At 36.4% G+C, this 121896-nt stretch overlaps 1 protein-coding gene across 2 annotated transcripts; it reads right to left on the reverse strand.

Annotated features, from left to right (window-relative positions):
• Positions 1-14620: 14620 nt before the first annotated feature.
• On the reverse strand, positions 14621-112278 carry ZBBX (zinc finger B-box domain containing). Of its 2 annotated transcripts, XM_057739318.1 has the most exons (19): positions 112211-112278; positions 108162-108275; positions 105653-105743; positions 99325-99373; positions 98388-98497; positions 92728-92823; positions 66005-66163; positions 61725-61899; positions 53470-53590; positions 43930-44039; positions 43486-43586; positions 42281-42360; positions 40483-40622; positions 35203-35510; positions 31586-31739; positions 30735-30851; positions 25661-25918; positions 16575-16713; positions 14621-14810 (listed from the first exon to the last, which is right to left on the reverse strand). In XM_057739318.1, exons 1-19 carry the CDS (start codon positions 112276-112278, stop codon positions 14684-14686), a joined length of 2517 nt encoding a protein of 838 aa, XP_057595301.1. In that variant the 3' UTR covers positions 14621-14683. The 2 variants fall into 2 exon arrangements, with proteins under 2 accessions (XP_057595301.1, XP_057595302.1); XM_057739319.1 differs by lacking the exon at positions 30735-30851.
• Positions 112279-121896: the final 9618 nt, after the last annotated feature.

Below are 121896 nucleotides of genomic sequence, written 5' to 3' on the forward strand. Positions count from 1 at the left end.
GAGAAGCAAGAGTGAGCTTTTTGAACTCTGAATTCAGTTATGTCACTTGACTCCTTAAAACCCTCCTACTGCACTTAAAATGAAAGGCAACTGCCAGCCCACTTTTTTAGCCTCATTTTCAACCACTCTCCTCCACTCTGTTATTTTCTGATGACATCAGTCTTCCGTATGTTCCTAGTATCAACTGAAAAAAAAAAAAGTACAACGAGAGTTTTGAGTTAAGTTTTATTTGGGGCAAAAAGAGGACTATAGCCTGAGAGACAGCATTTCAGATAGCTCTGAGAAATTGCTCCAAAGAAGCAAGGGGGAAGGTCAGTTTATATGTGATTTTGGTGAAGGGGGAATACATGCAATCAAGCACATGCAGACGTCTTCTGCTAGTCTCGCGCAGGGTACTGCTAGTCATGCGGAGCAGACGTCATCATGAAGGAGTTTAGTAATTTTCTAGATATGAGGAGATGCCAGAATTGGGTTTCATAAAATTGTCTCCTGAAAACATCTAACTGTCTGAAGACCTATTCTGCCAGTTTTTCCCAGAGCACAGGGTGCCTCATTGCTAATCTTCCACCCTGAATTCATTTCAAGGGGTGTGGAAGGTCAGCAGCTGCAGCAGCTCACAATTTGATCCTTGGAGAGGTAGATGGCAAGTACCAATTTGTAGGTGATACTAGAAAACTCCAAGCTCACTCTTGAGGCTAGAACTTTCTTCCCTTCCTCATTTCATTGTCTTGTACACAGAGCTAGCATTTTCTTACCTTCAGAACTCCACTTAAGTATCACCTCTTCATAAAGGACTCTCTTGACTACTTAATCTAAAGTAGATTTAGCCCCACTTCCACAATCATTCTTTATGTTTCTTTAACCAAGGAAATATGAGTGGACGTGTCATGTGTCACTTCTGGTCAAAAGTTTAAAGAGGGAATATCTGATTGCCTCATTCTCTTTCCCAGTGCCATAGTAGCTGATAATGCCCCAGATGGGAGAGATGTCATCAGTCTACTCTTGAAACCACAGCCATATAGAGTAAAGCCTCAGTGAACCAGCAATGGATATATGGCATGAGTTGTATTAATCCACTCATTTCAGTGGGATGTTTGCTACTGCTGCATAATTCAGTCTGTCCTAACTAATGCATCTCAGAACCCTGCTTATTTCCTTTATCTCTCTAACCACCATCTATAATTATTTATTACCTTTATAGTTGGACTACCCTACTAGAATATAAGTTTCATGAGAGCTAGAACCCATTATATGCCTACACTGTAGTGTTAAATAAGCATTTGATGAATACAGGAGAGAACCTAGGTCCTGTGATATGCTGCTCACTGGAAAGGAAGCATACAGATCTCCTCTGATGAGCTGGGAGTGGCATTCTCTGTTAATTGCCCTAAATCTGGCTAAAGAGAGAATCCTCAGGAAAGACAGAGTTACATTTTGCCTAATTTCCTCTACCTCCTCTCAAAGCCAGGGCCAGCTAATCCTTTTGGTAGGCTAATTCCTACACAAGTTCCCGGTTCTTCCCTGTCCTTCCTCGGGAAGTAGTTTGTCAGACATCTCAACCTCAAGTCCACCGTTAGCTTCGTCCAATCTACCCTTGGGTACCATACAGCAATCCTGAAACTTTTTCATATGTAGACTCCTTTAAAACTCTGAAGAAAGCCATGAACTCTTTCCACAGCACAAAATCATGCAAGTTTATAATTTCATAGGATTCACAAACTCCCTGAAGCTTCTTCAGGGACTCCTTCCCCCATATTTCCAGAGACTTCAAGGTAAGAAATGGACTTCAGTCTGATCAAGCCTCCATGTATACCATTGTTCCTGAGCTCTGTTTCAATGATCTGTTCAACATCCTGGATCTTCTCTTGCTGGGGCTCTGCCTTAATCTTACTCTGTTTACTGTCCTAAATACCAGATGGGAGTCAGGGGCTTGGCTAATTGCTCCTCCCCTTTATTTCCAGTGTGTCTGCTGTAAGGCTGAACCATTCTCCTTACCTATAGATGGATAATGGTACCTTCTCTGAGCCCCAGTGCGAGTCCTACCAAGGGAATATGTTTTTGGTCTAGGTCCTGGACCCTTCTGATCTCTTCAGGTCCATCCCCAAAACACTTTCAAACACTCTAAAAGCACAAAAAAACAAAAAACAAAAACCAAAAAAACTACCTCTGATATTGAATACCTCTTAAATGAAAAGACTTTTAAAATCTCTCTTATTTGTTCAGCTTCTTACAACTGTGAGTGAATAAAAATACATTGTAGAGTCATTTCACGCATTAAGAGGTTATCTCTTAAACTCTTTTCAGCAGAACCAGAGGCTACAGAGTTTGTGTTTCTTAAATTGATAAAAGTGCACTATCAGAACAGTGACTCAGCTTCTGAGTCAAGCTGAGTTTTTCCAAAACAAGGTCCTCTACAGTCTGTCTTATGGATTTGTGCTTTATGCTGCTCCAAGCATGTACACAGTACTATCCCACTGAATTAGAATAGCAGTCATTAGAAGGGCTCCTTTCTCATTACAGCGCACTTAGAACTGTTCTAGAACAGTGCTATTTAAATATTTTCGATGAGAAATCTTTAGAGGCAAAAAATCTTACACAAATAAAAGTGATAGGGAAAAGACAGAAGTAGAATTTCTGGACTGAAACTTAGGTGGGGGTTGCAACCATGCCCCCTGATGCCCTCCACCTTGAAAGGTCTTCTTAGACCCACCTTCCATGGAGCAGAGTTTGAAGCATATTTTCATCTGTGTTGAATCTAAGCTGCACATGACAATGCAGGAGATAAATATCTCACCAAAGACTGCAGATAATGCTTCCTGTCTTCCACAAAATTAAAAAAAAAAAAAAAAAGGAAGACATCCCATGACCCTGTCACTCATTTTGCTAGAGTTCCCTGGTGATGACTGTTTTTCCAGGAATTTAAGAAGGCAATTTAGCGCATTGCTGTTCTGCTGAGTGACATATTCCTGCCATGTATGTCTGGCTTCAGCTTGTCCCCTTGTATCAGTGGAGGTCCCCGTTGCTCTTTTTCCATCCTGTCATCACTACTTAATGGATAAATTGACAAATAGATTCTATTGTTTCCTCTCCCTTTAGGACAGGATGTCAAATCCCTAGAGCTTAGAAGAATATACTGATCCCTGATGCCAAAGTTTAAGATAAGCTTAGCACATGGAAATTCAGAATCTTCCCTCTTCAAGCTATAAATTGTCTGAATATAGAACTAAAAGATAATTACTGAACTTTTAATGAGAAACCCCAAAATTCTTTCCCTCAATTGTTGCCCTTTCTATGGGGTTTATTTCTGTCACATAAGTTTTGCCCAGAATGCTTTTCAACCTCCACCTATCTTTGTTGAGATGACAAAACCTAAATCATTCTCAAGACCCAAATTGAAGATCACTTCATCTGTGAAGATGTCCTTAACACAGATCTCAGAAAGGTGAGGTCAATCTGCATTCATTAGTGCAATTATTCAAGTGTCTATCCTCCCGATCAGATCATAAATTCCTTGAGGCAGGATTCATACTTTATTCATTTAGCCCCAGAGCCTACTTCAGGGCCTAGCACGTAATGGATTGTCAAAAATGTTTATTAAGTGGATAATACTGACTACTGATATAAATGAGGTGCCTCACAGAATTGTTTTGTAGTCAGGCATACTAGCAAATCTGATGATCCAAGTGGTACCTGAGCCCATAGCCAAGGACAAAAAGGTCACACACCAGCTTCAGCCTTCCCACCAGCTACCTCCTCTCCAACGACAAAAAGGTGGGGTATGTACCCCACCTTTAGCAGAAAAATGACCACTGTGATGCTAAGAGTATAAATATTTCCACACATGTAAATTTTGCTATTGATATTTTATTCAGCCAAGACCTATTGAATATCTACTAGGTTCAAGGCACTGTAGGAGATTTTATTTGTTTTTTTTTCCCAAGGAAACTTTTGAAGACTTAAACTACGGCTTGCATATAATAAAGCTATATTCAGATATTTTACTAAGAAAACCCTAAATCCAATCCCAGCACCTGAAGTTAAGATCTGTTCCATAAATCAATGGTAAAATATCTTTTAAAATTTCACTAAAGTGGAAAGAAGAAAGGAAGTATTGCATGGGTTGACAAGTATAGACTCAACTTGGAAGGCCTATATTTATAATTCAACACTCTCACTTACTAGCCCAGTAGCCTTGGGAACATTATTTAATCATTCTGGAACTCCACTTTTTCACGTGCAAAATAGGGACTAATAGTAATACTTAACATGTGCGGTTGTTGTGAGGCAATGAAAATGCTTACAATACATTATGATGCTCAGTATATATTAGGAAGTTGCTATAGAAGCATTCTCCTATCAACTGCCTTCTCTACAGATCTTTGCAAAGAAAAAAAGTCCTTTTCTTCAATCAACAGTCACTAATGAATGATAATATTCTCTAATTAATGTTCTCTGTGCCAGACACACACTGGTGACATGGTTATGAATGACACAGCTTTCAGGGATCTTATATTCCAAGTGAGGACACTGGTAAAAAGGTGAACCAATGCTTTCTGTGTAAGAGTGAGAAAAAAATGTAATGTACAAGGAGATAGAGAGAAGGTATATTACTTCTTTATAGACAGAGACCAGTGAAGAGATACTTGAGGTGAGATCTGAACCTGAAGAGGGAGCTTTGCAAGGATGTAGGGGGAGAGTGTTACAGAAGGGAGAGTGAGTATAGTGGTCCTAAAGCTAGAACCTTCTTGAGTTCAAGTAACAGCAAGCAGACTGGTGTGCTCAGAGCAGGCAGAGCTCAAAGAAGGGTAGGCGGCGAGGTCCTCGAGTGAGGCAGGGGCCTGGTCATATGAAACCCTGATGGGCATTGGGAAACTTTGGCTTTAGTTCTAACTGTAATGCAAGGAGGAATTTGCAGTGGGGAAGCATGTGATCTGATCTTCATTTTTGAAAGACAAGGCGGGTTATTTTGTGAAGTAGAGCTATCGGGTCAAGAGTAAGAGGACTGAATTGAGTGGGAGTGGTAGAGGCAATTTTCAGGGTATGTTTCAAGACAGAGTTAACAGAAATTACTGCAGAATGGGTATTTGCCTGCAAGGAAAAGGAAGAGTCAAAGGTGATTTCTAGTGTCTTTGGCCTGAGCAATTAGGTGAACAGTGCTGTCGCTGAAAAATAAACGAGGACGACGAAAGGAGGAGCCAGTTTGCAAAGAAAAATCAACAGTTCTGTTTTTGACCTAGCTGTACCCTAATCTGGAGTTAAGGAGTGATTTTTAAGGCAAAATTATGTATTTCAGGTTGGAAAGGGTCACTTAGAGACAATATAGATATACGAAGTCACAAGATTGTTCCCTGAGCACATCGATATTCAGAAGCTGAGAAAAGAAGGAATTTCAGACAACACTGTAAAGGCACAGTCAGTAAGATAAAAAAAAAAAAAAAAAAAATCATGAGAAAGTGGTGTCCCCAAGGATATGTGAAGAACAGTTTCAAAGAGGATGGAGGAGTCGAGCACATCAAATGATGCTGAGAGGCTAAGGTGAGCTCTGAAAGAAATGGAGGTTGCTATTGATAAGAACACTATGATCAGGTGGTGAGAACAAGAGCCTAATTTCATGGGTCAAAGAGAACACAGGAGGTGAGGAAATGGAAGTGCATATAGACATCTCTTTTGAGAAATTCTACTATGGATGGAGCAAAAGTGATTGTGAAGGGAATAGCTAGTGAGAATATGGGTTCAAAGAAATCTATTTTTTAATGGAAGTCATAACAATATGCTGTACCTCTCTGAAAGGAACTTTTTGGATTGAACAAGAGATGGAAATTCTATCCCCTTTTTTAACCAATTCCCCACTAAATCTGTGCTGGGTATTGAAAAGGGTGTTCATTCCAGAAAAAAAAAAAAAAAAAAGATGCCTAAACTAGATTTAAACTTTGTACAATTGGGATTCCATGAAGAAAATGCAAAAACACATCTTCTGAAGTACAATTTATATTGACTGGTGTTGTAGAACCAAGTAGAAAATAATTTCTCTAAATCTAATTGAAAAACTGAAATTTTTTTATTTCCAGAATAGAAAATACCATACAATGAAACATTGACTATTTGGTAAGATTGTAAGCTATCATTCTTGTTTATAGAAAAATAAAATAAAATTTTATCTGTTCAAAGAAGTCTCAGTGAGTCAGATACTTTAATTCATGAAAAGATAGGATATAATTTTTAGGAGTGTAAAAAATTAAATTGAGACCTTTTATGCTAGCTTTACGTCAAAATTGTCTTTTACATACCAATGCAATGAACTGTGTTTCACGAATACCAACTACATGTGTTTTTAATGATGTTATAATAAACCTAAAATCTTGAGAGGAGAGTGATGCTGTCAAAGTATAATTGTTCCAAACTTGGAAAATAAACCATTTACCCTTAGTACAATGTTTATTTGTGGCTAAAAGGCTCATTTTCACCTTGGTATTTATCTGATAGCAGGAGGAGACATATCCTTGGTAAAAGTCACCATTAGCCCTTATTTTAATCACAAGCATCTGGCAGAGGTTTCATTCCCCCTCTATAAAGAAGAAAATGGAGCGATTTCAAAAACCACTAAAGGGGAATCTGTGTGAGACAGGCTGTTAGACTCATCTGGCCCTGGATGGCAGGCAAGCCAAGGGGAGGCACCTGCCTCATTTGTAACAGTGTTTTTGAGAGTCCACTGGGACCTCCAAAGAATACTCTGCCCCAAGGGGAATCGGTGTGAAATTTCCCTTCACAGTTGTCGAGTAGATCAGTCCTGGAAATGAAAAAGTGTCTGTGATCAGGACATTAGGAAACAAAATTCGAATGAAACTCCAGGTTACTGATTTCCAGCAATAGCTTTTTGAGACTAGGGTGATATTTACACTCCAGTCACGTGTGGGAGGATGGCCTGGAGGAGGTCTAGTACCTGCACTTCAGGTTGATGCTGTCTGAGACGAGGTACCACCTGCACTGTCCGCATACATCAGGGTGTTCCTGACATGCCACCAGCCCCTCATACCCTCTCCTCACACCCACCCCAACTTTCTTACAACTCTGTCCTACAAACCTCCTCTCCTTGACATTGAGTTCCATTCCTGAGGGCTTTTCAGGGAGGTCTGTGGCATACCAGACCCTCTTTACTTTTTACAGCTGCCTTAAATCATAGCCCTGGGCCTGTTGAGATGCAGAGGCCATGTTTTGTGACAAGTTCTCCTTCCCTCTCTCCGCTCCTTCACCATGGCCTGGCAACAATTGTGTGAGCCTAACCCAGCCCTGGGCCCTCCTTAGGCAGCCATGTTACCTGGTTTGAAAATATAAACTGGACCAATCCAGCTTCTCTCTCTAGAATTAGAATTGAAAAACCAATTCAAGAGACTGAAACTTTAGCTGCTTGAGTAGGGCTGAGAAGGAGGCTGTGAGCAGAGTGAGAGGCCTGAAAGAACCGGAATAAATTAAATTCTTGGGCGTAAGCAGAAAGGACGAGTGAACATGTCAGTCAGTAGGGAGAAACAGAGCTAATGTGCCCCCCCAAATCAGGGACCCATGAGTGTCCATGACCATCCTAGGGGAGAACTGTCTCAGGTCCAGGAGCCCTAAATCCCTGTGAGGCCAACTTTTCCATAGTTCCTGTTCTTGGATTTCCATACAATTCCACGTCTCATTAAAATAAGCCCACTTTGAGTATTTTGAGTGGGTTTCTGTATGTGAGGAAAAGAAGTCTAACTAGAAGTCAGTTAGCAATACAGGCAGCTTAGGTTGAATAATGTATGGATGTCTTCCAATGAATTGAGAAGGAGAAACTATCTTCTCTCCATGGTTCTCTGGAGTCTGGCCTTAAACCAAAGACATATACATCCAGTCACATATCTTAACAAAATTTAACACTCTGTGACAACAGAAATCTCAGAATACCAGCCTGAGAGGGGCCCAGAGATCTTCTAGGACACTAGGCCGTAGATCTCTAACTTTTCTCACAGAATTCTTCCTTCAGTCTATGAAGAACCTCTTCATAAAAAAAATATGCAACTACAGATGCTTTTGTTGGGCAACTCAACACCTCTTTATATTCCCCCACCAGATCAAGAAACCCTAAGATTCCCCAGAACTCAGTTTGAAAGCAATTAAGCTCTCATTTTATATGTGGACTATAAAGGATTTAAGAACTGCCCTCTGGGAACATAACCAGGAGGCTTTATCTCTGAGACCATCTATAATCCCTGGCTCTACTGTACGAATATTCAGCAGTCCTATAAGAAGAAATTATATTTGTTCTCTATGTATTCTTGTGAAAATCTGCAACATCATAGGTTTCAAAATATCCTAATATTGGAACATTCATTTGAGACAAATATTTCCTATCACTGTATTTTTAACAGAGCGCACTGAAAGTCTTTGCCAAAGCAGATTGGATTTGGGCATCAGCCCAAAGACTGAACTTTAAAGAGATGTGGAATGTATTTTAAGAAGTCCTAAGGTGAAAACTTGAAGCTGAATAATGATGATATCTCTATTTGTGTAACTCAAGTATGTCTTTCAGACTCAAAAAGAGGTACGGTTTCTGTAAGAAATTGAATGATGTTAAGTACAACAGTGTCTCTTAAATTTGGCTTATTTAAATCTCAAAAGGTTGGTTTCTACCACATATTTCAAACCACATTAACTGCAAAATGCATATATTCTGAAAGCAAGAAGCTGTAGATCAGTAATGAGACTAACATTAGAGGCTGTAACAAAGAGGCCAATTGCCTCAGTAGCCATGCTCCCCATCTTCCCTAGCAACACAACCCCAGTTTTATTCTGAGCAGCAATATGACCACTGAAGCAGCTACATTTCCAAGCTCCCTTGCATTTAGACATGGCTAAGTTCTGGCCAATAAGATGTAAAGAGAAGTGTTGCTTGAGATTTGCAGAAAGGCTGGTTTCAAGGAAGCTGCCTCAGTGAGGAGGTGCCCATCTTGCTCTCCCTACTGCTCCCCTTCTCAATGCCTCAAACTCAGATTGTGACAGCTAAAGATCTACAACCATCTCCTATGACCAGGCGACCTTGAGAATGGAAACAACGTAGTGAGATGTATCTACCCAATGAACTCTTGACTAATCCCAGACTTTACACACCAGGGGAATAAACTCCATGTTATTCCATTCTTTGATGTTTCCTGTTATTAAAATTAAACCAAATTCTAATTGATTCAGTAGTCTAACTTACAAGATATTCTTCCAGGGCTTTGGCATAGGAGGTCAGAGGAGACAGTAGATGTGATGATTACTTTTGAAAAATAAAATGTGCATCTGTTTATCTCCTGCCTCCACTTGCAGTTCTCATTTTTTTTTAATTTGTTTATTTTATTTTATTTATTTTATTTTTGGCTGTGTTGGGTCTTCGTTGCTGCGCACAGGCTTTCTCTAGTTGTGGTGAGTGGGGGCGGCTACTCTTTGTCTGGGTGTGTGGGCTTCTCATTGTGGCAGCTTCTCTTGTTGCAGAGCACAGGCTCTAGGCGTGTGGGCTTCAGTAGTTGTGGCACATGGGCTCAGTGGTTGTGGCTGCCGGGCTTAGTTGCTCTGAGGCATGTGGGATCTTCCTGGACCAGGGCTCGAACCTGTGTCCCCTGCATTGGCAGGCAGATTCTTAACCACTGCGCCACCAGGGAAGCCCCACAGCTCTCATTTTCTAAGCACAGAAGCTGTTTAAGAACTCTGCCATCGTTTGAATAAACAACAACAAAACGTTATCCTATAAAGGTATGACAATTACCTAAATAATGTGAAACTATATCAAAACTTACCTTAAAACATCTCTTTCATAGTTAACTAATGTTGAATATATAAGGTTTAGTTAATTGTAAATAGGGATGAAATACGTTTCCCCTCAGAAATCTTTCTGAACACTTGTAGGTAGAATAATGTGCATTTGTTTCCTGGTTAGAAAATAATTCATATTGCTGCCTTCAGGCAGAAATAAGGGCATATAGAGAGCCCTTTCACACCTTTGTTTTCATTACTGTTATTGTATAGTGTATGTATTTGAAAAGGAAAAAAAAAAGCACAAGATAATCCCATCTGTCAATTAATTCTTTTCATTTTAAACATAACTGTCACCTCATGGAGAACATTGAGAATCTCTCCTTTTCCTTAACTATGCAAGACATTTGTATTAAAAGAGGAGGATCTTTATTTCCTTAGAGTTTATCTGTGCCTGCTGGTTATTCCCCAGCTAAAGCCGTAATCCTGTTTGCAACGCCATAATCATTTACCCAGCAAACAGTCAGGGTGTCACTAACAAAGAATTATGACTTTGGGTGGGGGATAAACTACAGGCTCAGATGAACTCTGAGGAAATAAAGATTGTTTTCATGCAAATGTGGTTAGTAATAAATAACCAGGGATGAAAATTAAGATGAAACAGAATACTCTATAAAAACAGATTTGGGGAGGTATAAACAGTATGTTTTTAAAATTTCTCCTTTTTGGAAGTATGATGCACAGGGTGTTCATAAAATACCAGTGCAATTTTAATATTTAAAAACTCTGAATTTACACATGACAGAAGAAATCTATAAACACAGGGAATAATGGTTCACAAAGATTTTTAACAAAATTTACATATTTAAGTTTCAACATAAATGCCAGCTTTACACGATATTCAATCTAATTGTCCAACTCGCTGAAAGCATTCTTCACTTTTGACATTGAGGGATTGTTGTGGGTCATTTATGTTGACTTGGGCCTAAATTCACTAATTAATCCATCCATTAATTTGTCTGTATATTCAATGATTATAGGGTAATAGGGTAAACTCATGAGAAGTGATAAGAAGCATGGCAGGGCCCTATCCAGTCCAGTTCCCACAGGGTTTTTGCACTTATTACTGCATTTTATACTCACGTCATCTTTTTTTTTTTTTGGCTGCACCACATGGCATGTGGGATCTTAGTTCCCTGACCAGGGATCAAATCTGTGCCCCCAGCAATGGAAGTGTGGAGTCTTAACCACTGGACCACCAGGGAAGTCCCCACACCATCTTTTGAGCTAAGTCAGTATCTTTTTCTCCAATTCATGAAGAACATATTCAAATAAGTGATCTGTCATCTACTAAACAGTGTAACCTAATAACCTGCATTTCTCTCACTGTATATATCATGCTGTCTCACCCTGGAAAGTTAGGGACTGAGACAGCTTATCAGTTGGATCCTGCACATTCATTCATCCGTCCATTACTAATGACCACACAATCTCAGCCAGGCATATGATAGGGGCTAAGCTTACAGTGGTGAACAAAACAGATATAAGCCATGCTCTGCACAACTGTATCATCTAGTTGAGAGACAGACATCAAAAAAAAAAAAAAAACCCACACAGATTAATAATTTTAAGTGCCACAAAGGAAACAGCAGGATGCTGTGAGAAAGAATAAAAGGAACAAGGGGAATTAATTTAGATAGAAGTTAGAGAGCCTCTTGAGAAGGTACATTTTGAGACCTTGGAGATGAGAATTGGCAAGTGCCCAAAATCAAGATGAGCTAATCATTGCTCAAGATCTTTCCAACAACTGAATCATAGGGACCAGGAGAACTGGTTTTTCTGAATCAAGGCATTATTTAAGGTATTTGAGTGACTTATTACAGAGATGGAGCCATTGTATAACATTCATTTGTCCAAGAAAAATTTTCTGTATATCTCACATATAAAACACAGAATTAGGTGGTCTTAAGGGTAGGGTGTGCCACTGACCTGTGTTATGCATCAGATGTGAATGACTTCAATGAATATCAAACAACATATTGAAACTATTAAATATAATTTAACTTCAATTTGTTTTGTTTCCATCATGTGTATGGCCAGAGTTGTAAAATTACAGAATTTCCTATGGCTATAAGAAGGAGGCAAATCTGCATATAAACTGCTAAATCCCAACATGCATGTCAAAGCATGTGATCATTTGTCCAATAGTTGCCAGAAGCACACTGTACTAACTCTAGCATTAGGAATATGGTTGTGATTCTTCTAGAATGTCTGTAACTCTCTCAACTCCACAGTCAGAACTAGGTGCATGCCTTTAACAGCGATTTTGAGCTTGATCTCCAAGATGAGAGAACACATTGAAGCTGCTTCAGGCAAGGGCTCTAATCTTATTTAGTTTTTATTTCCTCATTAGACTAATGGTAAATGAATTAAGGAATTTTTCTAAATGTGTGGTTATGGGAAGCAAATAAAGGCAGAAGGGGGTCTGCTCTGCTCCAGAGGACCCTCATGTTTAATTTCAATGTTATATTGGAAGTCAAATGATAGAGTCAATGGTACCCTCCTTATTTCAAATTCTGGCCAGAAATGCATTGATGACAACTAATTATCAGCTTAATTTTTATTTCAAAATTCTTATATTCTAAAAGGTAATGGCATCTTATAAAATCTTCTTCTGAGCCAGTTTATAAAAGACCCAAGCTATGACCAAATACATGGAAGGAATAGTAGTGGTCCTACTTTCCTAATGAGAATAGGACAACATCTCCTGCCATTTTGTCTGAGAAAAAACATCAGAGTTTTATAAATTACACCCAGAGGAACAATTTTCTTTTTCACCAAAAGGGAAAAGGAAGATGTCTTAGAGCAAAGGAGGAGAGGGAGAGCCAAGAAACTTTAAACCTGAGCAGACACGCTAAAAAGAAAAATAGCATCTTTTCCTATCTGAACAGATGAAGAGGAAATCCCCATTTTAACTACAGATATTAAAATTCAGAAAGCTAGGAGCCTCAGGATAAGATGCCAGGAAAGCTTTTGACACAAATGATAAAGATCAAGGGTGACTCACTTTGTCTTTCTATGGGATTGTGGTAGAAGTGCTAAGAGAACAATAACAATTACTGAGGAGTCACACTCTTGATTTTAAGATATTGATTTCTTTTGAAAAATTTTATTCTGATAGTATGATTGGATTTCCTGATCACTTATTGTTCACTCAGGTTAACCACTTTTAATAAATGGCATTTTTATGCTAAAAGACATAGAAATGGCTATAGGTTCTCTTCACCATCATTTTCTATCCTGTCAGTAGATGATGTGTGTGAATGCCAGTGCAATTTATTGATGCCGTGAAAAAAGTATCAAAGATCGACCTACACGAAGCAGCCGTCGGTCTCAAGGGATTTCTACCCAGAATCTCAGAATTTAGAATCTCTGAATACTACTCAGAGTAAAAGAGTTTGAACCCTGAGATATGACTGTGCTGTGGTGATGTCATAACCAACCTGTAGGGATGTTTTTCTGAGAAGTCAACAAACTCCTTAAAGAGAAACTGTCCTAAAATGTCACAAAGTGACATCCATAAAACTATCCTCCCATGTCATCTTCTGCTTTTTTAATCCCTTACATTATAAAATTATGTAAAACCTTGAATACCTACCAACCCCAAGATCCACTACCACTCAAGACTAGCAAAACACTTCCAAATGTGTTATTTTCTTTGGCTATCACAACAATCCTTCAAACTGACTGTATTTGTATTAGTCAGGGTTCTCCAGAGAAAGAGAATCAATTGTGATGGCTAGCAAATTCAAAATTTACAGGGCAGGCCAGCAGGCTGGAGGTCAGGGAAGAGTTGATGTTGCAGTTTGAACCTGAAGACAGTCTGAAGGCAGAATTCTCTCTTCCTTAAAGGACCTCAGTCTTTTTTCTCTTATGACTCAAAGGATTGGAAGAGACCCACACACACTATGGATGGTAATCTGCTTTACTCAAAGTCTATTGATTTAAATTGTTAATCTCATCTAAAAAAATACCTTCATAGAAATATCTAAAATAAAGTGTGACCAAATATCTGAGTACCTTAGCCTGGCCAAGTTGACACATAAAATTAACCATCACACTGGCCCTCCCAAAATAAGGTATGTAGGGGATCTTTTCTGTGTTTTACTAGAACAGAGAATGGCGAGTATAATGTCCATTTTATTTTAGGTCCCCTTTTTCTCTTCTAGCAGCAACTTTTTCTTTTTTTTTTTTTCGGCCCACGGGCTTAGTTGCTCCGTAGCATGTGGGATCTTCCTGGAGCTGGGATCGAACCCGTGACCTCTGCATTGTCAGGCGGATTCTTAACCACTGCGCCACCTAGGAAGCCCAGGCAGCAACTTTTGATGTATCCAGAACTTCTATAAATGTCAAAAACACTAATAGGAAAAAAAAACTGTAATAAGCAAAGTAAAAAATGGATTCCAGGCTCAATTAATGATACTGCCAAGTATAACTTGGCCATCAAATGTACACTGATGACATAATTATTTAAAATGTAATTTAACAATTAAGTTTTACTTTAAAGATAATCATGTACTAATTTATATAATACTGTACATCAACTATACTTCAATAAAAATAAATTAATTAATTTTAAAAAGATAATCATGTACCATCTTACCATAAATTCTTAGAAACACAGTTACAACTTACTTTTTAAATTTCACCAAATTTTACCAGTATGATCTTCAACATAGATTAGTGTCTGACATACAATATACCATTTGGAAGAAAAAGCCCTTAAACTTGTAATTTCACTAACTTTTATTAGTCTGCAAACCTTGAAGTAGCAGAGACAATAATCAAAATCTCCAGCACCTGAACAGGTAATCACTTGATTACTTTTTTCAATGTAATGAACTTTTTCAAAGTAATGAACAAATGATCATTAGGTACTCTTTGACCAGGGGAGTGTAATGACATGCTGCTCATCAAGAAAATCTTCTTCCTCTTCATCCGTACTGCTTTCAGAAACTGTCAGCAAAGACTGGATTTCAGTATCTTTTTCAGAAGAGCTGGAAATACATTAAAAGATCAATACACAATATACACAACCAGGTTTCAACTCTTCATTTATCTTCTGATCAATACTACACACATTGAAGTCATTGGAGGCAGGCAGATGCGAGGGGGCTGTCTTAGACTAAGACCATAATTTTCAATGTGCCCAATACACCAAGCCTCCTTGTAATGAGAGATTCTCATCATTCTCCCTCTGCCAAGAAATAAAGCCATGGTGCAACCAAGGAGAGAAGATTTTATGGTCTCTGGTTGTGTCTTTCATTGATGATTCAGAAGGTACTTCAGAAACTTGCAGAGCCTCCGGGTCGTCGTTAAGAATATTCATCATTACATTGGCTGCTTAATAGAATTCCAATGAATAGACTGCCAGATAAAAAACCTCTTTTGTGTACAGTAAATTAGGACTATGTGGAAAGCCAGTCAAGATATGCCAAAGCCAAAATTAATGACACATATATAGTTATTTTATTTTGTTGCATTTTATGGTGGAAAGGATCTCATGGAAACTCTAGTGTGTTTGAGGTTTGGGAAAAGATGTAGAATAGGGGAACAGAGAAGAGCCTGCATAGTTCAGATACTTTGGTCCAAATTATCTAGAATTTCAGCCAATGTATGCTACTAAATAATATACACTACTTCACCCTGTGATGGATAGAACTTTTCTTTGGATTTTATGCCCAGTACAGGATAAACCAGCATTTTCTAAACTCTTGTCTATGGACAAGTTCATATCTAACTATGATTTAAAAAAAAAGTTTTCACTGGTCTAAGAAGAGAAAAGAAGGACAAGGTAATAACTTTTTCATGTAATTTTTAATTGTAAAGGACTGTGCTTTATTCTTTTAGTATATTCTCCTTATATTTAGTACTAAATGTCCTTCCTTTTATGAAATGATGGTGAGCGTATGAGGTTAGTTTAGTTACTTTGTTCTTAATGACTTTTTTAGGGGAAAAAATAGCAGCTTTATATCGATCCCTTAAAAAATATATATGTGGTGTTGGAAATGCAAAAATTCTCAGACCACAGCTAAACGATTTCCTCCTTCAGAAAGATAGAGTAATGGACTCTTGATTCCCTTTTACTGCAATATTAGACTTCAACCAATCAAAGGAATTTACAATTCAAAGGACTTTCATTTTACATTTATCTCAGTCTTTTTAGAAGAATTCCTCTTCCTTTTCAGTCATAACCTGACATGATAGACTACTTTTTTGAAGATTTATTAGTATATCCCATGCTCCTTACAAACTGGTCACCATCTCTAAATAAAAGCTCTTATCTCATGTAAGGAAACAATGAAATTATACAGGTTAAAATATGCTATCATTAATGATCTAGATTTGATTTCAAGAAAGACACTTCTCAATATTCTATTCTAAAAGCTTTATTCACATTGAGTAAGAGTCTATTAATGCAAAGTATTGAAATTTAGTAAGTTAATGAATACAAGTAAGGCAATTGTTTTTCAATATAAGAAGAAATGCTGAAGGATTATTAAATTCCAAATGTCTTTTCATTTTCCTGACACACATTGTGCAGCAGAGAATTATCTCTTCACATTAAAGTAACAGCTTCATAAGCCTTTCACTAAATCCTGATAATAGGTCAGCAAAGGACCTAAACATTTTACAAAGAATGGCCATATAAAGTACACAGATGAGGACAATCTTTCTTTGTGTAGTAACGATGACTAGTTGGGGCCTGTCAAAAATTTTACTATGCATATCTGTACATATAAGCTGCAGATTTAACCTACCTCTGTTCCTCAACTCCACAGGGACCCCTCGCTCGTGAGGTCTTAAGGAAATTTAGGGTAGTCTGACTTATATTCAGCGAATGGTTGTTGAAGGCTGGTAACTCTTCTGTGGTTAGGCTGTAGAGTTTTTCTGAAGGATCTGAAATATTTTATTTCATGCATTGTCAACACATAAATTCAAGAAACAAATGTACAGCATATGGTGCTGGAAGGTTACTCAAAGTAAACTACAAGCAGTACAAAGATGGTCAGTACAGATTTTTCAATCATCTCAGCTTTTTAGTGTTGGTGGGGTGGGGAGAATGTGAGGTACGTTTGATCTGAGATTCCAAACGAGGGCACGGGTATCAAGTCACTTTAATCACATTGATTTATTTTTAGCAAATTCCCCAATTTTTTTCAGCTTTGTGGAGATATGATTGTGTAAGTTAAAGGTGTACAATGTGTTGATTAGAAACACTTATATATTGTAAAATGATGACCACCATAGTGTAAGTTAACACCTCCATCATTTCACATAACTACCATTTCTTTTTTGTGGTGAGAACATTTAAGATCTCTCTTAGCGACTTTTGAGTACATAATACAGTATTACTAACTCTAATCTCTACGCTGTACATTAGATCCCCAGAACTTATTCATCTTATAACTGGAAGTCTGTACCATTTGACTAACATCTCCCCATTTCTCCCACTCCCCTCCCCTGGTAACCACCACTTTTCTCTGATTCTATGCTTTTGGCTTTTTCAGAGCCCACATGTAAGTAATATTTGTATAGTATTTGTATAGTATAGTATAGACAGTAATTGTCTTCTTCTGTCTGACTTTACCTAGCCACATTGATTTTTTTAATGTGCAAATTTTGATTCTTGACATTTTTGTGTCAAATGCCCTGAACATTCTTAAAGTTCCAAAGAAAATCCAGCAATCTTCTTTTCAGTTACAATATTGTGCAACTCCTCAAATTGCCTGAATGTTAAACACTTTATTATACCTTTTTCTCTTCTAAGAAATAAAAGGTTTGCCCCCACACAGCCTGAGGCAAAGGTTAGTCTTGGAGAAGCTACCCTTTCTTTTCAGACTTTCTTGCTTTGTTTGGGTAGATGATAACCATGTGAATATGAAAAGGGAGAAACCTTAAATCTTTTTCCTTTTCATGAAGTTGGACAGTGATTCAGCGTGGGTAAGGACAAATAGTGCAAGTTAAATAAGCAAACATATAAGCAAACACATCTTTATATGAACTACCGAAAAGTCAAGTATAGAAATAAATACAATTACTGCTTTAGACAGGCCTTTATGCTTTCGTTTTGTCATTGATAAAGTTGTAAGAGCCATCTAACTTATGCAGGAGGTTATGCTATGGTGACTTTTAAAACCTATTTTTCCCATACAGGACCAGGAAAGACTGCATTGATGTTTACACTGGAGATTTTACTCTATAGCTGTCAAGTCAGCTGATTGTTGAGGAGTGGACTGCAGTTAAATCTTTTCTATCCCTGGAGTAAGGGTGTATGTATGTTCTCTGATCACTGAAGAATCTCTTAAATGCAATAATAAAGAATAGCAAAGGGGAAAATTTGACTAAGCACAAAGTTCTACAGTGTATTTCTAAAACTCAGGTCATTTAAAACACATACATAAAACTTTATTCCACAGGGAAATAAATACATAGGAGTAAAGAAATGAAGTAAAGAAGAAAGGAAGGACCAAAGAAACAGGTTAAAAACTTCGAAGAACAGAAACAAAGCAGACAGGCTATTTCCCAATAAGGAATTCACCACCAACAACAAAAACAAGAACAACTTCTAAAGGACTAGATACACATACAAAGGACACCCCAATGTTCAGGAGGTGTGACAATCGGGACCCTCACCCTGTAACCTGTGAGCCCACGCCCAGCCAGCCAGCCTCTTTCCCCTCCGCCACTGTCTTGCCTTATTCTTCCTCCAGCCCTTCTTTCCTTTGCCTTCACTCTGCCCACACCCTCTGCCCCTCAAGCGATCATCATGGTGCTTTGAAGGAAGGGTTTCACACTATGTAAGTGGCAAGACTGCAGTCTGCTGGTAAGACAAAGGAATGTGGGGTAGACTGCCTGGGTTCCTGCCTGGGCACTTCCCAGCACCCAGGGGAGACAGTTACTGCACCATCCAGACCTCAGTTACTGTAGCCACACAGTGGGGACTAAAAGCTGCACTGGCCCCATCTACCTCACGGGGCAGCTATGAAGATCAAATGGAGCAACAGTTCATCTAAGAACAAACGGGGATTATTATTACTCATTGAATGGTTTCATATTCCTTACATTAGAAAGTTTTTAATATGTTGACTTTCACGTCTATGTGTCACTCAATTTTTTTTTCCTGAAATTCAAAGATGCCCTAAAGCAAAAAGATTGCCATTCTAATCCAACTTAACCTGACTGTGTTTACAAGGGTTATGTAGTTAATTAGCTGCCTAAATCCTGATTAGCCCTTTTACAGTTTCATAACTCACTTGATGGTCGAACTTTGAATTGCTCAGGAAACTACTGCCTCACTATTTTACTTCACAGGCAGTATGGCTACATCTGCTAGTATCAGGTAGATTTTCATTTTTTCTTGTGTAAGTAAAAGTCCTTTTCTCTCTTTAATTACTTGGCTCAGTACCTGTGGACTCACACAAGCATAAGATTGTCATGGGAATTTAAGGACCACAAAAACTCTTAAACCACAAATCAGAATGAATTTAAAACAAATAAATCATTTTTAACTCTTGAAAAGGTGAATGATTTGCTGTGTATTATTACTGATACTTTCTCATAATGCATATCTTCTGATATTTCCAAATTCTTCAGGCTAACAATATCCCAAAACTGACAAAGTGCCTGGGTAAGTAAATTATACTGATATGTTGAGCTCATTAAGGGAGCGAATATAGTGTTATTTACAAAGATATTTGTGGAGTGAGTAATAATACGGCATGAACTATAGCAAACTATAATTCTCACAGTGACCCAGAAGAAAATATAGTTCTAAGAATGGAAACAGCTTTTATACGTTTTTGACTAAAAATTGGACTTGCTGAGAGCGCCTTACCTTACTGCATGTCCAAAGCACCACCCACTAGTTTCTTATATAATTTAACAGTGTTTTCAAGACAGACTATATGCTAGGCACTTAAATGTTAAAATGCATGTATGTGTGTGTGTGTGTGTGTGGAGAGAGAAAATTTTTATAAATATAATAAATATATACCTGTACTCAAATTCAATCATTGAACAATTTTAGGATAGGGCCTATTATCATACTCATCTTTCATACATGGAAACTGATTCAGAGTGAGATTAAGAAAGCAATTTGCCCCACGTCAAAAACCTAGGAATTGCTGGTTCTAAGTGTCAAAGCCAGACTTCCTGGCCCCAGAGCCTGGCTCTCAACCACCCTGCTTTGCTGCCCCTTGTCTCCTGATTCAGCAGGAAGTAGTGTCTGCAACCTGCACATGTGTGTGCGCACGTGTGTGTGCATGTGTGTGTGTGTGTGTGTGTGTCCCAGCCCCACCCCCTCCTGAAATGGCTCTACTGTCAAGCATTAGCAATCAGAGTCACAAAGGAGAAACACTACCCAATGTAGTTATTTTCTGTCTTCTTCTCCAGGCTCCTTGGCACGACTCTTCTCCCAGAACTTAAAGGAAGTGGATGTATCTATCCTAGACTTCTTAAGAAAACAAGTCAGAAGGTTTGCTGCTCACAAAAAGGCAGCTTTCACAGGGATGCAAACTTATTTACATTTGTATAAGTGTTCAATTGTGTAGCTGTGTCTGTGAGAGACCAGACCTCATGAAGAGTAATTCCAGAACACACCATGAGTAGTGATATGTAGGTGGAATTTTTCTGCCCAGTGATGCTGAACAGAATACTAAAACCTGTGTGGTATCAGTGAATTTTCCAGAATAAGGCCTGATTGGACCACAGCATCTGTCACCTCACTGGCTGTTGGGATGATTCAGCTGATGTGCTGTTGTCTTCCTTCCTCAGCTCCAGCTGAGTGTCTCCAAAGCTGTGCACTTGTCCAAGGCCAATTGTCCCAAACAGAAAGAGAGCCGTTCCTAGGCTGAGTGTGTATAAGTGATATTGGTGTTTAAGGATGAGGAAATGAGTGACACAGGGGAAAAGTGAAGCATGTAAGGACAAACCTGAGAGAGGAAATGGAAAAGCTGGGAGGTTAGAAACAAAAAGAACTACTGCTTGTAACCTAGGAATAAACCTGCCTAAGGAGGCAAAAGATCTGTATGCAGAAAACTTTAAGACATTGATGAAAGAAATCAAAGATGACACAAACAGATGGAGGGATATACCATGTTCCTGGATTGGAAGAATCAATATTGTGAAAATGTCTGTACTACCCAAAGCAATTTACAGATTCAATGCAATCCCTATCAAATTACCAATGGCATTTTTCACAGAACTAGAGCAAGAAATCTTATGATTTTTATGGAAACGCAAAAGACCCCGAATAGCCAAAGCAATCTTGAGAAGGAAAAATGGAGTTGGTGGAATCAGGCTTCCTGACTTCAAACTATACTACAAGGCCATAGTGATCAAGACAGTATGGTACTGGCACAAAAATAGAAAGGATGATCAATGGAATAGAATAGAGAACTCAGAAGTAAGCCCAAACACATATGGGCACCTTATCTTTGACAAAGGAGGCACGAGTATACAATGGAAAAAAGACAGCCTCTTCAATAAGTGGTGCTGGGAAAATTGGACAGCAACATGTCAAAGAATGAAATTAGAACACTTCCTAACACCATACACAAAAATAAACTCAAAATGGATTAAAGACCTACATGTAAGGCCAGACACTAGAAAACTCCTAGAGGAAAACATAGGCAGAACACTCTCTGACATACATCAAAGCAACACCCTTTTTGACCCACCTCCTAGAATCATGGAAATAAAATCAAGAATAAACAAATGGGACCTCATGAAACTTAAAAGCTTTTGCACAGTGAAAGAAACCATAAACAAGACTAAAAGGCAACCCTCAGAATGGGAAAAAATAATTGCCTATGAAACAACGGACAAAGGATTAACCTCCAAAATATACAAGCAGCTCATGCAGCTTAATACCAAAAAAGCAAATAACCCAATCCACAAATGGATGGAAGACCTAAATGGACATTTCTCCAAAGAAGACATACAGATGGCCAACAAACACATGAAAACATGCTCAACATCACTCATCATCAGAGAAATGCAAGTCAAAGCCACAATGAGGTATCACCTCACACCAATCAGAATGGCCATCATCACAAAATCTGGAAACAACAAATGTTGGAGAGGGTGTGGAGAAAAGGGAACTCTACTGCACTGTTGGTGGGACTGTAAGTTGGTACACCAACAATTTGGAGGTTCCTCAAAAAACTACAAATAGAACTACCATATGATCCAGTAATCCCACTCCTGGGCATATACCAAAGAAAACCATAATCCCAAAAGAAACTTGTACCATAATGTTTATTGCAGCACTATTTACAATAGCCAGGACATGGAAGCAACCTAAATGCCCATCAACAAATGAATGGATAAAGAAGATGTGGCATATATACACAATGGAATATTACTCAGCTATAAAAAGGGATGAGATGGAGCTATATGTAATGAGGTGGATAGAACTACAATCTGTCATACAGAGTGAAGTAAGTCAGAAAGGGAAGGACAAATATTGTATGCTAACTCACATATATGGAATCTAAAAATGGTACTGATGAACTCAGTGACAAGAACAAGGACACAGATACAGAGAATGGACTGGAGAACTCGAGGTATGGGAGGGGGCGGGGGGTAAAGGGGAAACTGAGACGAAGCGAGAGAGTAGCACAGACATATATATACTACCAACTGTAAAATAGATAGTCAGTGGGAAGTTGTTGTATAACAAAGGGAGTCCAACTCGAGGATGGAAGATGCCTTAGAGGACTGGGGCGGGGAGGGTGGGGGGGACTCGAGGGCGGGGGAGTCAAGGAAGGGAGGGAATACGGGGATATGTGTATAAAAACAGATGATTGAACTTGGTGTACCCCCAAAAAAATAATTTAACAAAAAAAAAAAAAAAAGAACTACTGCTTGTAAAGTGTTTCATTTGTAAATAATGGAACTTATCAATTTATCAAAATAAAAAACCCTTCATCTTCTGATTAAAAATTGTACGATTATCCTTTTGATCCAGTTCAAATCTGACATGTGTCATTTTAGAATTGGCTTTTAAAGTGAAAATCACCTCCAAGGATATTTCCATTTGATTTTCAGTAATGTGGAGTTAGGCAAATGAATGACAGGTAAAGATGGATCACAATCTCTCCTCCCCCAATCCCTAATGAAATGAGTAGAAAAGGCAGGAAAATAAAAAATAAAATAAAATCATAAAAGGAACCAAAGGAAAGAGGTACAAGTTCACATAATAAACTTTGACAAGGGACAACCAAATGAATGAACAGAAGATTCATTAAGGTATAGCTGGGGGCTATTGCTGTCCCCCCTTCCCCTCCCCACCCAATATGCACACAAACTAGTAACAGGAAAAGGAGAGTCATCTGAGGTGCTGACAAGTCTCACCGATACCACAACGATTTAGAGAAAAGTGAGTGAAGGGGAAGTAAGGAGAAAACATTTTAAATATTTTTAAACCCTAAACATCCACCATAAGATCTTAGCAAAGGCAAGAAAATTGCAAACCTGAAGATGTCCCCACAGGGACAGAACACACTTGAAATCAGGTCCAGTAAAGTTTGGTGTTTAATAAAATCCAGAAAAAAAGACACGAGAGCCCAGATCCTCCAACAAAGGAGGCTGAACTCCCCAGTCCTTCATCTATCCTCCCTGTTCCTTTGAGCCAGCAGGATACAGAAAAGAGTACAACAGCCAATCCCCAAATAGCAGCTCCAAAGAGAAGATTGACACATCTCAGTACAGGTGGAAAGCATTTCAGGGAGAATGCAGTCTCATTTTATCAGAAAAGACAGAAGATATGAGCAAAACCACCCATAACACATGTGAGCAAGTAAGATACAACGAAATGACAGCAACTATTTATGCAAACAAACTGGAATCCAAGAATCCACAGCACACAAAGAATGATTAAATGAAAGACCAATCTGGTAGTTAACAGTTCAAGACCATAAGAAAGTTCCCCCGTAAGTCCTTTGGCTACAAAAGAAATAATGAAAATGACCTTTTTAAAAAGAATAAAACTAATATCAAAGATCAAACAACATGTCAGACATCAAAAAGGAAAATAAATTAAATGATCACTTGTTCCTGGATTGTATCTTGCACCAGAAAAAAAACAAGCTATAATGAACATCATTGAGACAATTTTAAAAAATTAGATATGCACTGTGGATTAGAGAATTGTAGTGTGTCTTTGTTAAATTTCCTGATTTTGATCATTGTACTGTGGTTATATAAGAAAATGCTGTTGTTCATGAGAAATACACTGAAGTAATTTTTGGGAAAGGGTCATGATGTTTATAACTTCCTCTCAAATGGTTCAGAAAAAAAGAGTTGTGTGTGTGTGTGTGTGTGCACATACATGCAAATAGGATAAAAGACAAACAGCTGGTGAAAACTGGGTAAAGTGTATATGGGAGTTCCTTGTACTATTCTTGCATTCTTGCAAATTATCTGTAACTTTGAAATTATATCAAAGTAAAAATTACCAAAAAAGTCAAAGCAATACCTGTAAAGAGCTAATTTATTGTCAATCAATAAAGAATGGACTATAACCAGTTGAAAATTGAAATTCTGACATAGAAGACAAACGAGATAATCACAGTAAATGCAATGGAAAATAAAACAAGTTAAAACAGTTGAAGAAAACATAAGTAAATACAATGTACAAAGATCCCACATAAACAAAACAGGTCTCATCAGGAGAAAGCCAAATGGAACAGAAAAGCAACTCATATATACAATAGCAGACAATTTCTCTGAAAATAAGACAGAACTTATGTGCTTTAAGAATGCTGAATTACTGACATTGAAACACAATCTTGGTCCACTAACTGAATTTCAAAGATTAAGAAAAAAATTATTCTAACATCCAGTCAGGAAAGAAGCAAGTCACATGCAAGAGAGAGGGTGAAGTAAAAAATCAGAGAGACCTCAGACTACTTCACGGCAAAATCAGACCCAGGAGATGATGAAACAGTGTGTACAAGGTTTAAGAGAAAAGTGACCCAAGGAAATTACCCGCAGTCAATTTGCCATTCAAATACAAAGGTAGTAAGCATTCTCAGACATGACTAGACTTGAGTAATAGAGCTACCATGAGCTCTACCCACGCGGGGGTGCTGGTGGGGAGCTATTTGAAAGAACTATTTGACAACAAAATTCAACCAAACAAAAGTTAAATGGAAAAGCTGTGCCAAAGGACTAACACAATATCCAGGGACAGAATACACCGGAGAAATGTCTACTGAGTGCAGAGGAAGAAAACTGTGATCCACTAAATAACCCAGCTAACTTGCCAACTGACCCTAAAGATAAATCTCAGACATTCTCAAGAATGTCACAATCAAAACTTCTAGAAATGAATCAAAATAAAAGGTTCAAAATTGGTAATTCTTAGTAAAAATGCAAAATCTAGGGCCGCACCCCGGACATACTGAATCAGAATCTGCATTTTAACAAGACCCCTGGGGGACTTGTGTACACACTGAAACTTGAGAAACACTGTCAAAAGATGGAACAGCTCACTTGTCCAAGTGTGTTGGGTAGTGACTTTTATAAAACTACAGAGATTAGCCACTCATTGAGTTTGTAGGAAAGAGAAGAAAAAAAATTACTTTCTGTCCACATGAAGGTCCTTAAGCCACAATTTAACTGTGTATTATGTGAGCTAAGGGGACTATCTCTGATATAGCTGGGCACCCAAATGTTTTATAACATTTTCAGGGTGACATCGGGGAATAGTCAAGAAAACAGACACAAAGGTTGATGGTTAAAAGAGGAAAAGGGAAAGGCCTGTTTTCTTGGAGCATGAGATGAGGAATCAGGCAGAAGGCAGAGTTAATATTGTCTACAGTGAAAAAAATAGCATTACCTGCAAGATTTCTCAGTGCATTTAATTCTTTTTCCAAACTGTCTAAGGTTTGTTGATCAGCAATGTCGTCTAAGAAAGGCTCGTCGTGGTCAGTATCATCAATATATTCAACTTCTGAAATTTCAGAAGCAGCTCTAGAAAGTGATCGTGCAGCTGCACTTCTTGACCGGGGATGAGGAGAGGAAAGGCGGCTGGAACTTCTTTTCACAGAGTTGGAAAGTGGTAAATTTGCTGTTGAAGGTCTCTGTGATGTCTGGCCTAAAATTAAAAATTTAAATTTTTTTAAATTTAATTTTATTTTTTTAATTAAAAAATTTTAAATCAACTGTTTTTAAAATTCTGAATGACTGTTTAAAGATACAAAGACTAGTCTACTGAACTTAGAACAGTTAAAGTCATGCAACAGAGTTTATGAGAAAATAAACTTTAGAATATTATCCAGTTTGGTTTACCTCAATTTGTGAATCCCAAATCACTTTCCCTACGTCATAAAGAACACTTCTGGGCTATTCACCACTAATCTTTTCTACATTCAGAGAAAGGCAAGCTAATTTTAATATTAACTAAAACAAAACATCTGCAAACCCAGTCAACTTCAGAACAATTCAACACCCCAATCTTATCATCTACGCCATAGCCAACCATTGTGCCATGTTTCTTAAATTCTAGGACAATACTGCACTGTGTCTTGCAAGAGAAAAACTCATTGGATAAAGATGGTACCACTTCCTAGTGAACCAATTTTATTTGATGGTGTGTAACGTTCTTCTATTGAAACAGACATGGAGACAAAATAGACCAGTATGCAAAATCTTTTAGAAAAACACAGGCTTTAAAGAACTAGTGAACACATCTCTAATTTTCCTAAATATAAGTTCACTCTTAGCTGCTTTATAGGGCACTTCAGTGGAAAAGTTTCAGAAGCACAGATCTGAGTCAGGTTATTACTTTGTTATACTAGGGTAGTGACCACTTTTTCTTGATCTATTTCAAAGGTTGACTTAGTTGGTTTCTTCAATATGTGTGTTTCTTTCATAGTAGGAAAAAATAATCACTTCAAAACTTACGTTAACAGAACATAACTATATATCATATGGTACTGCTCACAAAATTCTTTAATAAAGGCCACAGGAATATTCAAGGCAGAAATTTAGAAATGCATAGTGAATATTTTTAATATATGAATCATTGTTCTGATTTAGATATATGTATATTAAATATAAATAATTTATAAGATAATCTTGCATTCCCTTAATACAAATTGCCTTTGTGTAAAATATTGGATTCTTTAAAGAAGTGCTGTTGTCCTTATCATAAAAGTCATTATTTGACTGAACATATGCCATAAACATTATGCCCATTCTACTGACTCAAAGGAAAATGTAAAATTCAGAAGAGTAGCTACAGGCAGTTGTCACGTATTGAACAGTTAATGATTATTGAGCTTGTCTTTTTTTTTTTTAAACTTAAAAGATCTACTTTGAAGGTTGCTAGTACCCTAAGAAGAATCTTAATGCAGTGTGTAATTATTTAAGCAATTAAAACTGACTAAAGGAAGTCCCAAAGGGCACCAATTTTAATGAACATTTTAGAAATCAATTTTGAAAACAATTTTTGTCGGAATGAAATTGTGAATAAATTAAATTAAGATTCTGACCTTTTTGTGTCTATTTGAGCTCAGAGACAATTCTGAAGAAAAGCAACTGACGAAAACGTGCCTATGTTTTTTAAAAAAATAAATGTAAATATCCCTAAGATTTATTTTAATGACTAGAATTTGGAAATGATTTTACCTGTAAAATGTAAGGAATCAATATTTTATTTATAGCCATCAAGAAAAACAAACTTGCTATCATCAATAGTGAAGCAATATAGGAACAGCAATGCTGGAAGTACAGGTCAGAGAGCATAACAGTAATTCAGCTATATACATAGAAACTTCTAGATCTATGGAGAAAACACACCCTTCTACCTGTATTGCGCTATGTTTCAGTTAAAATTTAAAGGAATTTAGAACTCATTAAAATAAAACAAACACATGAAATATGTTATTAGGAAGAACTGGACTTCTCCCAAAACAGGCAGAAGAAAAATGAGAAAAATTTAACATATGAGAAAAATTTAGCATAATGTAGATGCCTTCAGAAAATTCAGGAGAGTACAAACGCTTGCTGAACTCTTATAACAACATCTGGCTGCCACAGTATTAGAGGTTAATTCATCCCAATTGAGAAAAAAAAGTACACTGGGGGTGGGTCAGACTTATGCTTAGCACACAGCAAAGAGACAGACCATCTTTCTTACTGGACATATATTCAAAATGTAATTTAAAGTACCTAAAACAGAAAGAAAGTGAGGCTTCAGGTTGGTCCTTGATTTTATTTATTTTGTTCAGTTAGGTATGTCATTTCCTCTAGTGTTTCCTTATTGTTATTGCTTATTGTTATTGCTAGAGTTAAGATTAGAGACACAGTTAAGACAGGCATTAATGAAAAATGCTACAACTAAAGGGATCATCCCCTATTTTTTTTTTCAAAGTCCAGTCTGTAAATTATAAAACATAAGAAATTCCTTTTGGAAGTAACTTCTGCCATCACTGACAATGTAAATAATATTCTCATACATGTTTCAGGGACTCGTAGAAAATACATTTTTTAATGTATAAATTCTCAGTAATTTACACAGTGGAGCAAGAATATCAAAAGGTAATAATGTTTTGCGGCCTTTATCCAGGGAAAAATATTGAGTCCTTTGGTCAGAAGGTTATTTGCTATTGAAACACTATGCAAAAAAGCATGTTGCTCTGCCTATGTTTCATCCAATTCTAATGTTTTATTTAGAATAGTAATAATTACTATTGTATTAAAGACTATTCAGTGAGTGATTAATATTTTTGTATCTTTATCAGCATTCTTATGCCCATTAATATAACCCAAAGCACCGTTTTATGTTATCTTCCCCAGATTTTGCTGGCCTTATCAGTAATCATAGCCTATATTCTTGAGCTAATACCAAGGACAATTTCTTCTGTTATATTTATAGTGTAACTGTGATCAGTGTTAATCTATAATTTTCTCAGATCACAGAGATAGGAAGTCGGGGTTGGGGAGCAGTAGGTTTTGGCAGTGGGTGGGGAGAATCAGTGGACTTGCTGCTCAACACACATTTCACAGCTATCACGTTTTTACATTCACAAACTTAAAAATCTTACAGAAAGAGGAATTCCTTTATATACTGGCATCAGTTCAAAACATAAGGTTTCTGTAACTTGTGGCATAGCCAGGAAATTTTCATTTTTGTTTCAGGCCACCATCTCTGTCCAGAAAGTCATCTCTTTCCACCTCTAACTGGGGAATCTTAATAATGCTTTAAGATTTGGCTGAAATGCCACCTACTCTCTGACATCTTAAATATCACCATGTTTCAATGGCAAAGCAATTATTTTACCATCTCCATTCCTAAAAGACTGCACATGCATCTACCACTATTATAACTGATCTCATGTACTATTATTAGTTACCTATCAGTCTCCAGAAGCACGTTACTTATGGATTTTTCATAAAATTTTTATTATTAATACATATGGTGTAATTTATGTATTTACATGCCTATATAGCAGTTTTCTCAAAGTATGATTTTTGGACTATCTACATCTGCATAACATGGAATTATGGATAAAATAAATGCAAATTCCTGGACCTTGTATCAGCCTTCACGAATCAGAATCTCTAAGTGTGACACTGAAAAATCCTCATTACAACAGGTTTCCTGGGTGATTATGCTCATGCTGACATTCGAGAGCCTTTGAACTGGACTCTAAGCTCTCAGGCCTTAGAGAAGATGCCTTATATCCCCAGTACCAGGCCTAAAGTAGGTGCTCCTTCATATCTTTTTTATAGTAAATTATTGCTTTCAACTGATCACTCCAAATTGATACTTAAAGGCATCTGGCTACTTACTTTTGAAGATTTGTCTTAGTAACAAATTCTCATAGCATGCATGTGAATTTGTTTTTATCGATACATAGTGACTTTAAAAAGTTCCTTTGACTGCCTCAGAAGGAAGCAGCCAGAATTTTTAAAGCTGCCCTAGACTTTGATGTGAGAATAGGTATCTAATTATAGAGCCAAAATTCATTTATCATAAATGAATGGATTTTCCACTAAAAAAAACCTTTTAAAATCTGACAGATTCTCAACATAAATGCATATGGAAAGAATCTAAGCTAGCCAAGTAGTCTTAATCATAGGATTTAGGGCAAGAGAGACATTATAAATCTTACATATTTGGACAAATCATATGTAATTAAATTTCTGGCTTGAAGATGGCCTTCAGATGAAGGCAAACAGCCTCCTTGTCAAGTGTTTCTCCTAAACTGTGAGCTCCTGAAGATCAGGGAATGTGACTCATGCAACCCTTTTCTCCCAGGGCCCAGCACAGTGCCGTCATACTCAACACGTATGTTAAATTGCCTTAATTCATCAGGTATCTACTGCAACTTCACATGAAATTCAGCACAAATCAAACCTACGTTAGCAGGTATTTTAGGATAGCAATATTATCTAATAATACTACCGATTTTAATGATGTCAAAATTTTCTGCATACACTCACTAGGAAAATATTGCAATCAGCATTCAATATGTCTAAAGAGTTATCCTATAGAAAATACTGAAATTCTTTTCGTTAACACGTAGAGGGCAGCCCAGGGCTTTGTGTGATCTTAACACTTATCAAGTAGAGGAATATACAAAATCTAGTACAGATATACTGTTTCCTGAAAGTGTAATGAAACCCAGCAGGTATTTTATAAGAGTTGTTCAAAATATATGCCATATCCTGAGCTGCATTTTTAAAATATTATTCTGTAATACATTGTTACAGAAAATAGCTGACTGTAAAATTTATGTAAAATTGGTTTTTTGGTTTTGGAAGAAAAGTCCCGGACAGTTTAAATGAATAACTTTATGTAACTGCAAAAACTCATTTTCAGGTGCCTAGTATACTGCCAAGAGACAAACTAATAAACAAAGTGAGCCACCAACAGGGCACCGCAGCCTTCCAGCCAATCTTACCAGTCTTTGACTGTGCTCTACTTGGTGATGGGTTCTGGGCACTCTTCAGAACACCCACAGCAGCTGCATTATCAGCATATGCACTTACACTAAGGTCTGGGATCCATTCTCTGTCTTCTAAAAATGGAAAAATGGTAAAATTATAGAAAGTTGAAAAAGAGGAGACATCCATATTGTTGCTTTATTATATGTATTGTCTTACTGGATAATATTTAGCTAAATAAAGTACATAACAGTGAGGTGTATATTATGAAAGATGAAATCTCATAATTACACAATAAAGGAATAAACTCTAAATTGCAAAGATATTGCACACACACAAACACGCACATACAAGTTTGAATAGAAACAAATGCTTTTAAAAGTGTACAGTAATATAACATAAACTACAATCATCTGTGAAAAAAATACATTTGAATACATAGGAAATCTAAGAATACAAGTGACACCAAGACCTGGCTTTAAAAGGAAATTATGCCTATGTCTCAAAAATTTCACAGATCCTAAGATTGTAAGATTTGCTTTTAAGATGGCATTTAAGAATTATAATACTTAACAATTAATCAAATGATTTGAAGAATTACTATTAATTTATTAAGGACCACACTTCTAAAATCTAAAAATAATCTCTCTCAGACTCATTATAGCCATGTTTGCTGACAGTAGCCTTAAATATAAATATATGGCAACTCATACAGGGTTAATAATTCCAGCCAGAAAAGAAGAAAATGCTTTTATTTGTTGAACCGAATTGCCCACTATTTCCCAAGATGTTGACAAACTGTTTTAAAAATGTGTCAGAAAATTGTTAGCTTGGTCCACAGGCCATCCGATTTTACGTCTGAATTTACCTGCGATTGTAATCCTAGTACAGGAGTAGCTGCATTCTAAGCTATGAGAAGGAAGGAAGTTGAGTCTTTCATTTGTATCAAAAACAAAGAATCTTTCAAGTCCTCGATATTGTTCAGTTATGGGCTTACTTCTGAGGGCTATTTCTTGTAACAACTAGGAAACAAAATATTCAACAAAATTAAGTTTATCTCATCCACACAAAGCAGCACATTCATTCACTGAGCACCTACTATGTTCTTGGCATGGATTCTGCCCACATCAAGTTAGGTTCTAATTCTGGAGACATAAATAATAACACAACATTTATACAGAGTAAGTTTAGAAAAATGCATAAACCATGATTACAATAATAACCTGAAAGTTGCCATCAAATCCAAGGAGGACGGAAGTTCATGAAATGAACTAAAGTTTTCCTTTCTCTTTTCTTTCTCTCTCTTTCTCTTTTCTTTATTTTCTTCCCTCAGTGTCTTTGCTCATAGATTACTCTGGAAAATAGAGTTTCTTTCCTATGCTGTGCTTTTGTACTACTGTCTTTGTCTATACATAAAATAAATTTAGAGATAAAAGTAAAATACTGATGAAAACAAATCTGATCTGATCATGGTCACAGAGAAAATCCAAGTTAACCAAACATGCACTGTGAATAAAATACACAAGTAGGACACTGAGGCAAGGGTGAGCTAAGTAATTTGTGAAGTTTATATAGCTAGAAACTAGTAGACCTAGATTTTGAATATATAGATCTGGCTGATATGATAGGCTTACTCTACCACCCTATGAATTCATATTTTGATACGCTTTTATTCTAGGGAAGAATATAAATGGAATTTTAAAAGTACATGTGTCTAGTAGGAAACAGATTAGAGATGTACCAGTGAGAGCTCTAGATGGACTTAAAATACAATCAGAGTAGCTATCAGTATTTAACAGTTCCCTAATGTATCTAACTAATGCCCAAATGCAGTCTGTTTCAAGGTGATAATCACACAAAGAAAATTATGATAGCTCTAATTCAAACACGTCATATAAATAATATTACAAAACCAAGCTAGTGACCAATAAAGCGCTTCCTTCAAAGGCAAGTCCAAGTCCACCTTATTCATGACATCTTCACTGGCTCTCCCAGACACTGATCATCAATTCACAGAACCCCTTCAGCTCTAGTGGAGTTCATATTTGGATTAGACGATTGAAAATACGGAAGTTTTTTTTTAAAGTCTAGGTTAACAGAGAATAATGAGAGTGAATTTGTTTGTTTGCCTGATGTCACCAAGTTAACTATTGGCAGTTTCGGATTCAAAAGCAAGAGCCGCTGATTAGTCCACGTTCTTCCTGGCATGCACCCCTACCTTACTGCTGCTGCTCTGCAACTTAGTACTCAATTCCATATCTTTATGAAGAACTCAGTTTCTGGAAACTGAAGTGCAAACTGTACTGTCTTATACTCCATTTTGCAGTCAAGTAATGCCACTGCTAAAAACTGCCCCTACTGCCCACTCCTGAATTGTCTGCTGGAGCATAAGAGATTTCTAAATAGTTTCTGCTCAGGGAATGGTTTCTACTAGGGCAGGGGAAGAGGAAACACAGTTCATGTGTAGTCATTAGGGATGAAAAGAAAGTATATTCTATCACTAAGTGTAAAGCACTGTGGTCTATAATATAATCATTTACGACTTATTTTTTTAACAATAGTAGTATAAGAGATCAAAATTATTAGAGTTTTTTAACATCTCAATTTTAATGATGAAATACTTTAAGTAGATAGATATGTACAACACATAACTTTCTCACATGATATCAGCAATTTAAAAGACTTGCTTCAGATATCTATACCAAAAAAAAAAATATATATTAGACTTTATAAGCAGAGTTTACTTTATTATTGTATTGAAGTTGACATACACTATTGCAGTGTAAGTTTTTGACCATTATTACATCTGAGTGTATCCATAAAAAGTTACAATTGTCTTAAATGTTTCCAACCATGCTATCAGACTTATATATACTCTATGTATCCTTTTACATTTAAATTGTAACATCACATTTTTGAGATGTATCCATATTAATAAAAGTAGTTCTGTTTCATTCATTTTAATTGGTACATTGCTTTCCATTATATGAATTACCACAGATTATGTATCCATGAGTTTTTGCCAAATGTCTTTTATTAGGTTACAGAAAATAATGTCCCCCCCCCCCGCCCCCGCCCAGGGCAGAGGTCAGGCAGGCTGACACCCAGCATAAAAGAATTGGGTTCCATATGCTCAGAATTCCTCTTTATAACACAGCACACAGCATGTGCAGGTGTCACCTAGCCCTCAGCATGATGCCCTGTGGAAACTAGAAAATCAGAGTTCTTGATTGTTCTGTTGTTCAATGATTGTTCTATGATCAACTGTTTTCTTCACTGGGGGAAGGGGGGAAGCTCAGCTGCAGTGGGGCTTGATTTGGGGGAATCTATTATTGCCTAAATTGTGGGAATGTCTTTCTATTATAGAAGGGATTGGGGTTTACTTTTGCCAGATACATCAGGGCATCAACAGACACGGATCAATATTAGTGTTAATTTCTTGGTTTGCAGATTCCAAATAAGAAATGTATATTCAAACTCTAAACCAAAGCTAGATGAAAGCCCATGATTTCCATTTTTCAGATAAGATATTTATTGACTTGGGCCAGATTCCCTGCAGAAATCAGTTTCCTTTCATCTTGTTGCACCTGTGAGTATGTCTCCTTGTGTATTCCTTCAGAGACTGAGCAGACTTAGGGATCTAAGGTTTTTGCAGAGGTCTCAGTTCTAATTTCTCACTTTGAAAAGAAACAAGACCTGTCACTAAGTGGACACAGAAATCCAATCCCCTAAGCAGAAGCAGTAGCAGCTCTATATTCATTCTTCAACATCTTGGTCCCACTTCAGCTTAGGCACCATGCAGATTCATTGCAAATGACTTTGAAGTCTTGTTAAAATGTTTGACTTGCCCAATTTCCAAAACATTTAACATTTGACTTGTCCAATTTCTAAATAACTTATTAATAGTCACAATTACTTAAGATTCTGAGTACACAGAACAGAGATTCAAATACAGTTTTTAAATTTGGCAGTAATGCAATAATGAGCTACTTTATCTTTTTCTTTCTCTAAGAAGAAACAAAAACTACACCCCTATTTCTTTATTAGCCATATTCCTGAAGAATTATGTTTTTAAAACTTATGTTTACATTACACCACAAAAATTGGTTTTATCTACAAAAACTGAATTTTTTTTTCCATTTTAACCAGTGACTGACTATAGAGTAGAAAGCTAGAAAGGATTTATTACACTAAATTATTCATAATAATGAATTTCATTTAGAAAAGTAACAGCACTCTTATGATGGTGCATGAGGTGGGTCTTAAACTTTTGTTATAGAAAATCATTTGTTATAATGGCATGTACCAGATTAGAATTTATTCTGTAAGTCATTTACATTCTTTCCCATATGAGTTACTTTTCAACTATAAGGTCGCACATTTTAAATTCAATAGAAGTAACATTTAAGACTATATTGTGTCAATATGAATTTTTATGACATTTATTATAAAATTTTTAACACAATGAACATAATAGATATTTACCAGTGGTGACCCTGTAGTTTTAGAATCTTCAAAGTTTGGCTTCTCATGCAGATTGCTAAATTCTGAGGATTCCTTGCCCTCTTGAGATAATCTCTCCTTAATGGAGCATTTTTCTAAATCTGTACTTGGCAAAGAATCCTTGCTCTCAAGTGATATGCAGGAATCATCATACTTTTGATTACTTTCTATATCTATGCTTTCCTCTTTGAAATTTCTCTCAAAAAAGCTGTTTTCCTCTAACTTTGCAACAGCAGGAGAGTAAGCCTCAGGATCCACAATGTCACCAAAATCTGCACTTGAAGTTCCTGCTGTTGAAAACACATATTTACAAAAGTTAAATAAATAAATATAAACAAATAAGTTGATTAAACTGTTCACTAACCAAAAGTACCATGGTATAAATATTTATCATTAAACACTATTTTTTTAAATCAGTGTTTCTTTACTGAGTTCTCAGTGTTAAAATATTTTACATGGCTTATGTTCATCAATGATAATCCTATATATATTGAAGCCTAAATGATTTAGAGTCATAAAGGGGGACAAGATTGTGTCTTGTCATGCAATCTTGAAATTGATGCAAATTTTCATCTCAGCCTATGGTTCAATTCCTACTTTCCTACTCTCTCTCCCACTCAAGTTTTCTATCAGCAATTTATGAGAAACAATGCAGAGGGAACCTTATTTTCCACATTTTACCTCTTTTTGCTTAGCATGATTGGTGATGAGGAGAGGGCAAAGGGAAATCTGCCAGATGAAAGAATAGTAGCAGTTAGGGGCACAGAAAATGTTTTAGCTGGGACACCTGCCTCTGGAAAACTACAAAATGAGCAAGATTATATTAGTCACCCACCTCATTATGTCTGCTTTAAATAAATCACTGGGTTTGGATCATTGGTTTTCAACCTGGCTGCACAATGGAATCATCTGAAGGTACTCTTTAAAACTGTCAGTGTATGGGCCTGATCCAAAACCAATTAAATCAAATACTGACAGTGGGACTTAAGCACTGTTTTTTGTTTTTTGTTTTATTCCCCCTACACCAAGTTCTCCAGGTGATTATAATGTGCAACCAGGATTGTGAGATGTTGGTCTAGATTTTCTTAAGAATAAAAATTCTTTAAAAAATTTTGCACCATATTGCTTTCATTATCATACACACACACACACATACACATTTTTCCAGACTGAATATAGCTTCATCTGATTATCCCTTATTCTCTTTCTAATACACATGTCTTATCTCTATAAATAGCCTGTGAAAACAGTAGAGGCTATGACTAAAATAGTATCCAGTGATATAAACTCTGCCTGACAGCCCAAAGGACTTACTTGTTGCAATCAAATGTTTATATAATTCAGCAATTACACATAGTACTTAGAACTTCCACTTCCAATATCACCTCTTAAATTGCACAAGTACTGTGAGAAATGCAATAAGTTGTATGTCAGAGAAATATTTTATAGGAAAACTTTATGAAAGCTATTCAACTTAATGAAACTTTTATGATAATGCTGTACTTTCCAACTAACTTGAAAAGAAATTATCTGGATCTAATTTTTTGTGGAAAAAAATGCCATTTCCTATGTGTAAATGTCTACAACTAACCTCTACAATACTTTTGCAAGATTGTAAAATTCCATTATTAGGATTTATTGCTGCTAAAAAGGTGAGAACACAGCCTTTTAATAATGTTTAAAATGCAATGCAGAAAGTGCAGATATGATTTAATTTAGTCTATTCGTTAGAAGCCCTGTTAAGTCATAAAAATTAGATGTCTTGGTTCAACATTCAAAAACCAATTATTCTAACCTGTCACATCAACAGGCTAAAGAAGAAAAATTACAGGATCTTATCAATAGATGCAGAAAAAGCATTCAATAAAATCCAATACTCATTCATGATAAAAACTCTCAGCTCACTAGAAATAAAGGGGAACATCCTCAATTTAATAAAAACTACCTACAAAAAAACTACAGTTAACATCATAATTAATGATAAGAAACTAAAAGCTTTATCTCTAATATCAGGAACACAACAAAGATGTCCACTCTTACCACTTCTCTTCAACACTGTACTGGAAGCCCTAGCTAATGCAATAAGACAGGAAAAGGAAGTAAACGGTATACAGATTGGGAAAGAAGAAATAAATCTGATTTTGTCCACAGATCACATGATTGTCTGTGTACAGATCCAAAGAATTGACCAAAAACTCCTGGAATTAATAAGTGATTATTGCTAGGCTGCAGGATACAAGGTCAACATACAAAAGTCAATTGCTTTCCTACATACCAACATGAACAAGTGGAATTTAAAATTAATAACACAATATCATTTACATTAGCACAAAAAATTGAAATACTTAGGTATAAGTCTAAAAAAAATGTACAAGACCTATATGAGGAAAACTAGAAATCTCTGATGAAAGAAATCAAAAAACTAAATAAGTGAAGAGCTAGTTCACATTCATGGATAAGAAGACTCAATTTGTCAAGATGACAGTTCTTCCCAATTTCCTATAAAGATTCAATTCAATCCCAATCAAAATCCAAGCAAGTTACTTTGTATATATTGACAAAGTGATTTTAAAATTTATTTGGAGGGGCAAAAGACCCAGAGTAGGCAACACAATATTGAAGGAAAAGAATAAAGTCAGAGGACTGACACTATACAGCTTTGAAAATTATCATACAGCTATAGTAATCAAGATAAAATGGTATTAGCAAAAGTATAAAAATAGATCAGTGGAACAGAATGAAGAATCTATAAATAGATCCACATACATACAGTCAACCGATCTTTAACAAAAGAGTGAAGGCAATAATACTATGGAGAAAAGATAGTCTTTTCAACAAATGCTGTTGGAACAAGTGGACATCCACATGCCCCCAAATAAATCTGGACACAGACCTTAACTCTTCACAAAAATTAACTCAAAATGAATGATAAATCTAAACGTAAAATGCAAAATAATAAAAGTCCTAGAAGATAGGAGAAAATCCAGATAATCTTGGTTATGTAATGACATTTTAAGATACAACACAAAAGGCAGGATCCGTGAAATAATTGATAAGCTGGACTTCATCAAAATTAAAAACTTCTGTGAAAGACACTGCTAAGAGAATGAGATGACAAGCCACATATTTAGAGAAAATATTTGCAAAACACATACATAAAATACTATTTTCCAAAATATATAAAAGTACTCTAAAATTTTCAACAGTAAGAAAACAGACCCCCAATTAAAACAATGGGTGAAGGGCCTTGACAGACACGTCTTCAGAGAAGATATATATGGCAAATAAGCACACGAAAAGATGCTCAATATCATACATCATTAGAGAAATTCAAATTAAAACAAGATACAACTATACAATTATTAGGATGGTAAAAATCCAAAACACTGAGAATGCCAAATGTTGGCAAGGATTTGAAAAACAGCAAGTCTCATTTGCTTTTGGTGGGAATAAAAGTGGTAAAGTCAATTTGAAAGACAGTTTGGTGGTTTCTTACAAAATTAAACATACTCTTACCCACAATTGTGCTCCTTGGTATTTACTCAAATGAGTTAAAAACTAACAAACAAAAACTTACACATGGATTTTTATAACAGCTTTATTCTTAATTGCCGCAACTTGAAAGCAACCAAGATGTCCTTTAATAAGTGAATGTATAAACTGTAGTACATCCAGACAATGGAATATTATTCAGCACTAAAAAGAAGTGAGCTATCAAGCCGTGAAAACACATGGGGGCACATTCAAATACATATTATTAAGTAAAAGAAGCCAATCTGAAAAGACTATTGTATGATTTCAGCTATATGATATTTTGGAAAAGGCAAAACTGGAGGCAGTAAAAGGGTCACTGGTTGCCAAGGGTTAGGAGGGAGGGTTGTGTGAAAAGGCAGAGGACAGAGGATTTTTCGGGCAGTGAAACTATTTTGTATTATTCTATAATGTTGGATACAAGTCATTATACATTTGTCAAAACCCACAGAATGTACAATACCAAGAGTGAACCCTAATGTAAACTGTGGACTCTGGGTAAAAATGATGTGTCAATGTTCATTGACTGTAACAAATGTATTACTCTGGTTTGGGATGCTGATAGTGGAAGAAGCTATGAGTTTGTGGAGCCGAGGGTATGTGGGAACTCTGTAATTTCTGCTGAATTCTCCTATGAGCCTAAAACTGCTCTAAAAAATAAAGTCTATTTAAATAAATTAAGTATGTTTAAAGTAACACTTAATGCACATTTGGATTCAGCATTTTTCCAAAGGCAACTGGAACACCATGCTCCAGGTAGGTTAATACCTTCTGGCCTTGACCTGGAGCCCTGTAAAGTCCTAAATTCCCATATGGGTATAGTTCATGGTCATATGATTTAGAGGCTTAGTAGCTGAAGATGTTAAAACCAGCAGGATTACCACAAATCATTGTTCTCTACCACCTGCTATCCAATGAAAATGCAGTCATCAGTTTTACAACTAGTTACTTTAAATAATGATCTCTGGTATTTCTCAAATTCTTCACATAACATATATTTACTGGTTTTTCTGAAAATCCTAAGTAGATAAAATAAAGTCCTAAGTAGGTAAAAGCAAATTAGAAATAATCTAGTTCCTATATTTTAGTTTCAGAAAATGAGATCTAAGAAAAGAAGTGACATGTTCAAGGTCACAAAGTGATTTAAGGCAGAAATGAAAACAAAATCTGACTCCCAGGCCAGAATACTTTGCTATGACTGATTTTAAATGATGATTTCAGCAACTGGAAGTTAAAACCAGGCATTGGCACACAGTATTCTAATCTATAGATCCCAAGGTTACTACCAGTAAATAATGACAATGTAGATATATAAACCAATGATTTTTTTTCGGTTTGGTTTTATCACTTATGTGAAACTTTACAACAAACTTAAATATTTTAGGAAAAGATTTAGTGCAAGCAAGGACAAAAGGGTGCCAATCAGACTTTTGTCACTAAAAGCCCATCCATGTAATCTTTTAAATGCTAGCTCAGTCCATAATAACTTTTAGAGTAGTCCTATACTGGCTGCTTTTTCCTCTGAATACAAATACCATTGTCCATTGACCAAAAGAGTATTTGACAGAAAAGTATGTATTTTCAACCAATTTCCTTCTGAGGACTAAATTTTCTGGGTTTAAAATGTACAGCAAAATAGGCAAAGCTTTTATATACTGCAATATATACTGGTTTAATCAAGTTACTAACATTCACCGTTAATAATATTAAGCAACAACAACAAAAAGTTACCTTTTGAGTTATCGTCACAATAAGAAGAGTTATTGCTCAGATGAAGATGTAAGAAGTCTGTTTTTCCCTTGGTGAAAATATGATGCTGATGGATGTCATTTTCGTACAGAAAAGTATTCCGATAATCATGAAATGTGCAACTTTCATGTTTAGGGACAAGCAAAAGAGTAGAGTTGAAAGAAATTATATATAAAAAAGTTGAAAGACCCAGTTTATTAAAATCAATAGAGTAAAACCCTAAGTGAATAGGGTTATTCACATTAATTTCATATTTGCTTCAACATACTGTGGACATACATTCTAAACTACAAGAAACTAAACAGTATTATGAATTTAAAAGAAATAGGCAACTGGGATAAACCTGATTTAATTGCAAATTTTTAATTGAAAGTTTCTTGTTAAAAATATTCTGAAATAAGTTTGGTTTCTTATGGTCTTTCTTCTAAAAATGGAGAGTTATCTTTCAATCTCATCAAGCTGATGAAATCAAGGTTTTATTGCTTAAATAAACTTTTTATTTGTTTATCATGAACTATATGAGTTCAAAAGCCTTATGTGGTATTTATATCCAATTTTAATGAAGATTACTATATGTAACCATAATTACAACTGAATAATATTTTTTATGAATTGAATAGTATATTTAATAATACTAAATATTTATGTAAGCTCTACATAGTACTACCATAAAAACTCATGGATTATGCTTAACCAAAAAGGTCCTCTTGTGTCACTTATGATCCTTTATGACTCCTCTTAGAAAACAAGCTCTCTGGGCACCTCCAAACCCAAGATGCAAAACTACTGCCAAACCATAATCAGTAACTTTCTCTGCCTTGTCTAACATGGAAGTCAAAGCAAAGACTTGTGATAAGATATATGAAAGAATCAAATGAGAGAGTAGAAATGCCTTCCATCTCCTTAGGGATACAGTAGTGCATATAAACCTCTTATCTACTGACCAGAAAGTTGTCTCCTGCCAAAAGCACATTTGCTGCTAGATATCTGGGTCTAAGTGTGCAAAGGTGGGGTTTTTCGGGTCTGAGGGCATCACTTAGGCCCACTGCTGTTCCAAAATGCTGACAGGGGCCTAAGGGGATCTGAACATATAAACGAAGAATTGGTGAAGGGGCTACTTAATAGGAACTTCATTCTGCTGTTTACCCAACTAATACTTTGTAGTCAAAACACCTGAAATCCTAGCTAAAGTTTCAACAGCAGAGAGGACTTGGAATAATTTTTAACATTACTAACATATACAGCTTGATATTATTTTTCATTTGGAATTGACAAAATTCTAAAAAAAGTTACAAGCTGAATCATTATAGTACATTTATTTAATTTATCGCACAGTAAAATCTACCTAGGAAATAATCTATAGTTTGGGGCTCTTCTTGTCTCTCAACTTAGTTGTTAATACACTGGTTTTTATTTAGGGTTCATAACAAACTGAAGTAAGAAAAATCCAAAGAGTATCTCTGGAGAAAGTAAGAAACTTCATATGAAATATTAAAGACTTGTTAGGCCATTTCAAATAATAACAATTCCTAAATTCTGAAGCATCCATTAAATAATCTAAATAGCAGGTAAGAGTATAAATTCATTAGATCATTATAGATCATTATAGATAATCATTACAGATAATTTTCTAATTATTAAATGCTGATATTAGCAATATTGTACCCAAATTTAAACATGGCTTAAGTAAAACAGATACCAAAATTAAAGTTATATGTTTAAGAGATAGTTGCTTTTTATATTTTTAATAAGCATCAGAAGTGAATTAGAAAGATCTTACCTTTGTTGACTGTCTGCATCTGCTAACTCAACTTTATAAGGCACGACGTTTCCCGGTCCTTCAAATTCCACTTCATCAGTCTTATTAAATACATGTTGTATAATATTAGCACGTTCAACAAATTTATAACACATTAACCAGCTAATCTGTGCACAATATTTAGAGAAGTTTTTTTCTCACAAAGAAATGTCATGAGCTCTTTATGCCACAGAACATGAGTTCTAGCAGAACTAAACAAACTCAACAGGTATTTGCTGAGGGCTTTTGCTGTGTCAGTTCATTTTATCACTACTATCACACCCAGAACCAAATATAACAATTTAGGTTTTATTTTATAACTACTAAATGTCAAGTAGCTCAGTGACTAAGATGTTTTTAATTCTCTGGCCAGCATGTTATACTATATGTATCAACAATTTAATGAAGAACACACACAAATATACATGCTTGTATGTGTTTATTTGTTCAGAATCTTCAATTTATCCAGAGCAGAAATAAAAATGTTGCTAGGCACACACACAGAGCAGAAGCTATTAACCTAAAGAAGAAATTAGTACTTAAAAAGGTACTTCCTCCATTGTAGTCCTTCTCTGTAACAACCACAGTAAGAACAACATTGAGAACAGGCAGTATACGCAACTACTAGAGGACTAGAAAGTCAGAAATGCACCGAGTTCATCACAACTTAACCCTTCAGCCTGGAATTCCACCTCTGACTGGCTCTAGCTCCGGCTGGCTCTACTTGGTGCCTAGAGGCTTATATTCAAGTTATTATTATGCTAAATTCTTTAAATCTTAATATTATTTTTCCTTTAAAAAGAAAATATTGAATGACATTCAACAAAATAAATGCATACAAATTTTATTAAATAAAAATCATATAATGAGGACCATCTTTGTTTAAAAGCCTGATAACATAGAGAACTAAATAAAACAAACACTAAACTACGTTTCTACAAAGAGTGACACGTCCTCTCATCTCCCAATGCTATGACACAATATCAATTTAGCTCACAAATGTACTGTCTACATTAAAGGAATAGTCTGTTGTATTCCCATCAGCATATTTAAATTCAAACACTTGTCCATTTACACTATTAGACTATGCTTAATTACGAAAGAAATCTTGTTGAAAATAACATGTAGTTGTAACGGTATGTTAGGAATTTCCAGTTTGTTAATATGAGTGGTCACTATGCACTTACATCATCCAGTTCGACTATTTTTAGAGATGGTTCAGGTCTCTCTCTGTTTAATTCTCCTACTGGCAGAAAAAGAGCTGGGGGTTGTATTTTGATATCCTCAACTAGAAAATAAGATTAAAAATAATATCAAAGCCTATGCCTTACCTGATAATTTATCTTCAGATAACATAGGCAACAATAGAAGACAAATGTTCTCCTGTGTGTCCACACAAAGGTAAAAATATTGTCAATTTTCCCAGTTCAAGTAAAATACACATTTACTTAACATTCGATTTTTTAAATGAAACTATGTAAACTAAGGCAAAGTAAACCTAGAGAACGGGAAGGAGTATGTGCACGATTTTGATCTACAGTAAAGAAAACCAAAAGCAGATGCTGATTAATGCTCAATGTATATAATTTGAAATAGCAAACTTGAAAACATCTAATCAAGGCTGAACTAACCATCACTATCCTCATCACTTCCATTCTGAGAACACTGTGCCTCAGTAGCGGTTTTACCCTGAGGTATGAAGGTGTCCGGTAGCATGTTTTGAAGTTGCTCCTGTGGAGTTCTACAAAACAAGAAAGAAGCAATTAAAAGCCTAAAGTACATTATCTGAAATTTCTCTATTTTTACTTCACGAACAAGTGAGTCTACAAAATTAGTAATGAAAACCATAGCTATCTCTAATCCACAGAAGAAAGGTACAACTCTTTAACATCATCTCAACCTGCTAAAACAATTTTGTGAATCAAATTAACATCACACAACATTTTTAATTGCATATCCTACTGTTTTTCGTTTAGGATGAAAATCAAAGTTATGATAGAATTCAGTATTTTTGCAAAAAACACATGGAATCCATGAAACATATCACACTGTTTAAAAAGCTAATTAACAAATGTGTGTTGTATCTCACAGCCTTGACATTATGTTGACAAGTTCTAAGAGAACTGAGGATATTTTTCTACACTTCCACCAAGCCAGTGGGACAAAAAAATAGGCTTCTACGATAAGAACGTGGCATTTTGGCTGTAGCATCTATCACCTAATTAATAATGAACTCTAATGTGGCCTGTCTCACATACGAGGCAATGAAGCAAAGGGATTCTTAGAGGTCTTGTGCGTTTGGTTCCAAAGGATATTCTCAAACAATGGGGAAGGAAGTCACTTTTTAACTAAGAATATAAATAGCTGCACAGCCCTTCTAGATTATGCCTGCTCACGGAGTTCCCATACAAAGGCCAGCACCTTCTTAATAATATTAGCAGGTGACATCAATACAAAAAATATATCAGGCTATGTTCTAAACAATTTAGGGTACTGAATCTTAATAGGAATATTAAATAGGCACTAGTATTATCTTAATTTGAGGAGAAATTGAAGCACAAAGAAGTAAACCAACTTGTTCAAAGTCGTTCAGGTAGTAAATGCAGCAAAGACAATTTGAACCCAAGCAGTCTGCCTTCCCAAGCCCATGTTCTTAATCATTGCTTTATATTGCCTGTCTCACAATTTGCAAAGGCACTAAAAATTTAATGATTCCCCTGGCAAACTGTGACTATGTACATTTTCCCAATATATGTAATGTATATATCAGGACACTCCAAAATATTTGTATATTATCCAGCTTTGAAGAGCACGTCATCTTACATCCATAATTTAATTAAGTGATGGAAAATATTAAAGAGTAAAGGTCAAAGACAAAACTGGCATCTAGCCACTGGAAACCTCTTTCCTTTTTGACATAGATATACTGTACTAAAAATTCAATCATTGATACACATAAATGTACTAATATCCAGATACTCCTTCACAAAGTGAAAACATCTAATTTTAGGAGGAAAGCCCTGAACCAAAGACTTAGAGAGTCCAGATAATAGTGCATTGGAGCTGAAGGGGCCCCTTAGATTATTTATTCCAAACTCAAAGTTTTGCAGGTGATAAAACGTGGAGCAAGAGAACTAAAGTGATTTGCTCATGAACAAACAACTAGTTAGTCAACAAACTAAGTCTGCATTCTGGATTGGGACCCAAGCACCATTGTTTGGTTAAAGGATCATGCCACATAAATAAAAGATGACATATGCTTTAAAATAGGATTACCTCACCAGATTTTCCTCTTTTAACATTTAAACAAATATGTATTGAGCATTGACCAATTCATGTGGGGAAATGAAATCGACCAAATCGCTCTTGTGATGAGTGGTTCTAAATTTATTCTATGAATCAGCATCAGGCTGTTTGCATCAGAATCACCAGAGAAGACCTTTTTGAATGCAGAGTCTCACACCCATCCTTATAAACACTGATTTTTAGGTTTATATGGGGTTGGGAGGAGAAATCCGCATTCTAAATACTTGCCCCCATGTTCCTGATGATCAGCTGGAACTAAGAAGTACATACAATGAAAAGAGTAGGGGAATTGGAGTAGAAACACCAGCTAATTTATAATATCCACACAAAATATTCTAAATCCAAATCCTATGATCTCTTTCATGAAACTTTCCTAGCATTTAAAAGATCCACTAGAAATAAGAGGGAAAATAAACCAGTGGGACTACATCAAATTAAAAGCTTCTGCACAGCAAAGAAAACCATCAACAAAATGAAAAGACAACCTGCCAAAGGAAAGATATTTGCAAATCAGATATTTAATAAGAAATTAATATCTAAAATTTATAAATAATTCATACAAATCAACAACAAAAAGCAAACAATCCAATTAAAAATGGGCAGAGGATCTGAATAGATATTTTTCCAAAGAAGATATACAGATGGCCAACAGGCACATGAAAAGATGTTCAACATCATTAATCATCAGGGAAATGCAAATCAAAACCACAATGAGATTATCACCTCACACCTGCTATTGAATGAATGGTTCTTAACACAAAGACAAGAAATAACAAATATTGGAGAAGATATGGAGAAAAGAGAACCTTATACACTGGCGGTGGGAATGTAAATTGGTGTAGACACTATGGAAAACAGTATGGAGATTCCTCAAAAAATTAATTTGAAAAGATATGTGTACCCTTCTGCAGCATAAGTTACAATAGCCAGGATACGGAAACAACCTAAGTGCCCAGCAACAGATAAATGGATAAAGACATGGTTACACACACACACACACACACACACACACACACACACACAAAACGGAATACTATTTAGCTATAAACAAAGATAAAAGCTTGCCACTTGCAACAACTTGGATAGATCTTGATAGTATTATAAGTAAAATATGTCAGACAAAGACAAGTGATTTCACTCATAAGTGAAATATAAAAAGTCAAAAATAAACAAACAAAACAAAACAAAAACACATTAATACAGAGAACAGATTAGTGGTTCCCAGAGGGGAAGGGGAGTGGAAGAGGGCAAAATGAGTACAGTGGTCAACTGTATAGTAACTAATGGAAACTAAACTTTGGGTGGTAAGCACATTGCAGCACATACAGAAGCTGAAATACAATGTGTACACATGAAACTTATATATGATGTTATAAACCAATGTGATCTCAACAACAACAAAAATATCCACTGGAGATATTAAGATCGCTATTAAGATCTACCAGCACTTATGTATTGGCAGGTAAAATACAAAAATCATTACTATCTAAATCAGAAAAGAGATATAAAAACAAAATGCAATATAATTTATATTTATAAGGCTGTTATGCCTCATAAAATATGACAATTATAGGCAGAAATGAAATTGGTCATTTAATAACAAAAGTGTGCTTCTTTTACTGTATGAGAAACTCAATGTGAAGAGCCTTGAAAGGGCAGCCACTAAAAAAGATGTGACCTTGGGATCACTTTCATGTTCTAATTCCTAAGCTAAAAAGAGGCAACTGACAGATATACAGTACTAAGTTTCACACCTGAAAGACTGTTATGGACATCATACTTTAAAAGAGATATAGACAACTTGGACATTCGTTACATGGGAATAACCAGAATAGTATATGAATGAACTTAAAACTCTGCCACATAAACCACAATGGGATACAACTGCACAAAAGAAAAACAACCACCATAAGAAAAAGAAACCCTGAAAATACCAGGCACTGGCAAGGATGGGGAGCATCAAGAACTCTCATACATTGCAGGAAGAAATGCAAAACTGTGCAGTCAGTTTGGAAAACAGTTTGGCAGTTTCTCATCCAGATAAACATATACTTACCAAACAACCCAGCCATCCTGGTCCAGGTATTTACCCAGGGAATTAAAAACTTATATTCAAACAAAAACCTATATGCAAACGTTTATAACAGATTTAGTCATAAGTTGCCAAAAACCAGAAACCAGCAGGATGTTGTTGAACAGATGAATGCATAAAATATATATCACAATGATGAAGTACTATTCTACGATAAAAAGGAATGGATTTTGATTCACTCAAGAACATGGTTGAATCTTAAATGCATTTTGCTAAATGAAGGACGCAAAAGGCTACATATTTTATGATTTCATTTACATGACATTCAGAAAAAGGCAAATGTATAAGGATAGAAACAGACCAGTGGTTGTCATGGGTTGAGGGAGAAGGGTTGACGGAAAAAGGGAAACACGAAGGATTTGGGGGTGAGGAACTGTGCTGTTTGGTATTGTGTTGAACACGTGGTTCTAGGCATTGGTAAAAAAACCTATAGAGCTGTACACACATTGATTCAAATTTTAAAAAGTACTTGGGATATGGGCATATCCCAAAGAATGGTAGAACCACTCTAAAGGAGGTGGGAAACAGATGAGTGTCATGACTGAAGCAACTCTGGAAAACAAGATTCTGACTGGATACCACAGAAAGCACTGTACACAATATACTCTGTTTCTCACAGTGATATTAGTTAGCGATTCTGAAACTACTTTATATATGTACTAGAAATGATAAATTAGTAAATATAGTATAGATAAGGAGAGCCAGGAGTCTCACTGCAAGTGAAAGAAATTACAGATGAGCAAAGGGAGCAGGTAAATGAACCATGTGACACTGGTTTGGAGGTATGAATGCAAAATCATGTTTACTTCAATAGATATCCAGGAAGAGAGGCACAGAAATAAATTTAGATGTGTGTATATATGGGGTTAGTATATATGCATATATATTCTAGATGTTCTCCGAGAAAACCTAGAATCTGTGATATCTGAATAGCAAGGTGCACACCTAAGTTGAGATCTTGGCTTCCAAATAGCAGTCTCCAATAAAAGGCATCAGGGATCTCTGGAAAAATGGTTCCTGGGTTAGGACAGGGAAATGCATATTGGGTGCCAGAAAAATAAAGAGATGTTCAATGCAAACCAACCAACAAGCTATAAAGGGCAAGAACATGTTAAAAGACAAGAGGAGTCAACCTGAAAGAGCTCTCATTGGTCAAAGCATGAAATATTTGAGTCACAAAATAAACAACAATAGCATTGGATATTAAACCAAAATAAATATCCATGAGTCCACATAAATCAACAATTGAATGAATAGATGAAAGTGGGAGAAAAGATATTCTTCCTTGAAGAATTCCAATTAATAAATGTATAAGGAATAAAGGAAATAGAAAATCACCAATAGAGCAGCACAGTAATAACTGCTGCAGGCAAAATCCACTGATAAATGCTAAAATTAGTAGACGAAAGTTTAAAGAAAACAGAATTTTACATAATCTCCAAGTATCTCCCCTAAAATATTTATTACTATAACATTATATGCCCCCCCCCCAATTCATATGTTGAGATTCAAACACTCAGTGTGATGGTATTAATTGAGAAGAGGCCTTTGGGAGGTGATCAGGTCATGAAGGCAGCACCCCCACAAGGGATTAGCACCCTTAAGGAAGAGGCCTAAGAGAACCCTGTGAAGACACCATAAAAAGACTTCTCCTTTGAACCAGGAAGCAGGCCATCACCAGACTCTGAACCTTCTGGTATCTTGATCTTGGAGTCCCTAACATCCAGAACACTGAGAAATAAATGTTTGTTGTTTACAAGCCACCAAGTCTACAATATTCTGTTATAACATCCCCAGTGGACAAAGGCAGAAATTGGTAACAGAAGTGGGGTGCTGCTATAAAATTCCTTAAAATGTGAAAGCAGCTTTGGAACTGGCTAATGAGTAAAGGCTGGAAGAGGTCTGAAGTTCATGCTAGAAATAGGCTACTTTGTTATTAATAGAACTTTAAAGACAATTCTAGTAAGGACTCAAAAATAAAGGAATGGAGAGCTATAGAAAAAGCTTCAGTAGTCTTAGGGACTTCCCTGGTGGTCCAGTGGCTAAGACTCCATGCTCCCAATGCAGAGGCCCCAGGTTCAATCCCTGGTCAGGGGATTAGATCCCACATGCCACAACTAAGAGTTTGCATGCTGCAGCTAAAGAGCCTGCATGCTGCAACTAAAAAGATCCCACATGCTGCAACAAAGATCCTGTGTGCCACAACTAAGACCCGACACAGGCAAATAAATAAATATTAAAAGAAAAAAGAAAGAAAAAGCTTCAATAGTCTTAAAGAATATCAAAGTAATCCTGACTAGAATGTCAGTAGTAACACGGATGATAAATGTCATTTTGATGAGGCATCAGATGGAAGTAAAGAGCAAGTTAGTGGACAATGGAGGAAAAGCAATCCTTGCTAATAAAGTGGCAAAGAACTTGGCTGAACTGCATTCATGTGCTAGTGTTTTATGGAAGGTAGAACTTACAAGTAATGAAATTAGATATATGGCTGAGGCAATTTCTAAGCAAAGTGCTGAAGGAGAGGCCTGTTTTCTCTTGACTGCTCATAGCAAAATGCAAGAAGAAAGAAATGATTTAAAGACAGAATTAATCAAAAGAGAAGCAAAACAAAGATTTGGAACATTCTCAGCCTATTTATATTGAAAAGTATGAGACAGCCTATACAGAAGAGAACAGGAAGTAAACGGGCAAAGGATCATCTGACAGGGAGATCAGTCAGCCATCTACACAGAAGACATGACCTATTATCCAAGACAATGGAAGAATGGTCCTGAAGGCAATTCAGAAATCATCAGGGCTATCCCTCCCATCACAGAGAGCCTCCCATCAGAGCAATAGCCCAGTAAAACCCTGGGGTCAAGGCTGCCCTTGTGACCTCAGACTAGAACAGCCACACAATTCAAGCCCAGGGGAGTCATAGGTACGTGACCCAGCTCAGAGCCATCATAGGAATGAGGACACCCAAAGCCACGGGGCAGAGCCCCCCAGAGCCTTGGGGCTCAGTCCCTGCCAGGCAAAGCTTGGAGCAGGACTGCTGCCTCAGCGTGTCCAGAAGTGGGGCTTCCATCCCAGCAGGCCTGGACAAAGAGGATAATCTCAAGATTCAAGGCCTAATAGCATTTGCCCTGTTAGGTTTCAGACTTGCTCAGGACCTGCTACTTTTTTTTTTATTTCCAATTTCTTCCTATTGGAATGGGAATATCTATCCTATGCCTGTCCCACCTTTGTAACTTGGAAGAACAGAACATGTTTGATTTCGTAGCTTCACAGTTGGAGAGCAATTTGTCTCAGAATGAATCATACATTGCCTCTCACCCATATCTGATTTAGGTGACATTTAGATTAAGACTTGAGAATTAAGACTTTAGAATTTTGAGTTGATGATGGAACTAGTTAAGATTTTGGGGGCTATTGGGATAGAATGTACATATTTTGCATGTGAGAAGAACATAAACTGTGGAGGACAAGAAGCAGAAAGCTCTTTTCTGAATGTTTGTGTCCCCACAAAATTCATATGTTGAAATTCTAACCTCCCAGGTGATGGTATTAGGTGGTGAGCCTTTGGGAGGTGATTAGGTCAAGAGGCTAGAGCCCCCATGAACGGGATTAGTGCCCTTATAAAAGAAACCCAAGAGAGACCCCTCGTCCCTTCTGCCCTGTGAGGACACAGTAAGAATACAGCCCTCTATGAACCAGGAAGCTGGCTCTCCCCAGTCACCAAGTCTGTTGGCACCTTGATCTTGGACTTCCCACCCTTAAGAACCATGAAAAATAAATGTGTGTTGTTTATAAGCCACCCAGTCTATGGCATTCTAAGAGCTCGAACAGACCACGATGTTAATCATAAAGGGAAAAAGAGTGGTTTTACAGCGGAGAACCTTGGTGAGCACCCCGCAAACCATGTGTTCAAGGTTAACATCCTGGTGATGAAGTCTACTGACAGTATGACCATGCGATATCATGTGCCGAGAAGGGTACATCCTCTCTGTTGCATTCTTCCTCAAAATGTACAAACTCAATCTAATTATGAGAAAACACCAGATAGACCCACACTGACTATATTCTATGAACACCCAGCAAGTACTCATGTCCAGGTTGTGAACGACAAGGAAAGACTGAGGAATTGCAATGGATAAGGAGATAGGGCAAAACTGCAATGTGAGATCCTGAATTGAATCCTGAAACAGAATAATGACGTTAGTGAAAAAAACTGGTGAAATCCAAATAAAGTGTGTAGTGTTGTGATTTAAACTGTACCAGTGTTAATTTCTTGGTGCTGATACATGCATTATGATTACGTACGATGTTACCATTAGGGAAGGCTGAATGAATGAATGATATGTGGAACTTCTCTATGCCGTTTTGCAACTCTTGACTGCATGTCTTATTTCAAAAATAATATTAAAAGAGAAGAAATCTGCCCATGGAAAACAGTTGACGAGGCATGGGAGCAGATGGCAACCTGTCAAACAGAAGCTTCAAGGAAGACATGAGGGCTGATTTTAAAAATATGAAGGGATATCATGAAGAGGAGAAATGCAATTTGCTTTGTATTAGTTTAATTGGAAGAATTAGGACCAAGTTTAGCAACTAGTCAGAAAAGATTACCGCTTACTAGGAGATATGTTAGCAAGCAGAATGTTCCAAAGATGGAGTTGGCCATCTCAGGAGATGGTTTTGTATGACTGGAAGTTTAGCAAGAGCTTGAAAACCACTCCTCAGGTACATTCACGATAGGTTTTCTAACACCTTGCTCCTCAAAATGCGGTTTAGAGACTAGCATCACATGGGAGCTATCAGAAATTCAGAAATACAGAATCTCAGGCTCCACCCATACCTACTGAAGAAGAATCTGTATTTTGCCATAGTCTCTAGCTGATTCATAGGCACAATGAAGTGTGAGTAGCACTGCTATAGGGCAAACTGAGCTCATGTCCTTAAAGGTACCTCCTAATATGGTTCTTATATAATGGTAAAATTATGAATGACTCCAACATGTACTCAGTTATCATTTTGGTTTGATATTTAATAGCTTAACTTTTAAACAATTTATGAAATGGTGTATCTAATAGTATAGTCTTTGAATAAAATACATTTGAATACTATTAATAAAACTATACAATTAAAGGTCTGCTCAACTTAAAAGTAATTTATATACTACCAAATGTAAAACAGATAGCTAGAAAGAGACTGCGGCATAAAACAGGGAGATCAACTTGATGATGGGCGATGACTTAGAGGGATGAAACAGGGAGGGTGGGAGGGAGTGGTGAGAGGGAGGGGATATGGGGATATATGTATAAATACAGAGGATTCACTTTGTTGTACAGCAAAAACTGGCACAAGAATGTAAAGCAATTATATTCCAATAAAGAACTTTAAAATGTGAAAAAAAAAGTAACTTAAAAAACAACTTTAAAGTTTCTGAAGAGTATAGCCTCAAAAATTACCTTCTCAAAGTAAGCTTTCATTTATCACATTATTTTTGCTATTGTTTTTAAATTCTATACAATATTTGTACCTTTTTTCCCACATTTGTACCTTTTTTCTCAAGGCAAACCCTAAATCAATCACACATTACATACATAAATAGAATTAAAATTCTTATCAGAATGGCAGAAGCTTCACTGGGATTTAATATTGCTTTAAAATTATTTATGCAAATAGGAAGCACGGAAATAACATTGCTACAAAAAAGCATGTCACACAAGTAAGGAATGTAAATAGCTTTTACATTTCTTGTTAATAGTGCAAAAAAATCAGAAAATACCTTCTGTGTTTTTTAAGCCATAATTTTTCCATGTAGGATAGACTATCCTCTTTAAATTCAATCGTAAGTGGTTCTGTCCAAATTTTCAGATTAGTTTGTACTTCACATTCTTCCAATGAGTCTATAAAAATAAACATAATATGCATAATTAATGTAACTTAGTCTACAAATTACCATATCTTCTCTTAAGATACAGAACTCACCATTTTTGAGGCAGATGTGCTTTGACATTTGTCTATATAATCAATAGTTCTAGGCTTAAATGATGCCAAAGTGTTAAATATCAGTGATTCATTATGTTACTGTATAGTTTTCTTCAATGATTTCTTGAAATGAAAAAAATTCTTACGTTTCACAAGGTTTTTTAAAGCAACTAATTATTTTACATGATAAAGATAAATACAAATAGATTTATTATATATTCTATAAACGCACACACACATAAAGGTATATATAAGAGCCGCTGACAATAATATTTACACATTATGGGAAACAGAAAATAAATAACTCAGAATGGCACCTGGAGGGGACAACTGTCCTCATGAATTTATATATACATGACAATTTACTTCCAGGTGTTTAAGACGTTTCTGAAGTACGACTAAATTAAAACCACCATTCAGAGATATTTAAAACTGAGGGAGATTTCTGGGAAAGAAAGCAGTGTAAATCCAGTTACTAGTCTCTCCACCCTCCTAGGTATTAGCCCTCTCTCCAAATGGACTATAACAGGAGGAAAAATGTGGGAGAAGGGAGGGGAGCAGTAAAGAGGGAAACATCTATTTTTTTATAGACCAAAACTAGAGAATAATCCCCAGCTCATACTGCAGTCTTTAATAAACAACTTTTAGAAACAGCCAAATGCCAGCAATAGAAATAAACCAAAAGAATGGAAATCATCCACTCCTGTTCTTCCTGAAGGGTAGAGCAGTGCTGAAGAAAGCACCTGGAGGATATTCTGAGAACCACCACCAGAACTCATGACCTGGCAGAGCAGGAGTCAAGGACAAGAGCAGGTCAGAGGAGAAAGGAAAGCCCTCCACTGTGAGTCCTCCTTTCCATGAGTAAACAAAATATTTCTAGACAGGAAAGGTGAAAGGAAAAAATGAAGACTCACTTTCTTTTCTGTCCAGGTCATGGAGAAGAGCCACTTAGCTTGCGAGATAACCCCCAAGTTTAGCAGGGTGATGAGAAGGAAGGAGGTGGAGCAGCTGGCCTGTAATTCACTCTCTCCCACCACCAATGGCTCATTCCCAGGAAATAAAGATGGCAGGTGGCCTGGGTTGACTTGCTTGTGAATATGCTAATAACTAGATCTTCTGGCAAACAGATTAATGATATTTTCTATAAAGAGAGTCTTTAGCTTTATAATGCATTCAGCAGGATAACCTTTGTTTCGAATTGCTTACAGAAATCTAGAACACATAATTTATGAGGCATGTTTTCCTGAACAATGCCACACAAGCTATGTAACTGAGGTTTTGGTTTGCTCCTTGTTTAATGGTTTCCCTGATACTTTTGTGAAAAGTTGTGTGAGATGTCCCATTGCTCACATGGAAGGGATGATGGGTATTTTCCTTCATAGACAATGCTTTTAAAAGTCTTAAGGTAAAAATTTGCCCAAGGTGTTTAAGGAACAGCCAGGAGGCCAGTGTGGCTGAAACAGAACAAGCCAGGGAGAGAATAATAGGAGATGAGATCATAGAGGTAGGGGCTTCAGATTACATTGAATCTTCTGGGCCATTGTAAGTACTTGCCTTTCACACCGAAGGAAAGGAGATTTTAGAGCTCACTAAAACGTAATTAAGTTAGAAATCAATAACAGAAATCACTAGAACACTTGAAAATTCGAAGTTAATGGCCAAGAAACACAGGAACACATACTTAATGTCATTTGTAACGAGGTACACAAATGAAATATGCAATTTCATCTCTATTGGACCAGCAAAAAAATTTTAAAGCTGACAAAGTGTTGGTGGGAATGGGAAGTAGCCAAGCTGTTTACACACTGCAGGTGGGAGGATAAACTAATACACATACTTTGGTAAATAATTCAGGTCTACCTAGTATCACTGAAGACACAGGCATCCTATGACCCAGCTATTCTACTCCCAGAAATAGACACCTAGAAATATGTGCACATGTGTACTAGGAAACCTGTGCGAGAATATTCATAGCAGCAGTGTTTTCCCGGTAGGGTTAAGGGAACAATTGATGTTGAAGCCCTTAGAAACTAAAAATAATGGAAAGCTGTTACCAACCCTAGGCTTGAGAGGACAAAGTAGGAGAACCTTGTAATAAGTCAATGAAAGCAATGGCTGTGGATGAAAGGTCATCTGAGTGTTGCTTTGTAACATAAGTGAAGAATGTAATCACTGCAAAACCTCAGCACATCAAAGAGAGGGAGAGTAAATACCTTTACCTCTTTCTTCCCCCAGTTAGGAATCAACCCAAACAGCCATCAATGTTTAAACAGGTAAACAGTGGTATATTCATAAAAAGAAGAATGCAGTACAACTATGCATATCTTTATGGGTAAATCTCAGTAAATTATGTTGAATAAATTAAAGTTGAAAAAGAATACATACACTAGTTTTCCATTTGCACAATGTTTAAACACATGCAAATTTAACAATATATTGTTTAGAGATACACACATGCAATAAACTGCAAGCAAATCAAGGGAATAAAAGACATAAATCCAGGCTAGTGATAATCTCTTAGAGAGGAGGGAAGAGGGAGAGAACAGGTTCTTATTGCTTTGTTTTTCTCCATAAGGTCTACAAATTTTATAAATGTTCTTTTTATCTACTTAATATCTTAGGAAAAGGAAAATATTTACAAACAATACATATAATATACATACACAAAAATAATCACATTCATAGTACTCTGAGGCAAAATAAAATCACATATTATATCAACAAAACTCCTCATCTTAATGATTTCTCCACGGCAACCACACTGTTGACCTCATTTCTTTACTTAAAAACACTGTCCTCCATATATACACTACCAAATGTAAAACAGATAGCTAGTGGGAAGCTGCTGCATAACACAGGGAGATCAACTCAATGATGGGTGATGACTTAGAGGGATGGGATAGGGAGGGTGGGAAGGAGTCGTGGGAGGGAGGGGATATGGGGATATATGTATAAATACAGCTGATTCACTTTGTTGTACAGCAAAAACTGGCACAACAGTGTAAAGCAATTATATTCCAATAATGAGCTTAAAAAAAAAAACCACTGTCCTCCATGGGTTTTTATGATAATACACTTTACCAACTTTCCTCCTATATCTATGCCACCCTTTGTCTTGTTTGCAACCTTGTCTTTCCAGGTCACTAACTGTAATTCTCTCTAGCCCATTGTGCTACAACAGTCTCCCCCTTGCTCTCTGAGGTCCAGCCACACACAGCTACATCCAGTTCCATTAACACAATATCGTCTCTCCATCAGGGAGCCTTTGCACATGCTCATCTCCACTCTCCAACTCATTTTCTAGACCTCAGCTTGAATCTTGGCTTCTTAGAAATCCTTTCTTAGACATCTGTATCAGGCAGGGTCCTGACAGGAAAGAAAATTCAAAGGGGGTAATTTGAAGAAGATAGAATGAAGGGACTAACTTATAATCATGTTAAGGTTAAGGGAACAAGTGATGCTGAAGCATGCAGAGACTAAAGACAGTGGAAAGCTCTTACCCACCCTAGGCCTAAGAGGACAAAGTAAGAGAAGTATTGTAAGAAGTCATGGAAAGTAATGCCTGTGGATGAAAGGTCCTCTGAGCAGAGCTAATGATATAGGCAGACAATGCAGTACTGCAAAATCTCAGCACATAAGGGAGAGGGATAGTGAATACCTCTACCTCTTTTTTTCATCCTTCAATGTTCTGCTAGTGTCTCCAACTGGCCAAACCCAACCAGGAGTCAGAAAACAAAGGAGCTCATGTGATGCAGTCTCTAGAGATCAACCTCTAAGGGCACAGACTAGGGCAGAAATGGGAAAGAATGGATCTGGAGAGACAGAGTCTACTCAGTTTGCATCTAAGCATCCATTTCTCTGTCTGTCTCTCCCTCTGAAAACAAAACAAAACAGAACAAAGCTAACTCGTGTCTGAAGCACAGGGAACACAAAGTTCTATAGCCACAGCGTATCATAGGGAGAATTCAATGTAGTGATACTCCCAACTAAATTTAAATGTTAGATGCCAGTAGTATGAGTCACATTAGGTATCACGAAAAAGAGAGGAGAAAAGAAATCACTCAACATAAAACATAGCTGCCATGGTTCTTCATTTTGCAGCTGGTTTGAAAGCCAACCTTGATTTGATTACCATAGCTTCCTTCTTTCACCACCCATTCTATGTTCACCTTACTGTCTGCCAACACCTTTTACCCGGTGAAGTGACTAAAATCTTCATTCCCAAGATTCAAGACGATAGAGGCCCTCTTTTCGTTGGGTTGCAACATTTGTCCAATGAACGTTATTACTGGACACGGAAAAATTATGTATGCTACCGAATGGTTTGCAGATGGAGTCTATCTTTTAAAAAAAAAAAATATTTATTTATTGGCTGCATTGGGTCTTCGTTGCTGCACACAGGTTTTCTCTAGTTGCAGAGAGCAGGGGCTACTCTTCATGGTGGTGCATAGGCTCCTAATTGTGGTGGCTTCTCTTGTTGTGGACCATGGGCTCTAGGCACATGGGCTTCAGTAGTTGTGGCACACGGTCTCAACAGTTGTGGCTCACGGTCTCTAGAGCACAGGATCAATAGTTGTGGCTCACAGGCTTAGTTGCTCTGTGGCATATGGGATCTTCCTGGAGCAGGGATTGAACCCACGTTCCCTGCATTGGCAGGTGGATTCTTAACCACTGTGCCACCTAGGAAGTCCTATCTTTTCTTTATTGTATGATAACAATCCAATTGTTCCTTCATACTTGTGCTCAAACAACACTGGCAATACAGTGACCCTTCCTGACTATTAATTCAGTGCTCATGAGTTCCAAATGGCAGTGGGTAGTCTCAGCTTCCCATTTAATGGAAGTTTTGCTGGAGTTTAATGTAATATAGAGCACCCTGTAGGAAAAGCACCCTAAACTCATAAGATGTTGTTTCTTAGCTGGAACCCATACTGAGCCTTCAGTGGGCCATTCCACAAAACTATCAAGCCAGCTGGATAGCACTGCACATGGTAAGACAAGTGAATTCCATGGGTATGAGCCTATTCCTATGCCTCTTTCATAATAAAATAAGTGTCTGGCTCTAAGACATTCATTGCATGAGATACCATGGTGACAAATAAAGCTTCTTCTGGCAGATACACTACAGGAAGAGAAGCCAAGTCCTTTCCTGAAATATGTAGCTTTTCCCATGAGGACAAATTATTGCCCTATGTATGATGGAAAGGGTCCAATATAATCATTCTGTAACAGATACTCCCTGTTCACCAAATCCACTTAGCATCATGCCATCAATCTAATGGGGAAGCATTATCTTCTGTGCAACAGTAAGACAATCAAGGTTCTTTGGGACTATATAATGCTAGAAAGCTGGAGAGTTAATGTAGGTCTGGGTCAAGATTGTGAAGGTATACTGTAACCTCTGCCATATGATATCAAACTATTTCTGATTATATTTATTAATAGAAATAGAAAAGAATACATTTGATATGTCAAGGAGCAGTAAAATAGAGCCATTGGGCCAAATCTGGCCCACTGTTTTTGTATGGCTTTCAAGCTAGGAGTGGTTTCTACATATTTTAATAGCTGAAAAAAATCAAAAGAAGGATAATATACTTTGATGTGAAAATTATATAAAATTCAAATATATGTCCAGAAACAAGGTTTTATTAGAAAATAGTCACACTCATTTGTTTATATATTGGCTTTCATGATACAATGGCAGAGTTGTATGGCCCTTCAGAATGGCCCTGAAAGCTTAAAATATTTACTCTCTGTGACTTTACAGGAAAATCAGCCCCTAGGCTAGGTCAATAGCTGTCTCCCTCCTCCAACCACGGAGAATGTGTTGGTTTTCTCCAGTAAAGACACTACCATGCAGAAAAGCAACTGTGTTCTGTATCACCATCATTTGATCAAGTTTAATCTGTAGTCATTTTCAAAGATCATTGGCTTTTGTATCAAATAAGTTAAATGGAAATACAGTATAATAAAAAAGCAATATTCTTGTATCTTTCAAGTCTTTGATATTGCCATCAATCTTTGCAATCCCCAGAAACTTCAATCCCCAGGTATTGCTTCTGGCGTGGTATTTTATTACCATGGACATTGGTAAGGGAGGGAGACAGTTCTAAGGTCTTCTACTTATGTACTACCATGACAACCTTCATGCCACAGGTCAGACCATCAATATAGGCATTATTCCTGTTACTAAGTATATCCATTCTCAATATATAATCAAGACTGGGAAAATAACCACATAATGGTCCCACAGTCCCAACACACTATTAGACAGAGTAAAGACCAGACTCCATCTATCACTCCATTCCATAAGTCTCTAAGACTGACTGGGGGATTTTGGTGGTACTTAGGGTTTCCAGGGATAACTGTCAGTTCAGACCCGGAATCCAATAATCCTTCTGAAGGTCTGGACATGGCCTTTCCTCAGTGCATGTTTATCTTGGTAAATGGCCACAAGTTCTGTAGTGAAGGCTTAGAGGAAGATACATAGCATACCTTGCGGCCACACTACAAAATCTTGTGAAAGGACCCAGCCTCTATCTCAAGGGGCTTCAGATCTGTGGTCCGGCTTAGGGCTGGGAACTTTATAAAAACTCTGAATCCCCAACATGGTAGTTCAAGTTGGGTCTCTGTGCATCAGGATGGAAATTTGCTACTCAGATGGAAAAACAGGAGACTATACAAACTTTTTCATTTTTATATATTCCAATCAGTACCACAGATCTCTGTGAATTGAAACAACCTAATTACTAGTCTTTCTTTCCCCTTATTTTGGTAATTTTTCCACTGGAACTTTGATAATTATATACCAATATCTGGCCTCTACTATTCCAAGTTGCCATGATTCCTTTGAAAGCAGGTGATTCAATTCCATTTAAGCATCTCCACCCACAATCTTCAGCCTATAGAGGAAAGCTACAACACATTAGTTCTATTATTTTTAAATACTATGTCTTCAAAGTAGACAATCAAAAAGGTATTTTTATAGAAGACTTAGTCCCTTTCAAAGCAGAAAAGTAAAAAATACATCAAAATGTGAAAGCACAAATAGAAGAACACAAAAAATAACATAGTCGATGAGATTTATATTGAGGTATATACTAAAACAGGGTATACAGATAAAGTCTTGGAAGTATTAACAAAATCGATGTATCATTAACAGATGCAGGAAAAATATTTGAAACAGAGAACATTACTTAGTAAAAAAATCAAATTTTAATTAGGAAGAAAGTATGTGATATGTTGACATTAGGAATTACACTATGTTACAAAAGAATAATCAGGAGAGTTCTCTCATTGGAAAAAAAATGAAATAAAAATCATAAAATTGAATGCTGTCAACTAAATTACATGATTTAAGTTTATTATCTAACATTTTATTTCTAATGAAAAGCTATTGGAAGCCTCAACAAGATTCTGAGCAATAAAATTAATAAATTGAATACTTCTAAAAGCATGATTTCCCTCAAACAGTACTGGGAAACAAAGCAAAGACACTGTACACTTCAGTGATCCAGATCTTCAATGTCTAGAATATGGGTGTGAAAATCACCAAGGAAAAATAAAAACAAGAAATATTTCTTCAAAAAGAAAGAAAAACAAAAGGCAAACTAATTATTCCCCTGAGCAGCAGTCCTTGAAATACATTTCTCAAGACATACATAAAAAAAATTCTTTACTTCTCTATCTCATAGATCCTCCCATTTTATGTGCTGTAATTACAGTTCAATAAAGGACTAGTTGTTCTGACAAAAAATTTCTGCTAGAAGAGGAGGAGCTGAAAGAGTCCAATTCTCCATTCATTTGACAGCCTGAATTCCCATAGGAAACAGAGGCAAATCTATCACCAATGCCCAATTCAGGGGGTTATAAATATTAAACCACTAAACAAACGGTCATAGAGTGACTATTCCTTTGAAGAGTCATATCAAACTACTGTCCCAGGGTTAATAGTGTCTGAACACTGCATTTATATTCACAGAGAATGAAGATAAAATAAATTCAGCCTTATTTTAAAGCATTCGTTTTATTAAAAAAATAAAAAAGCTGTACCTGGTTTTGCTGCCTGTAAGTTCTGTTTTTCGTCGTCCTCATGATGTCCAGTTCTCCAATGATTTAAAACTTCTTGAAAGGATTGGGCAGAAGCTTCTTCATCGAATGGCCCTTTACACAAGAGCCTGTCTCTTGGATTTGCACATTCTTCTTTTTTTGTTGTTGAAACCTCTACCTAAACCAATTAACAGTGTATCTAAGTGTGCTTTACTAAATGTTCTGTATCTTAAAATACAGGTAGCTTTAATTATTGAGCATTGTGAATCACACATTATTTTTAAACTTAGAATAGAATGTTTTTAAGTTGTACTTATTTATGTGTTTTACTGATTTCTTTAAAACTCTACAGACGGTTATAAATGGTCTCTTCAGAAAGTACTAAAACTATAGCTTACAGGACAGAGAATTTATCAATATGTTATTCACCAGTATTTTCCCTGGAAAGCCTTGTATCTAACCCTGCTTCTCCAATCTCCTGCTCCCTGCAACCTCCCTACCTCAGAAAGAGCAGTTTCTTAACGTGAATCTAATGTCACTTCTCTGCTCCAAACCCTCCGATGCCCCCCTGTGAAATCCTCAGTTCCTACTAGGACTTACAAGGCCATACACAACCTTGTACTCCCCTGACGTTCACTTCACTTGCTTTAATTCTCCCCTTCATTCACCCTGCTCCAGCCAAAGTTATCTTCTTGTTCTTCTAGGAACCTGTCAAGCATAATCCACTCGAGGGACTTGCACTAGCTATATACAATGCCTGGAATGATCCTTCTCCATATCACAGCCATTCCACTTATTTCATTCGGTCTTGGCTCAAATGTCACCTACTCAGAGAATAGGCAATGGCACTACTGATGACTCTAAAAACAAAGCCCCTTTCTCCCCCACTTTCCAGTCCCTTATCTGCTTTATTTTTCTCCCAATAACTTATCACCATGTGAATTTACTCTATGTATTTGTTTATTGCTGGTCTCTCCCCATTAGAATGTAAAGGGATCAGGAATGTTGTCTGAGGCTTCCCTGGTGGCACAGTGGTTAAGAATCTGCTTGCCAAGGCAGGGGCCATGGGTTCAAGCCCTGGTTTGGGAAGATCCCACATGCCCCAGAGCAACTAAGCCCATGTGCCGCAACTACTAGAGCCTGTGAGCCATAACTACATGGCCAACTGTCACAATTACTGAAGCCTGCGAGCCTAGAGCCTGTGCTCCACAACAAGAGAAGCCACCACAGTGAGAAGCCCGCACACCACAATGAAGAGTAACCCCCACTCTCTGCAATTACAGAAAGCCTGTGCAGCAATGAAGACCCAACGCAACCAATAAATAAATAAATTTATATTAAAAAAAAAAGGAATGTTGTTTGTTTCCTCAGTGCAGACAGCAGTGCCTGGCACAAAGTAGGTGCTCATTTAAAAGTTTGTTGAATGAACAGACAAATTATTAATGCGTGTGAAAAATTGTCTGACTCTCAATGTAATGGTGGGGGGGGAAGGATGAATTCATTACCAAATATAGATCCACTGTGAACACACAGAAGAAAATAAAGGTAGGATTTGGCAGTTATCCACTGAATCAGGGAAAACAGCCAAATTAGGAAACTAAAGCAAAATAATTCCACACCAATGCTGAATTATCAAATGTGGATTACCTACACTGATAAAATTGCTAAATCTCCATTGTGTATCATCTAGATACAACAGTAGGATCCTCTGTGTTCAGCCCTTAATTGCCAAATAAACAGGCAGATTGTCAGAAGACAGTGGAGAGAAAATCATTAAATATGTGCATATATAAAATTCAATATAAACAAAAAGCATCTGGAACCTACAGAACTATGCTAGTGGTTAACACAGAAACACAGGTTAATAAGTCCACAATAGAAACAGGAGAAAAGAGCAGGAATTTAACTCAGATAAACAAGAATCCTATGGACAAAAAGGATAAGTAAATTGCCCGATGTTACAAAGCTATAAGAAAACCAAAGTCAGGATTTCAAACCCAAGTTTCAGTCTCTAAAATGAAAGCTCTTTCATGAATTACACCTCCTTCCAAGGATATCCACTGGCTTCAAACCATAAGAAAAGTCCTAAGAGATATCAGGCTTTAGCACAATTTGGACTCTTCCAAGCATTCAAATTGCTTGGTAAGCCAATTAAAACTCAGATTCCTGGGCTTAACCTAGATGTAAAAAAAATTGAAGCTCAAGTGGCAGACCAGGAATGCACGTTTTTTACAAACTTAGCCAGTGCTTCTGATGCTTATTGCAGTTGGAGAACCTCTGCTCTTCAGTACAGAGGAGTACCGAGCATATGAGGGGGGTACTTCTTTAGTGTGTGCTCTGTGTACAGGTGTACACCTGAGGGTCGATAGCAGTGCTGCCCAATCAGGATTACTCACCAGAACGACTGAGCAGGTGTTAAAACCACACATCTGGATCCACCCACAGAGATGCTGAACTCAGTCATTTATGTTTCTCTCATGTTTCTCCAGTTGATGCTAATGTGTGCTCTTGGATGAAACCACTGAATTAACGGCTTTAAGTTAAGACCAGAGGTGGAGGGTCTATACGGCATACGCGGTTGCCAATGGGAACAAGAGGCAGCATTCATTTTAGGGATTAAAAACGCAGGCAAAGGAGTAAGTTCTATAGCTTTCTAGCAGAGCTAGTTACTTAAATCCTCTCTGGCTTTCTCATCTAAGTGAGGTGATAATGCAAAACTTATATGGTTATTGTGATTATTGGATAAGATAAAGAAATTAAAGGATTAAGCACAATGCCTAGCATATGGTGTTTAATAAATGTTAGCTGTTGATTTATCACTATTTTTATTGGTAGGATAAATTAGATAAAATGGCAGGCACGAAGGGGAAACCCTTATAACCACAGTATTTGGGTAATGGTTAAAAGCAGGTAATTTGGAGTCATGAGGTTTGGGTTCAAATTGAAGTTCCACTATCAATGATATCTTGGGCAATTTTTAAAAACTGTGCTTTGCCACTCTTTTCTCTCTGAAAAAAAAAAGAAAACATTTAAAAAGGATAAAATGAGATAATACACATAAAATATAAAGGACGGTGTCTGGCACATAGTCGGTCCTCAGTACATTATTATTCTAATAAGGCTGAAACTCACTCAGTGATTCTTTAAAGCACCCTTGGCAGGTCTATTAATGAAATTCACACCAAAATGCTAACCTTCCTGAACAATTCTAGTTTCTCTGCTGTAAAGAGGTTGTACTACCACAGAGCATGTTTTCTTTTATGTTCCCTGAGTTAAGGGTTTGGAACTCAACAGACTGAAGTTCAAGCCTGATTCTGTCACAAAGTAATAACCTGTGTGACTCTGGACAAGTTACTATTTCTGAACTACAGTGAAAACCTGAGTGGCATCTAAAAGAATGAGTATTATTACAAGGGTCAAAATTTGAGGAAGTTTATTTCTTGCTAAAGAATTAATACAGGCACTTCCCTGGTGGAGCAGTGGTTAAGAATCCGCCTGCCAATGCAGGGAACACTGGTTAAATCCCTAGTCTGGGAAGATCCCACATGCCGCAGAACAACTAAGCCTGCACGTCATAACTACTGAGCCCATGCACTGTAACTACTGAAGCCCTCATGCCTAGAGCTTGTGATCCACAACAAGAGAGGCCACAGAAATGAGAAGCCCCCACACCACAATGAAGAGTAGCCCTCACTCACCGCAACTAGAGAAAGCCCACACATAGCAACAGACCCAATGCAGCCAATAAATAAATAAATAAATAAATAAATTTATATTAAAAAATCAATACAAGTCTATTATTAAAATATAGACATGAGCTGATGAAAGCTTATCTAGTATATCATAGGATCAGTAATCAATCTGAATAACCACACAATTTGGTATAAATCTAATTTTAAATAACTGTTAAACTGCCTGTCACCTAAAACACTTGCCAAGGTTTTGTATTTTTAGCCTCTCTGAGAGCCTGATTAGCGTAAGATTGTTACATTGCATTGTCTTATTTTTTTATGTTTCTCCCAAATATTCATCTCCTGATGTGGTGAAAGTGCCTGGAAAGCAATATGGTCACTCATCAAAAAACTAGTAGCCAGAGAAATCAAAGCAATCTCTTTAAAAGGATTTTTACAGTAAAAGTGCTTTTGATTAATAAAGAAAGAAATTCATATTAACCAACAATGTGATCAAATAATCTTCAAAACTCTACAACTCTAGTTGAGTATGTGAATGACAGTCTCCATGATCATGTATGACAGAAAATGTCTATATTTTCCTCAGCTTACCTCAGAGCTGCTTCCCTGCAGAAGAAGAGACTTGGTTTTATGCTGACTTTTACTAATTTCTTTTGTAGAATGATTCTCTCCTTTGGTTTCATCTGGATTAACTTCCGTTATAAACCGATGGGCAACATCCAATACATTGGATAATATTTGAGATTTTGTCTATTAAAAATAGGAATAAAAAGCCTAGTATGTCAGCCTAAGTAATTTAGATATATTAAATCATGTTTTCATTACTCTATGACTAATAAAATTCAATGCATCTTATTTAATATTTAAAAATATGAATTGCCATTTACATCAACCATGTAATAGTGACAGCTGCCATCTACTGAAGGGCTAGTTTGAACCCCTACTATCTTAAGTATCTTAAAAACATGTCATTTAATCCTCAAGTCAACTCTAAAGCATAACTATTTTCATCATGTTTTAGGGATAAAGAAAGGAAAGTTTTGAGGGTTTAAAGAAATTGCCCTTGGTCACATGGTGAGTGGGTGGCAGAGCTGGGCAGTGACCCCAGGTGTGTATAATTCTAATGACTTATATAGCCTTCCCACTGTATCGACCCCAAGTAGATAGATGTGCTAGTTTGTGCACATAATGGGTAAAGAACTAAATATAGTCTAGAGGGAGGCTGAATAAGCATTAGTGAGTATTTTCTTGGTGATAAGACATCTTTAGGAAGTATTAACTATTCAAAAGTGCACATTAGGAAGGGCCCTAGCAAACTGCAAGCTGTTCTTCTTGTCATGCCTTTGCTCAGGAGTTTCACTTACCAGGAAGGGTCTTCCTCCTCTATTATCTTTGCCTGATAGATGCCTACCTCTCCTAGATTCACCCCAAGTACTCCCACAGGTCCAGGAACCTCTCCCTGCCTTCCTCCCCGAGCTGCGTGACGTGCCCATTCTCTGCACGCTCTTCCTACCCTGAGATCTCTACTAGCCTATACAATACAGATTTTATATTATCTTTGGATGTCTGTCTACACCATAAAAGTTCACAGAAGAAAATAGTCATGTCTTCTTAAATCTTTGTACAGCTACCATAGTGCCTGGCAAATAGCGTATAGCAAAATATCATAAAAATAAGGTGTTGGGGGAGGGAGAGGGAGAACTACAGAATGAAAATAAATTGGAAAAAAAGAATTCAAAAAACCTTTTCAAGTGCCTTCAGAGTGGCTGGAAAAAAACAGGCAAACCTGGGGAAGGCCCTATTTTCTGAAGGGCCTCCTATCAGCAATAACCGTGGTTTGCCCAAGGACCCTGCAGGATTCTGGATCCCATCTGAGCTTGAATCAAACAAACTCCAGAGGGAAGGTGCAGGCCCTTCAGAGACTCTGAAAACCTGGCATTAGGAACACAAGTAATAGGTCTTACTTCTTAGCAAATGTTCTCAAGACAGGAAAACTTCAGCAGGGATCAGAAATGATTATTTTATACTCTCCCATGAAAATGTTCCTATTTTAAAATTTTCATCCAGCTACCTATTTAAATAGCTAAGATTACACTGAAACTTTCCAGCTATGACCTTTTGCAAATCTACTGAGTCACTGCAATCTGATTCTGGAAAAAATCAGTGAACATCAAATTAACTAGTGTTATTTCACACTGAATTAATAGATTTATCTATGAAAAATGACTAATATGACCTATACACACATATTGCTGTCCGTATACAAACCTTTGGCATCTGCTTCAAATTTTCCCAAGGATCATCAAAAAGCTTTTCTAAACCTAAGCAGTCCTTATATTTTAAAGAAATTCATATTTAGAATACAAAATTGTTGTCTATATTTATTATACTGTGCATTAGATCTCCATGGCTTAATACTTGTTACAAGTGTGTACCCTTAAACAACATCAGTCTTATACCCCCACCTCCCATCCCCTGTAAAGACCATTTTGCTGTTTTTTATGAGTTTGACTTTTTGGATTCCACATATAAGGGATATCATATAATATTTATCTTTTTCTGTCTGACATATCTCACTTAGCATAATGTGTTCAGGGTCCATCCCTGTTGCCACAAATGGCAAAAGGATATTGTCCTTTCTCATGGCTGAATGATATTTCATTGTGTATATGTACCACATCTTTTTTATCCATTCATCCGTTGATGGGCACTTAGGTTGTTTCCATATCTTGGATATTGTGAATGAGGCTACACAGGAGTGTATCTATCTCTTCAAAATCCTGTTTTAATCTCCTTTGGGTATACATCCAGAATTGGAATAGCTGAATCGTATGGTAGATCTATTTTTAATTTTCTGAGGAAACTCCATATTGTTTTCCATAGTGGGTGGGCCAGTTTACATTTCCACCAACAGTGTGCGAGGGTTCCCTTTCCATCACATCCTTGCCAGCACCTGTTGTCTTCTTGATGCCATTACTTGGTTTGGGGTTAGTAGAGATTATAAAGAGGCACCAAGGAACATTTGAGGAGTAATAGAAATACTGTGTATTTATTTATACTGGAGGTTACACATTTGTATTGACAAATGTATTTTCAGAACTAAACAAACTGCACACTTCAAAGGAGTGCATTTTGTACAACAATGTGAACATATGTACCACTGCTGAACTGTACACTTAAAAATGGTTAAGGTGATAATGCTTACAATTTTTTGTATTTTACCACAATTTGTAAACAATGTGAACACAGAAATAATGGGTACATTTTATTGTTCATAAATTGAACCTGAATAAAATTGATTTATCAATAAAAAGAAAAGGAAATGAAACCAATGGTAATGCTTCATTTTTCCAAAAATACCTGCATTTTAACAAATATTTTTTAAGCAAAGTAATCCAATCTAAACCTGATTTTAAATTACCTAGAATAAAGTACCATTGATTTCAAAGGTGGTTAAAATTTCTAGTTCATATTTTATATTTAAAAAAGTATCAAAAACAATAGTATTAATTTTATATAAATTATCAAGATAGAATTATCATTCAAATATATATGTATTTAAACAACACATAGCAAAGATTATCCCTGTCTTAAAATTAAACTTGCTATCAATGATTCAATAATTTTTATAACATTTTTAGGTAGCATATTAAGAGACCCTGAAATGGCCAAAAAAATGATTTTATTCTTAAGTTAAATTTACTGCTAAAAAATAAGATAAATGTCATGAATAACTGATAAATTGGCATCCAATATCTAAAGGTCTTAAAATTCTGTTAATTCAATATAAGTAAAATGCCAATAAATGTGAATTTTCTTTCCCACATCTTACATTTAAATATTACTCTTCCTGGTTGTAAGAGTGATATGTATATTTTATTTTTCTCATTCTTAAAACAATCATGCAAGGAAAGTGAACAGATATTGTGATCCCCATTATTTAGACAAGAAAATCCAGGCTCAAGAAGCTTAGGTCAAAGCCAAGAGGATACAAAACACTGGGGCCTGAGTTAGAATCAAGGTTTCCTTCTTCCAGCCTAATCCCTTTTCTCTACTGAATTATGTTAACACAGAAAATGTGTTTTATTTTCAACTTCCTGAAATTTAAAATTATTAAATTGTATCTCTAATAATAGATATGAATATTGTTTCTTTCATTTAACAAAACTACATACATCATGAAATGATTTCCACAGTAAGTTTACTGAACATCCATCATGTTCTATAGATACAAAAAGAAATAGAAAAAAATTATTTCCTTATAATGAGAACTCAGGATTTGCTCTCAACTTTCATATATAACATACAATTGCTTGTGCAGAGATTAGATTGTTGAGTTTTTGTTTTTAATTTATTGTGCTTATCTACTCTCATGTTTGACCAAGCACTAGCATATTGAAGGGAGAAACCAGAGATACTCCTTTCATTCATCTCACCTACATATTTCACGGGAAAGGGGAGTTGCAGGGCAACATAAACTCAGAAAAAAAAAAACTTTTGAACAGCAAAGTTAAAAGTATTCTATAAGAGTAGAATTATAGAACTTAAGCCATCTATCTCCTAAATAAGAGGTGTAAAATTTAACAGAATCATTTATGAGAAATTCACAATACTTAACATGCTATTTTATAATACTTAATATTTCCTAGATACGTGAAAAATATATCACACATACGTTATTTTTAACAGTGTTAATTCTTCCAATAAGCCTAGAATATCTTTCCATTTCTTTGTGTCTTCTTCAGTATCTTTCAATAATATCTTAATGTGCAGGTCTTTCACCCTCCTTGGTTAAATGTATTCGTAGGTTTTTTTTTTTTTTTTGCAACGGTAAATGAATCATTTCCTTAATTTCTCTCTCTTCTACTTTGTTGTTAACGTATAGAAACACAAACTTTTTTATACTGATTGCAAATTTATTGCAAATTTACAGTTTTCATTTATTGTTCACTGAATTTAGGGCTTTCTATAAATAAAATCATGTCATTCACAAATAGTGACAGTTTAATTTCTTTCTTTCCAATTTAGATGCCTTTTATTTCTTTTTTTTTTACCTAACTGCCCTCACTAGAACTTCCAATACTATATTTTTTTTTTTTGTATTTCTTGTGTATATTTATTCTTTTTTTTTTTTTTTTTTTGGGGGGTACACCAGGTTCAATCAACTGTTTTTATACACATATCCCCATATTCCCTCCCTTCCTTGACGCCCACCCCTCCCAATACTATATTAAATAAGAGTAGTAAGACTGGGGGGCATCCTTGTCTTGTTTGTGATCCTAGAGGGATTGCTTTCAGGTTTTCATCATTGAGTATGATGTTAGCTGTGGATTTGTCATGTATGGCCTTTATTATATTAAAGTATATTACTTCTATACTCATTTTATTGAGAATTTTTATCATAAATAGATGTTGAATACCAAGTGCTTTTTCTGCATCTATTGAGATGATTATTTTATTTTTAATCTTCATTTTGTTAATGTGGTGTATCATGTTGATTGATTTGCGAATGTTGAATCATTTCTCCATCCCTGAGATAAATCCCACTTGATCATTGTGCATTATCATTTTAATGCATTATATTTGGTTTGCTAAAATTTTGTTGTGGATTTTTGCATGTATGTTCATCAGATATATTGGCTTGTAATTTTATTGTTTTGTGTTATTCTTGTTTGGTTTTCGGTATCAAGGTAATGTTGGCCTTGTAAAATAAGCATTCCCTCCTCCTCAAATTTTTGGAAGAGTCTGAGAATAGGTATTAAATCTTCTTTGAATGTTTGGTAGAATTCACTCATGAAACTGTCTAGGGCTGGACTTTTGGTTCTGGAGGGTTTATGATTACTGTTTCAATCTCCTTACTGGTGATCGGTCTATTCAGATTTTCTATTTTTTCATTATTCAGTCTTGGAAAGTTGTTTGATTCTAAGAACTTGTCCATTTATTCTAGGTTGTCCTATTATTGTTGGAAGATATCTGTTCATAGTATTCTCTTACAATTCTTTGTATTTCTGTAGTATCCGTTGTAATTTCTAGTCTTCTCTTTCTGATTTTATTTATCTGAACCTCCTCTCTTTTTTAGTGAATCTAGCTAAAGAGTGTCAACTTTTTTTTTATCTTTTCAAAGAATGAGCTCTGTTCCATTGTTCTTTTCTATGGCCTAAAGTCTCTATTTCATTTATTTCCACTCTAATTTTTATTATTCCCTTTCTGCCGCTGACTTTGGGCTTCATTTTTTTCTTCTTTTTCTAGTTCCTTTAAACATTCTAGAATGTTTAGAATGTTTAACGTTCTAAAAGTTAAAATGCCTATTTGAGAGGTTTTTAGTTTCGTGAGGTGGGCCTGTAATGCTACAAATTTCTCTCATAGTACTACTTTTGCTGCATCTCATAGATTTTGGTAGGTTGTATTTTCATTTTTATTTGTCTTCAGGTATTTTTTAATTTCTTCTTTGACTTCTTCATTGACCCAACAGTTGTTCATTTGGCAAGCTGTTTAGTCTTCATACATTCATGATTTTTCCAGCTTTCTTTTCGTAGCTGATTTCTAATATTTCATACCAATGTCATCAGAAAAGATGCATGATATAATTTCAGTCTTCTTAAATTTATTGAAACTTGTTTTGTACCCAAACATATGGTCTATTCTTGAGAAAGTTCCATGTGCATTTGAGAAGAATGTGTACTCTGCTGTATTTGGATGGAATGTTCTGTCCAAATTTATTGAATCTGTCTGGTCTAATGATTGATTTTATCAGATTTTAACAGGTTGCTGTTTCATGCTGACTTTCTGCCTGGGATGATCTATTCACTGATGTAAGTAGGGTGTTAAAGTTCTCTACTAGTAATTATTTTTGTGTTTCTATCAATTCCTTCCTTTAGGTCTGTTAATAATTGCTTTATATATTTTGGTGCTCCTATGTTAGGTGCAAATATATTAATAAATGTTATATCTTCTTGATAAATTGTTCCCTCTATCATTATATAATATCCATGTTTGTCTCTTGTTACTTTTCTGCTTGAAGTTTTTGTCTGATATGAGTATGTTTACAGCCACTTTCTCATGGCTACCATTTTCTTGGAATATTATCTTCCATCCCTTCACTTTAAGCCTAAGTTTGTTTTTAGAGCTGAGATGAGTCTCCTGGTGGCAACATATAGTTGGGTCTTGTTTTTTAATTCATCCAGCCACTCTGTCTCTTTTGATTGGTGAATTCAATCTATTCAGATTTAGATGATTATTGACAGATGTGGGCTTAGTACTGCCATTTTATCTTTTGTTTTCTGGTTGCTCTATATCTCCATTGTTTCTTTTTCCTTATGTTTCTGTATGCCATTTTACTTTGGTAGTTTTCTATGATGCTTTTCACAGTTTCCTCTTGTTTTATGTTTTATGTCTCTGCTCTGCATTTACGTTTTGTGGTTACCATTAGCTTTATATCAACGTCTCATAGATAGAATAGTCCTTTTTCTGCTGACAGCATATTATCTTCATTTGTCTATTCAAGTTCCATTTTTGTCCTCTTCCCCCTTATGTGTTTTTGTTGTCTCAAATTATTTTTAGCCATTTTTATGTTGTGAGTTTGTAACCAGATTGAAGTGTCTACTTATTTTTACTTTTTCCCCTTTAACCTCTATGCTATAATTGTTTATCAACCTATTCTGAAACAGTATTGCAATCTTCTGTTTCTGTTTATCATTTTACTCAAAGTTTTGTGTACCGTTGTCTTCTCATTTTAGGTAGAAGAGTTCCCTTCAACGCTTTCTGTAAGGCAGGTCTAATGGTGATGAACTTCTTCAGCTTTTGTTTGTCTGGGAAAGGCTTTATTTCTCCTTCATATCTGAAAATAACTTTGCTGGATAGAGTAATCTTGGCCGACAGTTTTTATCTTTCAATATTTTGAGAATGTCATTCCACTTTCTTCTGGCCTGTAGAGTTTCTGCTGAGAAATCTGCTGATAGCCTGATGGGGGCTCCTTTGTAAGTTACTATCTTTTTTCTCCTGGTTGCCATAAAAATTCTTTTTTTACCATTGACTTTTGAAAGTTCTAAAATAATGTGTCTTAGAGAAGGTTTTTTAGCACGGAGATAATCATGTGATCTCTTAGCTTCATGGACTGGTATCTCCAGATTCTTCAGATTTGGGAAATTCCCAGCTATTATTTCTTTAAATAAACTCTCTTCCCCCTTCTTCCTCTTTTCTCCTTCTGGGATACCCATTATCCTTATGCTGCCTTTCCTAAAGGAGTCGGGTAGTTCTCATAGAATTTCTTCATTTTTAGAAGATCTTAGTTCTCTCTCCTCTTCTACCTGAATCATTTCTATATTTATATCTTTGAGTTCACGAATTCTCTCTTCAATATAGTCTCTATTTCCAGTGCTTTCTAATGCATTCTTCATCTCATTTATTGAGTTCTTCAGCTCTAGATTTTCTGTTTGTTCTGTTTTTTAGAGTTTCAATTTTGCTGAAGTATTCCCTCTGTTCATTAATTTTATTCCTGAGCTCATCGAACAGCCTTTCTGAGTTTTCTTGTAACTCACTGAGTTTCCTCATCCCAGCTATTTTTAATTCTGTCAGTTAGATTACATTATTCCATGACTTTAAGTTTGATTTCTAGAGAATTGTCATTTTCTTTTTGCGACACTCTGTTACTGTGGTTTTTCATGGTGCTTGAGGATTTGTTCCTCTGCCAGTGCATTTGAAGTAGCAAACACCTTTCTTACTTAGAGAAAGCTTTTAAACTTTGATTTTAACAATTAAACAAGTTGGTATCAGGGCCTTTCTTTTGTTTTTCAGTAGGTGGTGCTACAGCACAAGTTTCTGCTTTCTCTTAACCTGAGCTGCCTCTGGCTAGATTTGAGAATAGGTACTTTCCACCTTCCACTGCCTCTGTTAGAGGTGTCCTCAGTTGTCACTGCTTGGGCCTCTGGGGTTGCTGATGCCTTGCCATGCCAATGTCACTGGTGTTGCTAGCACTACCACTGGGGGCACCAGGTTAGCGGGTGCCCCACCACATCAAAGGTCACCTGGATTGTGGACACTTTCACCATGCTGGGGGGATGAGCATGGGTCATGAGCACCCCTGCTGGATCTGGGGGTGTCAGGTTCAAAGATGCCACTGCCACAGGTGGGAAGAGGCCAGAATCATAGGCACCCACCATGAATGGAGGGACCATGGTTGTCGGCCCTTGCCACCACTGCTGCCTGGTCCCCTGTGGCCACGGGTGCCACTACAGTTGGGATTCTGGAGTTATGTGCTCTACTACTGGGTTCTCTGGGACCATGGGATCACCCGCTGCAACAGGCCAGCAGGCTGGGATCATGGGTACCACCTCTGCTGTTCCATCAGTTCTGCCTCCTCTTTGTGTTCCAGTCCACTCACCTCCAGATGTACAGATGTATGGAACTCTCTGGCATCCTAGTATGTTGGACAGAGGAAGCTTTGTTGAGTTATGGATGTTTTACTAGTTGTAGATTGAAGAATAGAGACAAACAGAGCATTTCATGCTACCATGATGTTGACATCATTCCATGAGCAAACTGTTTATCCTTTTGAGATGAAGTTTTCTTCCTCAACTAACCACAGCAAAAACAAACAAACAAACAAGAAAAAAACCATGTCTTCTCTGTGCTCTTGTAACTTCCAGCTTACATCTATGCTAGAGCTGTGCTTTTCACTGTGTGATCCATATATCAGCAGTATCAACATCACCTGAAAACTTGCTAAAAATATGAAATCTTCATCCCACTCAAGATTCACTGAATTAGAATTTGCAATTTAATATGTAATTTGAACATACATTAAGGTTTAAGAATCACTGTCAGAACACTTAGTCATATTGTTTGAAAATATCTATCTTCTCTTTTGTGATGATGAATTCCTTGATTCCTTGAGAGAGGGGGACCATGTCATATATACATATGTATACACACACACATATATATAATTCTCCTCCCTGCAGCCCTGTCCTTCATGCTTTGCAACTAGAATATTGTTTGATGCCGATAAGTACTTGAGAAATGTTGGTTGAATCAAATTTAACCGACCTACTGAGATAAAAATGACTAAAAATTCCATTTGAACATTCATTCCTTATACCCAAGCTATCTGAGTCACTGTCAACATGAGCAATATCAATGGGGCTATTAATAATAGCATAAAGGAGCAAATCATTTACCTCTCTAAGCCTAAATGTTTGCACTTATAAAATCAAGACAATCTCTACCTTGCAGAGCTGTTGTGAATACATATCTTGTATGAAAAACACCTAGCAGAGTGATGACATAAAGTAGTGCATTCAAGTGACTGCTATCATTTTATCTAGATCACAATAGTATAGTATTTCTCTGTAAATAAGAAAAATAGTTTAAATATCCAGAAAATAGAATTCCTGCCAAATTCAATAGACCTCTGACTACGATATAATGAAGAGGTCAGTAAATAATTCTGTCACCATAAAACATATGCTAAACTAGATAAATTTGTTAAAAACTATTTCAGAACTCTGGAAACCAACCAAAAGTAAACAAGTTAATAAATATTTATTCAAAAAAAAAACTACTCTGAAATTAGCAACGAACAGTAAAAATGTAAGGATTCCCTGCATGGGGCTGCTCCTATCTTAAATGTCCCGTCCCAAATCTGTCAATTACTAATGCAAGACTGGCCTTACTGAACAGGTAGCGTGCCTGATTCCCAGTGGAGGAAAGAGTCTTGAAGTTACATTGGCATTAACAATAAACTAGAAAATTTGCTTATAAATGAATAGGGAAAACCTACAGTTCTGACAGCCTGAGGTTTTGGTCCCAGTTGGGAAGAGCAGTGGACCAAACACTTAATGGGATGATCCTGAAAATGAGAGCTATATAAGGGCTGATTGAAAAATGGAAATCACAAAAAACCCCAAATGAAAATTCTTGAGTCTGACCTATATAAGCTAACAATAGGTATGAAATGAAAGAAGATTCAATCAACTTGAAGACAGGCTAAGATAAATCAACTTAATTGAAAAGAAAAATGTAAAAGATTAAAGAAGATGAACACAACTTTAGAGACTTATGGGACAGGATTAAGCATCCAACATACATTTAGTGGGAATATCAGGGGGAGAGAAATGACCATAAAAAAATGAAGGAATGAGGGCCCCAAACTTCTCACATTTGATGAAAAATTATTACTTCAAAAATCCACAAAGCTCAACAAGCCCCAAGAGAGATACACATAAAGAGATCCACACCAAGACATATCATAATAAATTACTGAAAGCCAAAGACAAATAGAAAAATTTGAAAGGAACAAGAGAAAAATGACTCACTACATATAAGGATGCATCAATATGAATAATAAGCTGGTTTCAGATCTGAAAAAATGGAGACCTAGAAGGTAGTAGAATGATACAAAGTGCTGAAAGGAAAAACTGCCAAAGATAATTTTATATTCAGAAAACTCTCCTCTAAAAGTGAAGGCAAAAATAAAGACATTCCCAAATAGATAAAGAGGATCATTCATTTCTAGCATATCAGCCTTACAAGAAATACTAAAGAAAGATTTTAAGGCTGAAAGGTATTAAATCTACCAGAATAAAGATAGGCCTGGAAGCATAAATATATGAGTAAATAGAAAAGATTTACTATATAAATAGATTATTTTCTTAATTTCTTTTAAAAGCACAAAGCCATATACAGCAACGTCATTAGCACTATCATTAGCACTACGGCCTTACTGATTTTCTGCCTAGCTGTTCCATTAGGAATTGCAAAACCTTCTTCTCAAAAATTAATGAAACAGGCAGAAAATCAGTAAGGACATAACAAACTTTAACAACATCAAGTAACTTGACCTAAATGACATTTAAAGAACACTCAACCTCACATCAGATTACTATGTGTCTGTCAACTGATGACTTGATAAACAAAATGTGATATATCCATACAATGGAATATTATTCATCATTAGAAAGCAATGAACCACTACAATGAACATGCAAAACTGTGGAAGAACCTTAGAAATCTTCTGCGAAGTGAAAGAAGTCAGACACAAAGGATTGCATAGGACTGACTCCATTTATATGAAATTTCTAGGAAAGACAAATCTATAGCAACAGACAAAAGACCAGTGGTTGCCCGGGGCTAGAAGTGGGAGCAAGGATTGACTGCAAAAAAGTACCAGGAAATTTTTGGTGTGATAGAAATGTTCTAAAACTCAATTGTCGTGAATATTGCACAGGTTTGTAAATTTACTTTAAAAATCATTGAATTGTACAGTTATAATGTGAATTTCATGGTGTGTAAATTAAACCTCAATAGAAGGAATTTAGACCAAAAAATAAATCAATGGACAAGACTAGGCTGACTGCAGCAGAGACTTATGTTAGGGTGAATGCTTAGTCTCTTGTCATGTCCCCTTCTATCATAATTTCTTTGTGACCCACAGTAGTGCTCATCCTCACCAGCCCCACCATGCAGATACAACTGCTAAACATATTTCTGCCCTCTGGGCCATGGTTCACTGGACAATAAGTGAGCACCATGTTCAGCTCATGAAGATTTAGATTTGAAATCAAGAAAGCAACATTGGTCTCTCTGTCACTGACCCTCTATTATGTATCTTCATAATTTGTTAATCACAAGAATAAAAGTAGATACACAGGAAAAAAATAATAAAAGTGGAAGAAGGAGCCTGCCTGATCTTTCAACAATTTCCAATATCCAGTCCTGGTTCTTACTATGATTCAGCTATATCACCCCTACTCCCATACAATGAGACATCTGTGAGGTCTTTAACAACAAGAAAAATTTTTTTTTGCCCAAGCTAGTGTAAAAAATCCTAACTAATACAAGGATCAGTGCTTCCCAGTTGAGGCAAGGAAATTTGAAAATGTGAGGAGGTGTTTTGGGTTTTCACAAACATTGGAGAGCCTTACTGACATTTAACAGATGACAACCAGGTTCAATACACATTCTGAAATGTGAGGAATGGTCCAATTCAAGAAAAGTTCCTGCCCCAAACACTCAAGAGGGTCCCATTGAGGAATAGTAACATAGATCTAGCCTTACACTAGCAACATTTTTAAAAAATTACAGAAACCCAGTGAAAATAAATCATTATGCCACCACACTAAAAAGTAAGAAATAGAGGTTCCTTCCACTTCATGAATACTACTTCACATGGGTAACCACTATTAACAGTTTGGTATATATCCCCAGCCTTTTGTCTTTGCTTAGAAGGACTCATTTAGATTTGCAAAACAAAGCACATTTTCTTTCACCTTAAAATATCAACTATCATTTTAAGTAAGAAATAATGAATAAATAAGAATGTAAAGGTTATTGTTACAAAATATTTAAAATAGATAAGTATAACTATTGTGTCATAACACTGATTTGATTAATAAGATATTTTCAAATTTTAAAATTCAAAGAGTTATGTCAAAGAGTGTTCTGCCTATATTTTCCTCTAACAGTTTTTTAGTGGCTGGCCTTACATTTAGGTCTTTAATCCATTTTGAGTTTATTTTTGTGTATGCTGTTAGGGAGTGCTCCAATTTCATTCTTTTACATGTAGCTTTCCAGTTTTCCCAGCACCACTTATTAAAGAGATTGTCTTTTCTCCCTTGCTTTTCATGCTTCCTTTGTCATAGATTAGTTGACCATAGGCACATGGGTTTATTTCTAGTCTTTCTATCCTCTTCCATTGATCTATATTTCTGTTTTTGTGCCAGTACCATACTCTCTTGAATAATGTAGCTTTGTAGTATAGCCTGAAGTCAGGGAGCCTGCTTCCACCAGCTCCATTTTTCTTTCTCAAGATTGCTTTGGCCATTCAGGGTCTTTTTCCATACAAATTGTAAAATTTTTTGTTCTAATCTTGTGAAAACTGCCATTGGTAATTTGATAGGGATTGCATTGAATCTGTAGATTGTTTGGGTAGTACAGTCATTTTTACAATATTGATTCTTCCAATTAAGAACATGGTATATCTCTACGTGTTTGTGTCATCTTTGATTTCTTTCATCAGTATCTTATAGTTTTTTGAGTACAGGTCTTTTGCCTCCTTAGGTAGGTTTATTCCTAGGTATTTTATTCTTTTCGTTGCAATGGTAAATGTGTATAGCACAGGGGGGAAAAAAGAGGGCACAAACTGTTTGCAGGACATATATTGTTAACCTTAAAATGAATTCCAATATACATTAGGTGCAGATATATACTCTTTGATTCCAATTATATGAGGTACCTAAAATAGTCAAACTCATAGAGTCAGAAAGTACATTGGTAGATGCCAGCAGCCAGGGGGTGGGGAGGCGGAATGGGGAGTTAGTGCTTAAAGGGGACAGAGTTTCAGTTTAGGAAGGTGAAAAATTTGGGAGATGGATGATGGTGAGAGTTGTGCAACAATGTGAATGTACTTAGTGCCACTGAACTGTACAGTTAAATACGGTTAAAACAGTACATTTTATATTATGCTACTTTTACCACAATATAAAAAACATTAAGAAAAACCTCAAAGACAATTTTATTTCCATCTTCATGAAAAGTTACATATAGCAGTACTAATAGGTGGCAACAGGAGGCGGAGGGGACTGAAATTAATAAAATTACCTGTGCAATTTCTCTACATGCTAAAAATGTTTAGAGATCAAACCAAAATGGCCTTTAGGGCACATGGTAAATCAGATATCTCACTGTTAGAGAGAAGCTTAAACTAAAGCCAAAGATTGTGATTTACTGCCAGAATTCCCAGAGTCCCCCACATCCTTCACTACACTCCATAATGGGAGGATTTCATTTGGCAACTGTCCTAAATTCTCACCTGAACTTTTTTTTTTTCTCCCTAGAATGATATTATCTTTCAAATTACACTCTGGGAGAATTCATCATTCTGACAATGTATCATTAATCAAAATAAAGAGGGTTGATATTTTATAGCATTTTGGAATGGATGGCACCTTATAGAAATTAAGGGCCAATGGTGAAAGTTTTAGTTTAGTTAGAAAAATGATATACTTTATGGTAGTGTCAGTGCTTCAAAACTCTAAATACCATCATCATCCCAAACCTGGCTATCCAGCAGTAAATATTAATGATCATGTTGACATAGCCATGCCTCCTTATATGACCCAGAAGTTCCAGCTCAAAGAAGTTCACACATGATTTAGAACTATGTTACTTCCTAAGTTTGAAAAAAAATGCTGAAACGTCTCCTTTCATGGTCCTAACTTTCATTGATTTTCCAGTTGCAAAATTTAGAAGAGATTTACTGCAACTACAGCTTTGTATTAAAAAACGGAAAACTCTAAGTCCTATAGAAGAGTTCTGTTATTTCATCTGTACTTGCTAGGTAAATAGATAATAGAGGTAGAGACAGAGGTATACACATATATACATACACAGAAAAAATTGTGTTACACATACACAGAACCCAAGAAACATTATGAATTGGTTGGTTAAAATGACTTGAACACAGCTGGAATTTGGATAGATTTTAAACTATAAAAATCATTTCAGGACGATCAAAATATGCACTAAGTGAAATATATATATATATATATATATATATAGAGAGAGAGAGAGAGAGAGAGAGAGAGAGAGAGAGGTATATAGGGTTTTTTCAGCCTTACTTTTGAGAAAACATTTCCCTTCCCATATCAAGAATATTTTCCCAAGTGCAGTTTTTTCTGGTTTCTTTGACGTGATTTACCTCATATGCAATCGGTAAATAGAGGAATGACATCAGTATAACTGTGGAGTTTCATTGATTCTTAAGTTTTTCTTTTCCAGCACATTACTGTTTTGAGGCAATCAGGAACAAGCTATCTCACAATTAAAGCCAAAATCTTAGCAATATGTAAAGATCTTAGAAAAAAAGCTAAAATCTATAAAAATGCATCCTCCCCCCTCCCCCTCTCCCCCCCCCTCCCCCCCAGTGCAAGTACAGACTATTTTAATTATTTTAACGACCTTGCATTCCCCTAAGTTAAGCTATCTGGAAAAAAATGTGAATGCAGATAAAGAGGTAATAAAGATACTCTCTCTGATTTAAAACAATGTATCAACAAAAGAGGCAATAGTTTGATTCAGAGTTTTCATTTTGACAAAAACGATGCCATTAGAAGTGAACTACTAGGACCTGTATCACAGAGAAGGAAGCATGAGTCCTCAAGGAACGTGTACCAGTGGTTTTATAAGGATGGTTAACTGTTCTTGTTAGGGCTCTAATTACAAAGCGCCATGGGATCTGAGCGGCCTTCCCCTAACCCTAATTTTTCCTGGAGCCCTGTTAGTTAGGTAGGGGATCAGCCAGAATAGGAAGTTTTTCAGAAATCACATATTGTGTTATGGCAGTAATACATGTACACTGAAGAATTATGCTTTACTTTATAGTAAAATATACTTTTTTTATTAAAAATCATCCAAACATTTGCTCAAGGTACATTTATCCAAAGAAACCACCACAGATTATTTTGCTAACATATTTCTATTTCTCTATTGCATTAAATACAGTGCATGATGATCATATAAGGATCTTGTTATCTAAAAACCAGACTAAATCTCTCTGAGTTGGGATCTACATAGAAAAGAAGGAATACTAACTACACCAAGCAGATAAATTTTCTCAAATTATCATGTATCTATGATAAGATGCCATAAGCCCATTAAATTTCCACCCAGTAAAAATATCTTTGCAAATAAAAATTACGTATAAAAATAATTATGAACATCCTAACCCATTAAACAAGAATGAAACAAGAATGAAAAAGACTGAGGTAGGAGGCAGACAGGGCCCTGGGCTGGACAGCTGGTGTTCAAGCAGAGTAAAATTGGAGCTCTGTTTTCCCTAGACACTTCAAGGACCAAGTTAATGACAGGAGCTGAGCTCTGCTGGAGTAAAGAGATAAGATGACCACTCTTGAGGTCAAGGACACCTCTCCGACCGCACATGTATAGAAAGGCTCCTTGGGGGTCAAAAGGGAGGGGTGCCACCCTATGATAGGTACTGTCAAACCTCCCACTAGCCTCTGTGCTGGAATCCACCTTGGCAAAAAGATGCATGGGCATGTTGGGGGGTGTCCTAGAACAGGTCAGATATGGGAAGAAAAGCGAGATAATTGGCCAAAGGTAAACAAAGACCTGGAAGAACAGCTCTGGATAAATGATTTAACTGCCTCTTTACAGCACTCCTCATGAGAGAATGCCCACATCCTTTCTCTGCAGGTGTGTATTTCTGCCTTGCTTTTGTCTTAAACAAACTGTCTCTCTGCGTGCTCCCCCACATGTTGTGCTGTGTCTCTAATAATAAACTGTGTACCTGCCTTTACAGTTTTTCCTCCTGAAGAAATTCATTTTTTTAAATGGGGCAAGTGCCAAGGGAACTTTGCTTCTAGCCTCTAGCCACTGGTGGGGCTTGGATCCCTGGTTTTTATTCAGGATACCCAGGTTCAATTCTTAGGTAAGGAACTAAGACCCTGCTGTTGTCTCTCCGTGATCAAGATGAGCTTTATCTCTCAGTTTTTTCACATTATTAAAATATATACTCTATTCTTAGAGCAAATTGTTATTTTGCTTTTTTGATAAATCCATCTTTACAGATAGTATAAATTTATTCCCTAAATATAGGTTTTACCATAGGGTAAAGTCTGAATTTTCTATGAAGACTGAAGTAAAAGATGTACATAAATAAGTGACTTGATCAAAGTTTTTGTCTCCTGTTAGGATCAAAAGAAAGAAAGAAAAAAGTCAACTTCAGGCCAGCTAAAAGTTAACAACACAAAGAAAAGGAATTTCCATATAGCAGACACCAGAAAGAAAAAGAGTTTGAGTAAAAGTCCCCATATAAATACATGAAGAAACAGAAGAAAACTAAATATTTGCAGGATGAAAAAAAATTGCAACAGAGGAACTCACAACAGAATTATGTTTCAAATCCAGTTCTGCTCATCATATTTCTAAAAACAGATGTGGAATTTGCATGAGTAGTACAAAAATGTCAATGGTATAAAGAACTACTTATTGCAAGCTGGTTAGGAATCAAATCCTGGAAGTGTGAAATTCATGTGACTGAAGTTTATCGCTTATTCCAGCATTATTTCAGTATAACTTTAAGTAGAACTTAAAACAGCCTTAGATTTATCTTTCCTCTAAAGGTATAATGGAAACCATGGGTTTTATTAATCAAAGATTTATGTATTATTATTCCTCCTTGACACATAAAGAGATAATAAAAAATAAGCAAGTCTCTGGACACAAGCCTCTGATTATAAATGCAATTAACTCTTCAATAGACAGTAAATGTCAAATTAAAGTAATCTGGACTCAATATTTAGCACTATCATAAAGTAACGTGAGAATAATGATATAAAACACACAATGCAGTTAAATTATTTAAAAAAGACAATGTAGCATATAAGTGTAATAATGTATTGTCAAAAATTGTAAATCACTTGATATTAAGAAAAATAACAAAATGTGATCTCAGCCTTTCAAATTTTATTACAATATTAAAAATTCTATTTAGAGAGCAATCTTAAAAGTGAGTCAGAAGAGCAACAAGAAAACAACGTAGGAAATTCATACCTGCAATCTGCTTTCTATTTGCAGTTTTGATGCCATATAATTATGCACTATATTAATTATCTTAGCAAGTACTTACCATTGTTTTCAACTAATATTACACGGGTAATGCATCCAGATGAGTTACCTGTTTTCAGCAATTATGCGTATTTGAGACATATGAAGAACAAATGATTTAATATACAATGCTTTGAATAACAGGTTTATAGGCATAGCAGAATAAACTCACTAATAAATAACAATCAATAATTTGTCATTTGTTTTCTTATACATAGTAATGCATCACAACTGACAATTTTTATCCCATAAATACCAATGAACAAAAAATACAGTAAAAAGAAAAAAAAACTACTGTAAAATTTGTCAGACTTTATGGAAAAACTATAAGATAATATGAGTAGCACCTGCAAATTATAAAGACTCCTCAAATAATCAGCATCAATGTGATTGATTAAAGGTTCAGACATGTAGTTAGACTAATGATTTTTTTTAAACAACACACATTTATTATGTCATGAGTTCCATGGGTCAGAGTCTAGGGCCAGCTTAACTGGATGCTCTGGCTCAAGGTCTCAGAAGGCTGCAGGCAAGGTGTGGGCCAGGCTGCATTCCTTTGTGAGTTTGGAATTCTCTTCCAAGCTCACAAGGTTACTGGCAGAATTCAGTTCCTGAGGCTACAGGACTGAGGTTCCAGTTTTCACCAGACGCTGCTCTCAGCTTCTAAAGGGTGCCCACACTTTATGGCAATGTGGCCCTCTCCCAGGCCCTCTCAGTACAGGGCAGTAAAGGACTCTTCAAGTCCAACAAGAGGATCTCTCTGACTTCAGGGAGGGCCTCAGTCTCCCTTTTAAGAGTTTTCATCTGATTAAGCCAGGTCCACCTAGAATCAGCTCCTTTTTGATAACTCAAAATCAACTTATTTGGAACTGTAATTACATCTGCAAAATCCTTCACCTTTGTCATACTCTTGGCAAGTCACAGGTTCTCAGACTAATGATCTTTATGGTCCCCTGTAATATTGACATTCTGTTATTTTCTCTAAAATTTTACCTCACTGGATTTTCACAAAAGTCTTCCAAAATACATATTACTAATACTTTTGAAAACATCCCTAAAACCAAAAGTAATCATTTCATTAATTCTTTAGACTCGTTATTAATATACCTTGTTTTCTATATTCTAAATTTAGATGGTCTAAGAAGTGCATTGAAATTCAAATACTATATCCTAATAAAACCTAATGTATGGAGCATCTGCTATGAGCAGAATACTTGTATATTTGTTGTCATTTAATCTGATCCTTTCAACATCTCTGCAAGCTTCTGAGCTTGCAATGAGTTTTATCTTAAAGATTCTCTTAGCATAAATATTACAGAAACACCTTCATTTACCTTTGAGATGGATTCGGGCCATCTCTACATTAAACCCTAGCACCGCATCTTCCTTCTCCACTGCATCTGTAACTCTGTCACTTGATTCTGTAATATACTCCTTAAACCACTGATGTTCTTCCAATTCTCCACTGGTGATAACAGAAGCCCTACATTCAATTTTCCACACCTCTTTCAAATGTAGTCTTTTCCCTTTCGCTAGCTTCTCTTAGTACTGGCATCTAAAAATATCATCATCACAGATATGGTTTCACTGAAGTGCAGGTTATTAAAATGTCCCATATTTTAAAAATGTCATATTTTGAAACTGTCTTTTCAAAAATCCTTATCAATATTTCTCCAAGGAAGATATAAAATGTCCATAAGCACATGAAAAGATGTTCAACATAATTAGTAATGGGGAAATACAAATGAAAATCATAATGAGATACTACTTCACCCCCACTAGAGTCAAAAAGTGCGATAATAACTGTTGGCTTAGGGCATAGAGAAATCAGCACTTTCATACTCTGTTGATAGGTGTGAAATGGAGTAGCCACTTTGAAAAACACTCTGGCAGTTCCTCCAACAATTAAAGATGAGAGTTACCATACAACCCAGCAATTCCACTACTAGAGATATAACAATGAAGAGTTAAAACATGTGCCCACAACAGCCTATACATAAATATTCACAGCAGCATTATTCATAATGGCCAAAAGGTGGAAACAGCCAAATGTCCATCGAACAATGAATGGATAAACAAAATGTGGTATATCCATACAATGGAAAGTTATTTGGCCACAGCAAATGAAGCACAGACACACGTCACAGCATGGACTAAACTTAAAAACACTATACTAAGTAAAAGCAGATAGTCATAAAAAACCACATATTGTATGATTCAATTTGTATTAAATATCTACAATGGGCTAATCCATAGAAACAGAAAGTAGATTAGTGGTTGCCAGGGAATTGCGGGGAGGATGGCAGAGGGGAATGGGAATAGTAACAAAATGGTACAGAGTTTCTTTATTTGTTTGTTTGTTTGTTTGTTTGTTTTTGGCTGCATTGAGTCTTTGTTGCTGCACGCAGGCTTTCCCTAGTTGCGGCGAGCAAGGGCTACCCTTCACTGTGGTGTGCTGGCTTCTCATTGCAGTGGCTTCTCTTGTTAAGGAACACGGGCTCTAGGTGCATGGGCTTTCGCAGTTGTGGTTCCCGGGCTCAGCAGTTGTGTCTCGTAGGCTCTAGAGTGCAGGCTCAGTAGTTGTGGCACACAGGCTTATTTGCTCCGTGGCACATGGGATCTTCCCGGACCAGTGATCAAACCCATCTCCCCTTCACTGGGGTATTTATAGTCCTCCTGTTAAATGCAATTTGCCAATCAGGAGTCATGTTTACCATGAATATGTTGTCTAGGAACATAGGTGACATTAGGACCTTTATCTGCTTCCCAGGAAAAGAGCTAGAAAGTTAAACTAAAGGTCAAATTCCCTTCACCAACATAACATATTAACATACCATACATTCTTTTAATTATGCAACCTTTGGTTTTCAAAATTCGGAGAAAAATAAGCTTTGCCACTTCAAATGTAGTTTTAAATTATTTCATGAGCTTGATCATATCATTTGGGATTTATTTATGTTTTCATTCATTCAAAAATGTGATTTTTACCTGCCAGCAACAATGCTAAGCACGAAGAATACAGTGATGAACAAGACAGAAATAGTTCCTCTCCTTATGGGATTTCAAATTTATCAGAAGACGTAAAAGAGTGAAAGTCAATGACAATAGAGTTTTAAAAACTCCCTTGATGGGACTTCCCTTGTGGTCCAGTGGTTAAGAAACACCTTCCAATGCATGGGATGCAGGTTCGATTCCTGGTCGGGGAACTAGAATCCCACATGCTGTAGGGCAACTAAGCCCACATGCTCTAGAGCCCACACACCACAACTAGAGAGAAGCCCGAGAGACACAACAAAGATCCCACATGCTGCAACTAAGACCCGACAGAGCCAAATAAATAAATAAATATTTTTTAAAAAATCCTTTTACATAATTGAAAAGTTATAATCATGTAGAATCATATAGCATTTGAGAAGAAAAACATGTCAATACCCAATTGTTTATACATATTTTAAATTTTTTTTCTTATGTGTAATACTAACTAATATTCATAAGTAGAAAACTTATACATTATTGACATGACCTGGACTCTAAAATCATGTGAATTTATGATAATTCCTTTCTGAGGGAATATTTACTCCCCATCCTTATATTTCTATCTCATTTGTGAGACTTTGGTGGAAGAAAGTAAGCATGCTGACCTCTGCCCCTTCTGGGTTTTCTGAGGACTGCCTGCCCAGAGAGGGATCTATTCCAATCTAGATATCCATTAAGGGGGTTTTCTGGGTAGGTCCTGCCCTGCCAAAGGGAAATGTCTACAAATGGGGGGAGGGGAGGACAAAAAAAAGTTCAATTCCAGCAAGTATCTGGAAGCTGAATTTGTCTGAATTTGCCACAACCAACAATTCTGATTTTATCTGACTCTAAATATCTATTTCTCAATTATTTCAGAACCTAGACAGTGAAGAAAGATGTTATATACTGACCTTCAAAAACTGCAGTACACTCTAAAATTAGACCAAAAATAATCCATAATTTCAATCTGAATTACATAGTCATAGGTCAGGTTCACCAAGAAACAAATTCTGAGATCTGCCTGCCTGATTTTTACTGGGGAGTGCTCTCAGAAGAACACCTTGGGTGAGTGAAGGAAGCAAAACCAAGCGAAAAGGAGAGCTGAATTTGTTGCAATCACCAATCCAAGGGAGGAGGGGAAGAGCTGTGATGGCCCACCAGAGTTGTCCTCAATTGAGGGAAGGGGTTGCTGGGAATTTGTACCGTAACATAGACCAGATATCGGACCAGAGAATGGGCTGCCTGCAGGGATGGAGTGTAGGCTTAGAGGTGGCAGTTCTCTTTGGGCAGACACAATTCTGGGGGAGAGCCTCAACTATGATCCAAATGCAGGCAGCACTCCAGGCAGCCAGGGAAGTGAGTGTCAGTTCTAAAGAGGAGGATCTGGGTGGCACCACATAGCATCTACCATATGTGTGTACATAGCATTTAAAACGGGTACGTTAAGATCATCCCAGTGAGTAACCATGCTTTTATCCAAATGGCTAGCTATGGCCTAAAAATACTGTATTATCCTGAGCATTAATAGAATAATGATAGCGTCAGCCTACAAGCTGATCCTGGTCATTGTCAAATGAAAGAGAAAAATCTACCATGAAGTCAGAAAGCATAAGTAGTATTCTGATGATAACTGAGGTTCTCCCTGATAATTATTTTCCTGTAGGTATGTTCAAGCAAACAAAATTCTCACTTACAATCCATATTTATATAGTCGTACCCTCCTTTGTAGATAAAAAGTGAAGCAGCTGCATATAAATGCCTCATAGTAGAAAACATGGAAATTTCAGCTCATCATCTCTTCTCTCATTACTAACCACTCCCTCTCCCAAGGTCTCTCCTTTCCAGTCAAGAAAATCTCCATTTCAATTAAGAAAATATATATACCAGTATCTGTTAATGATTTGCTTAATCCAGCCTCCCTTTGTGCGTGTCACACTTCACAACGGAATGCCTTTTGTTTGTTTTTCCCCCTATTTTCCCTTCTCTCTGATTAACCTGTCTTTTCTGTTTGGTCGTTTGTTGTTAAAAGGAAATAGGAATTCCTCATATATTAAGGCCTTATTTTTCACTAATGTGAGGCTTACCCAGCGAAAAAATCTTTTGTTTTGACCCTTAGTGTTGAAAATCTTTCTAAATATAGAAGTAGAATTTTCATCCTTAGTAATTTCCCTCATGCATTTACACATTATTTTGCAGATAATTAACTATTTCGCAGAGGCTAGAGCAGGTTAAAAACAAACAAGCAAACAAACAAACAAAAAAACTTGAGCTGAAATCACTTCCAAGTATAAATCAGTCGTAAATCAAAAGAAAGACCCTTTGAAATTATGTTCGTCAACATGGAAATGGTCATAGTTTGCCTCCAATTTTTCAGGGATTTATCTCTTCAGTGAAGCAAGATGTGCCAGGACAACATGGTCCCTGCAGACTGTAAACTTTGTAAAGACTCACTGGTCTGTGGGCTGGGGGCTGAAATGATTTACAACACTTAAAATAGGTTATTCTTCATAATAACCAGAAACACCAACACAGGTTAAATAATATAAAGTATAGCAACCATTAGCTTAGAATGTCTGCTTTTTATACAGTAATGCTTAATATTCAGATATAAGATGTCTGCTCTAACTTCTCAGATTAGGTATGAATTCAACAGTCAACAAAAAAAATCTCATGACTTTTTTCTTTTTGTCTCCACAATTTGTGTATTTTTTTTTAAATTGAGATACAGTTGATGTACAATATTATATAAGTTACAGGTGTACAAAAAATAAAAATGACTTTGACAGTTACCAAAATGGTGGAAAACTAAAAATGCTATGGCTGGTTAATGAAGGCTAAACAGAAAGAGGTATCCACTCACTGCTGAACAATGGCCATCAGGCCAAGACACAACAGTATCAAAAACCTTACCTTAACGCACAGGGAAGAATGATGGAAACAAAGAGAAAAAAAAAAAAGCTAGATGACAGATGACTGAAAAAAAAAATCAAAGGGCTAAACAGTATACAGAAATAGTAAGAAAACAGCAGATAGCTAATGGGACGATTGATTAAAGTCAAGAAGTGATGGCAGAGAATGGGTAAGACCATGATAGAGGAGCAAAATAAAGTACCAACCGGAAGAGCAAAACTCTTCGGATGAATGTGCAGTGAGACATATTACATAAGCTGGCTGAGATCTCCTATTAACTGTTATAACAGCTACCGGTCAACACAACGGGCCGGAGTCACCATACAGTGAGCCTGTCCACTGTCCACTGTGCTAAGCTGGGAGGGAGTAGGCTATACATTCTAAAATAGCTTCCTTTAAAAAAAACTTTTTTTTTTAATTTTAAAACTTCTGTTGAATAAAATAAATGGTCAAATTTACGTGAATTACCTGAAAAAAGATATTTCCTTCAAAGTATTTCATTACTTAGCAATCTGGGTACATAAAATGATGTTATATACAAAGAGAGTAACAACCATGTATGTTTAGCTCCCAATACAGGTGGTCTCTGTTTGCTGTTTCCTAAGGGTCAGCTGCACAAATTTGACTTCCCCAGCAGGAAATGAACTTCCCAGGACCATCCTCAAGATAGCACAAAGGAGCAACTTTGGTCTCCACAGACTAGAGGGCAACCCAGAGGACTAACATGAATTACAAAAGACACATAGCTATTTATTGTTATTTAACTTTAAAATATATACATAAGATATATACATAAGAGAATCCCTGTATTTGAAAAAAAAAAAAAACTCTCAAGGATTCGTTACTACTTGCTATGCTCTTTGATTTGTATATGTATTACAAAATTCATTTACGCTAATTTCTAGAGATGACTGTTTTTTCTACAATTTGAGATTCACTAGAAACTTAAATACCATTCTACGATTTCTGGCTTACCAACCTTTCCTCCCCACAACCGAAACTAGAAAATCTGATGCTGGGATGAGATGAAGTTTATACTCAGGAAATACTAATTCTCTCACTTTCACATCAATTCTATATCGAGAATTTTATGAGAATATCATTTACAAAAATCATGTTCTCCCGTGTTAAGATATAGAATATATCCATTTAATGACATTAAAATGGAATAGAAAAACACTCAATGTTTAGTATACATATGCTACGTCACGTTACTTTTAGTAAGCATGATTTGACCCATGTCATATCTGCCTCCAGCTTACCATAGACCATCTCACAGCAAAGTGTGGCTGTCTTTTGAAATTTAATGTGTGTGTGTGTGTGTGTGTGTGTGTGTGTGTGTGTGTGTGTGACAGAGAGACAGAGACAGAGAGACAGAAAGGGACAGAGGTCTGGAAGGGAGAGGGGAAGGAAGGGAGAGAACTTAGATAAACCTTGAAGGTCAAAGACTGAAGTCAAGGGAAGGAGCCACATCTCATTCTTCTCTGCATCCTCCACACCGGCTAGCACAGTGCCTACACTCACTGGGCGGTGATTCAGAAAACGTGCTGAATAAATCACTGAACGGAAAATTGTAACATGAATTCACAGTGAGGTAATTACCCGTCTTACCCTTACAGTGGAGTGCCTTTAAATCCTATATTATTTCATATATTAACAATTACACTCATTTTTATATACATTAGTTTTCATTTCTTGTGACCATTCAGTCTCATGATAATTTCTGAGGCAGCGAAGTACTTGGTGGATTTCTTTTTGTTTTCCCTCCGTCACTTCTGCCAGAAGCCTCTAAACACTGAATAGCCACTCAAAAGTAACTGACTTTAGTAAATACTGGTAAAAGTTAAGGGCAATTTTATGCTTTGTGGTTAGCATGACTTGGGTCACCACCATCTGTGAGAGCTATCAATATTTATAAATGTTGAAGCAACATGTAAGGATTGAAGTCTGCCAGTGATCTTTCTAAATACAGGTAATATTAAAATTTACAAAATAATATTAAATTCTTTAACCCATTACACAAGGTCCTCAGTTCTCACTTTTATTTCCAGGCCCTTAAGAGCAGGATTCTAATGTTATTTATCTATGTAGGATCACTGCCTAGCACTGACCCTGTGCAATGAATGAAATCTATGACAAACAAATGCATCATCTAATGTAACTGGTATAATGTTATATCAGTATTTTGCCATATTTATTGTTTAAGTATTAGAATCTTAAAGCCATCTGACAGGGTTTGAGTTTAGGCATTTCAAAAAACAATGACTATGTGAGGATAAATAAAACTTGTGATATGTAGGAGGAAAAGTCGAAACCTGAGAGATAAGTTTATTTAAAAAATAATGGGGGAGGACAAATAAAAGACAATTTTCTAAAAAATAAACATGAGAAGAAAACAAGAGATTTCTATTTATAAACTAGATAGAAATAATACTTAAAGCAAATCGTGTGTTCATTTGAAACCACGATAGATAAAAATATTGTCTGATTTTTAAATGTCAAGTTCACAGATAGAATGCATAATGTAAAACCTCTAATCAAGCTAAGTGTTTCAGGAGCTATATTAAAGCACAGTTTAAACAGCGAAGTAAAATTCAAATTAGCGTTCAGTAAAATAATTTTAAGTTATATGTAAAGACCGTACATAATAGAATTTTAGAAATTAATGCAAATCATCTAAATTCTAGATAATTAAACATGTTTTACATGTCTTTGTGTTGAAACATTTTATAAATATACTACAAGTAACGCATTTTAAAAAGTCATACCTGCAAAAGAGTTGTTCTATGGAGTCTCAGTGCCCCCTTCTGGTGAACTTTAGCAAAGCATCCTGAACAATAATCTTCTCCACATTCAAGACATACCTTAAAAGATATTGAAAAATCATAGTCTTATAAAATATGACTTTGAGAAAATATTTGCATAAAGAACTCATTGCTCTCATCTTTATTTCTCCAATTACACACCTAGATGTCAAGAGAATTCAGAAGCCCAAGGAACTTCTCAACACGTGTTGAGAAGGAATGGGACATTTGTCCCAGTTAAAATGTAACTCTGAGAAAAATGAATGTGTAAACTCTAATGACTCTCATAGCAAAATAAATATAATAGCTGTTGGCAGGTTTTAGATATATGTGTTGTGTATGTATGTATGTAGAATTCCTAAATAAATCATTAAAAAAATCCAGCCACCTCAGATCAAACTTCTTAACCTGGTAAAAATTAACAGCTATATTTCTGGGTCAAAACTATTTCATTATGAGTTCTTTTCTCTTTCCGTATGGATTTACATGACACAATTGATTTCAAAGGATGCATATACTAGTTGTCTCCAAAAATCCCCAGAGGCTTCTTTGAAGGGCACTACTTCACTGGCGATTCTCAAAATGTGGTTTTAAAAGCCTTAGAAGATTCCTCAAAGGAAAACAGTCTAAGAAAAAAAGCAGATGGGTCTGCATCAGCGTGTCTGCAATCTTTACGACCAGCGAAATGATTACGGACAAGTGCATATCTGTCTTGCAAATTCTCTATGGTCTTAAAATGTAATTTTTTCAATTTGTAGGTAAGTTGGAACATGTGATAATACCTCTACCTATGAGGGTGCTGAGCAAGAGTGAAAGTGAGAAAAGAAAATGGAATTTTTAGTGCAAGGGTAATTACTACTGGGCAGATGTACAGCCACTCCAACACCATTTACAGTACGGTTAAAAAATAGTGCAAATGGCTAATCGCCGTCATTTGCTTGAGTTTGGCCTAGGTTGAGAACAACCGGTAGCACAAATAAGAAAGCATGAGGCTTGGGGAGAGAATGTCAGAAAGTCTGTGCCAAGGAGCTCACAGCCGCTTTAGCTCTCTTTTATTTCCTCTTCATTTAGGGTGCCCACCACCCTTCTCCGCCTCCTTCCTCTGCCCTCATATCAAGGTATGCTGAGCACAAAGCAGCTGGGGCAGCCTGGGGAGACAGAGAGACCGGGTTCTTCGGCCTCGTAAGGGTCAGTGGCGGCCTGACGTGCAATTCAGTGACACGTCTTAAACTGTACCGTGCATGTGAGTCTCCTGGGATTTTGTCACAGTGCACACGCTGGTTTGGGAAGTCTGGAATGGGACCTGAGATCCTGCATTCTAACAAGCTCCCAGGGGATGCCCACACAGGTGCTGGGTGCAGACCACACAGTGAGTAAGAAGGCACCAGAGTGTACAGGATGAAGCAAAGTAGGCTAAACTTAGGGGAAGGAGGGCATAAATTAGGAGTCTGGGAGTATATATACTACTGTATATATAAAATAGGTAACCAACAAGGACGTACTGTATAGCACAGAGAACTATAATCAATATTTTTAATAACCTATAAGAGAAAAGAATCTGAAAAAGAATACATTTATATATAACATATATATATATATATATCTCACTTTGCTGTACACCTGAAACTAACACAACATTGTAACTGAACTATACTTCAATAAAAAAAAGAAAAGAAAACTCAATAGGAGTCCATCAATTTTTAAAAATTGTACTGCAAGCTCCCGTATGACGATGCAGTTACCTACAATACTGTAGCCATGTTTACTAAATAGGAAATGATTACGCTATTTAAAAAAGGTTAAAAGAGTAAGAAATTTTATGTAACTAAAATAAAGGGTCAAATAACAATAAGAATATCCACAACATTCAGGGAGCACTTACTCATTGTTCTAAGGGCTTCATATGTCCCATCTCATTGAATCCTCACAACAACCCCATAAGGTTGGCACAACCATTGTACCTCTATTGTGAAGATGAGGCAACCAAGGAACATAATGGTGGAGAATCTGTCCAGTCGTACAGCTAACGGAGCCAGGATTTCAACCCCAGAGTCTGGCTCAGAGCTTAAGCTCTTACCCGTGACCCACATTACTAATAATTAATCATTGGCCATTAATTGCAGTACTAATCGTTTATTGGAAAACCTTGATAAAATCTGCAATAAAATAAAACCAATATGTCAAATGATTGCACAGTCTGGTATTTGTCAAAATCCAAGTGTATTTTTCAAATGTGATTATAGCTACACAGAACTATAATTTTAGTGGAAGAAAAATAAATACTATCCTTAGTACGGGAAATAGTCCTAGCCTTTCAACTCTTGTTTCAAGAGTTATAGTCTCTTAGAGAAATGATGATACTAACATTATCTAAATACATAATTTTAAGTGCAAAATTAAAAGCTATAATTTCACATACATGTACGAAAATATTATTGTATTAATGTAAACTTCAAAATGTATTCTACAACATATCAGCTAATATTTTAATGAATTTCTCATAAACATTTGACACCATTTTTCAATGTAATATAGAGGACAGAGAGTCAGTTTCAGCATATAATTCTAAGCCAAATACGTGCTAACAACAGACTTTTAACGAAAGTAGCCAAATGGATGTTGTACTGGAAGATCAAAGCTGGAGTCCCAGAGTAAGCTTATATATTTTGTTATACAAGCATATTTGGATTTAAATTGGGTTAAAATGACCACCAACTGGAAAATCTTTTTAGGCAGTTTGTATAACTGGCGGGAACACACTAAAAATGTAGATAAGGACACCATTCCACCACAGATGCTTCTTTGACAATGGAATACCCAAGTGCAGTTTTAGCAAATATCGTTTTAATTTGATAAAGGCTAGATCAGTTATACGAAGCCTTCAGAATCCATTTGAGTTTAATTAAATAATCCACATTTGCCAAATTAATATGTAATTTTTAACTATCCATTTCACTTTTGCCATATAGAAACAGCCTACAGCCACTGCAATTTCTTTTAAAAATAAGAAGTCTGCACATTTGGGGGTTTATTTTTACCACAAATATATATGAATGCAACATACATAAAATGTGCCAACAACAAATGGCATACAATTTATTATCTCTTCTCAATGTGCTCAGCACGATGCTAAATACATCACATGCATTAACTATTATCCTCAATAACTCTGAGGTCTAAACTACTGTTATCCGTTTTATCCCATTTTACAAATGAGAAAACAGAAATATAAAAGAATTATGTCATTTGCTGAAGGTCACGTAGCTAACAACAGGTAAAGCTGAGAGTCAAACCCCCAAAACGCAAGTTTTTAATCCCTAGCTCCCATCCCTATACAATTTGCCCTAATGAAGTTCCTGTCATAAGACATAGAAAGGTTGACTCATTGTCCAGTGGGCACGACCACCCAGAATGATGGAAGCTAAGAACACAAGACAACCTCAGAGTTCGACAAGACAGAGTTCATTACATCTGCTGAGTTTGAATTTTTAAATAATTTATTTTTGTGCTTTAACAAGTACCATGGGATGTTATTTTCATGTCAAATCAAAGAACATCCTTTCATAAAATCTTAGTGAAATTCTTTAACAATGGTTAGGGCCTAAACCCTGGCTTCTATTTATAACAGTTTTCAGGGAAATCAGTTTTGTAATCACTGCACACTTGGTCACTCTCATCTGCTTTCCAGCCAAGGCACATGCCATTTATACTGTCTGGGAGGCCCTTTGCTTGCTTTCCCTTCTCTCTGGAAAAACAGATACTTTATTTCCAGCTCAAGTCTTATCTACATATGCCATATTGTTCAGATTCCATGGCCTTTAAAGAGTGCTCAACATAAAAGAGGATTCATGAGAAATATTGACTCATAGCTCCTATGCAAATACTTCTTCAGATCATGAACAGTGGACTCCAATAATTCAATTCTGCCAGTAAGTCCCTTTTAGCTTTCATACTTCAAACTTCAGGACTATTAGCATTTGGTTATATTTTCTAAACATTTCTGGATGGGTATAACTTGTTAAAATTCCTCAAATTATTGTCCACCATTATATGAAGTAAGGAGAAAAATAGTATGATGTGAAAGTAAGAACTTTATACCAAGAGCCAGGGCTTTACATTTAATGTTATTAGCTCTTTATTAGACTTAAAACATTCTAACTCTCTGAGCTCAGTTAAAACTGCCATGAAATAAGGTTAGGAATACAACCTTAAACCAGAAGTGATTATAGCTAGGTTCTCTGAAATTATAATAAATATTAGTTATAATGATCCACAAATATTGGTTATAATCATTAAATTCTTTGGGGGAAAACCTGTTTCCTAAGTATGTGTAATATTTTAATTGCAAAAGATATTGGACATCTTCCTTTCAGTTAGCTTCAATGGTAATGATGTTTTCAATAACAGAAACGTTTTAAAGAAATGACTCATTCAACAAATATTTGTTGAGTACCTCTTAAATTGCAGACATAATTCAAGGTAGTGAGCACAGAGCAGTGAACAAAACTAAATCCCTACGCTCATGAAATTTACATTGTAGGTGAGTGGATAATAAACAAATAAACATACACTAAAGGGTGATAAATGTTATGTAGATGAATGAGGCAGCTTCACAAAACTAGAGCGTATAACTCAGCTTTGCTCTTTTATAAAGAGCTCTCAGGACAGGTAGCGTTTGAGTTGATCTTTATTGACACGAGGAGACCTTGCAGGGAGAAAATTTGCTGGGGAGATATTAAGTTGAATTCTGAACATGTTAAATTGGTGATTTTTGTTAAACATCCAAGGAAAAGTATTGATTAGGCAGTCTGAGTTGAAAGTTCAGGGGAGAGGTATGAGTTATCAATGTAAATTTTGAAACCATCGAAATAGAGACGGTCTGTAAAGCCAAGAGAGTAGATGAAACTACCTAAAGAGCAAGTGCAAATAAACTAGAGAAGAGGCCTGAGGACTAAGCCCTGTGGCACTCCAACGTTAAGGGGTCAAGAATACAGAAAAACAACAAAGCCTTACACAGAAAAAATATACCATATCATTCCATTTATATAAATTTCAAGAATAGGTTTAGCACCACTAAATGTATGCTGCTAAAAATCAGAAAAGTAGTTGGCTTTGTAGGGGGAGTTAATTGGAAAAGGCACAAGGGGACCTTCTGGGGTATTCTATGAGTATTATCTTGGTCGGGGTGTATACATTTAAGATCTGTCCATTTCACAGTAAGTAAATTATACCTCAATTTAAAAAAAAGAGAGAGACTGGGAGGAGATAATACAATGGCAGCAAGTATAGACAACTCTTTAGAAGTGTTACTAAAAGGAGTACAGGGGAAGACGTGGGATCAAAGAAGAATTCCTGTTGTATGTTTTGGTTTGGGAAATACTGCAGCATGTTTGTGTGCTGATAGGCACGACCTAAGGGAGAGAGGACAAGAGTTACATGATGTCCTTAAACAGGAACAAGAGGATGAGATTCAGTGCATCGCGTAGCATTGGCCTTTCCCAGCAGCCTGCATACGTCACCCTTAGTAATGGTCAGGAAGGAAGAGACATGGCTACCAAAGCAGATTAAGTCGGGACCAGTGTATGAGCCCATGTGAAAGTTCAATCTTATTCCAGTGTACGTACTAGCAGAGCGGCTTTGCTCTCGCACTGCCCACAAACCTTCCCTTTTATCTTGGGTTTTTCATGTTCAGAAGAATTTGCCATTTTATAATTAAATGGTTGTTTCACTGGTTCTGAAACAAACAAAAAAGTCAGACTAATCACATTAAAATATGACGTTCAGTTTTCTGACTGATAAAGGAAATTATGCACATTTCTAAATTCTCAAACAGTATTTAAATATTAGTTGCCCAATAAGAATGGTGCCTAATCTTCCCAGTGGACTAGGAAGCCCACAGTCCCCCTCCCACTCCCTGTGACCACAGGGCCACACGTATCCATCCATATCCACTCTGCTGAAATCTCAATTGAACTAGGCAAGTAAAATTACAGAATGTTAAAAACTGTGTATTGGGTAGAATTCCCATAGTATTCTGCCCCATCTTGGGACCAAACTGAAGCCCACATAGAACAACTTCTATAATAAATGTTATATATATTTCTATAATTTGTTCTATCAAATTATCTTAACTATCCAAATTAAATGTGTTTATCCTCTATTTTAAAAAATCTTATTTCTTTTAGAATTACAGTAAATTCAAATTTTATTTTTGGTTTTTGCTATTTTCAAATAACATTAAAATATAAACAATTTTTAATATCCTTTTAATTTCCCAGAGTAAAATTTCAACCTATAATTTTATATTGCTAAAATTTTCTTCCTAAAGTTTAAAGAACAGTGCTATGAAAGTCCTCACTTCTCAAAAATAAATTATTATAATCATATCCTAAGTTTATTTTTTCATATAAATTAAGCACCCTTCCCCAAAATACAGATAAAATGTATTTTGAAAATTAAATATGAAGAGTTATCAGTTCTGGCACTTAAATTTTCTTGTAATTCAATGTAAAAGAAAAGAAATTATAGCTTCAGCATCTAATAATATGGTAAACTGTTTACCTCGAAGCTGCTCCTTCAGTAATTTTAATTTCACTTTCCCAGCAGAAAGCTGTATTAATAAAATAGATAGTCTGTCAGGTATACAAACGCAAATAAAGTTTAAGTTACTAATAAAAATATTATAAAGCCATAACATTTTGGTGCATCTTGAACAAAACAAACATTTTGAAAGAGTAATATAACAGGAGATCATCTTTTATGCATATATAGGAATTTTAATTAAATCAAGAGAAAATTCATAAAAGAAAATAAGAAAATATATCTTGGAAATACATACAAACCAGTTTTTTTAAAAATGCATGTTACAAATTATCTTTAAGCAAAAATTACATATCACCATGAAATGATTTTAGGAAAGCACTAGCATTCAAATATTGTAAAGGCTTAGTAAGTCTTTTCTATCTCTGATCTTTCTAAAACACACAAAGTCTAATATTTGTGTAGACTGAATCTCAACTGAATTCTGACTGAGCTACTCTGCTCAAATAACTGTAGAAGCTAATATTATTACCTTTATTTGCCCAATTTAGAGAACCACATGTTTAAGCGTCATAGACATAACCTTCAAATATATTACTTATGATCCCTGACTTTCCCAAGTTGTAGTCCAAAAAAAATTGAGTAAGTAAGAATTATGGCTAGGTATTTCAAATAATCATTTAAAATCCTTGGATTTTAAGATTTTAGGAAATGAAACATATTCACCAATTGCACATACTTGCCTTGGTCTTAATAAAACCAACATCTGAAGTACACAGACGTTCACGGAGCACGGCGCACACTTACACACACACTGTCAATTCATGCCTCATTCTCAATTTGCAGTTTGCATGCTCAATTGCCCAATTTGTACATGAGAATATGAGAACAATGGCTGCCTCTATGTCTATGACTGTACCAACTGCAGTCATCTTTGAAAATTTAGGCCTAATTATTCTCAGTGAATCTAGTGGTTTTGCTTTTAAAAGGGCATGTTTGTTCACATTCTTTAAGGAGCTGCTCAGATGCTATGTACCAAACACAGCAGACAAGAAAATAGAATTGAAATAATCAACTTTTATGTGAACCACAGTTTTATTTTTAAAGTGGCAGTGTTCTACAAGTTACAGATAATTTAATCCCATTTTTCATAAGCAAATTATCCAATATGATTACCTTAATGATACATCTGAATTGCAACATGAACTATGTGGCTATAGGCTGCCTAGGCAGAATGGGTACACCAAAGCAAAATGAACCCGTTCCTAGGGACACATTATACTTTGTTCTTGTTACTGTGAATGATATTTTTCTGCCCTATGAATATAGCCATATTTACTTCAAATGAATCAAACTGCATACAGATATTTCAATTAACAAACTGCTAGCTTACTATTTTTAGGCAAATAGAATTTCCTCCTAAGTCTGATTTTTATCTGGTGGGCAAAGAGATGAGGGTGGAATAGGGTTGGACCAGGAATACACACACAAACACACACAGGCAAACACCATACAGCTATATAGATATATAGATATATGGCTACATGGATATGCATATATGTGTATATATAAAACACCAGAAATTCAATACACTGAAGCCTATACCTTATTAGCCCACTTATGCCTCCACCAAGAGATGCTGAGGGGTCTCATCCGGGGCCAGGGCAGCTCAGTGTCTCGACCACACAGACACATCATCTGAGCCATCGGGGTCAAACTATGCTGCCTTCATAGGCACCCCCCCACCGGCATTCACAAATGCCTCCGACCTGCCGCTAATGTCCTAATCTGCCGTGCGGGGCCCACGCGCCTTTCACTAGCCACCTTTTCAAATATCCTCATTCTTCATCCAATTAGCTATTTAACCTTTGCCATGCTCCACTACTTGTCCTTCCATCCAGGCTGCCCTTCCCTTCCATGAAGCCCCGTTAGATAGTCCTTTAACTATCTTATGCCTTAAACCTTTCCTTAGAATATCTCTCCCAAAAGTTCACAGTAACTGGACCCATCTTTCCTCACACACAACTTTCTCCACGGAACTCTCCAGAGGAACTAGTTCCGTTTCTACTCCCTTTCACTCACCAGGAGAGAAGGAAAATGCTCTCCCTGTTTGCTCCTTAATGTCGGCTTCCAGAATATTGTTCCCCTCTCATCATTCAGCAAAGCTGCCTCTACCGAAGGTGTCCACTATCACTTACTGCCTTTATCAATACCCAGGATCCTCTTCCACCTGAACCTCAGTTCTCCATCACATCTCTGGGTGATGATCATGGAGACTTCACTGTTTGTGTTCGCCTGACATCCTGATGCTGAAAACCCTCCGACATGCTGACTACTGTGAACATCTAAGTGCCTCTTCAGCCACCTGACCATTATGACCAAACCTTGGCCCTAAGCAGCAAACTGAATGGCCACACCTTCAAAATCCCAAACTCAGAGTTTCTCAGTGCTAACCACAATCTCCTTACCTCCTTCCTCTTAGACCTCCCATGTCTACCTACCATGATGATGAAATAATAGCAACTGGGTCCCCTACAAATCCATGCTGAATAAGCCCAGTGGGCTCTTATGGCTCTTCAGCAGTCCATTCGTTCCTTTGCTACTAAACCTCAAACATGACTCCCACAGTGGCTACTCCACATCTTCCCAAATTCACCCCATTTCCCTTCCTTGATCCAAACAGACGATCCTGCCTTCAAATTTACTAAGAATGTTGAGGTCTTCCTATTAAGATTTTTCCACAGCCTCCTGCCTCACTGCCTGTCAAAAGCAACCTCTAAAGATGTACCTTTACTTCTACCTGTTTTCTATATTTCCTGTCTCAGAGAAAATGTGCCCTCCTTCCCTCGGTCAAGCCCTCCTCCAGGAGCCACTTCTTCAAAGCCCCCAGCAACTAGCACCTCTCTCATTTGAATCTTTCATCTTTCCTCCACTAGTGAATCTATCCCTCAGCTACAAACTGGCTCACATCTTTCCCCTAATTCTAAATACATATATATATGTGTATATATATATACATATATATAGTATTTATATATATATAGTATTTGTATATATAAAGTCTCCCTTGATCCTATTAAAGCCTTGAGAGGTCACCCTCTGTTCTCATGTTCACTGAAACTTTAGCCTTTACTCACTGCCACCCGCCTTTCTTTTTCAACTACTTGAACTCTATTTTTACATCTGATAACAATCCAACCATCAAATCAAACTTATTGTTTTTAAAAATTCTCATTCTCCATAAATACACATTTTAATGTTATTTTCAGCTAATGCTACAATTGGTTTCACACATATTACCTCACACATTGCTCAGAACTCTGTGAAGTAGTCAGCAAGTATTGTTATGCATATTTACAAATATGGTAACAAGTAGCACAAGAAAGGTTACATCATTTGTCTAAAATCACAAAGCTAATGAGATGAGTCAGGATCTTAATCTATACAGTCTAGCACAGGCTTTCTTGACCTTGGTACCACTGACATTTTGGGCCAAATAATTCTTTGCTGTTGGGACTGCCCAGTGCATTGAAGAATGTTCAGCAGCACCTCTGGCTTGTAGCCACTACACACCATTAGCCGAAAAAATTCCTCTCAGTGGTGATAACTAAAAATGTGTCCAGACATTGCCAAATGTCTCCTGTGGGACAAAACTGCCCCCTGTTGAGAAACACTGGCGCAAAACTAAAGTCAACTTTTTTCCTTACAAATACATCGATCAGGGTTGACGTCTCCATTTTTTCTAAAAATGTCCTTCTTTACTTTCCTCTCCTATTAAATTATATTACTTTGACTCTATTTCTCTCATTCTTTCTCTTCTCAGGCTCGCTTTACTGAAGAGCTAGCAAATTATCGTAGAACTAGCCTGAAAGCCTGCATTCCAAATCTTGGCCCTGACCCTTGACATGAGCAAGTTATTTAACTTTTTTGATGTTAAATTACTTCATTTGTGGAACTGGAAAAAATAACTGCCTCTCAAGAGTGATACCAGCACTTAACGAGATAAAACAGGAAAAGCACTGCTGACTGGTATAAAACAGATAGTGAGTAAATATTCAAGCTCTCTTTGCCTCCATATTCTCTCAGCTTTATCCTTCATACCTGCCCTTTATCCTTTACACCTGTCTTATCCTTTTTATAAATTCTTAGGGAGCAGCACATTTACCCTCTCAGCTTCAACTAACACATGAGAATGCAAACAAAACTCTAAAATCTTTGAAATTTGCTAAGAGAGTAGAACCTAAATGTTTTTGTAAAAAATATAAGGTAAATATAGATATGTTAATTAACTCGACGGAGAGGGAATCCATTCATAATGTACGTATATGTATATCAAATCATCATGCTGTACACTTCAAATATCTCACAATTTTATTTGCCAATTAGACCTCAGTAAAGCTGGGAAAAGAAAGAGAGGGAGGGAGGAAGGGAGGGAAAGAAGGAGGAATACAACTGCCTAGCTCTAAATCTAAACACCGGAACTTTTTTTCCAGCTCCTTTATTCTGTCCCCTAGGCAATTCATCCTGCAACATCGGTTATATATTTGACTTCCTCTTTTTCTTTTTCACTGTGTTTTGGGTCCTTGTTTCCTTTATATTTCTCCTGCTACATTCTAATTCAGATTCTTCTCATCTGACCTTTTAACAGTCTTATAAATAGTCCCTCTGCTTCTGTACCAGTGGCCCCCAAAGTAGCATCCACACATGCCTGAGGGAGCTCAGGAAAAGATCAAAGAGAAGAAAAGAAACATCTCTTCCTGTTTTTATCACCCTTGATTAATTTCCATAGTTTGTTTTACAATGCACATGACATATTAGTAAATTAATATGTACATAAATAAATTATAATTATAAGTAATAAAAAATTCATGGATAGAAAGTCCATTTTCAAAATATATTCTTTATTGATGTGGAACATGATCAAAAGTGTCTGAATATCATTTGCTCTAAACTCTACTTATAAACTCCAAATGCACCGGATAGTAACAAGATCAAGCATCATACATCATTACCTTAAACTTGCTACTCTTCTGCTCCAAAGCTGTCAGGGAATTCCATTCACCCAATGAAAAAGTCAACACTCCTGAGTCTGGTATTCAGGCCTCCTACCCTTCTGCTCAATCTTACCTTCTACTCCCACCTTCTGTAACTCCCCGACCCCCATACTTTCATACTCCTACTCAATTATGAGGTTTATGGGAACTGGCATTATGACTTCTTCATCCCTTTTCCTTACAAATATATCTAGTACACTCTCAAATATATGTAGAGCTAAACTATTATTTCCCAAGCATAAATGATTCATACACTAAATGGCAAAAATTACATAGTGACTTTTCCTATAAATATTTTCATATGTGTACCATCTTTTACATTGAGTAAGGATATCCTTGAGAACAAGGATAATTCACTACAAGAAAAAGAAAGCACTCAATAAATGCTATTGAATGAAGAAATCAATAATCACAAAGAGTCAGCACTTTGAACATATTATATTTACAACAACATCTGAAGTATGAAACACTGTCTCAAAAAAATAATGAAAAATGCAAAATGGGTTATAAAACTTTTTAATAGAAAAATTAAAGAAACGTAACTCAGTAAGAGAATGACACTAAGAATAAAATGCCTTCTCTAAGCCAAAAAGGTTAGAAGTGCCAAGTAAGATGTCTGCAGGTGCCAACTGACCCAATGAAATTTTAATGGTAGGTATATAAAAAAGAAAAAGCTATATAAGTTAAAACTTACAGAGTCACGGATCCTGTACTAAAGAACCCAGAAGCAAAACAGTTTTCTTTACATAAGGACACTCATTTGCTTTTAACTTTAAATATAATGTAATGTTATATTTTACAATACACAGTAACGATAAAGCAATTCTTTAGCTGGGAAATTTTAAAGCATTTTTCCCTTGGGTATCTTCACACATGGAATCAACAGTGTATGAATAATTATTATTTAAGCAGAACATAAACACATTAAATAAATGTGATATAATAAAAAGGCAGAAAAAGTCTGTCCTTTGTTATACCAAGTAACTTCACTTTCACCTTAATATGGAACTATATAGTTATATTTCATACACTTAAAAACAGAACTGAACTGAATGGAAAAATTCAGTTTAGAAAAATTCAATTGAAGGGGAATTTTTAAAAATCAACTTTCAGATGAAAAACAAAAACACATCTGAACAGTGAAAGTTGCATAAAATGTAATCGAAATCCAGTAATATGCAAAGTTGTTAAAACAAGAATAGCAGGTTCTTAAATATGGAAGGGAATGCAAGATCTGAAAAAATAATTTCTATTTTCTTAGCAAACTGCCTAAGAATCAAATGGTATTTTCTTACCTTAATAACATTTCCTTTATTTTGTGACATCATGTATGATTGATTACCCAATCTGCCCACTTGTCCAGATTTCCAACGATACCCACTTGACCTTCAATATATATGAACAGAAGACAAAATGTAATTACTGAATACATTTCTCCTTTTAATGAAAATAAATATATTTTCCCTGTTACAGGAAATGGAAATTTAGTTGTTAACATGTAACAGACCACCACAAAATGAAAATGAAATATCAATAATGCCACAATATCCTCAGTGATTCTAAAATATAGCTCTACTATATTTGGAACTTTCGAGAAGAATTGAATAAAAGTTAAATGTCCAAACACAGATGAAGAATTTCATTTTTTAGACATTTACAATGACTAAAGATAGCTTTACTGATTTATAGGAAATTTTACAGATTGTCATGTGGTTTTAAAAGCTAAAGTTTTACAAATGTAAAGAGAAAAAGGACGTAAGACAACCTCCCCCCCCCCGCCCCCAAAATTCAGCAGATCTAGTTAGTGATGAATTCCTTATTAAGTCTTGAAACTAGCTCCCACAGTGAAAGGTAAGAGAGATTGCAAAGAAGGCAAACTGTTTCACTTTACAGTTTTCAAAGCACTTTTATTTGAGCCTCACAACATCTTCTGAAGTCAACAGAGCAGGGAGGCCAATTTCCATTTTAAACAATAATGAGAGAAAAACTTGCCCAAGGTCACAGAAATAATAAATAATGAAACCAAGACTGGAAAACTGGACTTCCATCTTCCTGACCAGTGAGTGGCAGGTTCTCATTCTGGCTATGACATTTACTATCTATGTAAACTTAGAAAAGCATTTAAGTATTCTGAAAACCCAGTCAACCTTTAGAACATTTTTTAAAACATCTGGAAAAGGTTCATCAACTAATGAAAACTTACTCTTGGGGGCTGATTTCAGAAACTCTAATTCACAGATGTAATCATGATACACTGAGAAGCCCAAACTAAGTCCAAAGCAATGAAGGTTTAAAAAAATTAAGAAAGAGAAAAACCAAACAACAACAATAAAAAAAGAGAACTGGCATGGATCATTAGAATAAGAGCTGCAAGATTCAGAATAAACTTTGTCACCTGGGATGTACCACACTGAGATGACTTTGATTAAACAAATACTATGGTTATTAGAAAGGGTATATGTATGGCTCATGAATATTTTTTCACAGAATTAGTCTCTAAAGATAAATACTACTAAAACTATAATAAACCTTTGAATTTTCTTTAGTAGTTCATAAGGTACTTCATAGATATTTGATAATCATAATTTTGAATACTAAACAAAAGCAAATTTAAAATACAAAGAGTCTGGTAGTATTTAGTACCACCAAAAGCATGTGAAACATGCACTCTCATTCTCTGTAGGAGAAAGCTATACACTTTTGAAGCCTACTTGAAAGACAAGTTCTCCAAAGTCTACCAAAATGTAGTGTCATAAACTTTGACCTAAAATTTATCCCATAGATACTCTTATATATGTAAGCAAAAATATATGTAGAAGCATATTCATGGCAGCATACACAATCTCAAAATACTGAAAAATTAATAAAGATCTGAAAAATAAAAGCTATTATGTCCACACAAAGAAATACTATGCAGTCATTAAAAGCATGAGAATACTGTGCACGGATGTGGCAAGAGCACTAAGCTATATCAAGCAGAAAAGTAGAATGTGAATCCACTCACAGATTTTTATAGATGACCTCATTTGTAAAAATGTGAAAGACATGTCAGATACAAATACACATACACACATACACACACACATTCACTTACATATTGAATAGGCTTGTACCAAGATAAGACCTTTGTGGGAAGAAACATTTTAATTGTTAAAAGTGGTACTACCAAATGGGCTAGGAGTCAGCCTAGAGTGAAGAAGGGATAATTTTCATTATATAACTATGAGGTTTACTTGATTTTAATTATATTTATTTATTATTTTTGCGACAAAGCAAAATTTTCAGTAAAATTAGTACAGATATGCAAGCATAATATTAGAGAGTTCTCATTAATAAAATTTCAGCTAAAGCACATTTGCTAAAAACATTTCAAACATACCTGAGGGTCTCAATGATTCTTATTTATGGGCATGTAAACCCCTGCCCTCAAAAGTCTTTTAGTAAATAAAAATGTCCTACACATAAAATGGCAGTCTCCTGTTGATGGCAATTTTATGGGTAGCAGAGGGCAAATTCTGCATTGCTGCCCTCAACATTCCAGACTATAATGGTTCAGAAGGGTAATGTAAGAACAGAAATAAGAACATATAAACCCAAACAAGGGTCAGAGGAAAGGGACACGGATAGAAAAAGGAGGGGAAATTTAATGTTGCTTGTTCATCAGGAAAGGCCAGAAATGATTCGTTCAGGACAGACAGTCATTGGAATAACAATAATACACAAAATAGTTCTTGACATAAGGACTTCAGTTTATAATGAGGAATTCAGTTTATTCCTCTAAAATCCTCTGAAAATCTCACCCACCCTCTTTCTTCCTTTTCTTTGCTTCTTGCTGATTGGAACTCTTGTAGTTTCTTTTCCATCTCTTGGTTCTCCAACTCTAACTGTACTTTCTCCATTCTCAGTTCTTGAGCATTTCTGAATAAGATTTAAATGTAGAATGTTCATTTGGGGTAAATAAACAGACAAACCCCCCACAAAGAAAAAAAAGGCAAAATAAGTTTATATCATAGTTTGTCCTTATTTAAAATTATGAATAATAAATGTGATAAAGTATTTTAACTCCTTCCTTTGTAGTCTTTGAAATGTGGTTTTTAAAATTAGCATTTGCCTTCAATTAATATTCTCCTGAAGCAAGGTATCGCTTTAAAACTTACATTTTTGTTTAATTACATTGCTAGAGGTTTCAAATCATAATTCACTTTACACATGAGCTATGGCTTATATATATATATATGTACAAATATCCATGACACACAAATAGAAAGTAAAATAAAAGTTATTTTCTAATTTTCACACTGTCTTTAAAGGATTCAAGTATTAATACTTCGAATCACAATGTTTAAAATAAGTATTCTATATGGGCAGAATACACATTTTTGCTAAACTAATCATCTTGGAAAACTTCCATAAATTTCTACCTTTATGCCATGTATGTATAACAGAGAGAGAGAGAGAGGGAGAAGGAAGGGCCTGCTTGGAGCCCATGAGGAAGAAAGAACCTATTAAGTGTTTTTGAACAGGAGCCATCCAAGGGATAAATGGGAACGGAGCCAAGCACCACCTATTGTTTCCCATGAAGGAAAGTAACAAGAAGAAAACTTTCTGAGGACAGAGCAGAGTCCCTTACAGATTCCTGTACAAGAGATTTGGTAATAGTATCTGAAGCTCATCAAGCTTTTGACACAAGCAATTTTCTTCATTTTACAGTTCTGGTCCCTTGTCAGCATTAGTCACTGAGACTCTCTTTCATAGAAGTAAACCAACCTAGTTCTCTAGCTTTCACTCTCTATCATGAGTTTAAATCTCTTCCTTCATTATTTCATTAGTGTTTTATGATAATCAAGTAGAGTGGGCTGCTTGGGTATGTGTGCTATGGCAAGGAACCAAGATAAGAATGATGAAGAGAAGCGAGGAAAACAATTCAGAGGGGGTGAGCAATCACCGAAGAGCGAGCGGGCCAAAGACATGTCCCCAAGGGGACACAGTCCGGAGAGGCTGGCGAAGATATTGTGAGAGAGAGGCATTATTTTCATTATATCTACTCCACGAGGAGTGATTCAGCCCCTACTACAAACAAGCACTGTTGTAAGTGATAGGATGTGAGACCCAATGGAGCTTCCATTATAGAAAGCAACGCAGACACGCGTGAAGGTAATTGAAGTACAGTATAATGGTGCTTTCACCGGAGAAGTACAGGGAGATACCTGAGCACACAGAAAGGGCACATACCGAGCCCCTAGGGCTGTAGGAACAGTTCCAAGAGGAAGTAAAGACTAAGCTGAGCCCCAAGGGATGAAAGGACATAGCCAGTCACAGGGAGGTGGTGAGAGCAGTGTTTCAGGAACAAAGAAAACTGTGGGCACCAGTAGAAAAGAGTGATGTGTGGGTCCAGGAACTAGAAGTTCCATGTGCCCAGGCATTAAGTGCAGGACAAGGAGAGTGCGAGAAATGGAACTGCTGAGGTGGACAGTGGCCAGATTATGAAGAGCTGTGTAGGCCATGGTGAACAATTTGGATTTGTATTCTATGAGCAATAAGAATCTTTAAAAGGTTTTAAGAGAATTGAGAATTGATCATACTTGCACTTTAGGAAGATCACTCTGGCTGTATAATGAAATATTAATCAGAGGGTGTGAGGCTGAGAGCAAAGCAGCCAGTTAGGAGATTATTTCAGTAATCCTAATAACAGACAGACTGTGCTGGTCTGACTGGATGGAGACAGTGCAGAGCAAAATGGGAACATCTGAGAATATAAGAAAATAGAATGAACGGTACTTGGATGCTGACCAGAAGTAGGGAAGGGACAAGGAAGGAACCTGAGATAATCCCAGGAGCAACCAGGAGGCCAGTGATGCCATTTCCTGAATTAGTTCACTCTGGGGTGGGCTGGGGACACAGTTCAGGATTAGCGGCCCAAAGTCTTAGTGGCCTACAACACTTCCCATGTGGCCTCCAAAGGAAGAGTTCAAAAGCACAAATGTGACTGTCACTTGTTTGCTTACAAAACCTTTGATGTTTTGGAGGTCCCCACTATGGTAGAGGAAAGGGGTGAGACTGAAAAAAAGCAACTGGCCTACTGACCAAGTGGTCAAGTTGATGGTGGGATTCCATGGGTCTGGAACAAGACAAAAGATTCTTCACGGAGACAGCCTTAGACAAAGAGCCAGAAGGGCAACTAAAGTTGCTCCTACAGAGACCACGTCAACAAAACAAATCCAAGAGGCAGAAACAACCCACAGAAATGGCATGGGGGCTGGGAAAGAGGTAGAGAAGAGTTGGAGAACACCAAAATATCAGGCAACGTTAAGACAACTGTCAAGGCGACGTCAAATAAAAAAGACTTGGGACAAGGAAAGGGCAAGAAAAGAAACTCCAGAGCAATTACCATAGACTGGGTGTTCCCGTCCTAGTTTCTATGGGTTGTGGATCATGGGTGGATCAGGGAGACATGCAGGCCAGGGAACAGTGATTCCCCCTCATCTCCAAGATAAACCCCAAACTCCTTAGGGTGGCAATACAAGTTAATTTATTAGTTACATGACTTGCCATCCTCTCCAATTTTGTTCTATAAATCTTAGCGAACTGGATACGTCTGAAAGTCCCCAGACTGTATGTCTGTGTGCCTTTGAACAAGTTTCACCCAGTAACTACCCAACTAACTACATCTTTCAGGCAACGCTTGGAGACCTCCTCATCCCTGCCCTAGCAGTTTGGGCCATGTTCTCATAGCTGCCTGTGCTTTAATATCACACCATGTTCCACACGACTTTGTAAACGTGATTTTACTTATTCACATCCTCCGCAAGCTACCTGAGGGCAAAGAGCGTGACTTTCTTCTTTTGTAGCCATCGTTCTTCAACACGGTGTGCAGGGTACGTGTGCTGAGCAAATGTCTGTTGGATGAATGTTTACAGGCATATACACACAGACAAAACATATCACCAAAACGCATGGCCTCTTCTCTTTTTGCATTAAAAAAGGAAAATTGGAAATACTAGCCACTGGATAGCTCCCCTCCCTACCAAACACGAGCCAACCTAATAATGATAATGCCACGTAACATTTTCCAGTTGACACAATGCTTCTATACACAGTATCTCAAAGTGAAGGGAGAATTAGGAAAGCTCTGAAGACACTGAGTAATCACAGGACTATTGATCTGGATGAGGGAACACCGAAATTAAAATTAAAAATCGACAGTCTGCCCCCAACCCATGCTGGCTGGGCCTGAAGAATATTTGAGAGGAAGGCCTTGAGCATTTCCAGTCACTCTAGATGATCTCAAAGGGAAACAGTATATTGAACCTTCTGGTCCCCCTACCATGTCCTGAAATTCCCAGGATACCCAGAATTGCTTGACTCAGGCTGAATGCATCTCCGAAGCAATCTAGAACAGAAGGTACACTTCCTGGGAAAGGTGAATCCAACATAAAGTCCTTTACTGATGCAAAGTGTCAGGGTACTTAGTGACTTCTATTCCCTGTTTAAAGGTCTCTCACCATAACAGTCTCCCTAAATTTCAATTTCTTTCAGTTTCTTCAAGGGTGATTCTTTTCTAATTTAGAGTAAATGTTACAAAAATATTTGTAACTTTCTGTTATATTGCTTCAGTAGTCAATTAGCCCAATTTGCACAGATTCTTGTGGCATAAATACTTTTAGTCCTTATATTTAAAACACTCTATAATATTTCAAATCTACTTTTATAAAAATAGAGCAATGTGAAGAAAATGGAGATGAGAATTCACAAAATTTTATTGCAACTCTAAACAGCATCATGTGAAAAGAATAAGTTATACAGAAACTTTAGCTATTTTTTTCTATTTAAGTAATAAATATATATGCACTTACTTATACTTTAGCTTTACAGAAGTTCCAGGTTTTCCCCATGGAAGAACCACAAAATCTTTGGTGTTCATGATTACTGTTTTAGTATTGTCTAAAAATTATTGTGATTTGTGAAAACTTCTGAAAAAGTAACAAAGACAAAAGAATTATGTGAGAAGTAAAGCGGTTATGTTATAAATTTGAAACTACATGTAATTCAGGAAAATTTTTAGACCAGAAATCATTATGAGGGAAAAGACTGCATCAAAGGTTAAGCAATAAAAATTATTATACATGCTAAATATAAGTTATACAAATATCTATGTGCTAATATAGTTATAACTATAATATATCTGATGGAACTAAAATTTTGTCAATAATTGTGTAGCAAAAGACTGTGGAAACATTCAACTGAAAGTGAAAAATGAATTCATTAAGACAAAAAAACATGTATTCTGGCTCCTTCTATGATAAAGATTATAAAAATATATTTCAGGTATTTGTTCCCAGCCAAAAATAATATCCAAAGCTAAATATAGTAAAAAGAAAAGAACCTTAGAAACACATTCCACACTCGAAACCCTTTTTTTTTACAAATATGGTAATGTAAAATGAGAGTTAAGGTATGTAATAATTACCCAAAGGCATTCTAATATCCTCATTTATCAAAGAAAAATTTAATGAAGCTCTTTGCCTAAAATCAGTAAGTAGCATATTTAGAAAGAATTTTTCAACAAGAAATGAAACAAAAAAGATTCTTTGCCTAACTCCAAGTTAACCAGAAAATTAAATTATTCAGAACACCCTGTTTCCTGAGTATGCCAATTACTCATGGTTCTACAATAATTTACTCTGTAACGCTGAATTACTAATCACATGCACATAGTAGATTTTTATATGAATAAAAATTTCCAAATTCCAAACACTCAAATAAGAGACAATATCATAGAGTCCATAGTCGTTAATGCCCAAACCATTTGATACCATCATCATATCGTTATTTTGTGTGCTCCTATGTGCACATAACCCCTATAAATATTTATTAAGGCTCTGCTATATGCACAGCACTGTACTGAGAGACGTGAAGGAGTCAAAGCCCAAGGAGATCTGTTCTCTGGGCTCAAATAGTATAGAGTCAGATAGGGCATATAAGACCTACATATAAAAACCATAAAACAAGGTAGGAATTACGAAGGCTATAAAACTTACAGACAGAAGAAGGGAACAAAAGAAGAGAATTCAAACTGGCTAGCATTTAAAGTGGGCTTTAAGGTGAAGGGGATTTAATATATGAAGATATGGATTGGATGAACTTTCCTCACTACTGGAAAAAAACAGCTCTTGAAGAGGGAAAAAAGTAGGTATAAATTTGGAAATGTAGGCTGAGGCCCAATAATGGGTGACTTTAAATGCCAAGTTAAAGCATTTGGAATGTATTCTGTAGCTAATGAGAGTCACTGAAACTTTTAGAAGGAAGAATAGGAAATAAGTCTAGAAGCTTTGCTCAAAGACTTAAGCAGAGAAGGCATCAGAATAGGAGTAATCAAGTGTAAGTAATCAAGTGTAAGTCTATTGTGACATTAAAGTCAATACAATTGAATGAATCAAATCTCTGGGAGATTATTTTATAATTTCAATGATGCAACCACTGATCAAAACATTTTTGGAATGCCTCTTTTGAGACTGTCTGCAGAGTCCATCATATATCCAACAAACACACAAATCTACTTTGCTATACCTCATTCAAAACTAAAAATGATATTGTCAGCAGGAGCAACTACTTTGTTCACTCAGATCTAGTTTCAAATTACTCTACCTCCAGAAATCAAATCTAGCCTGAAAGGGTAGATTTTTAGTACCTCGGAGGAAATTCTGAAGAAACTTATTCTCTGAAGCAAATTCCAAAATGGAATTATACAAAATAATTTTATACTGGAAATAATGTAATGGCTACCTTCAGTCAACAGGTATTTAGCTGCTCCTTTGTGAGCCCTACTGTGGGTACTGAAGTCACAATGGTAAATAAGACATGGTGTCTTCCCTCAAAGGACTCACAATCAAAGGGAAAACCACACAAAGACAATACCGTGGGACATTCTGAAAGACAAAAGTACTTAGGAGAAACATTTAACTCAAACTTTCTCAACCACCAAGCCCTGTCTCTCAAAGCTAAAATCAGTGTCAAAGAAAAACCAAAGACACCACAGGAATGAAAAACAAAATTTGGTTTGCTCCTACCCCTTCTTTGTAGGTAAAACCTTTGTCTCATTTCTATCAAACAGAGGCTACAACAGGTACCTTTAAAAACCTCCAGGACATAGAGTAACAGAGAGTCTGTATATCCTTTCTTTATCTTAATCAGGAAATCCAACTGCTGGACCCTCATCTGCTGTTAATAAATTCTTCATGAAAAGTTCCATAATGTTACCATTAAAAAATAAAAGAATCCCCAAAGTTAATATGTCTGATTAATTAAAATAACTCAAATTGCCTTAACTTTATTTATGCCTTGAGATATACAATTTTATACGTGTATGTACATTATGCATAAAGCTGAACTGATACCCAAAGACTGAAACGAATGAAAGAAAAATCTGTAAATTTCCTTAGGATGAGATGATTCAGATTTATAGCTCTGCAGATAATTGGTTAACCAATAAATAGTCTTATTCAGGGGGCATTTCGCTTCACTGAATGCAATTAGTAAGGCTTCTTCTCAATTAAATACTTTATCAAGTCACACACAAAGGCCAATTTTCTTGTATGAAGAAGAAAAGGAAGATTATAATTGTGAGTCATGCTCTTCTGCCTGTTTCCTTTCCTAAAACCAACAGAGAATTAGTCACCTTTCTTGGGAGAGTAAGGATATAACAATGTCAGCAGGAAGAATAGCAAAGCACAAAACAAGGGAAATACAGATAAACTCTCTATTATGCAAACTTCATAATTCCATGTGTCCTTTGATCAATAAATTTTTTCCTACAATTGAATACCAAAAGTTCAGTAGTTATTTGGAAAATTTTCTAGTTACCTGATTTATTAGACCACATCATTTTTCTTTCCCCAACCTTGTTCTTCCCCAGACACATACACACAATAGGTCCCTCAATTCCCATGAGGGTTTGAGTGATCCTTCTACATAAGTTCTCATTTTGGGAAAGCAACACAAGCATCAAGGCCTGCCACCACAGAATGGAAATAAGGAATTTATGATGATCTATAAATCTAGAAACTTGGAGTATTCAAGAATTGCCCTGGCTCAGAGAATTTACCATCACGCCTCTGGCAGAATGGGATATTTGGGAAACCCCTGTTTTCATGTAATTAAAAACTTATCTAAGGTTAGTTGATTCTTCTAATAACCCAGATCATATTAGACCTAAAAACTTAAGTCAATAAATAAGGATTTTTCCTTACTTTAGCACATATTTTACAGGGGTCTAATAAGCAAGCTCTTTTTTTCTTTTAATACATGTTTATTGGAGTATAACTGCTTTACAGTGTTGTGTTAGTTTCTGCTGTACAACAAAGTGACTCAGCTACATGTATACACATATCCCTATATCTCCTCCTTCTCGAGTCTCCCTCCCACCCTCCCTATTCCACCCCCTAGGTCCTCACAAAGCACCAAGCTGATCTCCCTGTGCTCTGCAGCAGCTTCCCACTAAGGCAAGCTCTTTTGGATGGATGTTTACCATAGCACTTAGAAATCAAAGATCCAAGCAAGAAATGTTAAATGAAAATGAATTTAATTAAAAATAAATTAATAAAAGAATTTTAATGTTTTCTCTACCTGATAGAATCCTTATTTTAAATATATATATATTTTTTTAATCTAAGGAAAGGACTGTAAACACATGACCTCTAGCAGATATCTTGTGCTTGAGTGGCCCACTAAATAAATACATGTCATTTTCTCCTACCATAAGCCCCGAAAGGAAATCAGGGATTAACATCCAGGCTAAATTCAATCTTTCAACCAACCAAGACATTTGATAATTAAAAACTGCTTCAGGGCACTAAATGGTACCCAAGTTGCCCACTTTTTACCTTCTATGTACTGGTTCCCTTGAGAAAAACTGAAAAAGTTTGGCTTTAAATATCAAGGGGCAAGATATCCTTTTAAAATAATTCCCAACTAAAAATGATAAGTAGTTCCATGGAAAAGGACAATGGAATATCAGCTATAAAAAAGAATGCAATAAGGCCATTTGTAGCAACATGGATGGACCTAAAGACTATCATACTAAGTTAAGTCAGACAAAGACAAATATCACATGATATCACTTACATGTGGAATCTAAAAAAATTATACAAATGAACCTATTCACAGAACAGAAATAGACTCACAGACACTGAAAACAAACTGGCGGTTACCAAAGGGGAAACGGTGGGGGAAGGGATAAATTAGGAGTTTGGGATTAAAATATACATACTACTATATATAAAACAGATAACCAACAAGGACCTACTGTATAGCACAGGAAACTATACTCATATTTTAACAACTTATAATGGAAAGAATATAAAAAATAATATATATATACATGCATAAAAAAAACTGAATTACTTTGCTGTACACCTGAAACTAACACATTGTAAATGAACTATATTTCAATAAATTTTTTAAATAAAATAAAAAGGATAAATAATATTAAAAGATACTGGGTTTAAGTTCAGAAAACCTTTGTGTTAGAGGGTGTGTGAGCTTCAGATTGTTTATCCAGTATAAAATGGTGGGGAGCTCTCCCTCCCTAACTTGAGGAATATTGAACAAAAGGTCTCTGATTCGTGGCCTCTAAAGCTGGGGGTCTCTGATTCATGGCCTATAAAGGGCTTCAGAGAGGTCAGGGTTCAGGGAAGGGGGCAGCCTTGGAAATCACCTCAAAAAGCAAATGAGGGGGGCATCAAGGCTCTACTTTACCCACAGCTGCTCTGATTTCATCTATTTTTACATAATGAGCCTCCAGGTAAGACTGAGAGAAATTCTCCTAGAGGCAAAAAAATAGTTTGAAAGGCACAGTAATAAAGTAATATGTATTATTAATTCTGTATCAACTAAAAACTTTATATGATTACAAATAACACAAGTTTTAAATTTATAAATCACACCTTTTAGAAACCTAAGTCCTTTTATATATTTATAGTTTATTTATAGGTGCTCTCTTGTGAATATCTTAGGCATGAGAAAATTAAGGCATCCATACAAAATTGGTGATAAAGCCAGAAACTACAATTTTATTCTCAGTCCTGTTAGCTCCTCTTAGGATTTAAAATCTAAATTGTTCTACACACTTAAAACAGCTAATTCACATCATTCAGATTCCTCCCCCATCATACTCTTAACCTGTCATAAAACCCAAAATTTAGAGAAAGAACTGTTTGACCAAAACTATTTTCTAAATTTTACAGCAATTTATTTAAACATCATTGAAACCCTTTTGGGTGTCAAATTGTTCCCATGTATTTTATCTCTAAATAGGTCTCCCTAAACATATGAAAAAAACAAAAAACAAAAAACTAGCTACTCTGCTTGGTACTTAAGATCCTCCATTATGCAGTCCAATCTTCCTAAGCCTTATGCTTTATTTTCCACGTATTAGCTCACCAAGTTTTATTCTATTCAGTGCCCAGCTTGAAGGCCACCTCTATCGTGAACGTTTCCTCCATCAGAAGTGAGCTTCTTTCCTGTAAGGAAATTATTACACTCATTTGTTACTATATGCTGCCTTGTGCTATTTTTTGCTTTATATAGATGTTATTTCCCCAAGAATCTCAAATATTTGAGGGCAGTCCTACCATTGACTGAATCCCCAGCATTAGTAGAGGGCCTAAACATAGTGTACTATCAATAACAATGGGATAGGTTTTCGTATTTAATTTTTCTCTACCTCTTTGAATTTACTATATAATCAACTAACGGAAAAAAATTTAAAGCAAACATACCCTCTTTCCCACTTCAACAACCAGAGAGGTATAGTACGAACCCTCACTAAACTCACACTCTAGTGAAGGAAGTAGAAAAAAATTTTAAAACAAATAAAATAACCGTGGGAAGTATTAAGTGTTTCAAAGGAAATAAAGCACCGGGATTCTTTCAATAATTAATTTGTAATACAACTGGCAATATTATGGGAGGTCAGGCAGACTTTTAGTAGCCTATGAGGTGCTAGAGGGAAGTAGAGGGGGTTTTTTTTGGCTTTTGGTTTTTTTTCTCATCTTCCATAAGCATACAGTTCGCATAGTTTTAACCCTGTGTAGGCTTCAACCTTATACTTTTTTTAAATGTCTTGATATCTCTGCATATAAAAACACACATAACTGAACTTATATATCTGAGCTCCTCTAATGATGACTGGGGGAAGAAGAAAAAACTTCCACAACCTCAGATTTCTTAGGAATCTGGCACTCCTCACAGAGACCCTTACTTGGGAGGAGTGGAGTTCAAGAATGAAGTATGTGCATGTGGCCGCCCAGGCAGAAGGGCGACAAAAAGGGGCGTGATAATGATTTGTCAGGGCACCAAATTTTCAAATAAGTTTCAAAAGATTTCATTCAAAAAGGTCGAGTTGTCAAAAGGGTACAGGTGATGTGACGAAAGCCCGGGTTTCACTGTCTGGGGTTCACCTTCATTCGCGTCTCCATTAGCATCACGGGCTGGGAAGTCTTTTGTGTGGAGAAAAGAAGACCCTCAATCCGGAAGTCAAGGCCTTTTCCTAAGGCCCGCGGGCCTGGCACTGTGTCTGACACAAGGCCCAGGGGCTCAGCAGGCACCTGCTGGGCCGGCGCCCCCAGCTCCCCCACACCCCAGTCTCCTTTCCCGCCGTCCCGCCCGCTCCCCGCACCACCCAGACCCGGCGCGGTGCCCTCTACGCCCACTGCGAGGCCGGCCGCCCGCCGCCACCACAGCCAGCCGACCCACCTGGAGCCCCCAGACGTCTGCGTCACCGTCGCCCGCCGCTGCGAGCTGCCCAGAGCTTCCGCCTTGGTCTCCTTGGTTACCGCGTTGCCTCCGTACCCATAGCAACCAGAAGGCTTGGTACTGCGGCTATCCGCCCACAGAGGGAGCAAGGGAGCCCTGCAGAGAAGCAGGAAGGCGGAGAGGAAGACGGAGAGGAAGGGAAAGGGCAGAGGCTAGCAGCTTTGTGCTGGAGTGGGTAACACTTGGCTAACACTTAGCCCCTACCATATTCCAGAAAGTTTGAATAACACCCCCAAATTACAAAGCTAGCAAGTGGCAGATGCAAGAAGAGTTAACCCAAGTAGTTCAGAACTCCCACATACATACTGTTCAGTTGCTCGGCAAAGGTCCCAAAAGGCAAAGTCAGAACTAGAATCCAAGTCTTTGATAGGCCTAGAACTCTCTTTCCCTTATATCAAATATATGACCCTTGGGGGTGTAAGAGTTGAAAGAGAGACAGATAAAGAGAGGGAGAGAGGGAAAGAGAGAAAGAGAGAGAGAATGGATCAACTCACTTCTCAAATTTTTCTCTTCCAGAGAGTCACCTGTGGTGAATTTATTTTTGGGTTCCTAAATATGCTGTAGTTTTTAATCTCTGTTTTTATATATGCTGCAAGTAGATGTCTGGTTGGTTCTGCAGTCAGTCAGTCAAAAAAACTTCTATGCTTATCCACACTGAATCTGTCTTGTTACTGGACTAATCATTTCAAATATTATAGTTAAGATACTAACTCTCCGACCACTGCTTTCCACATTAATGTGCCTGCCAATACTCATTTAAGAACACATCGAAAGTTTTCCCTTGGCAGAGTCAGCTGTATAAGATTATAACCAGCATGGATAAGAAAAGACAAAAGAAAAAAGAAAATGATAGTCATGTGGCTATGACTGGGCTTTGAAATGAAGGCAGACCTGAGTTTGAGTCCTGATCCTGCCGCAACTCACCTAATGCCCAACCTTGAGTAAGTTGTAAGACCCAGTTTAATTGGTTAAATGAGGCAAGGATACATTTAGTCCACACATGGTGTAACATGGAAGAATAAATGAAACAATGTATGTTAAGTCTTTAGCACTAACAGTAGGTGCTAAATGGTTGAAAAATGGTGGTGGTTTTGTGGCTATGGTAGTTAATTCACCATCTTTCCTCTAAATCTAATGCAATGACAAGTTTTGAGTGGATGTGTAATACTACTAGCAATTTCTTGTGCAGGACTGTGTTTCTCAGACAGCTGCGCTCTTTGAATTACCAGGAAAGGTATTTCCAGCATGCATCCCTTCATTCATCCCTTCATTCATTTATTCAACAAATATTTATAGAGTCCACTGTTCCAGGTTCTGAAAATACTGCAGTGAAGAAAACATAGCCCCTCTTGTTGTCAACTTATATTTTAATGTGTGCAGAAAGACAATAAACAAACACATAATTATAGGTCAGGGGCTTTGAAGAATAAGGATCAAGAAATAGAAAATAATTGAGTTCAAATTTAGGTTAGGTGGTCAGAGAAGTCTCTGAATGCAGGGTTAGAGGAAGACATGGGGCAGTCAGAGCAAGAAACATTCCAGACAGAAGAAACAGTAAACAAACTTCAATTCCAACTCAATCAAAAGCAGTATGTTGCATAAAAACTCTGATCACTTCTGTACAGCACTTTTTCTTACTTCAAAAAAGAATTTTGCAATGCATTTACTGGCACAATAGAAAATTAAACTCATAAAAATATTGTATAAATTATTATGGCACTTTTCAAAAGCTTTAAATGGACATTATCATACTTGTATTTAGGAAAATATCTTAGTTTATACACACTTATGCAAAACAAAGCAGAACCAAAAAATAAGCCTGTGCCAAGTTACATAGTAAAGTGAAAAATATGAAGTGCTTGTCTTTCAAAACCATGATTAGTGACAAATGAAATGAAACATGTAAAAACAGTAACACCTCTAGAGATAGAATATCCTTCCTGCTAAAGCAGAATGCATTTAACTGACAGATCAGCAATTCTGCAAATGGGTTACCACGTCTGTATCAGGAGGACAGTACTCCTGAGGGTTCTGGCAAATCCATGCTTTATTGTGCCAATCTGAAGAAAAGATCTGAATGCAAGTTTTCTGAACTAGAGATAGTCAATTTAAAGAGATAAAAACTGACCGTGAAGAAATTGAGAGCACAGACTTACTGAATTCAAAAAATAACTGCAAGGTCATGCTTTAAAAGACTCATTCTCTCTCTCTCTCTCTTTCTCTCTCTCTTTCTCTCTCTCTCTCTCCCTCTCTCTCTCTCTCTCTCTCACACACACACACACACACACACACACACGAGTTCCGTTAAGCAAGGCCAACTCATCAAGTAACCTTATTTTGTAATTGGTAGGTACTACCTGGAGAAAAACTGTGGCAGGTCTCAGGACTTTCTAGTCACTCACAGGTGATAAAAGTGCTTAGATGAGTAACAAAAATGTCCAGTCCCACATAATCGTCAAAACTCTGCATATGACTTAGCATTAAGGCTTTTCTCTTTGACAGTGGTTAGGCCTCCTGAATGCAGGGAAGGAGTCCAGGAACCGTTAAGAAAAACTTGGGTTTCCATTCTTCAGCATCCGTACATGTTTCAGTCTTATTGGTTACCTATGTTAGGATCACAGGGAAGGATAAAGGTTAAAACAGAAAAGCCCTAACTTGCCTGGCATGATTCTCCCAGGAGTTTAAAGCAGACCATCCTCCAGAGGCCCCTCCACCCCATACACTGGGG

This window comes from Hippopotamus amphibius, chromosome 6, assembly GCF_030028045.1.
Source record: "Hippopotamus amphibius kiboko isolate mHipAmp2 chromosome 6, mHipAmp2.hap2, whole genome shotgun sequence".
Lineage (NCBI taxonomy): Eukaryota > Metazoa > Chordata > Mammalia > Artiodactyla > Hippopotamidae > Hippopotamus > Hippopotamus amphibius.

Coding starts and splice junctions, on each gene's coding strand:
- ZBBX (XM_057739318.1), bottom strand. CDS start 112,278: ATGAACACCAAAGATTTTGTGGTTCTTCCATGGGGAAAACCTGGAACT. Junction 66,164..92,727: donor ATAGAACAACTCTTTTGCAG/GTATGACTTTTT, acceptor TATTTTTAATAG/ACAAAATCTCAAATATTATC. Junction 14,811..16,574: donor TGTGGAGTTGAGGAACAGAG/GTAGGTTAAATC, acceptor ATGTATTTCCAG/CTCTTCTGAAAAAGATACTG.